Source organism: Kogia breviceps, chromosome 13 (assembly GCF_026419965.1).
Source record: "Kogia breviceps isolate mKogBre1 chromosome 13, mKogBre1 haplotype 1, whole genome shotgun sequence".
Lineage (NCBI taxonomy): Eukaryota > Metazoa > Chordata > Mammalia > Artiodactyla > Physeteridae > Kogia > Kogia breviceps.
Window position 1 is genome coordinate 19,333,778 of NC_081322.1, and position 131,724 is coordinate 19,465,501.

The following is a 131,724-nucleotide window of genomic DNA, read 5'->3' on the forward strand; positions in this document are numbered from 1 at the left end:
AATTTGGTTGTGTCAGTTTCCTCGTTCACTACCAGTGTATTAGATTTCTCATACATTCACATCCTTAAAATGTTTTTTATTGTTTGACTTTAGAAATATTCCAGATCTAATGGATATGGAGTGGTCTCAGTGTATCCCCTGATGTGTTGGGCATTTACATGTTTTCTCTCAGATCTTTCCTTTATCCTTTCCTGGAGGGAGCCCATCTCTAAAAGGACAGTTCCCAGGGTCCCTCGCCTGCTGGCTTCTGTTTTCATTCAGCTAATGTGAAGCACTGGTGGAAGGTTAAACGGGAGAAGCCAAGGTCTTTTTCCCCATCCACTCTGCCTCCAATGGGGTCTCCACGGCCCCAGCTCACCGTTGCCAGCCCCTGCCATGGCTCTGACTCAGCTGGATGGCCCCTTCTCCACTCAGAGCCTGCTGGGCAGCCCCAGGTCCTGGATTCTGAAAACACCATGTCTTCTCTTTCCTTTCCAGCCTAGGGGTTCCTGCAGTTATGTCTCGGTTGCCTTGCCTTTTGGGTTTCCAAAGTCTCTGAATTAAATTTCCTCTGAATTGAAAGACTGGGTATGAATGTTGCTTTCCAGTCTGAATCCAGCTGATACATCTAACCCAAGTGGGATTTTTTTTAACATCTTTATTGGAGTATAATTGCTTTACAATGGTGTTGAGCTTTTCTTTTCCTTTCTTCTTCCCTCCATTCCCCTTTCCCTCTCTTCCTTTTTCTTCTGCCATTTAGATCATCTCTGCTGTAAATTAATTGCACGTGTCTTTGTGTATTTTTCTATAGGGTTTTTTTTCTTATTGATTTATAAGAATTCCTATAAAATTCTGAATGTATATGAGTTGCAAATGTTGTATCCTGGTCTGTGGCTTGTTTTTTCACTTTTTAAGTGATGAATTTTAATGCTCAGGAATGTCTATTTTAAATGTAATCAGATGTATCAAGCTTTTCCTACCCAGGAGTCAAAAAAACATACTACTGTTTTTTTGTTTGCACTTTTCTAACTTTTGCTTTTCACATTTCACATTCACATCTTTGTTTTTCGTGTCAGGTATTTAGTTCACCTGAAATTAATGTTCATATATGGTGTGGTGTACAGGTCTGACTATTTATTTCTTTCATATGGGTAACCAGTTATCCTAGAATCAGCAGCATGCTGCAGCTACCTCATAGCAGCTCATGAAAGTTCATTGTTAATTCTCAGGCATCGCGTTAGCTGGTTGTTAAACACATTGCTAGCTCATATGGGCCACGGCAGGAATTTTTATACCACAGTTATGGGCAAACGCTACAAATCAACTCCCTCTCCAACCCCTGTGGAACCATACTAGCATGCCCACTGCACAGAACTCTCTATCAAGAACCTTGTTGCACAGTGCAGTTTTTCAAATTGAAGGTTACAACTCTGTAGCGCTTATGGAATCAACTGTAAGGGTTGCAACAATATTTTTTTTGTGTGTGTGTTTTAAATAAAACAGGGCTGAATAGAAAAATACCAGAATTCATTGCACATAGTAATTGTAACTATTTTCCTTGAATCTTCTGTTTTTATTTTATGTATATATTTACCTACATACACATGACTGTATGGTTTGGGTTGCAGTGTTAAATGCATTTCTCACTGTGGGTAATTGGTAAAACAAAATGTGAAAAACACTGGACTATCCTGTCTTTTCCTTTCTGATTTCCAAAGCCACTTTTGTCACGTGTCAGGTTTTTGTCTATGAATATGTCAATGCCTGAGTTTCCCATCTGTTCGTAGGTTTCTTTGGCCCTTTCCCTGTACCATGTTGTTTCATTCTTCAAGTTTTAGGAAGATCTTCATAGCTGCCAGTATGAGGGTCCTCACCCACCTTGAAGTTCTTCAGAATTGTCATGTCTGTTCTTGGTTTTTTGCTCTTCTACATAAATTTTAAGACAAAGTTGTCAAAGTCCATGAACAATACTGTTGGGATTATAACCGAAGCTTTATAGCTTATAAGCTATATAGCTTATAGCTCTTATCCTTGAAGGGGATATATCTCCACTTACACAGAACTTCTTTAATGTCTTTCAATAAATGTTTATAATTTCCTTCATAAAGATATACACATTTTCATTAGATTTCCTTCTAGTACCTTACATTTTGTTGCTATTATATACGATATGCTTTAAAATTGTATGCATATTTTTGTGTGTAGGAATGCAACCTATTTATATATATTTGTCTTATTCTGAACTCAATTTGTAATTCTAATAATTTGTCTGTTTTTCTCTTGAGTTTTCTCAAGTTTGAGTTAGATAATGAATACGATCTGTGAATGGTTGTTTTATTTCTTCCTTTAAAATAATTTTTAAATTATTTAAAACTAATGTTTCACCATTAAATAGGATATTTGCTATAGTTTTACAAATGTTACCAGGTTAAGGAAGTGCCTTTTTATTCCTAGTTTGCACAACACTTTTGTTTTGCTATTTTTTTAAATTTATTGAATTATAGTTGATTTACAATGTTGTGTTAATTTCTGCTGTACAGCAAAGTTATATATATATATGTGTGTGTGTATATATATATGTACATTCTTTTTCATATTCTTTTCCATTGTGGTTTATCACAGGATATTGAATATAGTTCCTTGTGTTCTACAGTAGGACCTTGTTGTTAATCCATTCTCTATATAATAGTTTGCATCTGCTAACCCCAACCTCCCAATCCATTTCTCCCCCACCCACCCTCCTCCTTGGCAACCACAAGTCTGTTCTCTATGTCTGTGGGTCTGCTTCTGTTTCATAGATAAGTTCATTTGTGTCATATTTTAGATTCCACATATCAGTGATAGCATATGGTATTTGTCTTCCTTTTTTTGACTTACTTCACTTAGTATGATAATCTCTAGTTGCATCCATGTTGCTGCAAATGACATCTCATTTTTTTATGACTGAGTAGTATTCCATTGTGTGTATATATATATATATATATATATATATATATATATATATATATACACACACACCACATCTTCTTTATCCATTCATCTGTTGATGGACACAGGTTGTTTCCATGTCTTGGCTATTGTAAATTGTGCTGCAATGAACACTGGGGTGTGTATATCTTTTTGAATTACAGTTTTCTCTAAATATATGTACATGGCATTTGTTTAAATTTTTTTAATTGAAGTATAGTTGCTGTACAATATTATATAAGTTACAGGTGTACAATATAGTGATTCACAACTTTTAAAGGTTATACTCAATTCATAGTTATTATACAATATTGGCTATATTCTCTGTGTTGTACAGTATATCCTTGTAACTTATTTTATACCTAATAGTTTGTACCTTTTAATCCTCTACCTCTCTCTTGCCCCTCCCCACTTCCCTCTCCCCACTGGTAACCACTAGTTTGTTCTCTATATCTGTGAGTCTTTGTTTTTAATTTTTAATGGTGTTAATTTTATCAAATGTTTTTCTTATTCTATTTTCTATATTAAGTACGATCTTTTGTTGTGTTAAAATTTTTATTAAGTTGAGGAAATTTCCTTCGAATTTTGCAAACAAATATGCTATGATTTTTAAATCATAAATTTAAAAAAATTGTTTTTCTCCATCTACTGAGATGATTTTGTTTTTCTCTTTTATTCAGCTAATGTGATAATAGATAAAATATAGATTTAAAAAACAATAGGTTTTTCTAAACTTAACTCATATTCTTGGGATAAAACCAGTTACCCAGTTGGGTCATAATTTTTGTTTTGTTTTCTAATCACTGAATCTTCTTTGCTAATATTTTATTAAGGAGGTTTTTATCAGTGTTTTTGAGTGAGATTAGTGTTGTTATTTTCATTCTTTAAATCATTCTAACCTGGTTTTGATATCGTAGTAATACTGGTCATGTAACGTATGTTTTGGGGTGGACAATTCTTCCTCTTTTTCTATTTTATGGTAAAATTCATACGTGGCAGGGATCTGTTCCTACAGTTGTTGGTAGATCTCGTTTGTAAAACTGTTTCATCACTTTCCCCCTGATCCCATGGGCAGATTTTTATATTCTTGATTGTCTTTAATATTTTAAAGTCTATTTGGAGTTGTCTTAGTCCATTTGAGTTGCTCTAACAAAATGCCACAGACTGGATAGCTTATAAACGACAGAAATTTATTTCCCACAGTCTTGGGGACTGAAAAGCCCAAGATCAAGGTACCAGCATGGTGCTATTCTGGTGAAAGGCCTCTTCTGGGTTCATAGCTGGCACTTTCTTTCTGTGTCCTCACATGGTGCAAGGGGCTAGAGATCTTTCTTTTATATGGCACTATTGTTATTCATGAAGGCTCCACTCCCATGGCTTAAGCATACCCCAAAGTCCCCACCGACTAATACCATCACCTTTAGGGGTTAGGATTTCAATATATGAGTTTGAGGGAACATAAACATTTAGGCTACAGCAGGGATTCTGTGCTTTTTTTCCCCTTTGAGTCAGTTGTGCTAACATATTCATCTAGAAAATGGTTTGTTTTATCTAACTTTTCTAATTCACTGGGAAAAAATTGTTCATAGTATTTTCTTGTTTGGGGTATTGTGTATTCATTTGTAGTTAAACGCAGTTTCTACATTCCTGTTATTAGCTAGTTATCTCTCCCTCTCATCAATCTTTTCACAGCTTTAGCTATTTTATTAGTGTTTTAAAATAATGAATTTCTGGTTTTGTCCATCCTCCCAAATGTATTTTTGTTGTCAGTCTCATTGCTTTGCTCTTCCTTTCTTCATCTATTAACTGTGGCTGCTTTACCATGATTCCTTTTCTTCCTGGGACTAGGCAGTGGAGCTTAATTGGAGGAAGAAGAAAATGTACTATTCCTGAAATGAAATTAAGCCAAGAAAAATTGAGGCTGGCATTTCTTCTGAGAAGTGCTAGTCTCAAGTTGTTCTTTACAGGAAAAGTTTTGAAACACTTCTTCTGAGCTATTTGGAAAGCCCTAGAAGATATGTTCTAGAGGAACATTTTCAGAGAATGTTAGTGCTCTTTTTATTGCATAACAAATTTCTATGCAATCTTAGAGGCAAACTGAAAAGGATCACTATTTTCTTTCTTGTTGTGATTCATTGCAGAGCTCATAAATATGTTACAGCATGGTAGGCAAGGGAGGAGAATATAAGAAAGTGATGACTATCTATATAATTTATTTGATGACTATCTATATAATTTATTTCTAAGTCACAGTTCCCAGGCTGAGCTCTGGCATTTTGCCTTGCTGATGCATGCCTACCCACATGGAACCAAGGCCCACACAAACGGCAGGAGTTTCCCTATACTCCCAGCATCTGCAAGCACCCAAGTGATACGCAATTGTTAGGAAGTTTGTTTGTCTAGATCATTATTGTCACCCACCCATCCTGTCCCTTTGTTAACTCAGAAATTCTGCTGTCCTCTGAGCCTTCTTTGGGCTCACACTTCCATCTCTCAATATAAAAGAATTTTTTTAAATCCAGATGCTCCTAATTTAGTGAGTACAAATAAGTAAACAAACAACTGTGGTGCATTACAATAAATGTTGCATGAGAAATGTACAGAGGGTACCATGAGAGCTAGAGACAGAATCCTTCCCTAGTCTTAAGGAATCATAACAGGTTTCCTGGAGGAAGGCTGGTGGAATCTCTTTCAGAATGGGCATGGAGGGGTAAGAGCAGTTAAGGCCAGAGGGGTGAAGGGATTGGTGGACCATATAAAGGCAGTGAGGCCAGGCCACAGAGGAGCCAGTGTCGCATCTGCTGAAATGCTCCAGGAATAAGAAAGGAGGGAGGAGTGGAGGAGGGGATGGTGGAGCATCCCTTTCTTATTGGATCGGCGGTGGTGCTGTTCAGCACAGAAGATGGGTACTGACTCTCCGGGTTCACCTAAAGGAGGATGGTGCCACTCACTCAACTAGAGCCCCTCCAAGGATGAGCTATGGGCTTCCGTCTCACCTGGCTTGTCTGCCACCTTCATGTGCACTCAGATGACTAGACCCTGCCACTTGCTGACCTTTTCTCCTCCCTTGTCATTTCTAGAAGAGAGTATCAGCTAATCCAGCCCAGGGTGGTCAGGAATTGGGGCCCAGCTTGATCCAGTCAGTAAAAGCCAGGTCTTAGGACATGAAAGCTGGATGAAGACCATGCTGGTTGACCAGCAGGCTGCACCCACCATGTGAGAAGGGGCAGCAAATAGGGGACCTAAACATTCTTAGAGAATGTTCTATTTCAAAAATAACTTCAAAGTTATTGCCATAAGAAACATAAGAAAATTGTGTTTGAATTTCTTACACTTACATCAGTTGACATAAAGATCTTAATCTTTATATCCAGCTCTTGGGTCTATGTGGAAGAATATCAGATAAGACTGTAGGGCCCATCAAGTTGTTGGGGGCAGAATGTGCATAACTGAAACCATCTTGGGCCCTTACTGTTTCTCCTGTCCTATTGCTGACCCTACCCAGGACTGTACAGTCCTGGGTAGTGCAGTAAATCACTTCTCTGTCATCAAGGACTTTGTAATTAATAGGTAGTATTTAATAGTCATTAGGGCCAGGTAACCTGTATGCTGAGTTAGTCCCCAAACAATGATGAAAAGCTTTGGTGACATATTCCTGGTGCCCATGAAACTAGTTACCCATTCATGAATCTTGACTTAAGAATATACTTCCTGTTTCTAAGCACCTAGCTCCGCCCCACCCCCCATACCCTAGGTTAACTATAAAATTGTCCCAATGGCCCCTTGGCGGTGCAGAATGCAGCTGCAAATGCCACATTTTTCCAGATCATTTTCTTCCCCCCCACCTCCCATCCCAATCATGCCCTCTGAGTAAGTCACCCTATAATAAATGGATTCATTGATTATAGGGAGCTGCCCCTCTCGCTTTTCTGTCTCAAGATGTCTTCTCAATTCAGTGAGCATTTTTCCTTCCTCTGTCCTCCCACATGACCCCACATGAAAGTCTGGTAAATTGGGGTAAGTCCCTGATCCCAAGTGTTTCTGGGGCAGAGGGGCTGCGATGAGCCCCAATCAAGGGAATAACTGAGATCTGTAGCAAATGTTGCAAAGCATTTTCATGAGCTGCATCTCAGCTATTCCTCACCAAACCCTGCACCCTACACATTGCACTGTATCAATAATGCTCACTTTGCAGATGGGGAAGAGGTGCTGGGGGAAGTTACATAACTAACCAAGCTGGTGAGTGGAACATTCAGGACTCACACCCAGATCTTTAGACTCAGCCCACGCTCCTCTCCCTAACCACAGCTGCAGCCTTGGGTAACTCTTGGTTAGTTATGAGAGGATGGACATGGGCAGGAGTCTAGTCCTTTAAGGTCTGCCGGACTGAGTGGGTCTCAGTCCTGGGGAAGCACAGTGGGAGTCTGAAGTGAGAGCAAGGTCAGCGATTAGAGGAATTGATCTCCTACGCCTTACATTCCTTCCTCCAAGGCCACGGTCGGGGCAGCTGGAGTGTACAGGTGGGGCTGAAGGGGCCTCAGAAGGCAGTGTGCAGGAGGAGGGAGGGGGCAGGTAGTTACAGCAGGACTTTGCTTTTTTCACCTCTAAGTAAAGATTATTCTCATGCTGCTCGGTAACCTTGAGAACATTGTTCTACTTCCTTATCTCTCAGACTCTGAAATTATTTGCATCTCTGAATGCTTGTTCTGTGAGGATGTCGAGATGATCCTTTTCCTCAGGATGCTTACATTCCAAAGGGATATAGTGAATTTAAAAAGTCTCTGTAGAAGGCAGAACATTAAAAATAAAAGTTTTAAAGAACTTATTCTGGGGGACCTCCCTTGTGGTCCAGTGGTTAAGGCTCCATGCTTCCACTGCAGGGGGCGTGGTTCCATCCCTGGTCAGGGAACTAAAATCCCATATGCCACATGGCCAAAAAAAAAAAAAAAAAAAAAAAAAAAGTAAAAAAGGTCCTATATTTTGAAAACATAGAAGAGGGAGATTTTTTCAATTGAGCAACAAATAAGATTTTTGAACAGATTTGGTCTTTGAGCTGACCTTTCTCAGGCAGTAGGATTTTGATGGGCAGGACTGGGGGCAGCCTGGGGAGAAAGTACCAGAGCCTGGAAGAGCCAGGGGTACAGGTTGGCTGCCTGCATGGGGGTGAGTGATGGCAGGTGATGTGTGTGGCCAGCTCATAGGTTTTATGTGTCAGAATAAGGAGTTTGTATATAACTATAGTGGCAGTGGAGACCCTCTGAACATTTTCCCACAGGGAAATGGCACAGTGAGAGGATAATTAAGAATCAGTGATACTCTTCCAGATAGGAACCAGTGATTTAGAGCATAAGGAAGGTAATCAATGCATTAAAAAATATCAAGTTTGCTAGAGTATGATGCCCAGCTGTTTGATCAAACATTAATGCAGATGTTGCTGTGAAGGTATTTCTGAGACGTGACTAATCAGTAGACTGTAAGCGATGCAGATGACCCTCCATAATGTGGGTGGGCCTCATCCAATCAAGGCCTTAAGAGTAAAGACTGAGGTTTCCTGAAGAAGGAATTCTGCCTCAAGACATAAAAACCCTGCTGAGTGTCCAGCCTGCCGATTGCCCTGTCCTGCAGGTTTTGGACTCAAGACACAGCATCAACTCTCACCTGACTTTCTAGCCACTGAGTTTGGACTTAGAAGTCCCCAACAGTCACGTGAGCCAGTTCCTTAAAATAAATGTTGGCAAAGACAGTGTCATGTGCACAGTATTTTCACCCCAATCTGGCGAAATAAGAACAGGCCTTGGGCTTTAGAGATAAAGAGCCCATACAGCCTGTGCAGGTTATCACCTAGTGTGGAAATGTTTTTCCCAAATGAGTTGTCCTTTTGTTCTGTTTAAGCAGGTATGTCAGCGACCTTCAGGCACAACCCCAGCTTTCGATATTTCAGACCTGGTCAGGGTCCTTCTATTGCCACTGGGGAGGGGTGCTCAGGAGCGTGGGGGTTCATAGGCCAATTGCCTTGCATTGGCCACGGTGGAGGTGGACCCACCAGCCATGAGGACCACGGCATACTATTGGAGCTAATCCTGCTCTGCCCCTTCTCTATGTGAGTAAAGACTTGTTCTATCTAGTGCTTGACTGCGTAGTGTCTTCCTTGGTCATTCCAATACCAAGATGCAATGGGCATAAGTGTGTGGAGTCCTTTCCTGAGGTTGGTAATCAATACAGCATACTCTGCTTGATGATAAATCTCTCTCTATGTCCGTCAATCAATTAATCCTCTCTCTATATATATATATTCCTATATATAGATTGATGTATCTAACTACCTACCTATCTGTTTTATATATATATATATATTCTGTTGGCTCTGTTTCTCTGGAGAACCCTAATACCTACCCCACTTTTTCCCAGAAGTGTTTCCAGATGGCTAGGCAGCCATATTCAGTGCAACCTGGCTTTACATTTTGTAGGTTTAAGCAATTTTTTAGGGCAAGGAATGTGCCTGCAGTAGATTTTGGAGCATCTCCTTTATTTCCTCTCAATCCCTTGCTCACTGTTCCAGACCATTTCCCTGCTGGCTGATGATCTTTACAACACATACATTAAAGGAATAAAAATGATGGGTTCAGCAGAGACTGAACTCTGGAATCTGGAAATAGTATTCAGTCAGCAACTGATAGTAATAAACATTAACAACCGACTCATTAATGCATTAAGACTTCTCATTCTGCCTTAAGACTTCAATATCATACGTTTATGAGGATGAGGAGGCATCTCTGAAGAAAGCAGGAAGATTGTACAGTAAATGTAATTAAAGCATGATAAGAAGACATCTTGGAGCCATGACAAGACTCTTATGGGAAGTCGGTCATGTTGATAAGGGAGAGATGGAGAGTCAGGGCTGGGACACACTTTCTCCAGGGCTGATAAATCAGGGCTCTATGAGGATATAATCTCAGGCCTCCCAAATGGCACTGGTCCTCACCACACACACACACACTCCGAGATTTCTCCGTGACCTGGAAGACGTGCTTCCTCCTCTTGGTGGAGCCCAGTATTCTTGTCTGTAATGTAACAGGGTTGGTCCAGATGATCTCTAAAATTTCTTTCTTGTTCTGGTCTTCTATGACTCCATAATTTGTTTTCTCCCATCGGCACTGTGATTTGGAAAATAATGAGATGATGGGTCCAATCCCTGGTCAGGGAACTAGATCCCGCATGTGCAACTAAGAAGTCCACATGCTGCAAATAAGACCTGGTGCAGCCAAATTTTAAAAAAATTTTAAAAAGATAATTTTTGATGAGATCGATGGAGATCTTGATAAGTGTGAATTTTTTGGATATTGTACAATTTGTTGATATCAACATTTGGAAGATCTGCACAGTGTTGTGAGCGGATATTTACCAATATGTGACCTAGTAAAAAAATATATGCATAAGTAAGAAATCGACTTGAAGTACAAGATAGACCAGTGGATTTTAATGTTACAAAGTACAAAAGGTTCATTGATATTTCAGGTTCAACAATACAGTTTACCTGTAAGAAAGTACTGCTGTTGAGGTTTGGTATTGTACCAAAGAAGGTAATCCTCAGTTATTTAAAGGTGATTTAAATGCTCCTCTCATGTGGAGAAAAGGGAATCCTTGTGCATTACTGGTAGGAATGGAAATTGGTACAGCCATTGTGGAAAACAGTATGGAGGGTCCTCAAAAAATTAAAAATAGAACTACCATATGATCCATGAGCACCATTTCAGAGTATATATCCAAAGGAAACAAAAAACAGGATCTTGAAGAGGTATCTGCATTCTCATATTTATTGTAGTATTATTCACAAGAGCCAAGATATGAAAACAACCTAAGTGTCAGCAGATAAAGATGTGTCATATACACACACATGCACACACACACACACACACACATACACACACACACACACACACACACACACTGGAATATTATTCAGCCATGAGAAAGAAGGAAATCCTGCTGTTTGTAACAATGGGAATGGAATTTGAGGGCATTATACTAAGTTAATTAACTAGATGGGAAGAATCCTTTCACAGTCTATTCATGTATCTGATCACCAGGATGTACACTTTAAATATTTAAGAATTCTATTTGTCAATTATACCTCAGTAATAAAGTTTTTTTAAATGCTCCTCTCCTTCCCAACTAAATATCTCTGTGAAGTTTGATTTTTTTCTACCAAAACTGTGTATGGAAACAGATTGAATGCAAAAGAAATATGAGAATCTCTTAAGCTAGGCAGTAGAGATGTGCAAAAAATGTAAAACAATGCCACTCTTGTCCCTAAACATTACTGTTTTAGAAAATATAGTTTTCATAAATATGTTAACATGAAATGGGTTTATTGTTATCTGTAAATAAATTAATATATATTTTAATTCTTAGCTTTAATTTCTAAAGTGATAAATATTGATAAATATAAACCACAAAAACAAATGCTCTTTAGGGTCTTCAATGATTTTTAAGAGCATAAAGGAATTCTGAGGACAAAATATTTGAGAACCACTGGCCTAAAGTAAACCCTAGTTCACCCAATTTATTTAATTAATGTCTTAATTGAAATTGCCTATTATATTTACATTGTTTATTTAAAAGTTATGCTCTGCTAATGAAATAAAATTTAGCTTATGCCTTATAAGTTGTTCGTAAAAGAATAGCTGCTCAAACAATAACATTGATTTAGCATTTAAATGTATGGTTCAATAGTGCCTATAGTTTTATTTTCTTTTTAGTGAATTTGAAGTCAAAACCTATATTTTCACCTCCTATTACCCTTTCTTTAATTTTAGTATTAGCTTAGCCAAAGGGGGAAAATGGACTCATTTAACCAAAATGGTTCAATGACTAGGATCCTCATTAAATGTGTACTACTGTTGACTCATGGGCAAACTTAATCCTTTCTATTTCAATTTAAATTAGCCTTCATTTTTAAATAAGTCTAAATGTAAATGATTCCCTGGGCTTCTCAAGCAGGGATTATTTTAATTTAGGTATATTATTAAATCGTAAATTATTTAGTGTACAGTCTGTGGTTTATTGCTGTTTTCTCCTTGGCATTTAGCAAACTTCCTGGCAATATGACACATTCAGTAAATGTTTTTTAATGACTGACCAAATGATGAATAAATGAGTGAGTGAATGTGCAAATGAATGAATGAATAGATTCCTTAATCAAACCATCAGGTTTAGCTATAAGACAAATTAGAAGCAAGGCTGAGGCTTTGAATGCAGGTGCCACATTTGGCATTTATGGTTCAGAGCTTCCTTCCTCACCCAAATGTGGGCTGGTCTGAGAGCCTGAGTCCTGGCTCTATCATCCCACAGACTTCCTTTATACCGTCCCTTGGCCTGGACTCTTGAGTGCCACCTGCTCCCATCTGACTCTTCCATGACTGCTGCCATGGCCCATTGTCCACGTCGGGATTTTCTTGGAAGCAGCACAGGTAGGGATAAAGGGAGTGGACTCAGACACCCACTGTCAGGCTCTACCACCTCCTGGCTTTGGGGTGACTTTGGGGTCAAGCTTCTTAACCTGCCAGTGATTTTGTTCCTCCCTCTGTATAGTGAGGATCAACAGTATCACCCTTACATAGCAATAATGAAAATTTCATGAGTGAATCTGTGTAAAGTGATTAGGATGATGCCTGGCCACAGTAAGCTCTTTATAAATGTTTATAAATACATTTTAAAATAAGTGCGGTAGGGCTTGGTCAACCTTTAGAAGCAAGTCAGACTCTTGATGGGGGTGGGGGTCTCCAGTTCTGGAGCCCCTTCCCCTAGCACCCGCCCACCCCAGTGAGCAGTTCTCTGGACCCAAGTCCTGGCTCGTGACAGACTGCCTCACACTCCCCTATTGGGTCATGTCTGGCTGCATCTTGAGATGGACCATCCTACCCACAGAACAAAATTTACACATCTAGGACAAGTGAAAGGATTATCTTTCAAACACAACTGTTTCACAAAGTATCCTTCTGCTGTGTATAAATATCAAATTCCATCAGAAGGAGGTGGAGAAGAGCATTCTCTCAGAGCAGAAATTATTCAGAGGGGGAAAAAAAACAGAGGAAGTGAAGAAAAATAAGTTCCGACTGGAAATAAACATCTCTGGATTATGTTATAAATCCTGTGTAGTTGGAAAAAGCTGTCCTGACTAAAAGGATCAATAAATCTTCCTTTCACAGAAACAGAAATATAGATCAATGGAACAGGAAAGCCCAGAGATAAACCCACGCACATATGGTTACCTTATCTTGATAAAGGAGGCAAGAATATACAATGAAGAAAAGACAGCCTCTTCAATAACTGGTGCTGGGAAAACTGGACAACTACATGTAAAAGAATGAAATTAGAACACTCCCTAACACCATACACAAAAATAAACTCAAAATGGATTAAAGGCCTAAATGTAAGACCAGATACTATAAAACTCTTAGAGGAAAAATAGGCAGAATACTCTATGACATACATCACTGCAAGATCCTTTTTGACCCACCTCCCAGAGAATGGAAATACAAACAAAAATAAACAAATGGGACCTAATGAAACTTAGAAGCTTTTGCACAGCAAAGGAAAACATAAACAAGACAAAAAGACAGCCCTCAGAATGGGAGAAAATATTTGCCAATGAAGCAACTGACAAAGGATCAATCTCCAAAATATACAAATAGCTCGTGCAGCTCAATATCAAAAAAGCAACCCAATCCAAAATGGACAGAAGACCTAAATAGACATTTCTCCAAAGAAGATATACAGATTTCCAAAAAACACATGAAAGGATGCTCAACATCACTAATCATTAGAGAAATGCAACTCAAAACCACAATGAGGTATCACTTCACACCAGTCAGAATGGTCAACATCAACAAATCTACAAACAATAAATGCTGGAGAGGGAGTGGAGAAAAAGGAACCCTCCTGCACTGTTGGTGGGAATGTAAATTGATACAGCCACTATGGAGAACAGTATGGAGATTCCTGAAAAAACTAAAAATAGAACTACCATATGACCCAGCAATCCCACTACTGGGCATATACCCTGAGAAAACCATAATTCAAAAATACACATGTACCACAGTGTTCATTGCAGCACTATTTACAATAGCCAGGATATGGAAGCAACCTAAGTGTCCATCAACAGATGAATGGATAAAGAAGATGTGGCACATATATACAATGGACTATTACTCAGTCATAAAAAGAAACGAAATTGAGTTATTTGTAGTGAGGTGGATGGACCTAGAGCCTGTTATACAGAGTGAAGTAAGTCAGAAAACCAAATACAATATGCTAACACATATAGAATCAAATAAAAAAAAAAGGTTCTGATGAACATAGGGGCAGGACAGGAATAAAGATGTAGACGTAAAGAATGACTTGAGGACACGGGGAGGGGGAAGGGTAAGCTGGGATGAAGTTAGAGAGTGGCATGGACATATATACACTACCAGATGTAAAATAGATAGCTAGTGGGAAGCAGCCGCATAGCACAGGGAGATCAGCTCGTTGGTTTGTGACCACCTAGAGGGGTGGGATAGGGAGGGGGGTAGGGAGACACAAGAGGGAGGAGATATGGTGATATATGTGTACGTATAGCTGATTCATTTTGTTATACAGCAGAAACTAACACAACATTGTAAAGCAATTATACTCCAATAAAGATGTAAAAATAAATAAATAAGCCTTCCTTTCTAGTTTACGCGTTTTCAGACACTGGGAAGGCGTCTGGAGAAGACTTTTCTCCTGGAAGCACAGAATCTTTGTCTGCAGTTTGTTCAGGAGAAGCAGGTTATTATTATACATTTGAATTAGTCACATCATGTTGGCCGAGCCTTCAAATCACTTCAAACTGGATCAGTTGCACATGGGATTGCTGGTGGTGCCTCTGTTGATACCACACACCAGTGAGTGATTACAGTCAGTTTTTTTTCAGGTTGATGGACCGGTACTTATGTTATCTATTGGACGCAGCAATACTAGGGTCTCCTCAAATGCTCGTTGAAAACCACCCATTTCTCAAGGCTAATTTAGTGACTGGCCTTTTCCTATGTACAAACAATATGGTGGACAAAGCATGTGCATTTTACAATATTTCTTATAAAATGACTGGGCCCTGTCTCTGGGGCATAATAGTTCCATGAGATTCTCTGGTCTTCAGATGCTTATTTAAGACAATTTTTTCTTTATTCCCTACACAGATGGGCTTCAGTGAACTCTTGTTGGACTGGTACTTTGTTCGATTAGGTTGACGGTCTTATCCACTTACCCTATCCCACAGCCATGCAAGGCTGTTGTGGAGACAGGGTGACATCGTGAAAACCAAAACAAAATGAAAACCAAAACATTGGTTTTGTAGTCACACATAAATAGTTTGATTTGAAGCCTTGCTACAGAAGGCTCTGTAGCCTTTGGCAAGTTGCTATAGAATCAGGGTAACAACAGCTAACTCTTAGGACTGAGTGTGGGACAAGAATAAGGAAATATGAGGGGGCCTCTAGCCAGTACCTGTTTCTAGCAGATGCCCTTCCTGTCTCCCCTGCCCACGGTCTGCCCTGGCACCAGCCTTCCACTCTTGACCCTGACATCACCTTGGGGCATTGACTCACAGCTGCGGGAGGTCCTAGGCCTTCCTCTGGCTCTTCTCACATGGGGCTGAGTGGGCAGTGGGCATGCCACACCCAGGCTGCTGGCAGATTTGATTCCTGTAATGAACAGAATGTTAAAAAACAAAAACAAAAAACTCTTAAAACTCAAAAGTTAAAAAAAAAACCATGCTATTAAAAAAAGGGCAAATAATTCCAACAAACGTATTACCAAAGAGGATATATGGATGACAAATAAGCACATGAAAAGATGCTCAACATTGTAAGTCATTAGAGAAATGTGAATTAAAATCACAATGAGATACCACTACACATTTATTGGAATGGCTAAAATTAAAAAGACCTACCATAGAAGGTGTTTGTGAAGATGTTGAAGAACCAGAGCTCTCAAACACTGTTGGTGGGAGTGCAAAATGGTACCACCACTTTGGAAAACTATTTGGCAGTTTCTTAAAAATAAAAGACTGCATCAATTAAATGACCCTACCATTCCTCCCCTGGGTATTTACCTAAGAGAAATAAAAGCATATATCACAGAAAGATTTGTAAACAAATGTTCATAGCAGCTTTATTCATAATGGCTCCAAACTAGAAACAACAACAAAAGGAAACTTATTCATAGTTCATTATGTTGATTGTGGTGATGGTTCACGGTGTGATGCCAAAACTTATCAAATGCCAAAACTTATCAAATTGTACACTCTAAATATGTGCAGTGTATCTATGCCAATTTTACTTCAATAAAACTGTTAAACTTTTCTTTAAAGGGAGAAACAAAGACAGAAAGAGGACGCTGAAGCAGTTAGGTCTGAGTGGTGCCTTAAGCATTCCCAATAACTAAACAGGCCACTGTTTCATCTGATTACAAAAATGCAATTACTTTTTTTCCCCAATATTTCAAGTATTTTTAAAAAATTGTTTTCAAAACAAACAACTTTTTGTTGAAATATAGTTGATTTACAATGTTGTGTTAGTTTCAGGTATGCAGCAAAGTGATTCAGTTATATATATATATATATATATATATTCTTTTTCAGATTCTTTTCCTATTTTAGGTTATTACAAGATGTTGAGTATAGTTCCCTGTGCCATAAACTAGGTCTGTGTTGTTTATCCGTTTTATATATAGTAGTGTTGATTTGCTAATCCCAAACTCCTAATTTATCCCTCCCCTTCCCATTTCCCCTTTGGTAACCTTAAATTTGTTATCTATGTCTGTGAGTCTTTTTCTGTTTTGTAAATAAGTTAATTTGTATCATTTTTAAAGATTCCACATATAAGTGATATCATATGATATTTGTCTTTCTCTGACTTACTTCACTTAGTGCGATAATCTCTAGTCTAATAATCTCTAATCTAATGAAAAATGGCATTGTTTCATTCTTTTTTTACCACTGAGTAATATTCCATTATATATATATATATATATATATATATATATATATGTTGCTTCCATGTCTTGGCTATTGTAAATAGTGCTGCTATGAACATTGGGGTACATGTATATTTTAAAATTAGAGCTTTTGTCTTTTCCAAATATATGCCCAGGAGTGGCATTACTGGATCATATGATGGCTCTATTTTTAGTTTTTTAAGGAACCTCCATACTGTTCTCCATGTGGCTGCACCAATTTACATTCCCACCAACAGTGCAGGAGGGTTCCCTTTTCTCCACACCCTCTCCAGCATTTATTATTTGTAGACTTTTTGATGATGGCTATTCTGATTGGGGTGAGGTGATACCTCATTGTAGTCTTGATTTGCATTTCTCTAATAATTAGTGATGTTGAGCATCTTTTCATGTGCCTGTTGGCCATCTGTGTTCTTTGGAGAAATGTCTGTTTATGTCTTCTGCTTATTTTTTGATTGGGTTGTTTGTTTTTTTGATGTTGAGCTGTATGAGCTGTTAGTATATTTTGGAAACTAATCCCTTGTTGGTCACATCATTTGCAAATAGTTTCTCCCATCCCATAGGTTGTTTTTTGTTTTGTTTATGGTTTCTTTTGTTGTGCAAAAGCTTTTAAGTTTAATTAGGTTCATTTGTTTATTTTTTCCATTACTCTAGGAGATGAATCCCAAAAAAATTATTGCTGAGATTTATGTCAAATAGTCTTATGCCTATGTTTTTCTCTAGGAGTTTTATAGTATCTGGTCTTATATTTAGGTCTTTAATCCATTTTGAGTTTATTTTTGTATATGACATTAGAGAATGTTCTAATTTCATCTTTTACATGTAGTTGTCCAGTTTTCCCAGCACCACTTATTGAAGAGACTGTCTTTTCTCCACTGTATATTCTTGCCTCCTTTGTTGCAGGTTAAGTGACCATAAGTGTGTGGGTTTATTTCTGGGCTCCATTGTTCTATGTGTCTGTTTTTGTGCCAGTACCATATTGTTTTGATTACTGTAACTTTGTAGTATAGTCTGAAGTCAGGGAGCATGATTCTTCCAGCTCTGTTCTTCTTTCTCAAGATAGTTTTGGCTAGTCGAGGTCTTTTGTGTTTCCATACAAATTAAAAGAAAAATTTTGTTCTAGTTCTGTGAGAAATGCCATTGGTGCTTTGAATAGGAATTGCATTGAATCTGTGGATTGCCTTGGGTAGTATGGTCATTTTAATAATACTGATTTTTTCCAATCCAACAACATGGTATATCAAAAATGCAATTACTTTTTAAGAACAGTTCCTGATTTGTTTTCCCTATCCATTTAAACTGCTCATGATCCATTGCTCTGGAGCTCAGAGACTGCCCAGAACCAAATAACCCTTTAGGATGGTGGCCACACTGAAAATCAGGCTTGGCTTGCCCATCATCAAGTTCTTTTTTCCACCTTTGGATTTGAATGAGAAATGACATATAATGTCCATTAATTTAGGATAAGACCAACTTCATCTCCTCCCCACTCCCACCTCACCCAGACCTCCCCATGTCCTTTTCTAACCATGACACAATCCTTTCTTTGATGTACTGCAGCCCCAGGCAATATGTACACACAGAAAATAGCTTTCTGAAGATTGTTTTTTTTACAAACTTTCTCCAGCAAATTTCAAAATTAGTTTACAAGCTCAGGAGTTCAGCCTGACCTGGAATTTTCATGTGAACATTAGATACAGTTAGAAAAAAAAAAAAAGATCAAGAACATCTAAGACCAAAGCATCTTTGTTGAAGCTGCTCAGGGGGAGATTCTGTGATGTTCATTCTAGCCTCTTGGCAGTAATAAATAATTCCAAGTTCTGTGCTATGACATAGAGGTAAATTCCACAAGGTCACTGGGGGAGAACCTGATGGTATGAAACTTCAGGTGTTCTGATGAAGAAGTGAATTTTGTATAAAGTGTGAGCATCAGACCAAGAATTTTAAAAATGAAAACCTAAAAATGTTTTGGTCAGAAAAACATTTTACAAAATGAAGAGGAATGTATTTTATGACCTTAAATACTAAGTCCTGATTCCAAACATTGCAAAACCACATAGAAGAGAATCTCTCCAGTGTAGTACAGGAGGGAAGACACTCCATTTTGATGCTTGTCTGGTGTGTAAAGAGAGATAGGTTGGTCCCCTGGGAAAGAGCAGGGACCTTTAACTCCTAGGATTTGAGTTCAATACTTAACGAGCTCTATGACCTCAAATTACTTTGCTAAGTCTCATTTTCCTCCTGCATAAAATAGCAGTCACAATACCACTTACCTCCTAAGATCATTTTGAGATGAACTATCATTGGAAAACATTCAGCAGAGTGTTTAGTGGTAATGATGCAATAACTGGCAGATTTACTATTATAGTTTAACTGGGATGTGCTTTGCCATCGCCTCCTTTCAGAGTTCCCCAAACTTGCCCCACCAGAGGAATCACTTGGAATACTTGTTAAGTATACAGATTCCAGGGCCCTGCCCCAGACCTACTGAACCTGCATCTCCAGGGAAGGGGCCTGGGAGTCTGTTTAAAAAGATCCTCAGGGCTCCAGGCACATTTGGGAAACATTGATATGTTAGTAAAACCCCATATTCTCTACGTGGGTGGGTCTCAGATTTGGAGATCTGGTTAAAATACACACTGCCAGCATCCCCACTCTCCACAGCTTCTGATTTGGCTCTGAGATGGAGTCTACAAAGTTATGTTTTAAAATAATCTGCCATGGTGATTTATAGGGAAAAGGGCTCTCAGCCCACACTGGGGGAAACACTGCCCAATGTTGTCATGCCCACATTTAGACCAAAAAGAGAACTCTGAGAAGAGTCTGTTATCTGGGGGAGTGTCCTATAGCTTTACTTCTGCTACCAGCTCATGAAATATAGGAATTAGAGAGAATCACTTTGCTGACTACTGTTCTTTCTCACAGATTAAAAGTGGTCCCTTCTGTGCCAAGTTCTTTGGCTTGGGGTTAAAAAGTAACAGTCTATTATGCATTTGAAGTGTCTGTTCAGGGTTTGCACGGTTGTGCTTATACAGGCCTTTTTTTCTGCTCTCATCACCTAATCTGATTTCATGCCTTGTAGGCACCCTGAAGGGCAGAATGTACTTGCTTACCTTGTATGTGATGCTCAGCATGGCTGAGGCATTGCTGATGATCGGATGGCCCAAGGGGAGCGTGAACAAAGGAGCTGAAAGCTGGCCTGCTCCTAGAAGCACTCAGGTCAGAATGAGGCTCTGTAGTGCTGCACTTACCAGCTACTCCAGTGCCCCTTCTCAGGGTTCTGGATTCACCCAATGTGCTGAGAGAAGCAGCAGACAGATCCTTATAGTAGAGTCAGGATGCATGGACATTATCTGTATGGACTTGATGGCACAGCGCTTGATGGGTCAAAGATAAACATATACTCATGTAAGCAGCTGAAAGAAAGGTCTGGAAAGATGTGCCATGATGTCTGGGCTGGGCTGTGTGGAGGGCTGGAAGAGAAGCACAGCCCAGCAGAGGAGAGCAGGGAGCTGCTCTGCTAACCCCTTGGACCTCAACCATGCAGAGAGAAATTATTTCACTGGGACAAGTGTGCAGTCGCCCATACAAAGTTAAGAGCCAAGACAAAACAGAATTTAGGGCATACGCATAACCAAAAGTATGTCACTAACATGGGGGAGCATCTTGCTAAATAACTGACATTTCTAAGTGTGTATGAGAGTGTGGGATCAGTAGACCTGGGGCTTGGGTCATTTCATCCACCTCTTTTGGAAATGGATTCACTCTATTCTTAGAAGCCAACCCAGGAAGTCAGTCTTATTTTTCACAATGTTTCCATTCCAAACTCTATAGTTCTTGAAATTCATTTAAAGTAATCATCAGGGAGTTTTTATTTCTGTAGCTGTCCTTTTTATCTATGACAATACAAAAGCTTGAAATTTGCCTCTGATAAGCGGCATCATTTAGAGAGTTAGGATGAAGAATAAAATTTGGGGAAGCAGCAAAGTCTATTGCTCTCTCCATTCCTTGTTTGCTGAGAGAATTCTGGCAAGTGTGGTAAACTCCTAGCTCCTGAATTTCTTCCCCCTAGGTCCACAGCCAGTCACTAGCTAAGCCATGCTCACACAGCTCTCCTAAGGATGGAGATGAAGGTGTCTTTCCACAACTCCACAGGGATCATGCCCACTGAATAATAAAGAGGATGAATAGCTTAAAAGTATAGGTGATGTTGGAAAGTGTCAGAATGCAGATCTTCTTACTGAAGTTCTAGGAATCTCAGTGTACTGATTGAAGCAGGTCTCTGGTTTGTTTTTTAATGGCCACACTGGTATCCACCAATAACAGAAAATCTCATCAGTATCCTTTCTTTCCCCACACACCTGCTCCATATAGCCTAGAGGCAAAGGAGTGCTTAATTTGTTTTGTGTCATGAGCAGGGAGGTATTCAGAAAATTAAACCATGGATCAATCAGAAGCAGACACAGTCAGAAGGGATCTCGTCATGAAGTTCTATGTATGAATTTCCCATACTCACAGAACTCAAGCCAGTTTGTAAACCTCATGTGTTTCTTTCCTCCCAATCTTCCATCTATCCCTACTGACCTAAATATTTGTTAGAAATGTTTTTAGCTGCAAGGAATAAAGCCCAGCTATGAGTAGCTTAAATATCATGAGGATATTGACGGTTTACTGAGTGAGACAACTCAGGGTTGCTTGGCATCTCAGCAACTCCATTAAGGACCCAGACTATTTATTCCTCTGCTTCACCATCCTTAGAGTGTGGGCCTGTTTTCCTCTTGCCTGTTATCCAGCGCTCGTAAGGAGGCTGGTGTGACTCCAGCGTCACATCCTTACTTCATTTTCTTTCTTTAATTTTTGAAAATTATTTTTTATTTTTATTTTCTTTTACTGAAGTATAGTTGATTTACAATGTTGTGTTAGTTTCAGGTGTACAGCAAAGTGATTCAGTTATTCATACATATATATGCATATGTATACATATATATGAACACATACAATATATTTATATACTATATATAAATACAGACATATATTAATATATATGAATACATATGTGCAGCAAAGTGATTCAGTTATACATACATATATATATGTTCATATATGTATATGTATATATATTCTTTTTCGGATTCTTTTCCCTTATAGGTTATAACAAGATATTAAGTAGAGTTCCCTGTATTATAAAGTAGGTCCTTGTTGATTATCTATTTTATATAGTGTGTGTATGTTAATCCCAAACTCCTTATGTCATTTTCAATACCAGAAAGCAGAAAGAGAAGGGGCAGGTGCAAAAAAAGGGTACTTTGGCCCTGACTAGTGACACAAGGAAGGCAAAGGAGAAGACTATCCTCTCAGCAGGGTATAATTTAGGAAAAGTTAGAAACAAAGAACAATAATAATATTGAGCACTTTGTGCCAGGCCTTGTGCTTTACAATTCTTATATTACTTAATTCTCACAGCAACACTATGAGATGGATACTATTAAAAGCCCTATTCTGAAGCAGCCGTATAACACAGGGAGATCATAGGGAGACCAGCTTGCTGCTTTGTGACCACCTAGAGGGGTGGGATAGGGAGGGTGGGAGGCAGGGAGATGCAAGAGGGAAGAGATATGGGAACATATGTATATGTATAACTGATTCACTTTGTTGTAAAGCAGAAACTAACACCATTGTCAAGCAATTATACTCCAATAAAGATGTTAAAAATAAATAAATAAAAATAAAAGCCCCATTCTATAGAAATAAAAATTTGACGTAGCAAAATTAAAAGGGATTTTTATACACAAAAAAATGTTTTCGAATGACATTTTATCCTGCCATTCTATACAAAACGTTTTCATTTTTGTCCCAGTTATGGACATATATATATGAATATATATGTATAACTGAATCACTTTGCTATACATATGAATTCATATATATGTGTGTATATGTGGCTCAGAGCCCCCTTCAAGGAAGAAATTGTTGGCTCAGCTGCTAGAAGTGTTGTTAGCAGACAGCCTTCAGATGGAGGCCCATGCAGCAGAGAAGTGCCTCTCCCGAGGCCGCCACTCCCTGGAGTAGCCCACATCCGGTGACTGAGTGCGGGGGGACCATGCAGGACAGGGATTCTGGCCTAGCGGGGACAACTCCCAGGAACCAATTCAGCTACATTTCTCCCTGCCCTCCCTGCTTCCGCCTCCTCCTTCCCACAGATCTTGATCCTAAGGGCTCACTGATAAACATATCGAACCCAACTCTGTCTGAGTCTGCTTCCCATAAAAATCAAACTGCGACCATTTTTAACTCCTTTCCACCCCTTGTCTACATACACGGGTTTCCTCCATAGCCAAAATAGAGGGGCTTCCCTGGTGGCGCAGTGGTTAAGAATCCGCCTGCCAATGCAGGGGACACAGGTTCGAACCCTGGGCCGGAAGATCCCACGTGCCGCGGAGCAACTAAACCCATGCGCCACAACCACTGAGCCTGCACTCTAGAGCTCGCAAGCTACAACCACTGAAGCCCTCACGCCTAAAGCCTGTGCTCTGCAACAAGAGAAGCCACTGCAGTGAGAAGCCAGTGCACCACAACGAAGAGTAGCCCCTACTTGCCCTAACTATAGAAAGCCCACACGCCAACAGACCCAATGCGGCCAAAAATTAATTAATTGATTAATTAAAAAAAAGAAAATAGATCATTCCTACAAAACCTTTTGTAAATCAAAATGGCGTAAAGTGAAGAAGCAGTTACCCTAGGACACATCTAGCTAAGGGATGCACAAAACAAATCGACATTAAAGCACAGATGCTCACAGACACAGTTAAAACTAAGGCAACTTGATGGTGAGACGCTGAGTGTAGTTCCAGGGAAGGAGCTGGTGGTGCCACCCTGTCTGCTCGGGGTGCACGCTGCCTCTAACAGCTCACTGAAAAACAAACGCTGAACACTACTGTTACTTTTCACCTTCCTTCTCAAAAACAAAAATCCTTTTAGGATTTCTTTCCATTAGTGAAAACAGGTGCTAATGTAAGCCTTTCATAAAAGTGAAGTGGTGTAAAGTGAGATTTCAAAGAGTGGAGAACACCTGTATTGTATTTTTATTTTACATTATTGTAGATATACCACGGTACTACTTTTATTCTATTTAAAAAATACACTCTATCATGAACAGTTCCTCACGTTATTATATAGCCTTCATAATTATTTAAAATGTAAAGCAAAAGTAATATAACCATATTACAGAACATTTGAAAAAGAGAAAATTTATACATAATTCCACTACCAAACAGTTGATCTTTTGGTATATTTAATTATTTTATATAAATAGTTTTTACTAAGTTATAGTCACAATGTATAAAGTGTCCTATTCACATTTTAAAATTTTTGTTTGTTTTTATGCCCTCCCTTGGTCCAGAAAGTGTTAAAGGCAGGTTAAAAAATTACATAAATTTACTAAAATGTATGCTAGGCATCACCCAGGGCCTCCTTCAGATAGTCGAACATGGCAAATGAGAGTCCTGAGCCCTTCTGTGGTTTTGAGAATGTCTCACGACTCATATATTCATAGTTTTTCCCTCAGCTCCCTGTCTGTCTCAGGAAGACAAACTGGCTGCCTAAGTCCTGCCATGTCAACTTGGATGACAAGCACAGCACTTTCACCAATTGCCACACACACATACAAACCCCACAAAATAAACAAAACCAAAATCTAAGTATGATCAGGCATTTTGTGACTTTGATCACTTCCCTAAAGTTTTCGGGGACCCTGGGGTACAAAGCCTCTGCCATCTCGCTGGTTCCCATGTCCTTCCTCTTCTGCTGAGTAACAGGCAAATTATTCCCCTCACCTCACCCACAATAGTTCCACCCACTTTCAGGCCCTCTAGCCTGAACTTCTACCCAAAAGCAGCTGATTCTGATTCAGATCATTTCCTCAACAAGGGCAGGTCTTGTTTTACAAGCATTTCTCTGATTTTTAAGGCTGAGAAAAGAAAAATCTTTTGGACTTCTACATTATACTACAAGGGTTAGAAAATAGGTCAGAGAGAAGGAATATCATGCCAGGAGAGAGGTTAGCACACGAAGTGTGAGTCACGAAATTTCTCATTTGGAAAGTTGCTGTGGAGGGCGTAAGAAGGGATGAAGTCCAGCGACACCACAAAGAACTATCTGAAAAACTTAGCAGCTGGTGTGGCCTGAAGATCAGAAGTAAAACGTGACACCAGAATTATGAATATGAGACCAGGGAAAAGTGACCACACCTTGATAAGAAATGAGGAACTTGGGAAAGTAGATCAGTTTGGAGGGGGAGGGGATGCATTCACTTTCACAGGTAAGGATCTAGCAGGGTTTGTTTGGACTTGGAGGGTGGATGAATTGGGAACTGGGGGGTTACTGGGTCTGTCCTGGCTCCTGGCTGCCTGTGAACGTTTGTGAAGAACTACAAAATGACACTATCACTATCAAATTCGTCCAAAGAGAAGGGAGAGTTTTGATAAGGGGAAGGATGAATCAAAAAAAAATTTGGGGGGTAAGGATCAGGTGATGGGGTGGGGTGGGGAGATGGGTGGAGTGGAGCAAGGAAGAGACAGTATCTGAGCATTCTAGAGTGTTCATAGTTAGGGCTTTTCTTTTTTGTTACTTTGCCTGTCTGAGTGTTGGTGTTATTTTGTGAAAGGGGAAGGCATCGTGCTGGGGATGGAAAATGATTTTATGCCACTTGCTGCTTTCACCTGTTACCATGGCAACCGATTTCATCAGCCAGGAAGGAGGATTTTACTACAGAGCCATGCTATATTGGACTGTTGTGATTTCGAAAGGAAATATTTACAGCTCTGTAGGTACAGCTGTTCCAGTTGAAACTGTGACCGCGTGGCCCATTAAACTCGATGTCAATGATTTCTAAAGAGTTTTTCCATTATTGACTCCAGGTAACATCACTGTTTTTGATCAGTTCCCAAGAGCAAACTCCTGCAGGATGGATAACCCCTATGCCAGTTGGAGTTAATCTTTTTCTTTCAGCTCTGTCAGTGATGAAATTAGTTGCTCACTTTGGGGTTTTGAATCAAACCAAAAGACTAGATGTGTGAGACAGATGTGGCTGGATCCTGGGGACAGCTTTTGTCCTCACTCCATGACTGTCTGGGAGCAGAACTCAGAGGGTCTCCTCATTCTCCAATAAAAAGTCCCTCCCTCAAGCATTGGTGAGAAATGGACATTTTAATGAAGGCTTGTTGGGAAGCTGGTTTATATTACAGAGCTCAGACCCTTTCACCTCCTCCCCATGGTGCAATCCTTCTTCCTTAGATAATAAGGGGTACTTATAAATAAAAAATCTTTCTTTTTCTCTGTTTGTGTTAAAAACTCTGGGAATTATTTTAGATTTCTGCATACTTTTGGTTTGAGAAACCAGGTTTCTTGGCTTTTGAAGTAGAGTATCTCTGCAGATTCCAACAATAACAATATCTGGATATACTGTCCTGCACCAAAAGTATAGAGAGTAAGAGTCTGAGCCTTTCAGACTCCTAGTGTAAGATTCCTCCAACTTAATTAGCAAGGTGTGGTTCTAATTCTAATTGAGTGCTTGATTATAGCATTCAAATGATTGCTTCACTTTCAATAGTGGTATTTTCCATCTTGAAAAATGATCTTGTTAATTAAATAATCTTAACTGATGAAACGTATCTGTGTGGAGAGGGATTTGAAGGAAATATTGAGGATTCTTACTTATTTCCTGCCCTGTCCTGAAACCAGTATTACTCCACCCTCAAACATAGTTCGTCAGGGAATTAAATATATAGAACAGCTGGTAAACACTCATCACTGAAACTTTTTAACCTTTCTCCCAAAGGTTAAAATGAGAGACCCTGTGTTTTAGGTTTGTTGAGACATTATTATGGACTTTGGACATTATGGACATACATTGTGGACATTGTCCATGTTGTGCTTGAATTTGCTTTGACAGAGTTGCCATTTTATTTTACTTATATGGCAAAGAAAACACTAGATTCAAAACCTAAGATTCTTTAGATTAACCAAAAAAAGTACCACTATTTTATTTTTTGAGAGGAGTAATGACTAATTCAGGACTTAGAACATTTAAAATATTTACCATAATAGGAAATTTCACCTTGAGTTCTTAATCAAAATCTCATTAACACCTACAGGGTCTTTAATTCCAGCTATCTGAATAAAAGCATTTTAAGAGCTCTTATTTTTATTTCCCTTCTAAATGCAGACACGGTATTAGAAGATACAAAGATACCACAGATCAAGATACAATCTCTCTTCCCAAGGAACTTACACTAAAGTGAGGGACAGATGAGTAAATAACTATTACATAGCAGTGTAACAAGGGTAATGCAGAATATTCAAGGATGACTAACCTGGCCTAGAAAAGTTAGAAGGAATCAGGAAGTTTTCTCAGGGAAGTTGACACTGGTATTTAAACACCAAGATGAGTTTGCCTGATTAGGGTAAGGTAGGGGGATGGCACAGGTGCTCCAGACTGAGGAAACTACAATAAGTCAAAGAAAATACTGATTAGCACATGGAACCATGATTTAGAAAAAAACCCAAAACTTAATTGAGAACCTATTATATTCCAGGTACTACATGCAGCACATTTCTAATTCAAAGCTCTCTAAGGCATGTTGTTATTATTGTTCTTCTTTTATAAGGGAGGAAACAAAAGTTTAATGAGGATGAGTGCTTGCCCATGGTCCAACCATAGTGATGGAATGGCAAGTCCAACCCAACTCAGCCTAACTTCAGGGGAGAGTGTTTCCACTTCTTTTGTGTAGATTCAATATAAAATTGGACTGAAAGAAGGCATAGGTAGTTCTGCTTGATTCAATTTCCTGATAAATGATATGATCATATATGATGATTATGAATAATTTACTCAATTACGATAAATAAAATGATTGCACAGGGATTTGGGTGTTTGAATAAGACTTTGGATGTAAAATATGAACCTGAGATTGAATTTGCTGATTGGAACCTTTTTATAAACTAAAATGTATTTTTCTGACATGTAAGAAGCCCATTTCTAAAACCAAGTCTTCTTAAAGAGGACCTATTTCTGTTTATTTTGTGATGGGTGATATGGAAATGGGTGCTGGTAAGGTCAAAGCAGAAGCATTTGTGGGCTTTTTTTTCTTTTTCTCCTTAAGGAAAAGAACTAAAATGCTAAAGTAAATTAGTGGTACATTAAGTTTGGAAGTTTTAAGTACACATGTTATCAGAAAATACACTCCCAAATGATCATCCTTTTCAAGTAATGATGTACAACAGATGGCGCTTCACTTTCAGAGCACGTTTTTGCACATTTATATTCCCCATCGTACAACTGCATTGATGTCAAACCCACTGTGCATCTTTTGAAATGGAATATATTCCAGTGTACTCAGGATCTGTTTAGTACATCCCACAGATTGCCTTGGATTCTGTTCCTGAGGTTGTAAACATAGGAGAGCAGACCAGTAATCATTCCATAAAAGTGTTTGAAATATATAAGCACAGAGTGAGTGCCTAAATTTTCTTATTCCCAAATACATTTTTTTTATACCTCACTCTCCATGCAGTAAGCATGATTTGAGGCCAGGTCCTGTGCTAACCATGGGCCACCATATTCGTTTCTAAGGATAAAAAGATAACATCTGATATCTGCCAACTTCAGTGGGGCACAAAACCTCTATTCCACTAATCATCATGTAGCCTCATGAACAATGAAATAGAGATATGAGCATTTGACTTGGGAAGGCATAGGAGGGCCCAGCAAATTATGCCATGATTTGGGAGGGCTCCGAAACGGTTTCACAAAGGGTTACTTCTTGCATCTCAAGAGTGAGTAGGGGCACTTTAGGAAGATAAGTAGGATATTTCAGAAAGTGAGATCAGTATCAGCAAGGCCATGGAGGCATGAAAAAGCATAGGAAATTCTAAAAACAGGAAGTTAAAAACGCACCAGAGGTGAGGGTATATCTTGTGAAAGGAGGAATGCAGAAGGTGTCTGGCAATAGCCCTAGTTTAAAAGGTAGCCTGGTGCGGATTATGAAGGGCTTTGTATTCTGTTCTAAAGCAGTTGGACCAAAAGCCAGTTGAGGGTATTTAAGCAAGTGAACTGAGAGCTCCATATTTCAAGGACTGGTTAGCTTTAGTGAAAGCAAGTCCATATATTCTTTTGATAACCTATTTCTGTTTTCATAGTCTAATGTGGATATTCAAGCTAAACCATTTTAGCTTGGTGTTTTCAGGAAAGATGGCAAATGGCCAGCAGCCATCTTATATGTCGGAGTTCTGTTCTATCACCTCTCAGTTTTCCTTTTTCTAGGCTGAATCACACTCACTCCTCATGGGGCTTATTCTCAAGTCTTTTGATATTGCCTTTATAGCATTCCACTGAACTTTTGCCAAGTTCTTTTCCTTCTTCAGTCTTCTTCATTTAAAAAAATCATTTATTTATTTTTGACTAGGCAACACATTTATATAATTCAACCATAAATCCCAATAGTATCTTTCCCACTCTGTCCTCTATCTGCCCATTTCTTATTGTCCTCTCCAAAAGATAATCACTACTGTTACTGTTAGTTTCCTATATGCCACTCTAGAATTTTTAGCATATAAAAGCCAATGCAATAATATGTGATTTTTCCTCTTATTTTAAAAACAAAAGTTAGATTTCTCTTTGTAAAGTCCTGCACCTTGATTTTGTCACTTAATGTCTTGAAACTATTTCTAAAGTGGTACACAAAGTTTTTCTCCATTTTAAAATATACATAATCATCCATTGAAGACTGTACCATAATTTATTTAACCAATCCCCTATTGATGGACAGCTAAGTTGTATGCAGGTGTTTGATATTTCAATTTCACATGTGTAAGTATATCTAGAGGATAAGTTCTTTGAAGTGGAATTTCTAAGTAAAGTGAAATATTTGTGTGCAATTGTAATTTTGGTAGGTAATACCAAATAGCACTCTCCCACCACATACATGGAGAGTTCCTGTTTCCTCATACACTCACCAATACAGTGTGTTACCAACTTTATGATGTTTCCAAACAATGGACACTGGTATCTAGGGATACTTTCAATCTGCTTTTCTCTTCTTGTGAGTGAGTATAGACATCCTTTTCATATATTTAAGAGGCATTAAATAGGCATCCTTTTCTGTGAACTGTTATTCATACCTACACCAACTTTTTGGGAAACTGTTTATGTCCTTTCACCATTTTTCTATATCCTATTGACATCTTAAAAACTTTTCATATATTTTATATTCGTGTTGGATACTTCTTTTTTTTTTTTTTGGCAACCAACATTCATTCCCATCCCTTGGTATGCCCTCTCCTATACCAGGTAAATTGGAAGCCAGAAAGTACTTTTACTAGACTCCCTTTGCCCCTATGGGTGCAATTTATACTGTATAAATAAAATGCACATTATAAGAAGGTGGAAAGAATGCAGAAATCATGTTCTCTTCCAGCAGTGAAGGCAGGTGAGTGAGCTTCAGCTGCTTTGAGTCTTTGCAGAAACCTCCAGATTCCCCTGCCGGCCACCCCTCTCAGGACTGCAGGGCTGCTGGGAAGTTGACTGCAGTTTCTGGTTATTTGGCAACAAAAATCAGCTGAAAAATCTACAGTTCAGTAAAGGAGCATAGTATAGCACTAATATTCAGAAATGTATATGTATTCACACACATATATTTCTCTATATATCCATATATATAGTTAGTATAACAATTTAATGGAATGGGTCTATTAACAAGAGTGACAAGTAAGATAAAATATCAAGAAATAAGTGTACCAATAATTAAGCAAAGACCTATGTGAAGTAAATGATAGAATACTCCTGAAGGAAAAAATGACTTGGACAAATGGAAAGGCATTCATTTTCTCAGATGACAGAACTCACTATCATGAAGAATTTATTGAGATTTTCTTCATAGCTTAATCTGGTCAATTTTGGTTGACTGTACCATGGCTGCTTGAAAAGGAGACGTATTCTCTATTTTCTGGGTATTGAATTTTTATTAATTTATCTCCCTTATTAATTTCATTATTTAAATCTTCTAAATCCTCACTGTCACTCATGGACTGAGAGAGAAATTAAACTTCTACTAGAAACATGTTTTTGTCAACCTTTCTGGTATTTCCTACTTTCTGAGTTATGAAAATTGATGCTCTGTTTTTTATGCTCAAGTAAATATTTATAGCTGTTATACAGTCACCATTAATTGCAAGTTTTAGGATTATAAAATATCAATTTATTGTTTCATTTAATATTCTTTTTCTGATACTCCATCTATTCTGATTTTATGACTGGAACCCCTGCTTTCTTTTGGTTTATATCTATCTATATAATATCTTTTGGTTTATATCTATCTACATATCAGTATCTATCTATACTTTTTGTATATCTTTTATTTATTCCCATGCTTTTATTTTCAGTCTTTCTGAATCACTTTGTTTTAAATAAGTATTTTACGCACAGCTTGGAGTTGTGTTTTACTTTCTGAACTTGTCTACAATTCTTTTTCTTTTAATAGATGTGTTCAGTCCATTTACATTTATTGATTTAAAAGACGTATGTAGTCTTAATTCTGTTATTTTTTTAATATGTGCGGTTTTCATAGTATTTATTTATTTGCTGTGCTGCATGGCTTGCAGGATCTTAGTTCTCTGACCAGGGATTGAACCTGGTCCCTTGGCAGTGAAAGCACAGAGTCCTAACCACTAGATTGCCAAGGAATTCCCTTTATACTTTTAAAAATGTATTTTAGTCTGTGATCTTTATTTTATACTGTGGATGATTCATCTGATATTTAGGAAGTTTAGTGTTTTTGTTTTGTGGTTACTTGTGTAATTATACATATGTAATACCCTTAGCCCTTTATTTCTTTAGAGACGATATCTATTTTTCCTTACTATGAGCAACAATAAAACAAGCTTATTTTCATGTTCTCCCTTCAACTTGCTGCCCCACACCTCCTAATTTTGGTAAGAAATAATTTTTAATATTTATCTTTGTATGATTTATATATGTGAGTATTTATATTACTTCATTTTACAGCCTTAAATGACATCCTTTGACTCAGATATATTACAGATCATTGTGCTTTGCTTCCCACCTTTTTTTTCCCCATCTTCCTATTTCACTCTGTGATAGTTAAATCACTTTTATATTGCCAGACATATAACATGTACAGTTTCTCTATTGCAGGGGGTGTATCATGTTTATCATTTTGTTTCTGTCCCTCTAATCCTCATATTGTTTAAGTCTTTTTTTCTTTGCTTATTTGGTAATTTTAACAATGTGTTGGATTTCCTTTGCCTGTTTCTTTCTCATTTTCTTTCTAATTCTTTTCCACTTCTAAAGAAGTAAGTTTCTTTTCTGTTTTGATTACTTTACAGCATCTGTTTGATTTGATTTGTGCTCCCTCCAATTTTGTCTTATTTCTATGATTTTTCTTTTCCAGTTCTTTGCCGGTTTCCACCAGCTCTTGTTTCATCTCCTCACATTGCTTTGCCATCTCTTCCCTGAGTTCTAGCATTTCTGTTTTCTTTTTTTGGTGGGGTGGGGGGATCACTTAAATTTTTGAATATTTATTTATTTACTGAAGTATAGTTGATTTATAATGTGTTCGTTTCTGGTGTACAGCATAGTAATAAAAATATAGATATATATTTATGTATAGGATGACCTTGTTTATCTATATTATATATTGCAGTCTGTATCTGCTAACCCCAAACTCCTAATTTATCCCTCCCTGCCATTTCCCCTTTGGTAACCATAAGTTTGTTTTCTATAACATTTCTGTTTACTGATTTCTTATAAAGAGGGAATTGCTTCATTTAATTTTTAAGTTTATGAATGTCTCCCTGTCCTTGTTATCTCTCTCTAATTAATCAATGAAATTCTATGTTTTACTTGATCTTTTTCTGTCAGAACGGGGCTATATTCTGACAATCCAGGCAATCCCTGCAATGTCAGCAACCCATGAGAATAGAGGGGGCAAGAGTGCTTTCTTTTTAATGGAAAGATAGTGTTTGAAAAATATTAATAAATATTAAATATTTATAAATATTTAAAAATAAATATAAAAATAAATAAAAATATAAAATAAAAATATATAAAATAAATAAATATTTATAAATAAATATTAATTTAAAATATTAATAAAATAGAAGGTAATGCTTTATGAAATTTTTATTGGTGAGACCAAGAGTTTAAACTTGTATTTGAGAGGATTGTAGTAGAAGAAACAGTGTGAGAGATGCCCTGGTAGAGATAGAATGATTCTGGTCTTTGGAGAGGACTTAAGTCAGCACATTCAGTGTAGTTATAGGACATCTGGGAACTTGTGAGGCCTGAATTCTGAAGCAATAGCAACCCATTTTGCTATTGTTACATATACACCCAGAAAGGGATATAGTACCAATATTTGCGAGTAAGATGTCTCAACGAGTTTTTTAATATTTGGGTTTTTTTTTTAAGATTGTTTTTTTTGATGTGGACCATTTTAAAAATCTTTATTGAATTTGTTACATATTGTTACAATTTTGACCACGCGGCACGTGGGATCTTAGCTTCCCAACCAGAGATGAAATCCGCACCCCCGGCATTGGAATGTGAAGTCTTAACCACTGGACCACCAGGGAAGTCGCTTAAATATTTTATTGATGAAATATCTTAATATAAACCTTATAACCATACTTGCCTTATATTTTACATATTCATTCAAGTGCTTGGGGAACGCTATCTGGACACTTACCATGAAACAAATTATCATTATGGAGGTGCTCTGCTATAAATGTCTCATGATTTATGTGGCCTGTTCCACAGCTTTTTAAGCTGTGGAAATCCCCAGTTAATGATATGCATGCTGAAGTATTTAGGAGGCTATGAACTAATGTCTGTAATTTACTTTGAAATGCATACAAATAAGATAAATTGATAGGTAGATAGAAGATAGATAGATATATGAGAAAGCAAGTGCAGTGAAGAATTAGTGATAGAATCCAGGTGATGTTCACCATAAAATTCTTTCAACTTTGCTGTATGCTTGAAAATTTCCACTGTAAAATATTGGGGAAAATTGTGGAAGTCAAAGCAATTACTATATAGTTGTTGATTTCATGGCATTTATAATGTTCCCAAATTAAGGGCTTTATACATTTAATTTCAACAGGTAAAAATGGAAGAGTCAGTCACAAATGCCTGATGATTTGTCTCTACTCTGCCTTTTTCTCAAAGCTGCCTTATTGGCTGGCTTGGTTCAAAATTTGGGTTGGCTTAACTTGAAAGTCCATGGCAACGTACTTCTGGCCAGGATCCCTCCAATGATGACAGGAACAACACCCGATGGAGCCAGTTTCACTGGAATTGCTGCTACAGCAACTCTCTTGTTACTGTTCTGAAATCAGAAAAACTACTTTCCAAGCATTCTTGTTCTGGAATTCCACCGGAAGCACTCCATGTTTGGTGGGTCATGTAGGAAACTTCCAAAGTGGATACCCAGCTTTGATTCCCTCTTTGAGCTTCTAATATCTGAGTTGCATAAACCTCAACACCCTAAATTTTGGTCTCTTATCATACATGATAAGTCCGTTGCTAGAAGTCAACTTCAAACAGGAAATTTCTAGATTGCCCAAGTGTAGCAACTCAAATGGATTATTTTAATGAGGCCAAAGGGCACTGACCTGATGAGTTTCTTTTAAAAGCCACCCATCTGTTTTGGCCTTCTATATAAAATATAACTTTCTGATATTGAAATTTCATAGATTAAGTCAAAGGTTTACATTTTTAGGGGTGACTAGGTCCATAAAATAGTTTACACAAAATTGTTTCTTTCCCCTTAGTCATTTTGGTTAAAATCAGGAAAATTTTTTCTGACTGTTGTGAATTGAATAGTGTCCCACAAAAAACATATGTTGAAGTCCTAGCCTCTTATTTGGAAATAGAGTCTTTGCACATGTAATTAAGGTATAAATTAAGATGAAGTCATGCCACAGTAGACGGAACCCTTATTCAATATGACTAGCACCCTTGTAAGAATGACAGTGGAGGCAGATTTTAGAGTGATGCATCTACAACCCAAGGAATGCCAAGATTACTGACAACCACCATAGGCTAGGAGAGAAGTCTGGAACAGAATCTCCCTCAGAGCCTTCCAGAAGGAACCAACCTTGCTGACATCTTGATTTCAGACTTCTAGCTTGCAGAATTGTGAGAGAATGCATTTCTATTGTTTCAAGCCATCAAGTTTATAGGATTTTGCTCAGCAGCCCTAAGAAAGTAGCACACCAACCCAAACTATGGAGTCCTGTAGACGTAACTTCAAAGATCAATATGATGATAAATAATCTCTTCCTATTTTCTACAATCTCACTACTCATTTCTTAGAGTCACACCAGGCCATCAATGATGCTTTCAACTTCAATTAGGAAATACCATAAAATAAAAACACTGGTGGGGATTCGCCAGTAGAAGCAGGAACTAATGTGTGGGTCACATTTAGGTGGTGATTCCAACAAGACATTCTGGGTCAGATATTGGTTTTGCTCAGAGAAGGATGCTTATAACTCCCTTGGGAGAATTTGTACTCTACTTGCTAAAAGACTTTCTTTCTCCAAACGAAAGAAATAAAGGGGAAATAATTTTCTGAAAAGTCAAACACAATTTAAGTCAGTTTCTGGCTTCTTTTAAAGAAGTTTTTTTCCTTCTTTTGTCCTGAGTTTCCTCTCTAAATTCATATTTTCCCAGCCTTGAACTTAGAAAGGGAACACAAATACACAATTTTGATATCATTTTCTTCTTTAGAAGCCAAAAAATGAGATTTATAAAAATCACTTAGGACCGTGGGCAGAATACCCTTCATTTGTTGTGATTTTCATAATAAAGCCCTTAAAATTTGGCAAAGGATGAAAGTAAATGTGTGAAACTTCTATTGCAATTTTCCTTTTCCTTTATTCCTTCAGAAAGACACAGAACTGAGAACGTGTATTTCTGGGCATCAGGAAATGAGGCAGTGGATTTTGAACTTTCCCAGACTTTAGGGTTACTTGTTGTTCATCGGGTTAAACACAGTTACTAATTGGCTAAAAGAAAATGCTTTGAATTACTTGGGTACTGCAAGGTGTATGGCTTGGGACAAGCAAGGTCATCCTGGGAATGATAGGAGTCAGAAATTGCTTGATGAAGGGCTTTAAAATAATGTTTTCTCTAGATTTTATAATTGCTATAAAATATAATAACTTTCCTCTATTGCCAGCTGACATACCCTGGGAATCTTGACTTCTTGCTGTATTTGTAGCTCTCTCAAAGAAGGGACTAGCACGTTGAATCACAGCATCAAAAATCATGATTGAATTTTTTCCTTTTCTTTGTGTTCTAGGGGACTCACTGTTCTAAAGAGACACGTGGAACCCTAGGGTAGTGCACTAGCTCATTAGGAACAGACAGGCTGGTAAAAACAATCTTGAGCTCATAACTGTACTTTCTGCTGGGATATCAAAGTGTCAGTGTTATGGCTGAAGGGGAGTTTGATGGCATTATATTGGGAGAGCCGTGGACACTTTTTAGTTAGGGGTCTGTAAACCAAGTGGTCTTCTGAACCCCACACTCTAAGCTAGTCAAAGGCTATGTAATCAATTCCATTGTTTTAGGTTTTGCCTCTCAAATTTTTATCTCTTTATCCAATGGGGTTGGAAAGGAAGTATTGATTGGGCACCTTTTCCTTAGCCATATTTCTTTCTTATACACTATGAATTAAAGCCCTCATGTGTCCACTAGAATGGAGGGAATTTTTTTGTTTATTTCTTTGTTTTTAAGTATCTTTTCTTCAGGTGTCTCTTTGCAAATGGAAATGACATAAAAACAATTTTTGAGCCCATAATTGCTTTTTCTTTCAAGATCCTATGGTCTCTCAACACATCCCATTTACCAACACATTGCCTATATGTAACTCTGAATCCCAGACCAGTTATACAGCACCACTAATTTAACTAGATATTGTTATGGACGACTGATTTTTGCTGGGGGTGAGGGAAAGTTGGCCTCTTAAAATATAAATCTGCCAGCTCCATCAGCATGAAGCCTGGGGGTTTTGGGCAGCTGTTGTTTGTACATTTCATTGCCCTTTCATGCTGGGTTTGACCAGCCTTTCTTTACTTGCCTGAGGGGGGATCTCAGAACTTTATTCTTGGCACGAGACTCTGGCAGTGGCTCTTTGGTTACCACAGGGCACTGCTCAGATCTCTCTTCCTACTTCTCTTTCCAAACTCCTGGTATTGTCCCAGAGAAGCAAATCTAATGGCTCACACTGCCTTGGTGTTTAACCAAATTCTGAAAGCCTGCCAGGGCCACTGAACATAGAGGCCTCAAAAGCATTTCCTTAATCAGACTTAGGCAGTCATAAGTCTGTAGCTGTGCCACAGGCTTCTTTCCACATTGGTAAGGCATTGAGATCCTCCAGAGGGAGATATCCTTCAGCTAGATGTGCCCTATCGCACTGGTTGGCTCATTTATCATTGGCTGTACATACTTAGACACATTTCGGTAAATCTCTGTTAGATGAATGAAGTCTTTCCAAAGGTATTGGGGCTTTGCCTAGAGAGTATGAACATGAAATGCTAACCATACACAAGGCTTAAGGCTGCAGCCCTGAACATTTCCCTTGGAGCCAAGATGCTCTCCCGAGACGAAATAATGGAGCTTAAAGTAAAGAGAAAGATGTTTGCTTGTTGAGATGGTCCCCCTCCAAACACTTGCCACTTGCAGCCGGATGAAGCTGAGAACAGAGAACACAGCTCTGGTGAAGAAGAGGCTTATCTCTTCAAGATTCTGCTTATCTAGTTTGTTTCATTCCTGTTAGGAAGGTTCACGTTCTCCAGGAACATAGATAGAAATTTATGAAGATTACAGGGAGAAATAATCGCTCATTCTCTCTAAGAAGAAAATGTATGTTCATTACACTTAAGTGACACAATCTACAAAGACAGCAAGGTGGGTCCTAGCGCCCATCGCCACTACTCATTCTTCAGGGTTGTCTTGGTTGCAGGACAGTCTGGACATGTGTGTGTCTGTGTGGTTCTTGTCCTCACCACCTGTCCTGAATTCATTTCTGCCTTTTGCTCAGAAAGTCTCTGTCTTTAAAAAAATTTTTCTCAATTTGTTCCAATAACAGAGTTTATGTACTGAATCTTTGTCAGTTGACTTCTAGGGGAGGGTTTGCTTTCCTCACCCACCAGTCTGCTCTGGCTGTGGCTGACTTTCTCTCTCTAGCCCTTTTGGTGGAAAGAATCCTTCCACACTGAGACTCCCCCAGTGCATCCTGCCATGACACTGCCTGTGCAACTATTGTATCTCTCTCCCTACCCAGCCATGTTGACTCCGCAGATTACAATTAAATTACTTAGTGCCCATTATGATGTAATCTTCCAAAAGTCCTCAGATGAGGAATTGTCAGACTGGAGAAGCAGCTCCTGAGAATATAACTGCCAGATCAGGGAATCTCAGCATTTGACAAAATCAAACCTAGAAAGGTGATTCAGAATGTTTGTAATTTATACTTCACCTGTAATTACTTTGGCACCCTTCTCCAAAGCCTGTGTGTTCTGTGAAGCAGGGACTGAGTTTACCTTGTTCACTAATATATCCCCAGAACCTAGTACAGAGCCAGGAATGTAAAGGTAGTTAATAATGTTCTTTTTTTTTTTTTTTTTTTTTTTTTTTTGTGCGGTACACGGGCCTCTCACTGTTGTGGCGTCTCCCATTGCGGAGCACAGGCTCCGGACGCGCAGACTCAGCGGCCATGGCTCACGGACCCAGCCGCTCCACGGCATGTGGGATCTTCCCGGACCGGGGCACGAACCCGTGTCTCCTGCATCAGCAGGCAGATTCTCAACCACTGCGCCACTAGGGAAGCCCAATAATGTTCATTTTGATTTGTACTCTCATAGTATCTAGCACTGGTGCTCAATAAAAGTTGATGAATTTCTGTCTTTTGTCTATCTGATATATTCTAAGTTAATTTGCATTAACTTCAGGGCTTTCCAGTCCCATTTTTAATTATGTTTCCAGTAGCATCCTTATATTTTCACTCACCAAGAAGATGTTCTCAATTATCCTTCATGTCAAGTACCAGTGGGGCAACTGAAAGAAGTTTATGGAATGAATCAATATGTGATCTTGGGAGGGTTATTTGGTATCCAAGAGGTAAAAATAAATTGGGAGCCTGGGCATAAAACAGGGAACAGAAAAACAGGTGGGACACTCCACTCAGACCTGAGATGAGGGAACTTTCCAGGCCTTGGTAAGATGGTGGAATCAAAGCAACCATTGCCCACTTTGTCCACCATAATGTGAGTGATCTCTGCCCACTTTCTGCTGGAGGATCCCAAACCCACATGCCGAGGTTTCCATGTGTGTATCTTTATATAGAGAAGAAATATCTTTATATAGAGAAGATAGAGAGTGAATTAAATGCTTTACAATTTTATGATTAAAATAATAAGTCAGCGTAGCAGAGTGGATAGGAATATAGATTCTGGGGCAGATTCTAGATTGGAATTGGGCAGGCTGCATGACCTGGGGCAAGTTATTTAAACTTTCTGTGCCTCAGTTTCTTCATCTGTAAAATGGAAATGAAGATCATAATAATACCTGTCCTACTTCATTTGGTTGTAATGTGGACAAAATAAGTTCATCTTTATAAAGTACAGATAACAGTAAATGATGCTCAAATGTTAAATATAAACAAGAAATTTTCTTTGGGAGAAAGAAGATAAGAATGTTCCCGTGTCTTAGCATCCAAAGTCTCTTAGTCTGTTGCAAATATTCTGTATTTCTTTAGAAACTGCAAAAATCCATGATATCTACCTAAGATTTAAGGAAGCATGAGTTATTTCTTTTTAACATCTTTATTGGAGTATAATTGCTTTACAATGTTGTGTTAGTTTCTGATGTATAACAAAGTGAATCAGCTATATGTATACATATATCCACATATCCCCTCCCTCTTGCGTCTCCCTCCCACCCTCCCTATCCCACCCCTCTAGGTAGTCTCAAAGCACTGAGCTGATCTCCCTGTGCTATGCATCTGCTTCCCACTAGCTGTCTATTTTACGTTTGGTAGCATATATATGTCAAAGCTATTCTCTCACTTCATCCCAGGTTACCCTTCCCCCTCCCAATGTCCTCAAGTTCATTCTCTACTTCTGCGTCTTTATTCCTGTCCTGACCCTAGGTTCATCAGAACCTTTTTTTTTTTTTTTTTTAGATTCCATATGTATGTATTAGCATACAGTATTTGTTTTTCTCTTTCTGACTTACTTCACTCTGTATGACAGACTCCAGGTCCATCCACCTCACTACAAATAACTCAGTTTCGTTTCTTTTTATGGCTGAGTAATATTCCATTGTATATATGTGCCACATCTTCTTTATCCATTCATCTGTTGATGAACACTAAGGTTGCTTCCATGTCCTGGCTATTGTAAATAGAGCTGCAATGAACATTGTGGTACATGACTCTTTTTGAATTATGGTTTTCTCAGGGTATATGCCCAGTAGTGGGATTGCTGGGTCATATGGTGGTTCTATTTTTAGTTTTGTAAGGAACCTCCATACTGTTCTCCATAGTGGCTGTATCATTTTACATTCCCACCAACAGTGCAAGAGGGTTCCCTTTTCTCCACACTCTCTCCAGCATTTATTGTTTGTAGATTTGTTGTTGTTGGCCACTCTGACTGGTGTGAAGTGATACCTCATCGTGGTTTTGAGTTGCATTTCTCTAATGATTAGTGATGTTGAGCATCCTTTCATGTGTTAGTGGGCAATCTGTATATCTTCTTTGGAGAAATGTCTACTTAGGTTTTCTGCCCGTTTTTGGATTGGGTTGTTTTTTTTGATATTGAGCTGCATGAGCTGTTTGTATATTTTGGATATTGATCCTTTGTCAGTTGCTTGGTTTGCAAATATTTTCTCCCATTCTGATGGTTGTCTTTTCATCTAGTTTATGATTTCCTTTGCTGTACAAAAGCTTTTAAGTTTCATTAGGTCCCATTTGTTTATTTTTGTTTTTATTTCCATTTCTCTAGGAGGTAGGTCAAAAAGGATCTTGCTGTGATTTATCTCATAGAGTGTTCTGCCTATGTTTTCCTCTAAGAATTTTATAGTGCCTGGCCTTACATTTAGGTCTTTAATCCATTTTGAGTTTATTTTTGTGTATGGTGTTAGGGAGTGTTGTAATTTCATTCTTTTACATGTAGCTGTCCAGTTTTCCCAGCACTATTTATTGAAGAGGCTCTCTTTTCTCCATTGTATACTCTTGTCTCCTTTAGCAAAGATAAGGTGACCATATGTGTGTGGCTTTATCTCTGGGCTTTCTATCCTGTTCCATTGACCTATATTTCTGTTTTTGTGCCTGTACCATACTGTCTTCCTTACTGTAGCTTTGTAGTATTTTTTGAAGTCTGGGAGCCTGATTCCTCCAGCTCTGTTTTTCTTTCTCAGATTGCTTTGGCTATTCGAGGTCTTTTATGTTTCCATACAAATTGTGAAATTTTTTGTTCTAGTTCTGTGAAAAATGCCACTGGTAGTTTGATAGGGATTGCATTGAATCTGTAGATTGCTTTGGGTAGTATAGTCATTTTCACAAGGTTGATTCTTCCAATCCAAGAACATGATATATCTCTCCATCTGTTTGTATTGTGTTTAATTTCTTTCATCAGTGTCTTATAGTTTTCTGCATGCAGGTCTTTTGTCTCCTTAGGTAGGTTTATTCCTAAGTATTTTATTTTTTTGTTGCAATGGTAAGTGGGAGTGTTTCCTTAATTTCTCTGTCAGATTTTTCATCATTAGTGTATAGGAATGCACGAGATTTCTGTGCATTAATTATGTATCTTGCTACTTTACCAAAGTCATTGATTAGCTCTAGTAGTTTTCTGGCAGCATCTTTAGAATTGTCTATGTATAGTATCATGTCATCTGCAAACAGTGACAGTTTTACTTCTTTTCTAATTTGGATTCCTTTTATTTCTTTTTCTTCTCTGATTGCTGTGGCCAAAAATTCCAAAACTGTGTTGCATAATAGTGGTGAGAGTGGGAAACCTTGTCTTCTTCCTGATCTTAGAGGAAATGCTTTCAGTTTTTCACCATTGAGAATGATGTTGGCTGTGGATTTGTCTTATATGGCCTTTATTATGTTGAGGTAGGTTCCCTATATGCCCACTTCCTGGAGAGTTTTTATCATAAATTGGTGTTGAAATTTGTCAAAAACTTTTTCTTTATCTACTGAGATTATCATATGGTTTTTATCCTTCAATTTGTTAATATGGTGTATCACATTGATTAATTTGCATATATTGAAGAATCCTTGCATTCCTGGGATAAACCCCACTTGATCATGGTTTATGATCCTTTTAATGAGCTGTTGGATTCTGTTTGCTAGTATTTTGTTGAGGATTTTGCATCTGTGTTCACCAGTGATATTGGCCTGTAGTTTTCTTTTTTTGTGTGTGTGGCGTCTTTGTCTGGTTTTGGTATCAGGGTGATGGTGGCCTCATAGAATGAGTTTCGGAGTGTTCCTCCCTCTGCTATATTTTGGAAGAGTTTGAGAAAGATAGGTGTTCGCTCCTCTCTAAATGTTTGATAGAATTCACCTGTGAAGCCATCTGGTCCTGGGCTTTTGTCTGTTGGAAGATATTTAATCACAGTTTCAATTTCAGTGCTTGTGACTGGTCTGTTTATATTTTCTATTTCTTCCTGATTCAGTCTCAGAAGGTTGTGCTTTTCTAAGAATTTGTCCATTTCTTCCATGTTGTCCATTTTATTGGCATAGAGCTGCTTGTAGTAATCTCTTATGATCCTTTGTATTTCTGCAGTGTCAGTTGTTACTTCTCCATTTTCATTTCTAATTCTTTTGATTTATGTCTCCTCCCTTTCTTTCTTGATGAGTGTGGCTAATGGTTTATCAATTTTGTTTATCTTCTCAAAGAACCAACTTTTAATTTTATTGATTTTTGCTATTGTTTCCTTCATTTCTTTTTCATTTATTTCTGATCAGATCTTTATGATTCCTTTCCTTCCGCTAACTTTGGTGTTTTTTGGTTCTTCTTTCTCTGCTTGCTTTAGGTGTAAGTTTAGGTTGTTTATTTGAGATTTTTCTTTTTTCTTGAGGTAGATTTGTATTGCTATAAACTTGCCTCTTAGAACTGCTTTTGCAGCATCCCAAGGTTTTGGGTCTTCGTGTTTTCACTGTCATTTGTTTCTAGGTAGTTTTTGATTTCCTGTTTGATTTCCTCAGCGATATCTTGGTTATTTAGTAGCATATTGTTTAGCCTCCATGTGTTTGTATTTTTTACAGTTTTTTTCCCTGTAATTGTTATCTAGTCTCATAGTGTTGTGGTTGGAAAAGATACTTGATATGATTTCAGTTTTCTTAAATTTACCAAGGCTTGATCTGTGAACCAAGATATGATCTGTCCTGGAGAATGTTCCATGAGCACTTGAGAAGAAAGTGTATTCTGTTGGTTTTGGGTGGAATGTCCTATAAATATCAATGAAGTCCACCTTGTCTAATGTGTCATTTAGAGCTTGTGTTTCCTTATTTCTTTTCATTTTGGATGGTCTGTCCATTAGTGAAAGTGGGGTGTTAAAGTCCCCTACTATTATTGTGTTACTGTCGATTTCCCCTTTTATGGCTGTTAGTATTTGCCTTATGTATTGAGGTGCTCCTCTGTTGGGTGCATAAATATTTACAATTGTTAAATCTTCTTCCTGGATTGATTCCATGATCATTATGCAGTGTCCTTCTTTGTCTTTTTTAATAGTCTTTATTTTAAAGTCTATTTTGTCTGATGCTAGAATTGCTACTCCAACTTTCTTTTGATTTCCATTTGCATGGAATATCTTTTTCCAACCCCTCACTTTCAGTCTGTATGTGTCCCTAGGTCTGAAGTGGGTCTCTTGTAGACAGCATATATATAGGTCTTGTTTTTGTATCCATTCAGCCAGTCTATGTCTTTTGGTTGGAGCATTTAATCCATTTACATTTAAGGTAATTATTTATATGTATGTTCTTATTACCATTTTCTTAATTATTTTGGGCTTGTTTTTGTAGGTCTTTTCCTTCTCTTGTGTTTCCTGCCTAAAGAAGTTCCTTTAGCATTTGTTGTAAAGCTGGTTTGGTGGTGCTGAATAAGGAAGCCTGAGTTATTGATTTAAATCTTCCATCTTGTATAGAGCTAAACCTCTCCCACCCAAAGAGACGTCTGAAGTGGAGCCCACAGTTGATTGCTCTTTGATGATTCAGTGTTCATTTTGCTTCCAAAATCTGGGGGGACATCCATTAGAGTTTGGCAAAAACTGTGCTCTCCAATCAGCAGTACAAGCCCTGAATTTTCCTTAGAAGCTGAAGGGAAAAACTGGTTTTCAAACAATATAATTGCTATCTAAAGCCAGAACTTGCCCCATTTGTCAGATTTTTGAGTTAAATGATTTCACCTGGTCCTGGGAGGGAACTGGCAGCTCAGTGTCTCATCCAACCTCCACGGATAACTGTTTCTGGTGACTAAAGGAACTACAGGCACATTCATAGTCTGAATTTAATCAGGTGACATGCTGCTTATGGATTCATTTAAGCAGTATACAGAATAATCCTCTCCGGAAGATTAAAGGGCACTGATTTTCCTGCCATAATGAGGAAGAAAGTGTTTTGTGAACCTCTGTTTTTTTCCTTATAAGGCAAATAACTTATCAAGGCTGAACCCACAGGGTTAAAAATGAAAGACGGCATGGGTAGAAAGTTAAAATAATTGGAAAGTCCAGGGACAAATGTGGACTCATGTGGTGGGGTCGGTAAGAGTTAGAGCTGGAGGAGGGATGAAGGGATGGGTGCCCAGTGACCCTCTGATCTGCGTGCTACCTGGAAAATACCTCTCTTCCCACTTGGCATGGTTGTGTTGCTTGATTGACTGCTTTTATTCAAATATTCCATCCATCTGTCTAGATATGACATGGTTTGGTATCACCGTTCTGCTCTGATGTTATGATGTTCTTGGATTGATTCCATGATCATTATGCAGTGTCCTTCTTTGTCTCTTGTAATAGTCTTTATTTTAAAGTTTATTTTGTCTGATGTTAGAATTGTTACTCCAACTAAACAAAAAAATTTAGTTTAGCTAAATTCAGATTCCAAGAGCAGTTTATAATGAAAGCCCTTTATTTAATTATTTATTTATAATAGCTCTTTATTGCAGTATAATTGCTTCACAATACTGTGTTAGTTTCTGTTGTACCACAAAGTGAATCAGCCATATGCATACATATATCCCCATATCCCTCCCTCTTGAGCCTCCCTCCCATCCTCCCTATCCCACATCTCTAGGTAATTGCAAAACACGGAGCTGATCTCCCTGTGAAAAGTCCTTTATTTGGAATGTGAAAGAAATCGGTCTGATGGGAATGACATCTCCACCTTGGTTTCTCAGTTACATCCCTTTCTCCTTTTGATACTCATCTAGCCTACCTTGGTGGACCAAGTTCCAGGTCCTTGCCTCTGGCAGTTCTCAAAGATGATTCAAAATGGGCACCTGTCCATTTTGCAAAGGGTTTATGGACCCTCCCGAGAAGGCATGAAGCTCACTTAGCAGACTGATGCCTGCTACTTGACACTTGAACAAACCCCTCTCTCTTCCTTTGCCAGACTCCTGACTGATCACAAAATGAGACTGTCCAATCAGACTCAAATGAATCAGAGATTTTATCCAGGGTGGGTCAAGCTTTCCTGATAATTTCAAGGAGACAACTAATCAAAAGGCACAGGGTAAGCAGGGACCAGCCTAAGACTGTCAACACAGGTCTTCAGGCCCTTTCTTGAAGTACTGGACCCACTCTAGCTCAGGGGAATAAAGGAGGTCTCTAAGTGATGTGCCCAGGTCATATCACATACAGAAGAGGACAGTTTTAGTCTTGCAATCTCTCCTTTTTATACTTAGCTGGTTACAGAGCTTAAATGCCTGTGACAGGGAGCCCTGTCCCAGAAGTTCACAAAGCCCATGTTTGTTTACTAGAAGCAATCCTAGGCAACCTAGTACCCATGGCTAAACCTTTCCTTAGGGAAGAACTCTCCCACCAGCAATTCAATTACTTTGCTTGGCAGGAGACCCGTCATTAGCATCTTTACAAGGAGATTAGACCAAGGTACCTTCTTTGTTTCCTAGGGGCACCTCTGTCCCCTTAATGAGGAGAGTGGGTTGCAGACTTACTGTTGAATCTTGTCCTCCCAGAGATAAAGTGCCTTCTCCCTTGGAACGCCTGAGGGAGCCCTGCACTGGGGAATCCATGCTGAGAGCAAATGTCACAGAGTCCATTTTTCTCAGCAAAGGAAAGCCATGTTCTGAGATCTCCCCAAAAGGCAGATAGTGAAAACCTTTTCTGTTTGAAAACTACTGCCTGGGGAATTCCCCCCCACCCTCATTATGTTTTTCTTATGTGCCAGAGTTTGAGTTCCCTAAGCCATTATCACATCTTGTGAAAAGGAAGCAACCCAGCTCTAGAAAATGTTCTTGGGCACAGAGAAAAACCACAACGTGGACATGAACTATAGCAAGCAGCTGCATCGTCTCCCTGGGAGAGGTTCTAGTTTCATGGAAAGCCTATTGGAAGCAAAACCCACTCAGATCTTAGGGTGAGGCGTTCTTTTTAATTTTTTATTTATTTATTTATTTTTGCGGTACGCGGGCCTCTCACTGTTGTGACACCTCCCACCGCGGAGCACAGGCTCCGGACGCGCAGGCCCAGTGGCCATGGCTCACGGGCCCAGCTGCTCCGTGGCATGTGGGATCCTCCCGGACCGGGGCATGAACCCGTGTCCCCTGAATTGGCAGGCGGACTCTCAACCACTGCACCACCAGGGAAGCCCTGGTTTTTTTTTATTTTTAAAATTTTTTTATTGAAGCATAGTTGATTTACCATGTTGTGTTAGCTTCGGGTGTACAGCAAAGTGATGCAGGTATAGATATATATACATGTATACATATATGATGGAAAAGATACAGGATATAGCAAGACATTCAATATAATTCTCTGTGCTATACAGTAGGTCCTTGTTGATTATATATTTTATATATAGTTGTGTGTATATTTTAATCCCCAAATCCTAATTTTATCCCCCCCGCCCCCCCACTTTCCCCTTTGGTAACCATAAGTTTGTTTTCTACGTGAGTCTGCCTCTGTTTTGTAAATAAGTTCATTTGTATCTGTTTTTTTTTTTTTAGATTCCACATACAATGATATCATATGATATTTGTCAGATTTACTTCACTTAGTATGATAATTTCTGGGTCCATCCATATTGCTGCAAATGACATTATTTCATTCTTTTTTATGGCTGAGTAATATTCTGTTGTATGTATATATGTACCACATCTTCCTTATCCATTCATCTGTTGATGGACATTCAGGTTGCTTCCATATCTTGGCTATTGTAAATAGTGCTGTTACGAACATTGGGGTACAGGTTTCTTTTCTTTTCTTTTTTTTTCAATAAATTTATTTATTTATTTTTGGCTGTGTTGGGTCTTCATTGCTGCACACAGGCTTTCTCTGGTTGCCGCAAGCAGGGGCTACTCTTTTTTGTGGTGAGTGGGTTTCTCATTGTGTGGCTTCTCTTGTTGCGGAGCACGGGCTCTAGGCATGCAGGCTTCAGTAGTTGTGGCTTGTGGGCTCTAGAGCGCAGGCTCAGTAGTTGTAGCTTGTGGGCTCTAGAGTGCAGGCTCTGTAGTTGTGGTGCACCGGCTTAGTTGCTCCGCAGCATGTGGGATCCTCCTGGACCAGGGCTCGAACCCGTGTCCCCTGCATTGGCAGGCGGATTCTTAACCACTGTGCCACCAGGGAAGTCCCAGGTATCTTTTTGAATTCGAGTTTTCTCTGGATATATGCCGAGGAGTGGAGTTCCTGGATCATATGGTAGCTCTATTTTTAGTTTTTTAAGGAACCTCCATACTATTCCCTATAGTGGTTGTACCAACTTACATTCCCACCAACAATACAGGAGGGTTCCCTTTTTGAGGGATGAGGCTGCTTTGAAGTAGGCCATCCTTGATTCCACTTTTCATGTGACTCTGGAATTGAAACAAAATTAGTTGTTACTTATGAGGATTGGATGGCTGATGCCTTGTCACCAAGAGGAGCATGAACAGATTCGCTGACTTGCCCAGAGCACAAAATCACTTACTTTTGGACTCAGACTCAAAATTTTGTCTTTTCTCCACAAGGCTGAGACTGTGACCATGTGATTACTGCCAACATCATGCACAGCTAGGTGTAACCGCTGCTATCCCTGATGAGTATTTACCTGTGACAGACACCATCCTAAGCTCTTCACATAAGTGACCTCCTTCTAGTTGCAACAATCCTGGAGACAATGTTTATCCCCATTTTGCAGATGAGGAAACTGAGGCACAGAAAAGTGGGTGGCAGAGCAGAGATTCGACACTGGGTCTCTCTAACTCAGCCCCTGCCTCTTCACTGCCTGCTGCAATTCTTCTCCTTCACTGCTCAAATCCCACCAAACAACTTCATTCCATTCATTGATTTTTAACTTTTTTTTTTCTCAAATGAACAAGGGTGAGCAATTATTTTGCAAGAGCACAGACACTGTGAACTTTGAGCTCTCTTCAGGACTGAGCTTTTGCAGGGTTTCCCATCTGCCTAGATAGATGTGAGTTCCACATTGTTTTCACCTGACATCCTTTCCCTTCCACTGAATATTCCCTCTTTGTCATATATTACATATAGTATATTACATGTAGTATATAAATTTATAGTCTATATTTTTATAAATATGATACATTTATGTTTATATATGTATGCATACATATGCATATGTGTATGTGCATATATACATATGTGTGTGCATACACACACACACACACACACACTTACATACATATATACATATCTCCTCTTCTATTCTAGGTCTAATCTGGCTTTGCCCTCAGGTAATGAGAACTTGAAGAGGGAGCATGCTACCATCTTTTCATTAACTTCTCCCTCTAAAAAGAGACCAGCTAGAAACCTGCCAGGGAAAGATGGGTTTACTTTTCTTAATTTCCAAGTGCAGAGAATGCCTGTGATGTCCCAAGATGACTGCATTTCTGGGTAAATAAAATCCAGTGGTAATAATGGATTGTACAATCCAGTTAAACTACTGGAAAGCAAAAGGGCACCATTTCATTAATCAGAACATCCTGAAACCACTGAAAAAATAATCATGCAATTCTCAAAGTAACCAATGCTTGAAGGTGGAGATGAGGTCAGATCCCTGTTTCATCCAGACATCACTCCTACACATGGACCAGCATTTCTGTTGTACGAAGCATTCTTGTTATCCATACTCAGATCCTTATCTTCTAGTTTCTTCAAAGTCAAATGAAATGGCATAAGTTTCCATTTCTGAGGTACTGTAATTTCATGAAACCAGCATACTTTAGAAACACAATGTAAGAACAGTATTTGATATTTATGAGTTATGGTTCTCCATGAACAAACGCAGATAAAGCAAGTGCTATGTGCTGGGCATGGAGTTTAAAAACATGGATAAAATACAATCAGCCTTTGAGAACTTCACAGCTTAGAAAAGAAAATATATTACGCTTGTAATGAGCACTGCTTCTGAGGTTTAACCTCTTTGCTATGTTAAAAATGCAGTAATTTTCAGGGAATTCAGGATATGTTGCCCACTCGGGAAGCCTGAGCTGGGACAGCAGAAATCCAGGCCCACAGGTCAGGACGTGGCTTGCACAGAGCCCTGGGGCAGGGGCTCGTGAGGTTGGATTTTCCTCCTTCCCCATGACTCAGGGTGTGCTCCTGGGCCACTCACTGGACACTCTAAGCCTTTGCTTTCTTGTGTGTAGCAGGGAGAATCCCTGATCAGCTCACCTCACGCCATCATCATGAGGTCAAATATGAAAAAAACACACAAAAACATTTTGAAGACTGTGTCAGGTATCTGTAACCTCCACGAAGGCATTTTCTTTTCTTCCTGTTTTGCTCACTCTTGCATCCCTAGCATCTAAAACAGTGCCCAAATTATGATAGATGCACGATGCATATTTATTGAATGAATGCACTCCATAATAAAAGAACATGGCTTTTTGCTTTAAACTATTCCAAATTATGGTAATTGATTCTTTTCTATTTTATAAAAGGAGAAACTCATTTTATATAACTTCTAGAGTCACTGCATCCCAGGGCTGGAACTGATCTTACACAGCACCCAGCCCAACCTTGCAGGATGACTTCAATTCCCTTTGAATCCTTGCTTAGTGGCCTGTCCAGCCTGTTCCAGATCACAGCCTCTCTCAGGGCCACTGAGCAGAAGTTCCCCTCACTCAGCTGAAACCTGCCTCAACCTGGGGCTACAGAACAATTCTCCCCCCAACTCCTACCCCTTCACTTAGTAAAGTTATAATTTCTCCCTCAGATTTCTCACATCCAGCCTATATTGAGTAATTTCTCATTTATAAACTTAGGGTACTTCATAACTATATTTCTCATTAATGAGATAAGTAGAAATTTAGAATTTTTAAACAAAACAAAAACTCTTACTAGTACGTGACTGCTGTTATATACTGCAGGTTCTTGCAAAGGTGAACGCTGCTGGCGCCACCTCTTGGCAGACATCTGAAAAATGTCCGCAAATGTAAAATGAATATTCAAGTACAAAGAGAATAATTGCTGTGAATTTTGTCGTATCTGCCATTATATAAGATAAACACGAATACCATGGCAGCAAACTTACAGTAGAAAAAAGTGAAACCTACCAATTTATCATTAATGAGGTATATTGTGGCACCTACTCAATGAAATCTTACAGCTATTAAATGGGATGGTCATCAAGATTATATAAAAAATAGAAAATGCCTACAATATAATGGGATTAAGTGAAAAAACATATACAAGTCTGTGAGCGCCATGTGATTATGATGTAAACATAACTGTAAACAACCATGCTTTACAACAGTCTAAAAGTAAGGGCAAAATGCTGTCATTGGTAGTTTTATTTTATGGTGGTGAAGTTATATATAATTTTCTTCTTTTTAACTTTCTGTAAAGTGCTGCGGCTACTTTTAAAATAATAAGAATTTTGGGACTTCCCTGGTGGTCCAATGGTTAAGAATCCACCGGCCAACACAGGGGACATGGGTTCGAGCCCTGGTCCGGGAAGATCCCACATGCTGCAGACCAACTAAACCTGTGAGACACAGCTACTGAGCCTGCGCTCTAGAGCCCTTGAGCCACAACTACTGAAGCCTGTGCGCCTAGAGCCGGTGCTCTGCAACAAGAGAAGCCACCACAATGAGCAGCCCACGCACCACAAGAAAGAGTAGCCCCAGCTCACCGCAACTAGAGAAAGCCTGCATGCAGCAACGAAGACCCAATGCAGCCAAAAATAAATAAATAAAATAAATAAATTTATTTTTAAAATACTCTTTAAAAAAAATAATAAGAACTTAAATGTTTTTACATTTATTTAAATATTTCTTTCTGAGATTTTATATGCAAACACGTATACTCAGATGCACACACACTCACACAGACTCAAACACACACATCTCTTCCTCATTATTCATCTTCTTCACTTTGAGTCAGTTTCTACAAAATAGAGACATGCATTTTGGTGGAGCCAGAAATATGAAGCATAGTTTTAGGAATAGTTTGAGGAGAGGCTGAAGTATGCTGGATGCTTTCAGCTCATAGGGGCATATTTCTATCCTTGTTAAGCATTAGTTTCCACATCTATAAAATGGGGATAAGAACAACAACAGCAGCAATTTCATAGAATTGTGAGGATTGAATGTGAGGTCTCCAAAGCACTTGGCATGGCATGGAGTAAGATCTCTGAGTATTACTGGCTTCTACTCTGAGATCACTGTAAAACTGCGATGGATTGAAATTGTGTGTGTGTGTGTGTGTGTGTGCGTGTGTGCGTGTGTGCAAACGAAGAGTAGCCCCCACTCACCGCAACTAGAGAAAGCCCGCGGGCAGCAACGAAGACCCAACACAGCCAAAGATTAAATTTAAAAAAAGAAATAAAAAGATGGTGAGTGAAAAATTCCCCTGAGGCAAAGTTACCAGGAAGAGAAAGGTGGAAGGAAGGTGGGCTCCATGGGAAGATGAAGCTATTCAGGGCTGCAGGACCTCATCTTGTTCTCACTGGTAGGGTTGCCATGCAGGTAGGTAGCATGCAGACAGAGAGAGGCGTGCCTGTGGAAGGGACACCCACATGGCTTTAGCCTCCAGTATCAGAGCTGGCATGAATAGAGTTTTTTACTCTGGAATAATTCCTGCACGCCTTATATTGGCTGTGATACAGTTTGAGGAAAAAGAAGGTACAAGTAGCCAGGACAAGCCAATCTCTCCTTCTTCTTTGTTGTCAGACTCGATCAGCCCAGAGCCAGCGGACTGAATTTTCCTCATTATTGTGTGATGGTAAACAAGCAGCCACCAGAAGTTCACTCCAAAATTCACAATTTGATTTGGAGGAAAAGAAACATGCAAGTGTTAGAGCCTCTAGCTACAAGTTATCACCACAAGGCTATAGTTCCTCCCTGGGCCACTGTCTCTCTCTCCCTGGTGGTGTAAAATGTATTCTAGTTGACATTAAAGAGTGGCTGGCAGCTCCATCGTCTTGAGTGAATGCCAAACATGAACTAAAATACATTAGGTGTTTTGTCTGCCTGGTGCCCCATCTGTGGGTAGATGTCTGCACCATTCTGTTGGAGGAACAATAGGATAAACAGCAAGGGAGAGCTCCAAGCAAATTGCTCAGGTCTCGGAAGGGAAGGAATAGGGTGGATATCTCAGGAGGGGGTCTGTGTGTGCACATGTGTACAGGTGGCGTTCCCAGGCATGCGTTTGCTCCACGCAACAAAAGGGAACACTTTGTGAGGGAGAGCAGTTTACATGTACACAGGAACAACTGTGCTAATTTGAAAAGAGCCACAGGATAACCAAGACAAGGCAATGAAATTCAAGTTATGCAAAGAGTAAGGAGGAGGTGACAATTCTCAAATCACCTAAGAAAATTGGTGGAGAGCTCCTACCATGGATGACTTGGGAGAGATTGTCTACTGGAACGTGGCCGGCTACCGCCTGTGCCACTCATGTCATAGATTTTTTTTTTTTTTTTTTTTTTTGTGGTATGCGGGCCTCTCACTGCTGTGGCCTCTCCCGTTGCGGAGCACAGGCTCCGGACGCACAGGCCTAGCGGCCATGGCTCACGGGCTTAGTTGCTCTGCGGCATGTGGGATCTTCCCAGACCAGGGCACGAACCCGTGACCCCTGCATCGGCAGGCGGATTCTCAACCACTGCGCCACCAGGGAAGCCCCATGTCATAGATTTCTGAACACTCACCCTCCTATTTATTTTCGGAAACTTCATTGAGCAACTACATAGAGGCCAGTTGTACTTTCTGCTCCCCTGGATAACTTTGCATAGTGGAGTATGTGTGTGTGTGTGTGTGATTTTGCCTTGGATTTGGGTTGATTTTTTTCTTTTTTTACATTTTTTTCTCTTATATTTTGCAATGAAGGGAAGAGTTGGTGCACAAATAATGGCTAAGGACAAATTATAAATTTTACACCATCTTTTTGATTAAAATGGAAACTGTATAATGTTTTTATAGATTATCCAGTTCTTTGAAGAAAACGAGTTACAGGATTAATGCTGTTGTACTATATAGTTTGACATCTGAAAACAATGTCAATTTTCCGTTCCCATCCTTTTCTTCAGTTGATCCTTGCCTGATTACTGGACTCACTGAATCATTGCCACGTTTCCCTCACCCAGACACATTAGCTATTAGGGATGTGTCCTTCTCTGAGACAAGTCTGGATTTTTACTGCTTCCTGCTGGTCCATTGGCATGAGTCCTGGCCAACTGGAAAATAAATGGAGCTGTCTTAGACCAACACTGAGCCCTGCCTGCAGGTCCTGGAAGCTGCCCACCAGCCATCACCAGCAGGTCACACGAAGCCCACGCTCCCTTCTTTACTCTCCCCTTCCTTTTCTCTATCCCTCTCCACCTCTGAAGTGATTTTCCTAATGCCTCCAGGTTTTTTCTCCCAGTTCATTCTGTTTCCAAATCTTTCCTTGTTGTCCAGACACTTGGGAACCCCCTTGTTGTCTTTCATTGTCGTTTATCTTTTTCCATGAGAAATTTCTTAACCAGCTGTCATCCTGAACAGCTGGAAGGGAATCTCTCTTATGTTTCCTTATATATCCATCCTTCCCTTCCCTAAATTTCCCCATCCCCGGTAGGGTTCAGCATAAAGCATGGTACTCACCATTGAATGAACAAATGACTGAATTTCTCAAAGGTAATCCAGATAACTAATTTTTTGTCCCCAGCTGTTATCTTTTTTTTTTTTTTTGCATTTCGCAGGCCTCTCACTGTTGTGGCCTCTCCTGCTCCAGACGCGCAGGCTCAGCGGCCATGGCTCACAGGCCCAGCCGCTCCGTGGCATGTGGGATCCTCCAGGACCCCAGGACCAGGGCACGAACCCGTGTCCCCTGAATCGGCAGGCAGACTCTCAACCACTGCGCCACCAGGGAAGCCCCCCAGCTGTTATCTTAATTGATTTTCTTACTCTGTTCTCTGGTGTATTTCATCAATGATTTCCTCTCTGAACTCTGCCTTCAATTTCTCTCTTCCCTCTGGACCCTTGCTGTCAATCTATAAACAGGTTTGTTGGAAACAAATGAATAAAGGAAAAACAAACGCAACTTCTCCCTTAACTCCACATCCCAACATATGCTACTGGGCCTACTGTGTGCCGGTGTTGCTGCTGGTACCAGATGAAGACAGAACAGGTACTGCTCTCATAGAGACAGTGAGGGGTGCAGGTGATAAATATACAAACACGGAAAGCTCTAGCTGCAGCTCTGTTATTCAAGGCGAGGCCACTTGGCGCCTTTGTTAGAAGACTATCTATCCCTCCTTCCTGCAGGTTGATATGCCTTGGTGACAGAGTGTGGGCTGGATTTCAGTCTCCTGGTCCCCTGGGCCTTCATAGGCCTGCACAAAGGTCCTCAGCAGTCCCACCCGCCCCCCTCCCCAGCCTCCTTAGAGAAGTAGCCTGTCACTGCAGCCCTTATTCCTGACACAGCAGCAACCTGGCCTCAATTCTCACCACGTGACCTGCAGGTAAAGGCCAATAGGCTTTGGTTCTTAATCACATGACCTTGGGCCTTAGACACTAGTGCCCATTTCTCCGTCGGGTTCCATCTTCCTCCTCTTTTCCACCCCCAATTTCCCTAGTTGCTCTTTCCCTCCCTCCTTCCCTCCCTCCCTTCCTTCCTTCACCAGCCCTCTCATGTTTTCACTTCACATTCCCAAGGATCAATCTCACCTCATCTCTCCACTGATGAATCCCAGGTTGTCTTCACGTTCCTGTATTTCCAAGGCCTAGCATCATGGGCATGTGGCCAGCATGGAGGCCTAGGACTCCACGCCTAGGAGGGCCTCATTTGAGATTTAATGCTCTGTGGTCACCATATTGCAATTCTTAAAAATTTTATCTTTGAGTTTTGAATTTGTGTTTTATAAACCAATGAGTTTGCTAGGGCTGCCATAACAAAACACCATGGACTGGATGGCTTAAAGAACAGACAGTTTTTTTCTCACAGCTCTGGAGACTGGAATTCCAAGATCAAGATGTTTGCTGGGTTGGTTTCCTCTTAGGAAAACAAAGGGCAGGATCTGTTCCAGGTCTCTCTTCTCGGCTTGCAGAGGTCCATCCTCTTGCTGCCTCTTCACATCGTTATCCCTCTGAACATGCCCTGGTCTCTGTGTCCTAGTCTCTTCTTCTTATAAAGATGCCAGTCAGTTACCCCCTCCTTTTGGCTTTAGAGTGGACCTGGGTGCAGATGCTGGGAGGGTTGGGGTCCAGCCATCCTTGCCCAGGAGTGGCAGCACCACTGCATGTTTTGAGGTGACTTGGCAGGGTTCAGCCTTGCACCCATGCCCACATATCCAGAGCATCCTGGCTGATGTTGCAATCGCTTGGGGGTCACCTGTGGTCCACGGATTGGACAGCAGGCCATGGCAAGGGAAATTGACTTCCCTACCTCCCAGCTGCGGGTCAGTCAGGCCCTTTGAGAATTTGACTAAAGCTAACCTCTCCTGTGAAAAGTTTCCATACAAAGACATCATGATTTCATACATGTTCAGGGGGTAATGGACTCCAGTGAAGCTAATGTGTGGACCACCTGTGGTTTGGCTCTGCTTACCTTTCCAGCCTCATCTCAATACCTGTCTCACCATGCTGCAGGCCTCCTGAATTGCTGTAGCCCTTCTCTGAATGCATTTTCTCCCATGCTTCCATATTTTTGCATATGCTCTTTACTCTGCCTACCATATGCTTTTCTTCATTATCATTATAACAGACTACTATATATCCTTCAAAACTAAAATTACATTATATCTCCGTGAATCTTTATTGTCATTACCTAAGGTAGAACAAAGTGCTCCTGTCTGGCCTCTATGCATCTCTTTTATAAGATTTATAACACTAAAGTCTGATTATTTCCCAATTTCTCTGTCCCTTCTACTAGATTGCAAGCACTTTTGAGGGCAAGACTGTGTTTTAATCATTTGCCATTTTCACAGTGCCTGATGCAGAGCTGAGCACAATAGATAGATATATTTGTTGATCACTCAGGTGAATGCACGTGTGAATGGATAATTGAATGAGGAGATACGTGAGGTTTGTGGAGGAGGGTGTGAACTTTGGAGTCACACAGTCCTGAGTTTAAATCTCGACTCTGTCAATGACTGGTCTTGTGGCCTTCAGGACATTACTCTTAAACCTCAGTTTTCCAATTTCAGAATGCAGCAAATAGAATTTACCTCAAAGTAAACTGCTGTCCGTTTATACTGACAAACAACAACTATGACTACATGTAACTGAGTCCTATCACTAAATTTCTGTGAGCTTGAAAGGTATTTTGGAATGAAGAGGCCAAATTAAGGGACAGTGGACAGAGGAAGATAGATACTGTATGATGTCACTTATATGTGGACTCTAAAAAATACAACAAACTAGTGAATATAACAAAAAAGAAACAACTCACAGATAAAGAGAACAAACTAGTGGTTACCAGTCAGGAAAGGGAAGGGAGCAGTGACAATACAACAGTAAGGGATTAAGAGGTACAAACTCTTATATATAAAATAAGCTACAAGGATATACTGTACAACACAGGGAATATAGCCAATATTTTATAATAACTATAAATGGAGCATAATCTTTAAATATTGTGACTATTGTACACCTGTAACTTCTATAATTTTGTGCATCAACTATACACCAGTTTTTCTGTTTTTTTTTTTTTTTTTTTTTTTTGCGGTACGCGTGCCTCTCACTGTTGTGGCCTCTCCCGTTGCGGAGCACAGGCTCCGGACGCGCAGGCCCAGCGGCCATGGCTCACGGGCTTAGTTGCTCCGCGGCATGTGGGATCCTCCCGGACCAGGGCACGAACCCGCGTCTCCTGCATCGGCAGGCGGATTCTCAACCACTGAGCCACCAGGGAAGCCCCTACACCAGTTTTAAAAAGGGATAATGAGCTGGGTTCTTATGGATTAATTTATGAACCAAAAAACCCACATTAAATATTATTTAAATAATAAAACTCTGGATGCAAGGCACTCTGCTAGGACCTGTAGAGAAATTAAATATAAAGTGGCCTATGGAGGAATAGGTGGAGTCTATTTTAGAGTGCAACTCTAAAATGACAGGTGTCATAAGAGAGGTATAAGATTTTAGAACAAGAGTTCATTGGTAGCTGGGGCAGCAAGGAAGGCTTCCTGGAAGAAGTAGTCCAGGAAGAAGTCCATTTGAGTTGGACCTCAAAGAAAAGACAGGAAGATGCTGCTGACACTGGGGGAGGGTAGAAGGAGACGGGTGCAGCCAGGGGGAGTCAGAGATACCTGGGAGAGAAACAGGAGCTCTGCCATCCTGTTGATGACGCTGCTCCTACTGGATGCTCTAATTTCAGCCTCTGAAACTGATGTTGTGCAGTCTTTTCCACATGGTACGATGTGCCCTTGTTCTCTGACTCCTGAGCCATTGGCACTCTTCCCAAAAGTAGCCACCTGACTCTGACAGCTAAGGCAGAGACGGTCCTGCTTGCATCACTGTTTCTCAGCAGCAGTGGTTCTGTGGCTCTGCTCTCTGACTGGCTTCACCACACCCTGCTGCACTGTAGTACAGGCTCTACCGTGTGGGTGACGGATCGCAACCTGGTGACCAGGAATGTGCAACTGGAACCAATGTGGAGAATTAAGGAAGGACTAGTGAATCTCATCACAGATGGTCACATTATGTCACTTAGAATTCAACTGCCTTTGGATGAGGCTGAGGAATATAGTTGTAAAGATGGCTGGCAAAATATTTCATTTGACCTGGAGTAATGAAATTAGCTTTAAAAAAGATGAATCAGCTGGCATTTCTAGGAATCCTTTTCTGGCACCGGGAGAGCGAGTTAATCACACAGTCACCAACCTGCCTGCGTGTTGCTCTTGTTGCATATCTTCCACCGCTGTGCAGTGGTGGTTAAACTTCGGTTCTGGGGCGCCAGGCTTCCTGAGCTTGAAGGCAAGCCCCTCCGTGCACTAATATGTGACCTTGGGCAATTCACGTAACATCTCTAAGCTACAGTCTCCTAGTTCTTAACATGGAAGTGGTTATAATCGCTGCCTTATAGGTGCCTGTGCGTGGGAAAAGAAATGATTAATTCAGTAAAACCCGTCTCAGTAGCTGGTCCACAGCAAGTGCTTTCGCCCCAGATACCAGCAGGATTTGATCCCTCATCAGTAGATCTTTACTCAAAAGCCTTCTCCATGGTGAGGCCTTCTCCGATCACCTGGTTTAAAACTACACCCCCATACACACCATCAACATTTTCTGTGCCCTTCCTGAGTTATTTCTTCTCTACAGCACGTGTCGCTATCCATATGGCACATGTACTTACTTGTTCTGTTGACTGCCTGTCTCTACACTAGAATATAGGCTCCAGGAGGCTATTTTCTCAGCGCCCAGATCAGTGTCCGGCATGGAATACGGACTCGATAAATATTTACTGGAAGGGAGGACTGAGCCACGTAGTTAATTTGAAACTACGCCCGGCCCAGTCCCATCCTTTGGGGGCCTCGTTTGGGGGATATTTGACTGGGTGGGCGCCAGTACCAGGAGGCAGGAGGAGATAACTTTGAGGTAGTAATTAAAGTAGCGCATGATGGAGGGTCCCAGCATAACTGAACTTGAACCCTACTGCTGAGGATTTTTCCTAACCCTCGTCCATCCTGCATCGCTCCTTCTCGCTCAGCTCTTGGGCTCCTGTCACTCAAAGTTGGCCAAGGGGACGCACTGCCCACCCGCAAGGGCGAACAATTCTCCGGTCCCTTTTCCTTCCTCGCGGCAGGCTCTCATACAGGCGGTGCGCGAGCGCCCCCGGGCGCAGAGGGTTCCGCAGAGCTCGCTCCTACCGGCCCGGCGCCCTCCGGCTCGTGGGGTGGGGCCGGGGGCGGCCCCGCGCCCCGCGCCCCGCGCAGCCTGCGCCGTAGATCGGGAGCGCGCGTCCCCGCCGCACCGCAGCGCCGGGAGCCACCCGCCCGCCAGGCGGCTGGAAGCGGCGGCGCTCACGCACCTCGCCGGAGCTGGTAACCGCCGGCGGGACGGGTCGCCGCGGGCGTGCGCCTCCGGCTCCCACGGTCGGGCTCTCTGGGGTTTGGCGGTGGTTTTTAGTTTGGCGGAGTTGGAGGATGGGAGCGGGGAGGGGAGATCTGGGGCTCGAGGGTGCCCAGGGCAAGAGTGCGGGCCCGTGGAGAGCACCCAAGTTCAAAGCCTTTTTCGCAGCGGGATGATGTGCGTGTCCTGCGCTAGGGCGTCGGAAAAGGCTGAAAGCGCGGCGCTTGGGGCTAGGGTGGGCTTCCTCCACTCGCTCCGGCTCACTGACCAGTCACACCTTCTCCCGCCCGGGGGGAGAATGGCCAGCTCCGATGTGCCCGGCAGGCGAGAGAGCCCCCGACCCGGGCGCGGGGCACCTGCTGGTCCAGGCGGAACGCTCTGGCCGCAGCCCTCGGATGCGGGCCCCCTGCCTTGGGCCGGGCTCTGGGAATGATGCCGGTTTGACGGTTGGTTAATTCATTTCGTTTTTACTGCGGCGCCTGCCTGCAGGTCATTTTACTGATTAGAGGGAAATACCGGTTTCGTTTTTCTCCCTATTTCCATCCTTTCTGCGTAATCAATTGAGGAAGACAAAGAGTCGCCTCATTAGAAACTTGTTCGGAGGCTTTGTGATTTCCGCCGCGGTTTAGATAACACGGGCAATCCCAGATAATACTGTGGATTTCATCTGACGAAAACGAAACCTTCCGTGTTCAGAAAGCAAAGGGAGCTTGGGGTGAAATGTCCCTGCTACTCCAGGGAGGAGAAGGGAACTCCCACGTGTAAATTAATTCTCATGAAAACCCTAAAGGTAAGTGGTCGTATTTCCAGTTTACCTGTGAAGAAAATTAGGTTGAGATATTAAGTAAGTTTTCCCAGTTGAATCCCCCAGTTAATAGTGGGGAGGACCGGAAACTAGGAGTGTGAGCCAGTGGCCCTTAGGTACATCACTTGGGGGCGCATCACTGAGAACGCAGGCCGGAAAGGCCCCCGGCTGTAAGGATTGGGTCCAGAACGCAGGAGAGGCTGCCAGGAGCTGGGGTGCCCAACAATAAAGAGTTTTGTTCGAATCGGCAATATCATCCAGGGTTTATGGAAGATGAGGTGATATTAACAGGTGACAGGGGAAGGCTGAGTTGCTACCAATAGATTTCCTTCTTTTCAATGTGAGAAGGGCAGCCCAAATCCCTTTTAGAGGATCTGGAAACCCTGAAACCAGGCTGGACTGTTCAAGGCCCAAATAGCAGGCATCCTAGAGCAGTGAAAGCGTTCACAGTCCCTCAGGGCAGGCTTGAGAAATGAGAGCAGAGCCAGCAGACTTCAAAAGAAGGAAACACTGAATCCTGGCAACCCTCCAGAACAAATTTTTAGAGAAGCTAGCTCAAGACCACCTAGGAAAGGATTTACAAATTCAATTTATGCTAAAGGGACTTCTTTCTCTTTTCTAGAAACCTACTGGGGCTGTAGATTGGGGCATGCCATATCCACTGTGGGCTGTGACTCTTTAGTGGAATGCTATCAGTGTAGTGAGTTGCACCAGCATTTTTTAAAACATGAAATTCAATAGAAGGGAAGAGAAAGCATCAGAGTGCATTGTATATGCAAGGGCAGGTATTGTTTTATGAATCTTGTGTGTCCTTTATCCTACTGCCTCTGCATGGGCGTGCATACCTAACCCCTGCTGCCCCATTGTTTCTTCCAGGCTAACTTCATCTGCTCACAGTGGGGGGCTGTCTTTTACCTTGCAAATAGTATCATCAATACCTTCTGGAAAATGTAACCTTCCTCCTCCCCATTTCTCTAGACCCCCAGATGATGAGATATTTTGCCAATTGGAATTCTCAGTCCGCTTCCCCTTCCCCATCATGGATGATCTGAAGTGTGTCCTGCCTTTGCAGAAGCGTTTTACGAAATATCATACTCTCCCTAAGGATAAGGCGTGGGAAGAGTGAACATACCACAAGGCGTCGTCCCTGAGTCTGCACCTCCTGGTGTCACTCATCAGGAGAGAGACATAGAGGGGACATTTATCAGAGCTGTGGCAATTACAGATCTGGGAGGATACTCTCCGAGACCTATTTTATCTCTGGACAAGAAATAATAATACTAGAATGTTTTGGCTCACAGTAGGGTTGAAGGTACTGTTCTGCATTTGGGTTCAAAGAATCAATGAAAAACGTAAAGGATGGGGTGGCCCCGTTAAGCAGCAGTTCATGTGAGAGAAGAAACCTGAGGGTCTTAATGGCCCACCAGGCCTAAATGAACCATCGTGAATGAACCATTGCTCAATAGCAAACGTGCGTTGTGATAGCAGTGATAAGGACAGGCCTTTTTTAAAAATAGATATTCTCATGGAGCTTATTACGTGCCAGGCAGAGTTATAAGTGTTTTGTAATTTTTTTTCAATCCTGTAGCATCCCCATGAAGTAGGGAATATAATTATCACCATTCCCATTTAACAGATGATGAAACTAAGGCACAGAGGGATTAAGTATTTGGTCCAAGATTACATAGAGGATCTATGAGATGCTAAAATGATGGATGTTTTTTAAAAGTCTCGGTTTAATTATTGCTAGTGTCTGTGTTACCCAGATCTATGTAATTTTCCCCTGCCTAGAGAACATTGGTACATTTCATAACCCTTCAAGTGAAAATAATTTATAAGCCTCCAGTAAGTATTCTCCCTAACGGTGCGCTTGTTTTCCTCATGCATGCACTTGGGAACAGCAAAAACAACAATTAAAGGCAAAGGTGGGGCAGCTGAGGGAGCTGCTTCCTTAAGGATTGGCTCTGAATTTGCCTGGTTGAATAAGAAAAAAAAAAAAAAGGACGTGAGTGAGGGTATTGGTTATAAACATTACCTGTCTTTCTACTAACCTTTGTGTAGATTTCCCCAGAAAATATAATTTTATCTTCTGTTAAAAAAAAAAAGGACAAAATCAGAAATTTATGATGAAGATCTGAAAATCTGGAAACTACTAGAAACTATATCATGTAAACCTACATATATTCCTACCAGAGCTTCTTTAAAATGTCCACTAAATTACCTCAATAGGCGAGGAGAGTTATCCCGTTTTTCTGGGAGTCCAAAGCGGAGGCCAAGGCTGCCAGAAGCCAGTAGATGTTTATCTTGAGCTTCCGTTTGATATTTGCAGTTTACTTTGTAATGTGTCTGCACTTTTAAAATATAAAAATGTCTTCCAAGTTTTCTCTTAAAATTGATGCTCCAGGAGGTTGAACCAGGTGTGACCCAAGATTTGGGGGCTATTTGACACCCTCAGTCCTAGGCAAGCAGAGGGGAGACCTAGGAGGGATTAAACCGTTAGAAAATGATCATTAGAAGGTGTAGCTTTCCTGCTTCTCTGTCTCCAGCTCTTAAACCACTGCTTTAGTTTAAATTTCCTTTTCTGTAGAACAGAGATTGAAATACCTGGTCCTCTTCCTTTCTTGCTTGTTTGTCAAAGGAATGATTCAGCTCAGGGCTGTAAGGAACAGTGTGTGCTGCTTGGAGATAGAGTCCATCAGCAATAAATACAAAGTAGGCTTGTTTGCCAAATCATCATCAGAGTGATTTAAGAGATGGCCAGTCTCACTCTCCTCAGTCTATTCATGCCAGGTGTTTCAAAAATTCCACTAATTAAAATAGAAAGGGCAGTTGTTTCCCTAGTACCATTAAAATGTTAATTCATCTGGCCGTCATGCTTTATACTAGCATCTATATAAATCAGTACGAGGGTTCAGTAAGAGGCACTAAGGGAGTCTGATTTATACCGTCTCGTTATTAAAATGACAGATTTAAGTAATCCATGTGATGGGATTTGAGAAAAGGAGAGAGTCCTCGGGGGCTGAGATAGTTGGACAGAATTCCATGGGGGAAACGGTGACTGAGCCCTACCCTCAAAGGTAGGCAGGAGTCTGGAGAGTGGGAGATGGCAGTGCAGGCTGCAGGTGGGACAGAGTGGGCAAAGACTCAGAGGGCCATCTCTGAGGGTCCCCCCACCCCAGGCTCCTCTGCCATAATGAGCCCTTCCTTTCTTAATGACTGTATTGCACCTGCTGTTTGTGTCATCAGGCTTTTTTGATGCTTCTCAACCTGTGTGCGTTTGTTTAAGAGGGTGAAATTCAGCAGGGGAAAGCATGATTCTAAATTCAAGCCTGAATTCTCTGAATTCTTTGAGGGTACAGGCCTTGACTTTTCAACCACCACTAAATCAAAGTCAAGCTCACAGTGTTCAGAATATCCTTGTTGGGCTGAATTGGCTCATACTAATTTTAACGTGTTTTATGTTCTTTCTCCTTGAAGGACATGGTGATGAGGCCGTGATAAATGTAGTGGCTAAAGGTGGCATATAGTGGGATAGATTAATGGCATTTGGTTTTCTTTCCAAAAATGTATTTGTTATTTGGTGAGAGTGATTGGTATAAAGTAAGTTATTTTTAATGGCTTTTCTAGGAGAATTTGTCTAATTAACTCATCAAAGAGAACACCGATTTAAAAAAATTACTTTCAGCAGCTGTATTAGTATGCTAGGACCACTGTAACAATATACCTGAATCTGAGTGGCTTCAACAACAGAAATTCATTGTCTCACAGCTCTGGAGACTGGAAGTCCAAGATCAATGTGTCAGCAGGGTTGGTTTCCTCTGAGGACCGTAAGGGAAGGATCTGTTCTGGTCCTCTCTGTTTAGCTTATAGATGACCGTCTTTCTGCTGCCTCTTCACAAGCTTGTCCCTCTGCATGAGTGTTCCTGGTGTCTCTGTGTGTGTCCTAATCGCCTCTTCTTAGAAGGACACCAGTCAGATGGCATTAGGGCTCATCCTAACAGCCTCATTGTAACTTAAGTACCTCTTTAAAGACTCTGTTTCCAAATATAGTCACATCCAAAGGTATTGGGAGCTAGGATTTCAACCTATAATTTTGGGGGACACAACTCAGCCCATAGTAGGACCTTATCGTATTGTACTACACACACACACACACACACACACACACACACACACACACACATATACATACATACACACACAGTTTTCACAAACAGACACACATCATTGAGTTTGTGATGCAAGTGGAAAGCAACTTAGTCTTTTATTAAGCTCTAGAGTCATAGGTCTGGAAGGGAATTTCACTACAGCTCTTTTAGTCCTTTCTCTTTGCTGTCAGAGACAGTGAATATTTAAGCCATTCCAGGTAGCTGTCACATGAGTGCAGTGGCCAGAGGCAATGTAGTGCAGACCTGCATGGAACTGTCTGCTTGCTGTGAAAATACTGATGCCAGACAGCCGACTTTCCTTTCTTGCAGAGGACTATTTTTATTGTGAGATTATATCTCTCATACTTGGAGGGTGCTTGAAATAACTTTTTGTCTATGAAGTAATAATTGTTAATGATAGTTGTTTTTTACACATTTCCTTACTTGGCAAAATATAAATGTCAGCATTCCAATTTTCCGGGTCCATGAAATCCAGCTGGTCTCCAGGAAGCATTTCCCAGAGACTGGAGCCAGTTTTATGAGATTAAGGCACTTCCTTTTTGTCCTGGGGAAGCAACAGACTTTAAATGTCATCCATGAGAAGGCCCTGGAAGCTTCGGAAGAAAAACTGGTGGTGGACTTATGCTGAAATGCAGTGAGCTAATGACAGGGACTGTAGGAGGTGAAACTTATAGAAAGGGGAGACTGGGAAGCAGTCTATTTCCAGGACTAGTCCAAGTGGGAGGACCACAGCTGGCACAGCATAAATATTCTGCCAGCTTCTCCCTGGCATAGGGAAGCGTGATTCCTCACAGCCTGGACAGAGTATTCCTTTTACTTGGCAAGAAGGTGCCACAGGGACTCTTGAACAGAGCAAAGCTGGATCCTTGAAGGTTGGCCGTGGAGGAAGGACCCACATGGGGAGGGTGCTTGGATGTCGCAGCACCATCTTTTGTCCCCTGGGGTGGTCTTTTACTTTGGGGAGCTCTCAGTTACCCTCCCCCAGCCCTAGTAGATTGGTCAGGAAATGTTGATTTTTATTATTATTCTTTTCTTATTTAAAAAATTTTAGAACATTTTTTGAGTGAAATATACATCACATAAAATGTACCATATTTAAGTGTACGACTCAGTGACATTAGCTATGTTCATAGTGTTGTGCAACCATCACCACCCTTGGCCTCTAGAAGTTTTTCATCTTCCTAAACTGAAACTCTGTATCCATTAAACAAAAACTCTCCATCCCCCCCTTCTCCCAGCCTTTGGCAACCACCATTCTACTTTCTGCCTCTATGAATCTGAGTGCTCTAGATGCCCCATATAAGTAGAATTATGCAATATTTGTTCTTGTGTGTCTGGTTTACTTCACTTAGTATAATATTTTGAAGGTTCATCCATGTTGTAGCATATGTCTGGATTTCCTTCTTTTCTAAGGCTGAATAATATTCCGTTGCACGTACATACTACATTTTGTTTATCCGTTCATCCACCAGTGTGCATTTGGATTGCTTCCTCCTTTTGGCTGTTGTGAATAATGCTGCAATGGTGAGGTACAAATATCTCTTGGAACCCGTGCTTTCTGTTCTTTGGGGTATATACCCTGAGGTGGAAATGCTGGGTCATAAGGTATTCCATATTTACATTTTTGAGGAACCACTCTGCTATGTTTCATAGCAGCCGCACCATTTTATCTTCCTAACAACAACACACAAGTGTTCCAATTTCTCTGCATCTTTGCTAACACTTAACTGTTTTCTGGTTTGGGTTTTTTTGTTTGTTTGTTTGATGATAGCCATTCGAAAGGGTGTGAAGTGTTATTTCATGATGAAGCACCAATTTTTTAAAAAAATTAATTTATTTATTATTTATTTATTTTTGGCTGCATTGGGTCTTCGTTGCTGCGCATGGGCTTTCTCTAGTTGCGGCGAGCGGGGGCTACTCTTCGTTGCAGAGCACGGGCTCTAGGCACGCGGGCTCAGTAGTTGTGGCTTGTGGGCTCTGTAGTTGTGGCTTGCAGGCTCTAGAGCTCAGGCTCAGTAGTTGTGGAGCATGGGATTTGTTGCTCTGCGGCATGTGGGATCTTCCCGGACCAGGGCTTGAACCCATGTCCCCTGCATTGGCAGGTGGATTCCCAATCACTGCGCCACCAGGGAAGCCCTGAAGCACCGCTTTTTTTTTTTTTTTTTTTTTTTTTTTTTTGCGGTATGCGGGCCTCTCACTGTTGTGGCCTCTCCCGCTGCAGAGCACAGGCTCCGGACGCACAGGCCTAGCGGCCATGGCTCACGGGCTTAGTTGCTCCGCGGCATGTGGGATCTTCCCAGACCAGGGCGCAAACCCGTGTCTCCTGCATCGGCAGGCAGATTCTCAACCACTGCGCCACCAGGGAAGCCCCAGCACCGCTTTTTGATAGCTGGTTCTTTGACTTGACTCTAGTACTTAAAAAAAATTAATTTATTTTAAAATTAATTTCATTGGAGTATAGTTGATTTACAATGTTGTGTTAGTGTCAGGTGTACAGCAAAGTGATTCAGTTATACATATACATATATTCATTCTTTTTCATTGTAGTGCTGCAATGAACATTGTGGTACATGACTCTTTTCGAATTATGGTTTTCTCCGGGTACATGCCCAGGAGTGGGATTGCTGGATCAAATGGTAGCTCTATTTTCAGTTTTCTAAGGATCTAAGGAACCTCCATACTGTTCTGCATAGTGGCTGCACCAATTTAGATTCCCACCAACAGTGTAGGAGGGTTCCCTTTTCTCCACACCCTCTCCAGCATTGTAGTTTTGATTTGCATTTCTCTGATATTTAGTGATGTTGAGCATCTTTTCACGTGCTTTTTGGCCATCTGTATGTCTTCTTTGGAGAAATGTCTATTTAGATCTTCTGCCATACTTTTATGGAAGGCTCAGGAATAAAGCAAAAATAAATAGTAATAGGAACCCCAGAAACCTAACTGTAAGAGAGTGGTCAACTTGGGATTCTACTGGGGTCCTCAACATGCCTAGACTATTTTGAAGTCCAGACCAAGAAAAGCAAGGTCCAGAAAGAGGCAGGAGTTCACTAACCAGATGACATTTCCATGGTGGGGACACCAACCCCACCACCAGTGAGAGTGTCCTCACTTTGTGGCTGCAACAGGGCATCCATGTTGGGCTACAAGATAGACAGCAGAGCATCCTGTCTTGTGTGCAATGGGGTATATTATGTAACATGACTCCTTTGCCCTAATTCCACATTCACCAGCTAATGTGGTGAATCTAATCTTCAATTTTGTTTCTCAGACTGTGTAGAACATGTGCTCTGATCTGCTTGGCAATTTTGTTCGTTATTGTAATTCCACAAATGGATGCTCTGGTTATAAATCATTCTCCTTCGCTTGGTCAGTGTGACGGTCTCAGCCCTGGGGGACTGTGGAAACCCAGCTCCCTAAATCTGCAGAGCTGAGGGCAGTGTGCCTGCCACCTCCACACGCATCTCAGAGCCGTGCCTTGTCACTTCTCGAGAAACCCTTCCCAGATGGAGCCTTTACAGCCTCTTTCTTGGGTGTTTTTTCCCTGTGTGGGCCTGATGTTCTTCTCTGTCCAGCTGAAGTCTCTGTTAGAATGGGAGAACTCTGCTCTCGGGTTTAGGGTTGAGAAAGGGTGAAAGAAGCTAATTTTGTGGCTTTTCCACATCATGAGAAACCGACTCGATAAGTATTTATTGCATGCCTGATATGAGCCTGGTTTGGGGTGGGTTGCTGGAAATACAGCGGTGAGCAAGCAGGGGAGGCCCCTGCCCTGATGGAAAAGAGACCCGAGGGAAGAGAATGCCACCGGAGAATGGGTTCATGCGCTCCTAGTATAGCCTGTACTGTGGTGTGTTGCAGAGGTCTGTTACCATCTCCAGAGACCCCTCCAAAGAGCTCAAGGACAGCCGTTGTGTCCCCCCGCCCCAGTAGGTCATGCAATAACCGTTTGCTGGGCTGACCCAGGGAGTACCACAGAGCTAGGAAGCACCAACTTTAAAAGTACTTTTCAGCCTATTTACGACTATGTAGGTGCCCAGAGTATAACTGGAGGAGGTGGGTATAGGACCCACCCCTTATCCTCTTATCCTCTTTGAGGCAACAGCTGGTGGAGGAATGATGCCTGCTCGTTAATTCAGCATCTCTGCATTTCGGGTATTGGCTGAATATCTAGCTGTACAAAATATTAAGTTTCGTCTCTAGTTTTAAAAGTTGTTCTTCTATTGGCATTGATTCTGATATTCAGACAGGAAATCTTAAGGCTTGCAAACACTTTTGTTCCATGTTTTGTTCCTAGAAATAAGCTGCTGCTGTGCAGTGGAGAAGTAGGGAGAGGCAGGGAGAAGATGCATCCAGAATTTCTCTGCCAGCTGTCAGCCACCACGTTTTTGAAGTCTGCTGAGTAACTGAGTACTTTCTAGGAAATATCCAGGAAGGCATAAACCTTGATAATGTAGAGAAATTTGGGAGGTATGTCCTTTTGAGAAGGGAGGAGGACCCCTGTGTGTGTGTGTGTGTGTGTGTGTGTGTGTGTGTATGTATGTGTAACATCTCTAGCCTGAAGTGAGTGGCCAGAATCTCAGACTTCAAAAGTAAGATGCAGCCTCAAGTCAAAAGATAATAGTTAGGAGGAGGACTAAAGTCTCGAGTCCTTGAAGCATTACCTCTTTAATTGAAGAAAGTAAAAATCCATACCCTCAAAAGAATTTGCTGACTTAAAATGGATTCACAGAAAAGGAATCTGCAAACTTGAGAATTAAAGTGACAAGTGCAGGTAGAATGTGGTTTGCACGGAATCTATAAAGCAGTGTGCTAGGAAGAAAACCATGTCAGCATTTATTAAGCACTGCCCCGGGAGGGGACCTTGGAGGTTCTGATTTTAGGGGTCAAACGTGATTCCTTGCTGGGATGTAGTGCCTTTTAGAAATGCTTTAGGAATATCCAGCTGACTCTGGTCTAACCATGAGCCCGACTCATAACCTTGCAGACTCTCATTTTCTCTGTTTGGTCCGCCCCACATAGATGCAGGTAAGCTGAGTGCACCGTCAGTTCTGATTGGGTGCCTGGTCAGACCTCTGCGCAATGAGGGAATTAAGCTTCTAAAGCTGTGCTTCCGAGGTTCTGATCTTGGGCTCCTCAGTGAGCAGAATGTAGCCTGGCCACACTTTACCTTTGGTGTTTTGGATGTCTTGGCTGGGAGAGAGGAAGGGTGATGGGTCAAGAGTGTGACTTCTCTGTTGTGATGGGGATAGTTGTTCCTAGGAATAGAAGGAAGAAAGAGATAAGAAGAAGTAATTAATGAGACCTTCATGGCCCAGGTCAGAATGGAGGTTGGCATCCTGGGTGGCATGCCCACTTTTGGAATTTGGGAATTGAACAGAAAGAAGATAGAATGACTGCAATTGGGAATTTTGATCTCAAATCCAAATGGGTCATTAGGTCTGCCTCCACACAAGCTGATCACCTTGGATCTTTGGGTCTGTGGCACTGGCCAACAGCTGCTTGGATTATCTTCCTGGCTGTGTTGTTGGTTTTGTGTGCGTGCGTGCACGTGTGCTTACTTTTTAGGGTTTATAGGCATCTTTTGGTTCTCTCTTTAATGTGCTAGTCCCATGCCTGAGTTGGTGGCCACTTGGAAAACTCACGTGCTGATGTCTACCCCTTAACATGGAACTAAAGGTCCAGTTCCAAGGAAACAGCTCCCCTGGCCCATGTACCCAACATGACCCACCAAGGCTGTTGATGAAGAGTTTTTAGTCACTCCATGGGAGGTTCTGTGTCCATATACATCTTCCCAAATTCAGGGAGGTGGAGAGAATTGCTTGACCTGTCTTTAAGAAGGCAAGAGGGTGCCCAGGAGTGGTGTGGGAATCTGGGTTAGAGAAGGAAAGACTGGATAATTGAAAGAAGAGATCAAAGTATTGGGAATGTGGGTGAGAGAAGAGGGATGTTTAGACTGCCATGAGGTGTCTGCGACCTGCTAATAGCCCTCTCTGTTTGCGTTTGAGGTCTTCCCTCCCTCTCCCGCCCCCGTAAGCTGGCCTAAACGACCCTGTGCACACCTGGAAAAGGTTAACTTCCTTTTCAGGTGGGGCTGTGAGGTACAGTCATAATTTTTCATTATTGTTGTTGGCAAGATGCTCAAAAGATCAATTAGTCTCTCCATGCAGCTCCTGGAGGCTTGTTTGGGATATGTTTCCTCTGGAAGAAGATATTTTTAATGATGCTAATATTATGAAGAGACTTGACAGTAAGAGAATCTCAGGAGGGGGTGTGCAGGAGCAGGGTGGGTGCAGAAGGCAGCCACACACCGAGCTCTGCGTTTCCTGTTTGCTGTGTTCTGAAGAGAGCAGCTGTCTGATTCCAGCAGCCCTGTGAGTAAGCCTCGGTGCGCACCCCCCTGCCTCTCCCTCAGTGGGTGTTAAGGCCCAGACATTCCTCACTGTGATGAGAATATCACCCTCTGGAAGCTGATACCCAGACATGCTGGCAGTTTCCAAATGGTGAAACAGTGCTAGCTTCTGTGTCTGCAAAGCTCAGAAAGGCAACCCTGGACTATGACAATGGACATTATACAAAATCCTGCCTCCTGTCTGTTGTTTGTCCTTGTGCATGTGATGGTCCAAGCTGGTTGATCTGAGACTTGCATGAAAACATTACCTCATGAACTTTTTCAAGGGTGCGAGGTGAAGGAAGGACAGAAGCCAGAGGTTCTATCCTCCAAATCTACCTTTGGAATTCAAGAACTGACAGGAAATAGCCAGTGAATACACAAGCCGCTCCTTTTATCTGAAGTCCTCCACAGCGGTGGCTGCTTCGGTGGGAGGTGGGTGGCTGGCATCCTATTCTGCTTCCCAGAGAACCTCTTGTCTCCAGGCATCTGTCAGGTGTCCTCTCTTAAAGGTCAGCCTTTCCACTCTCCGGACCTTTTCACCTATGGTCTCCCTGCATCCTTAAATAGCTCACTTAGAAGAACAGGAATGATGTAAGGGAGAGAAAAAGGAGGAATGAAAAGACACTCTCTCCGTGGTAGGTAAGCGGTTGATGCTTCTTGGTATCTGACTCTTTTACAGATATTTTGCTTGCTAGTTCCTGGCTGGCCCTGTGCATGTGGTGCTAATGCTTCTTCCTGAGCCGATAGGAAGACCCTCTGGTCCCCTGGGCCTGGGCGGCCACGGATGGGGAACCACTGTGCACGGATGTGGAGAAGAGCATAGCCCTGGGGAGTGATGCTCAGAGCATGGAGAACACTCTCTCATCTTTATTTTCTCCATTGTTTCCTGTACTTTTTTCTATTTTCTATTTTTGACACCAGATGAAGCCCAGTGCCTCCCTGCTTATTACGTTGGCTGTAACGCTGATTTCCAATAAAAATGATATGCTCAAACCAGACTTCATCTTGTTTTCCTTAAAAAAAGAGAAATGATTACCACATTTTTGACTTGATGAAACATCATGAATCCCATGATGCACTTTTCTCATTATGATTTTTTTTTTTTTTTTTTTTTTGTGGTACGCGGGCCTCTCACTGCTGTGGCCTCTCCCGTTGCGGAGCACAGGCTCCTGACGCGCAGGCTCAGCGGCCATGGCTCACGGGCCCAGCCGCTCCGCGGCACGTGGGATCTTCCCTGACCGGGGCACAAACCCGCGTCCCCTGCATCGGCAGGCGGACTCTCAACCACTGCGCCACCAGGGAAGCCCCTCTTATTATGATTTTTAAACCATGGAAACGAATGCCTTTTGACTTATTTTTTATTATAGTAATTTTATTCATTTGTCTAGACCACACAGATCAATTAACCACATGGTGAAGTTGATAGGAACTGGCCGACAGGGGAGTTGGTGTTGTCTAAAGAATAAACCTAGGCTTTTCTATCCCACACTAGCATTTCTTAGCTTATAATAATAGTGCTGGCTACTCTTGAGTGATCTCAACCTGGGTCCTGGCTATGCACATTTAGAGCAATATCACATTTAATCTTTACAGCAACTCCATGATGTATGTACTGTTATCACCTTCATTCTCCTGATGGGAAAACAGAAGCTCAGATCATTTTTTTTTTTTTCCCATGGCTCTCAAGGCAGGGAGGGGTTGGCAAACTTTTTCTGTAAGATATCAGAAAGTAAATATTTTAGGTTGTTGCGGCTCTACTATCTCTGTCACAACTACTCAATTGTTATAATGCTAGAGAAGACAAAAGGTAAAAAAACAAATGAGGGTAGCTGTGTTCCAATAAACCTTATTTATGGACTCTGATATTTGAATTTCACGTAATTCTCTCAGGTCATGAAATAATATTGTTTTGATTTTTTTCCCCAACTGTTAAATATATTAAAATATTTTTCACTTGCAGGCTATACAAAAACAGGTAGTGGGCTGGATTTGCTGATTCCATTGTAGATGACAAGAGTATGCAGAGAAGGAGGGGTGGGTTAGGATGAAGTGGTAGGAGGAATACTCCTACTGGATGGAACAGTAGGTGTGCCCGTTGCAGGGAGCATGAGGTATTTGAGGAACTGCAAGAAACCCACGTGTGGCTTGTTATAGGGGAGGAGGCAAGATGAGAGGAGACAGCAGGGCTCAAGCCATGACCTTGTAAGACATTTTAAGGATTTTGGACTTTGTCCTTGGAGCAATGGGAAGCCATTTAAAAGTACTAAGCAAAAGAGTGACAAGGGTAATTTGTCTTTTTAAAAGGTCTTTGGCTGATGTGTGGAGAATGGATTGCAACGGATCCCTAAGAGTAGAAGCAGAAAAGACAGGGGGCTCAAGAAGTGGGCCAGGTGAAGCAGAAAAGACAGGGGGCTCAAGAAGTGGGCCAGGTGGATGATGATGGTTTCAATTAGTGACTGTAGCCAGACCACTTCCTGCCAACAACAGGAAGTCAAGATGGTCGGTTTTGCAGATGAGGAAAATGTGGCTGAGAGAACTGAAGTGTCTTCCCTGGCGACATAGCAAATGGAGGGAGAACAACGACAAAGACCCTCGTCTATTTCATCGTCGAGGGAAATTAACTCTTGTTCAAATACTAGAAATGCCAAGGAAGATATGGTGGTAATGGTTTTATGTTATTTTTGTGCCGGTATTAGGAAGGTAACTGAATCCTTACTCAAAGGTCAGCTTTTGTTAAAATTTGTGTAGCTTTCTTTCCCAAAGGACAATTGGTACATTCTCTTCTACCTTTGGAGGAGTGATTCACCTGGCTGGGCACTCAGAGTCACCCTCTAATTCTGATACTGGCACGCGTCTCTGGGTCTGAGCCCACCATCTTTTGAACAATAGAATGTGAGGGGTTGGGGTCTGTTTCTATGGGGTCCAGGACTGGCCTGGGGAAGAACGGAAGAGGTAAAGGTGAGACTCGTGCCTTGGACCAGAGGGGTGGGGGTGATTTTGCCTCGGTTTCTCTGGGGGTTGTGCCCTAATGGCAGTGGCAGGTGCCACTGCCCCATGGGGAGTGGGAGAAGGGGAGCTTCAGAAAGCTCTTGTGGAGTGGGATCAAGTGATTATACTGTTCCATGGATCTTGGTTTTGGCGGCTGGTACTTTATTCAGATTTTCCCTTATATTACTGTTGTCACTTAGTGTTCTTTCCCCATTATCAGGGGAGGTCTCTGGAGTCCTGGTCTAGCATCTCCTCCTAGCCCACAATGTATGGTGCCTCACATACAGCAGATGCTCAGTACTGAATATTGGCTCTGTGGACTTGTCGCCTTTGGTATCCCTGCTGCACAGTACAACCTCATCTCACAAAGAAGTTAGCATTTTTAAATCTCAAATGATAACAGACAAGGCATTGGGACATCCTGAAAATAGGACAGATTTCAGGAGTTAGCAGTGACTAAGATTGGGGATTCCACTAAGGATCTTCTCCAATGATATGACTTTTGTTGTCCCCTTCTTTTTTCTCCACCCCTATTTCATAAGACATAGGTTGCATGTCTTTATTTTTGCATAATAGGTGCCCAGTAGAGGTCTACTGAGCTTCTTCTCTTCTGATACTGATTTTATTTATTCTCTGTAGGCTCTGCATAGGTGGTGATAGGTGATGAAGCTGAAGTCATGAGCTCAGAGATTTTGATACACTCTCCCCCTCCTTACTTCCTTCTTTCATCAGTTATTGGAAGTTGGTTATGTGCCAGGCACTGGGTTAAGTTCTGGGGGAATAACCATGAAAGAAGACATGACCTCTGGTTGCAAATAATGCATACCAGTCTTGTGGAGAGATAAAAGGAAGTAATGGCCACTGGGAATGCAGGCAGCCAGGGAGGGCTGTCCCTGACCTGGTGGATAGGGCCTCCCTGAGGCCGTTGCCTGCTGACCTCCTGAACGTGGTCAAGGACAATGTGGATGTGTTAACAGTCTCTACACTTGCCTTTCTCCATTTCTGCAGGTGGAGATGTCTGCCCAGAGGTTAGTTTCTAACAGGACGTCCCATCAATCTGCATCTAATTCTGATTACACCTGGGAATATGAGTATTATGAGATTGGACCAGTTTCCTTTGAAGGACTGAAGGCTCACAAATGTAAGTCTTGTGCAATTCCTCATTGTAAGCATGATGTGTGTTTGCTTTAACCTGTGAAATCCCCAGTGTTTACTTTTCCTGAACATTCTTTTTATAGAAATCTGTCCTCTACCCCCAAATCCCTGGAAAACACCCCCTCCAAATATAGGCTCATTGCTCAAGGATGTATAATATGGGTGATGAAGAACTTGAAAGATTCCCTTAGTGGGGGAACACGAATCAATGTTACTTTCAAATTGAGATTTTTAAAAAATTAATGATGCCAGCTCTCCGAAACCATGTGAACATTTGGACCATCAAAAATGTGTACACAGGGCTTCCCTGGTGGCGCAGTGGTTGAGAATCCTCCTGCCGATGCAGGGGACACGGGTTCGTGCCCCGGTCCGGGAAGATCCCACATACCGCGGAGCACCTGGGCCCGTGAGCCATGGCTGCTGAGCCTGTGCATCCGGAGCCTGTGCTCCGCAACAGGAGAGGCCACAACAGTGAGAGGCCCGCGTACCACAAAAAAAAGAAAAAAAAAAAATGTGTACACAAATAGAATGTGGAACTCTAATTTGAAGAACCTTCTCTTGTAACAGTCCACAACATCCTTTCAGCCCCGCTGGGTTTCTGGGGCTGTGGAAAGCAGTCTGTCTGTGTGTGTTCGTAGTGATGGACCAGAATAGCCCGCAGTCATTCCCAGCTCTGTGTTATAGGCATGCATTGTGCTTTGTGTTATTGGAGTGATTAATGATCCAGCACAGAGCAAGGAAATATAACTCTATGAAAGGTTACCGTCCACCTCCAGTCATAACTGCCTGCTGACTGGCCAGCATGAATCATCTCAGTTTCCTTAAGCAGAGTTGACATAATAAGCAGAAACTGCTGCCCACTACTGGGTCCTGTCGTGGTTACCCCATAAATATTCCAGAGATGTTTGCTTATTTCAGAATGAATGTCCTCAGCACCATAAAAATCGTAGGTTCTCATCTGGCTCAGATTAATGGAACATGCTAGGAAATACAAGAGAGACTAGAATTGAAGATGCAAATATGGCCAAGGAAATGCTTTCACTTCTTTCGTGTTTCCTGGCCGCTGCCACTCTAAGCTGTCTTGGCATTCATGATTCCTCTCTCCTACTTGCAAAGTGGGCTTTCTATTTTTTTCAGCTTCATTGAGGTATACTTGGCAAATAAAATTGTGATATATTTAAAGTATACAAAGTGATAATTTGATAGATTTTATATATTGTGAAAATAGTCCCCCCATCAAGTTAATTAACATATCCATCACCTCAAGTATGTATTTGTTTGATTGTTTATTCATTGGTGAGAACATTTAAGTTCTATTCTCTTGCAAATTTCAATTGTACAAAACAGTGTTATCAACTATACTTTCCATGTTATACATTAGATCCTTAGATCTTATTCATCTTATAGCTGAAAGTTTATACTCTTTTACCAACCTCTTCTGATTTCCCTTATCCCCCAGCCCCTGGCAACCACTTTTCTACTCTGTTTCTATGAGTTTGACTTCTTTTCTTTTTTTTAGAGTCTACATATAAGTGATATCATGCACTATTTGTCTTTCTCTGCCTAGCTTTTTTCACTTCATATAATACCCTCCAGTTTCACAAATGTTGTCATAAATGACAGTATTTCCTTCTTCTTAAAAGCTAAATAATATTCAAATATCTACTTATCTATCTATCTATCTATCTATAACATTTAATTAATCCATTCATCCATGAACAGACAGTTAGGTTGTTTCCATACCTTGGCTATTGTGAATAATGTTACAATGAGCATGAGAGTATAGATATCCTCTTCAAGATAACGCTTCCATTTCCTTTGGATATATATCCAGAAATGGGAAAGCTGGATCATATGGTAGTTCTACTTTTAATTTCTTGAGGAAATTTCATGCTGTTTTTCATAGTGGCTGCACCAGTTACATTCCTACCAAAAATGCACAAGGGTTCCCTTTTCTTCGCATCCTCACCAACAGTTGTTATCTCTTTTCTTTTTGGTAACAAACATTCTAACAGTGGTGAGATGATATCTCTTTGAGGTTTTGAATTGCATTTTTCTAAAGATTAGCGATGTTGAGCACATTTTCATGTACCTGTTGACCATTTGGATATCTTCTTTGGAAAAATGTCTATTCAGGCCCTTTGCCCATTTTTAAATTGCATTTTTTTTTTGCTATTGAGTTATGAGTTCCTTGTATATTTTGGATATTAACCCCTTACCAGATATGTGATTTGCAAATGTTTTCTCATATTCCATAATTTGCCTTTTCATTTTGTTGATGGTTTCCTTTGCCGTGCAGAAGCTTTTTAGTTTGAGGTACTCCCACCTGTTTCTTTTTGCCTTTGTTCCCTTTGCTTTTGGTGTTAAATCCAAAAAATCATTACCAAGAGTGATGTCAAGGAGCTTACCCCTATGTTTATGACCGTTATTTTTAATTCTCACTAAGATCTGTTTCTGGAGATTTATTCTTTTGTTTGGAACATATTCCTCTATTTCTTCAGTCTCCTTGACTCTCTGTGTTGGTTTCTGTGCATTAGATAAAACAGCCACCACTCCCAGTCTTAGCAGAGTGGTCTTATATAGGAAATGAACCTTGTCATTCAGCCAGGCCTGAGATCTTACTTTTCTCTCAAACTTGTATGATTGTTCAATCAAACTTCTTTTTATTAGTAGCTCCTAGTAATTGAGGGTGTGTCAAGACCTGTCTGTGTCCGGAAGGAGAGGACTGTAGTCAGTGCCTAGATGCAGTTTGATTAGAAGCAGAACCTCAGGCAGTAGCTAGAGTAAATAGTTAAATTCTTTCCAGGGATAAACTGGGAAATGGGCATTTTGTCTGCTCCTTCTGTGCTGAGCCTGGTGGAGAGCCATGGAAGGGTGCTCTCAGGCTTTTTAAGAACTACAGTCCTGTGGGACTCATGGCTATCAGAGCTAGGATATTAGGCAGTCCCTTGGACAGCAGCTACAAAAGCTGGGGTGCCAGACTTTTATAAAAGCTCCTTCCAGGGGCTTCCCTGGTGGCACAGTGTTTGAGAGTCCGCCTGCCGATGCAGGGGACGTGGGTTCGTGCCCCGGTCCTGGGAAGATCCCACATGCCGCGGAGCGGCTGGGCCCGTGAGCCATGGCCGCTGAAACTGCGCGTCCGGAGCCTGTGCTCCGCGACAGGAGAGGCCACAACAGTGAGAGACCTGCCTACCACAAAAAATACAAAAAACAGAAAAAACAAAAAAAGACCTCCAGGGAGATACTGACAAGTTGGTTTTTTATTATTGGAGTGGGCTAGAGGGAGAAGGCAGGAAAGTATTTGTTGGCCTCACTGGTTCCTGGGAAGGATCACAGCTGGCCCCTAGATGCCTGATAATTTAGAAGTCTGGCCCTCAGGCATCATCTTCTAAAGTAAGCAGATAAACCCCTTTCAGAGAAAAACTGGAAAATGGGTGTTTTTGCCTGCTCCCCCTGCACTGAGCCCTGGGGAGACAGTTATGTGCGCTCATGAAGAACTGCTCCTTTGTTTGCTGTAACCTTGGATTCTCATGGACACAAGCCCTGTCTGCTTTCAGAGCTAGATGTTTAGGAGGCTTGCCTCTCTGGTGGTAGTCTTTTTTTTTTTAATTGAGGTAAAATTGTTATATAACATTATGTAAGTTTCAGGTGTACAAAATTATATGTTAACATCTGTGTACACTACAAAGTGATCATCACCAAAGGTCTAGTTATCCACCATCACCATACAGTTGACCCCTTTTACCCATTTCACATGTCCCCTAACTCCCTTCCCCTGTGATAACCACTGATCTGTTCTCTGTGTCTATCAATTTTTTTGTTTGTTTTAGATTCACATATGAGTGAAATTATACAGTATTTGTCTTTCTCTGTCTATGTATTTCACTTAACATAATACCCTCACGGTCTATCTATATTGTCTCAAATGGCAACATTGCATTCTTTCTTATGACGGAGTAATATTCCATTTTCTCTGTGTGTGTGTGTGTGTGTGTGTGTGTGTGTGTGTGTATGTGTACCATCTTCATTATCCATTCATCCATTGATGGACACTTAGGTTGTTTCCAAATCTTGGCTATTATAAATAATGCTTCGGATTTGTTCAATGTGGCAGAGTAGAAGGACGTGCTCTCATTCCCTCTTGCGAGAGCACTGGAATCACAACTAACTGCTGAACAATCATTGACAGGAAGATGCTGGAACTCACCAAAAAAGATACCCCACATCCAAAGACAAAGGAGAAGCCACAATGAGATGGTAGGAGGGGCGCAAGCACAATAAAATCAAATCACATAACTGCTGGGTGGGTGACTCACAAACTGGAGAACACTTGTACCACAGAAGTCCACCCACTGGAGTGAAGGTTCTGAGCCCCATGTCAGGCTTCCCAACCTGGGGGTCTGGCAACGGGAGGAGGAATTCCTAGAGAATCAGACTTTGAAGGCTAGTGGAATTTGATTGCAGGGCTTCAACAGGACTGGGGGAAACAGAGACTCCACTCTTGGGGGGCACACACAAAGTAGTGTGTGCATCAGGACACGGGAAGGAGCAGTGACCCCATAGAGACTGAACCAGACACACCTGCTAGTGTTGGAGCATCTCTTACAAGGCGGGGGGTGGCTGTGTCTCACCAGGAGGACAAGGACACTGGCAGCAGAAGTTCTGGGAAATACTCCTTGGCGTGAGTGCTCCCAGAGTCCACCATTAGCCCCACCAAAGAGCCCCAGTAGGCTCCAGTGCTGGGTCGCCTCAGGCCAAACAACCAACAGGGAGGGAAGCCAGCCCCACCCATCAGCAGACAAGTAGATGAAAGTTTTACTGAGCTCTGCCCACCAGAGCAACAGCCAGCTCTACCCACCACCAGTCCTTCCCATCAGGAAACTTGCACAAACCTCTTAGATAGCCTCATCCACGAGAGGGCAGACAGCTGAAGCAAGAAGAACTACAATCCTGCAGCCGGGGAACAAAAACCACATTCACAGAAAGATAGACAAGATGAAAAGACCAAGGGCTATGTACCAGATGAAGGAACAAGAGAAAACCCCAGAAAAACAACCAAATGAAGTGGAGATAGGCAATCTTCCAGAAAAAGAATTCATAATAATGATAGTGAAGATGATCCAGAACCTCAGAAGAAGAATGGAGGCAAAGATCGAGAAGATGCAAGAAATGCTTAACAAAGACCTAGAAGAATTAAAGAACAAACAAACAGAGATGAACAATACAATAACTGAAATGAAAAATACACTAGAAGGAATCAATAGCAGAATAACTGAGGCAGAAGAACGGATAAGTGACCTGAAAGACAGAATAGTGGAATTCAGTGCTGCAGAACAGAATAAAGAAAAAAGAATGAAAAGAAGTGAAGACAGCCTAAGAGACCTCTGGGACAACATTAAACGCAATAACATTCGCATTTTAGGGGTCCCAGAAGGAGAAGAGAGAGAGAAAGTACCCAAGAAAATATTTGAAGAGATTATAGTCAAAAACTTCCCTAACCTGGGAAAGGAGATAACCACCCAAGTCCAGGAAGCACAGAGAGTCCCACACAGGATAAACCCAAGGAGAAACATGCCAAGACACATAGTAATCAAATTGGCAAAAATTAAAGACAAAGAAAAATTATTGAAAGCATCAAGGGAAAAACAACAAGTAACATACAAGGGAACTCCCATAAGGTTAACAGCTGATTTCTCAACAGAAACTCTACAAGCCAGAAGGGAGTGGCATGACATATTTAAAGTGATGAAAGGGAAGAACCTACAACCAAGATTACTCTCCCTGGCAAGGGTCTCATTCAGATTCTATGGAGAAATCAAAAGTTTTACAGACAAGCAAAAGCTAAGAGAATTCTGCACCACCAAACCAGCTCTACAGCAAATGCTAAAGCAACTTCTCTAAGTGGGAAACACAAGAGAAGAAAAGGACCTACAAAAACAAACCCCAAACAATTAAGAAAATGGTCATAGGAACATACATATTGACAGTTACCTTAAATGTGAATGGATTAAATGCTCCAACCAAAAGACACAGACTGGCTGAGTGGATACAAAAACAAGACCCATATATATGCTGTCTACAGGAGACCCACTTCAGACCTAGGGACAAATACAGGCTGAAAGTGAGGGGATGGAAAAAGATATTCCATGCAAATGGAAATCAAAAGAAAGCTGAAGTAGCAATACTCGTATCAGATAAAAGAGACTTTAAAATAAAGAATGTTACAGGAGACAAGGAAGGACACTACATAATGATCAAGGGATCAATCCAAGAAGAAGATATAACTATAAATATATATGCACCCAACATAGGAGCACTTCAATACATAAGGCAACTGCTAACAGCTATAAAAGGGGAAATCAACAATAACACAATAATAGTGGGAGACTTTAACACCTCACTTACACCAATGGACAGACCATCCAAACAGAAAGTTAATAAGGAAACACAGCTTTAAATGACACAATAGACCAGATAGATTTAATTGATATTTATAGGACATTCCATCCAAAAACAGCAGATTACACTTTCTTCTCAAGTGTGCACAGGACATTCTCCAGGATAGATCACATCTTGGGTCACAAATCAAGCCTCAGTAAATTTAAGGTAATTGAAATCATATCAAGCGTCTTTTCTGACCACAACGTTATGAGATTAGGAATCAATTACAGGGGGAAAAGCGTAAAAAACACAAACACATGGAGGCTAAACAGTACTTTCCTAAATAACCACGAGATCACTGAAGAAATTAAAGAAGAAATCAAATACCTAGAGACAAGTGACAATGAAAACACAATGATCCAAAACCTATGGGATGTGGCAAAAGCAGTTCTAAGAGGGAAGTTTATAGAAATGCAATCCTACCTCAGGAAACAACAAACATCTCAAATAAACCATCTAACCTTACACCTAAAAGAATTAGAGAAAGAAGAACAAACAAAACCCAAAGTTAGTAGGAGGAAAGAAATCATAAAGATCAGAGCAGAAATAAATGAAAAAGAAACAAAGAAAACAAAGCAAAGATCAATAAAACTAAGAGCTGGTTCTTTGAGAAGATAAACAAAATTGATAAACCATTAGCGAGACTCCTCAAGAAAAAGAGGGAGAGGACTCAAATCATTAAAATTAGAAATGAAAAAAGAGAAGTTACAACAGACACCACAGAAATATAAAGCATCATAAGAGACTACTACAGGCAACTCTATGCCAATAAAATGGACACCCTAGAAGAAATGGACAAATTCTTAGAAAAGTATAACCTTCCAAGACTGAACCAGGAAGAAACAGAAAAAAAGAACAAACCTATCACAAGCAATGAAATTTAAACTGTGATTAAAAATATTCCAACAAACAAAAGCCCAGAACCAGAGGGCATCACAGGTGAATTCTATCAAACATTTAGAGAAGATCTAACACCAAACCTTCTCGAACTCTTCAAAAAAAAACTGCAGGGGAAGGAACACTCCCAAACTTATTCTGTGAGGCCACCATCACCCTGATATCAAAGCCAGACAAAGATACTACAAAAAAAGAAAATTACAGACCAATATCACTCATGAATATAGATGCAAAACCCTTCAACAAAATGCTAGGAAACGGAATCCAACAACACATTAAAAGGATCATACACCATGATTAAGTAGGTTTTATCCCAGGGATGCAAGGATTCTTCAATATACACAAATCAATCAATGTGGTACACCATATTAACAAACTGAAGAAGAAAAACCATATGATCATCTCAATAGATGCAGAAAAACTTTTGACAACATTCAACACCCATTTATAATAAAAACTCTCCAGAAAGTGGGCATAGAGGGAAGCTACCTCAACATATTAAAAGCCATATATGACAAATCCACAACAAACATCATTCTCAATGGTGAAAAACTGGAAGCATTTCCTCTAAGATCAGGAACAAGACATGCATGTCCACTCTCATCACTATTATTCAACAAAGTTTTGGAAGTCCTAGCCACGGCAGTCACAGAAGAAAAAGAAATAAAATGAATAAAAATTGGAAAAGAAGAGTAAAACTGTCACTGTTTGCAGATGACATGATATTATACATAGAGTATCCTAAATATGCCACTAGAAAACTACTAGAGCTAATCAATGAATTTGGTAAAGTTTCAGGATACAAAATTAATGCACAGAAATCTCTTGCATTCCTATACACTAATGATGAGAAATCTGAAAGAGCCAAGGGGGGAAAGTGGTGGGGCATGGGGGGAGAGGTGGGATGAATTGGGAGATTGGGATTGACATATATACACCAATATATATATAATGGATAACTAATAAGAACCTGCTGTATAAAAAATTTAAATTAAATTAAAAAATAATGCTGCAATGAACATAGGTGTTTATATATCTTTGAAAATTAGTGTTTTCATATTCTTCAGATAAATACCTAGAAGTAGAATAGTTGGATCATATGGTAGTTCTATTCTTAATTTTTTTAGGAATCTTCACACTTTTTGTATAGTGGCTGCACCAATTTACATTCCTACCAGTAGTGCTCAAGTGTTCCCTTTTCTTCTCATCCTCTCAAACACTTGCTATTTCTTGTCTTTTTGAGAGCCATTCTAACAGTTGTAAGGTGATATCTCATTGTGGTTTTGATTTGTATTTATCTAATAGTTAGTGATATTGAACATCTTTTCATGTGCCTTTTGGACATCTGTATATTTTCTTGGGAAAGATGTCTATTCAGATCCTCTGCCCATTTTTTTAGTAGAGTTGTGTGTGTTTTTTGTTGTTGTATTGTATGTGTTCTCTATATTTTTTATATTAACCCCTTTTGCATATATGATTTACAGACTTCTCCCATTCAGTAGGCTGCCTTTTTGTTTTGATGATGGTTTCCTTCACTGTGCAGAAGCTTTTTAGTTTGATGTAGTCCTATTTATTTATTTTTGCTTTTGTTTCCCTTGCCTTTGGAGTCAGATCTCTAAAAACATCACTAAGAAAGATGTCAATAAGGTTACCACCTATGTTTTCTTCTAGAAATTTTATGGTTTCAGGTCTTATATTCAAGCCTTTAATCCATTTTGAGTTAATTTTTGTGTATGGTGTAAGATAGTGATCTAGTTTCATTCTTTTACATGTGGCTGTCCAGTGTTCCCAACACCATTTATTGAAGAGACTGTCCTTTCCCCATACTATGCCCTTGGCTCCACTGTCATAGATTAATTGTCCATATATGTGTGTGTTTATTTCTGGACTTTCTCTTTTCTTCATTGACCTGTGTGTCTGTTTTTATGCAAGTATCATACTATTTGGATACTATAGCTTTGTAGTATATTTTGAAATAAGGGAGTATGATTCCTCCAGGTTTGTTCTTTCTCAAGATTGCTTTGACTATTCCGGATCTTTTGTGGTTCCATACAAATTTTAGAATTATTTGTTCTAGTTCTGTGAAATATGTCATTAGTATTTCATTAGCAATGGCATTGAATCTGTAGATTGCTTTGCATAGTATGAACATTTTAGCAATGTTAATTTTTCCAGTCCATGAATGCAGAATATCTTTCCATTTATTTGTGTCTTCTTCAGGTTTTTTTTGTCAGAGTCTTACAGTTTTCGGCATAGAGATTTTCACCTCCTTGGTTAAATTTATTCTTAGGTATATTATTCTTTTTGATACAATTGTAAATGGAATTGTTTTCTTAATTTCTATTTATGATAGTTCATTATCAGTTTATAGAAATACCAGAGTTTCTGTATATTGAGTTTGTATCCTGCAAGTTTACTGAATTCATTTTTTAAACATCTTTATTTGAGTATAACTGTTTTACAATAGTGTGTTAGTTTCTCCTTTACAACAAAGTGAATCAGTTATACATATATGTATGTTCCCATATCTCTTCCCTCTTGTATCACCCTCCCTCCTACCCTCCCTATCCCACCCCTCTAGGTGGTCACAAAGCGCAGAGGTGAACTCCCTGTGCTATGTGGCAGCTTCCCACTAGCTATCTAAATTACATTTGGTAGTGTGTATATGTCCCTGCCACTCACTCACATTGTCACCGCTTACCCTTCCCCCTCCCCATATCCTCAAATCCATGCTCTAGTAGGTCTGTGTTTTATTCCCGTCCTACCACTAATCTCTTCATGACATTTTTTTTTTTTTTTTAGATTCCATATATATGTGTTAGCATACGGTATTTGTTTTTCTCCTTCTGACTTACTTCACTCTGTATGACAGACTCCAGGTCTATCCACCTCATTACAAATAACTCAGTTTCATTTCTTTTTATGGCTGAGTAATATTCCATTGTATATATGTGCCACATTTTCTTTATCCATTCATCTGTTGATGAACACTAAGGTTGCTTCCATGTCCTGGCTATTGTAAATAGAGCTGCAATGAACATTGTGGTACATGACTCTTTTTGAATTATGGTTTTCTCAGGGTATATGCCTAGTAGTGGGATTGTGGGGTCATATGGTAGTTCTATTTGTAGTTTTTTAAGGAACCTCCATACTGTTCTCCATAGTGGCTGTATCAATTTACATTCCTACTAGCAGTGCAAGAGGGTTCCCTTTTCTCCACACCCTCTCCAGCATTTATTGTTTCTAGAGTTTTTGATGATGGCCAATCTGACCGGTGTGAGATGATATCTCATTGTAGTTTTGATTTGCATTTCTCTAATGACTAATGATGTTGAGCATTCTTTCATGTGTTTGTTGGCAATCTGTATATCTTCTTTGGAGAAATGTCTGTTTAGTTCTTCTGCCCATTTTTGGATTGGGTTGTTTGTTTTTTTGTTATTAAGCTGCCTGAGTTGCTTATAAATTTTAGATATTAATCCTTTGTCAGTTGCTTCATTTGCAAATATTTTCTCCCATTCTGAGAGTTGTCTTTTGGTCTTGTTTATGGTATCCTTTGCTGTGCAAAAGCTTTTAAGTTTCATTAGATCCCATTTGTTTATTTTTGTTTTAATTTCCATTTCTCTAGGAGATGGGTCAAAAAGGATCTTGCTGTGATTTCTGTCATAGAGTGTTCTGCCTATGTTTTCCTCTAAGAGTTTGATAGTGTCTGGCCTTACATTTAGGTCTTTAACCCATTTTGAGTTTATTTTTGTGTGTGGTGTTAGGGAGTGTTCTAATTTCATACTTTTACAGATAGCTGTCCAGTTTTCCCAGCACCACTTATTGAAGAGGCTGTCTTTTCTCCACTATATATCCTTCCCTCCTTTATCAAAGATAAGGTGACCATATGTGCGTGGGTTTATATCTGGGTTTTCTATCCTGTTCCATTGATCTATATTTCTGTTTTTGTGCCAGTACCATACTGTCTTGATTACTGTGGCCTTGTAGTATAGTCTGAAGTCAGGGAGCCTGATTCCTCCAGCTCCATTTTTCGTTCACAATATTGCTTTGGCTATTTGGGGTCTTTTGTGCTTCCATACAAATTGTGAAATTTTTTGTTCTAGTTCTGTAAAAAATGCCAGTGGTAATTTGATAGGGATTGCATTGAATCTGTAGATTGCTTTGGGTAATAGAGTCATTTTCACAATGTTGCTTCTTCCAATCCAAGAAAATGGTATATCTCTCCACCTATTTGTATCATCTTTAATTTCTTTCATCCGTGTCTTATCATTTTCTGCATACAAGTCTTTTGTCTCCTTAGGTAGGTTTATTCCTAAATATTTTATTCTTTTTGTTGCAATGGTAAATGGGAGTGTTTTTTAATTTCACTCTCAGATTTTTCATCATTAGTGTATAAGAATGCCAGAGATTTCTGTGCATTAATTTTGTATCTTGCTACTTTACCAAATTCATTGATTAGTTCTAGTAGTTTTCTGGTAGCATCCTTAGTACTCTATGTATAGTACCATGTCATCTGCAAACAGTGGCAGCTTTACTTCTTCTTTTCCTATTTGGATTCCTTTTATTTCTTTATTTTCTCTGATTGCTGTGGCTAGAACTTCCAAAACTAAGTTGAAAAAGAGTGGTGAGAGTGGGCAACCTTGTCTTGTTCCTGATCTTAGTGGAAATGGTTTCAGTTTTTCACCATTGAGAACACTGCTGACTGTGGGTTTGTCATATATGGCCTTTATTATGTTGAGGAAAGTTCCCTCTGTGCCTACTTTCTGCAGGGTTTTTATCATAAATGGGTGTTGAATTTTGTCAAAAGCTTTCTCTGCATCTATTGAGATGATCATATGGTTTTTCTCCTTCAGTTTGTTGATAGGGTGTATCACGTTGATTGATTTGCATATATTGAAGAATCCTTGCATTCCTGGAATAAACCCCACTTGATCATGGTGTATGATCCTTTTAATGTGCTGTTGGATTCTGTTTGTAGTATTTTGTTGAGGATTTTTGCATCTATGTTCATCAGTGGTATTGGCCTGTAGTTTTCTTTCTTTGTGACGTCTTTGTCTGGTTTTGGTATCAGGGTGATGGTGGCCTCCTAGAATGAGTTTGGGAGTGTTCCTCCCTCTGCTATCTTTTGGAAGAGTTTGAGAAGGATAGGTGTTAGTTCTTCTCTAAATGTTTGATAGAATTCGCCTGTGAAGCCATCTGGTCCTGGGCTTTTGTTTGTTGGAAGATTTTGAATCACAGTTTCAATTTCAGTGCTTGTGATTGGTCTGTTCATATTTTCTATTTCTTTCTGGTTCAATATCAGCACCTTGTGCATTTCTAAGAATTTGTCCATTTCTTCCAGGTTGCCCATTTTATTGGCATAGAGTTGCTTGTAGTAATCTCTAATAATCTTTTGTATTTCTGCAGTGTCAGTTGTTACATCTCCTTTTTCATTTCTAATTCTATTGATTTGAGTCTTCTCCCTTTTTTTCTTGATGAGTCTGGTTAATGGTTTATCAATTTTATTTATCTTCTCAAAGAACCAGCTTTTAGTTTTATTGATCTTTGCTATTGTTTCCTTCATTTCTTTTTCATTTATTTCTGATCTGATCTTTATGATTTCTTTCCTTCTGCTAAATTTGGGGTTTTTTTGTTCTTCCTTCTCTAATTGCTTTAGGTGCAAAGTTAAGTTGTTGATTCGAGATTTTTCCTGTTTCTTAAGGTATGATTGTATTGCTATAAACTTCCCTCTTAGAACTGCTTTTGCTGTATCCCATAGGTTTTGGGCTGTCATGTCTCCATTGTCATTTGTTTCTAAGTACTTTTTGATTTCCTCTTTGATTTCTTCAGTGATTACTTCGTTATTAAGTAGTGTATTGTTTAGCCTCCATGTGTTTGTATTTTTTACAGATCTTTTCCTGTAATTGATATCTAGTCTCATAGCATTGTGGTGAGAAAAGATACTTAATACGATTTCAATTTTCTTAGATTTGCCAAGGCTGGATTTGTGACCCAAGATATGATCTATCCTGGAGAATGTTCCATGAGCACTTGAGAAAAATGTATATTCTGTTGTTTTGGGGTGGAATGTCCTATAAATATCAAGTAAATCCGTCTTTTGTAATGTATCATTTAAAGCTTGTGTTTCCTTATTTATTTTCATTTTGGATGATCTGTCCATTGGTGGCAGTGGGGTGTTAAAGTCCCCTACTATGATTGTGTTACTGTCGATTTCCCCTTTTATGGCTGTTAGTATTTGCCTTATGTATTGAGGTGCTCCTATGTTGGGTGCATAAATATTTACAATTGTTATATCTTCTTCTTGGATCGATCCCTTGATCATTATGTAGTGTCCTTCTTTGTCTCTTGTAATAGTTTTTATTTTAAAGTCTATTTTGTCTGATATGAAAATTGCTACTCCAGCTTTCTTCTGATTTCCATTTGCATGGAATATCTTTTTCCATCCCCCCACTTTCAGTCTGCAAGTGTCCCTAGGTCTGAAATCGGTCTCTTGTAGACAGCATATATATGGGTCCTGGTTTTGTATCCATTCAGCCAGTCTGTGTCTTTTGGTGGGAGCATTTAATCCATTTACATTTAGGGTAATTATTGATATGTGTGTTCCTATTACCATTTACTTAATTGTTTCGGGTTGTTCTTATAGGTCTTTTCTTTCTCTTGTGTTTCTTGCTTAGAGAAGTTCCTTTAGCATTTGTTGTAAAGCTGGTTTGGTGGTGCTGAACTCTCTCAGCTTTTGCTTGTCTGTAAAGGTTTTAATTTCTCCATCAAATCTGAATGAGATCCTTGCTGGGTAGAGTAATCTTGGTTGTAGGTTTTTTTCCTTCATCACTTTAAATATGTCCTGCCACTCCCTCCTGGCTTGTAGAGTTTCTGCTGAAAGATCAGATGTTAACCTTGTGGGGATTCCCTTGTGTGTTATTTGTTGTTTTTCCCTTGCTGCTTTTAATATGTTTTCTTTGTATGTAATTTTTGACAGTTTGATTATTATGTGTCTTGGTGTGTTTATCCTTGGGTTTATCCTGTATGGGACTCTCTGTGCTTCCTGGACTTGATTGACTATTTCCTTTCCTATATTAGGGAAGTTTTCCACTATAATCTCTTCAAATATTTTCTCAGTCCCTTTCTTTTTCTCTTCTTCTTCTGGGACCCCTATAATTCGAATGTTGGTGCATTTAATGTTGTCCCAGAGGTCTCTGAGACTGTGCTCAGTTCTTTTCATTCTTTTTTCTTTCTTCTGCTCTGCAGTAGTTATTTCCACTATTTTATCTTCCAGGTCACTTATCCGTCCTTCTGCCTCAGTTATTCTGCTATTGATCCCATCTAGAGTATTTTTCATTTCATTTATTGTGTTGCTCATTGTTACTTGCTTCCTCTTTATTTCTTCTAGGTCCTTGTTAACTGTTTCTTGCAATTTGTCTATTCTATTTCCAAGATTTTGAATCATCTTTACTATCATTATTCTGAATTCTTTTTCAGGTAGACTGGCTATTACCTCTTCATTTGTTAGGTCTGGTGTGTTTTCATCTTGCTCCTTCATCTGCTGTGTGTTTTTCTGTCTTCTCATTTTGCTTATCTTACTGTGTTTGGGGTCTCCTTTTTGCAGGCTGCAGGTTCGTAGTTCCTTCTGTTTTTGGTGGCTGTCCCCAGTGGCTGAGGTTGGTTCAGTGGGTTGAGCAGGTTTCCTGGTTTGGGGGGGCTAGTGCCTCTGTTCTGGTGAATGAGGCTGGATCTTGTCTTTCTGGTGCATAGGTCCACGTCTGGTAGTGTGTATCGGGATGTTGGTAGCCTTATTATGATTTTAGGCAGCCTCTCTGCTAATGGATAGGGCTGTAGACCTGTCTTGCTCTTTGTTGGGCATAGGGTGTCCAGCACCGTTCGTTGCTGGTCCTTGAGTGAAGCTGGGTCTTGGTGTTGAGATGGAGATCTCTGGGAGATTTTCGCCATTTGATATTGCATGGAGCTGGGAAGTCTCTTGTGGACCAGTGTCCTGAGGTTGGTTCTCCGACCTCAGAGACACAGTCTTGACACCTGGCTGGAGTGCCAAGAGCCTTTAATCCACATGGCTCAAAATAAAAGGGAGAAAAAAATAGAAAGGAAAGAAAGGAAGGAAGAAAGAAGGGAGGGAAGGAAGGAAGGAAGAAAGGAAGGGAGGGAGGAAGAAAGGAAGGGAGGAAGGAAGAAAGGAAGGAAGGGAGGAAGGAAGGAAGGAAGGAGGGAAGTGGGAAAGGAAGGAGGGAAGAAAGGAAGAAAGAAAGGGAGAAGACAAAATAAAGTAGGATAAAATATAGTTATTAAAATAAAAAATAATTATTAAGATGAAAAATTTCTATTAAAGAAAAAAAAACCAAAAAAACCCACAAAAACCAAGGGTTGGTCTAACCCTAGGAAAAATGGTGAAAACAAAGCTATAAAGACAAAGTCTCACACAGCAGTGCACACATACACACTCACAAAAAGAAAAAAGGAGAAAATAATAGTATATCTTGCTCCCAAAGTCCACCTCCTCAACTTGGGCTATTTTGCTGTCTATTCAGGTTTTCCACAGATGCAGGGCACTTCAAGTTGACTGTGGAGCTTTAATCTGCTGCTTCTGAGGCTGCTGGGAGAGACCTCCCCCTCTCTTTGTTCGCACAGCTCCTGGGGTTCAGCTTTGGACTTGGCCCCGCCTCTGCGCGTAGGCCGTCGGAGGACATCTGCCCTTCGCTCAGACAGGACGGGGTTAGAGGAGCAGCTGATTCGTGGTCCCTGGCTCACTCTGGCCGGGGGGAGGGAGGGGCTCGGATGCGGGGCGAGCCTGGGACGTCAGAGGCCGGCGTGACGCTGCACCGGCCCGGGGCGCGCCGCGCGTTCTCCCGGGGAAGCTGTCCCTGGATCCCGGGACCCCGGCAGTGGCTGGCTGCACAGGCTCCCAGGAGGGGTGGTGTGGAGAATGACCTGTGCTCGCACACAGGCCCCTTGGTGGCGGCAGCTGCAACCCTAGCGTCCCACACCCGTCTCTGTTGTCCGTGCCGACAGCTGTGGCTCGCGCCCGTTTCTGGAGCTCCTTTAAGCGGCACGCTTAAACCTCTCTCCTCGTGCACAAGGAGGCAAAGAGGGAAGAAAAGGTCTCTTGCCTCTTCGGCAGCTCCAGACTTCAACTGGACTCCCTCCCGGCTAGCCATGGTGCACTACCCCCTTCAGGCTATTTTCACTCTGCCAACTCCAGACCTTTCCCTGGGATCCGACTGAAGCCCGAGGCTCAGTTCCCAGCCCCGCCTGCACCGGCGGGTGAGCAGACAAGCCTCTTGGCCTGGTGAGTGCTGGTCGGCACCGATCCTCTGCGGAATCTCTCTGCTTTGCCCTCCGCACCCTGTTGCTACGCTCTCCTCCGAGGCTCGGAAGCTTCCCCCTCCGCCACCCGCAGTCTCCGCCCGTGAAGGGGCTCCTAGAGTGTGGGAACCTTTACTCCTTCACGGCTCCCTCCCACTGGTGCAGGTCCCGTCCCTATTCTTTTGTCTCTGTTTATTCTTTTGCCCTACCCAGGTACGTGGGGGAGTTTCTTGCCTTTTGGGCGGTCTGAGGTGTTCTGCCAGTGTTCTGTGGGTGTTCTATAGGAGAAGTTCCACGTGTGGATGTATTTCTGATGTATCTGTGAGGAGGAAGGTGATCCCTGCGTCTTACTCTTCCACCATCTTCTCGCTCCCCTCCTACTGAATTCATTTTTATTATTGTAACAGCTTTTTGGTGGAGTCTTCAGGGTTTTCTACATATAGTATCCTGTCAGCTGCAAATAGTGAAAGTTTTACTTGTTCCTTTTTAATTTGGATGCTTTTTATTTCTTTTTCTTGTCTAATTGCTAAGACTTCCAATACTATGTTGAATAAAAGTGACAAGTGTGGGCCTCCTAGTCTTGTTCCTGGTCTTAGAGGAAAAGCTTTCAGTTTTTCCCTGTTGAGTATGATGTTAACTGTGGGTTTGTTATATTGATACATGGCTTTTATTAAGTTGAGGTATATTTCCTCCAAACTCACTTTTTTTTTCCCATGCTGTCCTGTTACATTTAATCTCAGCAACTTGCATCCAAGAACTCATTCAAGAGAACATTATATAAGTTTATAAGCCATATTAAATTGTACCAAAAAAGCTTTGCTGTCTTATAAACAGCCCTGCAAAACATGGTGTTTCTATTTGGTACTTAGGTAATACTTTAAAAAAAAAATTAAAGTATAGTTGATTTACAATGTTGTGCCAATCTCTGCTGTATAGCAAAATGACTCAGTTATACACATACATGCATTCTTTGCCATTATGGTTTATCTCAGGAGATTAGATATAGTTTCCTGTGCTATACAGTAGGACTTTCTTGTTTATCCATTCAAAATGTAACAGTTTGCATCTACCAACCCCAAACTCTAACTTGATCCCTTTCCCTCCCCCCTCCCCCTTGGCAACCACAAGTCTGTTCTCTATAGCTGTGAGTCTATTTCTACTTTGTAGATAAGTTCATTTGTGCCATATTGTAGATTCCACATATATGTGATATCATATAGTATTTGTCTTTCTCTTTCTGACTTATTTCACTTAGTATGATCATCTTTAGTTGCATCCATGTTGCTGCAAATGGCATTATTTCATTCTTTTTTATGGCTGAGTAATATACCATTGTATATATGTACCCCATCTTCTTTATCCATTCATCTGTCAATGGGCATTTAGGTTGCTTCCATGTCTTGGCTATTGTGAATAGTGCTGCTATGAACATAGGGGTGCATGTATCTTTTTGAATTATAGTTTTGTCTGTGTATATGCCCAGGAGTGGGGTTGCTGGATCATATGGTACGTCTATTTTTAGTTTTCTGAGGAACCTCCATGCGGTTTTCCATAGTGGCTGCACCAACTTACATTCCCACCAACAGTGTAGGAGGGTTCCCTTTTCTCCACACCGTTTTCAACACTTGTTATTTGTAGGCTTTTTAATGATGGTCATTTTGACTGGTGTGAGGTGGTACCTCATTGTAGTTCTGATTTTCATTTCTCTAATAATTCGTGATGTTGAGCATCTTTTCATGTGCCTATTAGCCATCTGTATGTCTTTCTGGAGAAATGTCTCTTAATATAGTCATTTTGTTGAGAGTTCTTGTAAATGGATGTTGACTTTTGTCAAATGCTTTTTATGCAATGATTGATATGATCATATGATCTTTATCTTTCATCCTGTTAATGTGGTGTATCATGTTGATTGATTTGCAGATACTGAACCATTTTTGCATCCCTGGAATAAATCCCTCTTGTTCATGGTGTATGATCTTTTTAATGTATGCTAAATTCAGTTTGCTAATGTTTTTGATGAAGATTTTTGCTTCTATTTTCATCAAAGATATTGGCCTGTGATTTTTTTTTCCCTTGATATTCTTGTCTGGTTTTGGTATCAGGATAATATGGCCTTGTAAAATGAGTTGGAAACATTTCCTCCTCTTAATTTTTTTGGAACAGTTTGAAAAGCATAGGTATTAAATGTTCTTTGAATGTTTGGTAGAATTCACCAGTGAAGTTGCCTGGTCCTATACTTTTGTTTGTTTGGAAGTTTTTTAAAATTACTGATTCAATCTCCTTACTAGTAATTGGTCTATTCAGATTTTCTATTTCTCCATAATTCAGTCTTAGAAGAAGTGTGTTTCTAGAAACTTATCCATTTCTTCTAGGTTGTTGAATTTGTTGGTATATAATTGTTCTTAGGAGTCTCTTATAATCTTTTGTATTACTGTGATATCAGTTGTAATTTCTCTTCTTTCATTTCTGACTTTATTTATTTGATTCCTCTCTTTTTTTTTCTTGGTTAGTCTAGCTGTTGGCCTGTTGATTTTGTTTATCTTTTCAAAGAACCAGCTCTTAGTTTCATTAATCCTTTCTATTTTTTTCATTTATTTCGGGTCTGATCTTTATTATTTCCTTCCTAATGCCAACTTTGAACTTTGTCCTTTGTTTTCTAGATCCTTTAGGTGTAATGTTAGATTGTTTATTTGAGATTTTTCTTGTTTCTCATGGTAGACCTGTATTGCTATGAACTTCCCTCTTAGAATCGCTTTTGCTGCCTCTTATAGATTTTAGTGTGTCATATTTTTGTTTTCATTTGTCTCTAGGTATTTTTAAATTTCTCTTTTGATTTATTCAAAGATTCATTGGTTGTTCAGATTAAATGTTGTTTAATCTCCACATTTTTGTGGTTTTTACAATTTTCTTCCCATATTTGATTTCTAGTTTTATACCATTGTAATTAGAAAGATGCTTAATATGATATCAAACTTCTTGAATTTATTGAGACTTATTTTTTGGCCTAACATGTGATCTAGCCTGGAAAGTGTTCCATGTGCACCTGAGAGTGGGTACTCTGCTGCTTTTGGATGAAACACTTTATATATATCTATTAAATCTGTCTGTTCTAATGTGTCGTTTAAGCCCAATGTTTCTTTATTGATTTTCTGTTTGAATGATGTATCCATTGATGTAAGTGGGGTGTTAAAGTCCCCTACTGTTAGTTTGTTGCTGTTAATTTTGCTCCTTTGGCCTGTTAATATTTGCTTTATGTATTGTGGAACTCCTATATTGGGTGCATATGTATTTTTTAAGTGTTACATCTTCTTTCTGCATTGACCTCCTTATCATTATATATATCCTCTTTGTCTTTTATTACATTCTTTGTTTTAAAGTCTATTTTGTATGACTTGAGTATAGCTACACCAGCTTTCTTTTAGTTTCCATTTGCATGGACTATCTTTCCCCATCCTTTCACTTTTAATTTGTGTGTGTCCTTACTTCTGAAGTGGATCTCTTGTAGGCAGCATCCAGATGGGTCTTGTTTTTTATCCATTCAGTCACTCTGTGTCTTTTGATTGGACAATTTAGTCCACTTACGTTTAAAGTAATTACTGATAGATATGTACTTATTGCCATTTTGTTAATTATTTTCTGATTGTTTTTGTAGTTCCTCTCTTTATTTTTCTCTTTCTCTCTTCCCTTGTGGTTTCATGTCTGTCTTTAGTGTTATGTTTAGGTTAATTCCTCTTTCTTTTGTGTATTTACTATAAGTTTTTATTTGTGGCTACCATGGTTTACATATGACACCCTATGCATATAATGGTCTGTTTTAGGTTGATAACAACTAAAATTTGAACACATTCCAGAAGGTTACTTTTTTTTTACTCCCTCCCTCATGTTTTATATTTTTGATGCCATCTTTTACATTTTTTATTTTATGCATATTTCAACTAATTATTTTAGTTTTAGTTAATTTTTCTATTTTTTGTCTTTTAATCTTCATTCTTGCTTTATAAGTGATTGATCCATTACCTTTACTATTGACTTACCTTTTCTAGTGAGATTTTTACTCAGGTATGTTTTTATGTTATTAGTCAGTGCCATTTCTTTTTTAGCTTAAAGAAGTCTCTTTAACATTTTTTGTAAGTCCAGTTTAATGGAGATGAACTGCTCTAGGTTTTGCTTATCTGGGAAACTCTTAATCTCTTCAATTCTGAATGATAACCTTGTCAGGTAGAGAACTTTTGGTTGGAATTTTTTCCTTTCAGCACTTTGAATATGTTATGCCACTCCCTTCACCTGCTAAGTTTCTGCTGAAAAATTTACTGATAGCCTTATGGGGTTTCTCTTGTATATGTAAAGTTTTTTTTGTTTTGTTTTAGCTGCTTTTAAGATTCTCTCTTTATCTTTGCCTTTTATCATTTTAATTATGATGTGTCTTGTTGTGGATCTCTTTGGGTTCATCTTATTTGGAACTCTCTAGACTTACTGGACCTGGATGTCTATTTCCTTCTTCAGACTAGGAAAGTTTTCAGCTAATATTTCTTCAGATAAGCTTTCTGGCCCTTACTTCTCCTTTTGGGACCCCTATAATGTGAATGCTATTCTGCTTGACATTGTTCCAAAGGTCCCTTGAGATATCTTTACTTTTCAAAATTCTTTTTTTTTGTTTTTGCTCCTGTGTCTTAGTGAGTTCCATTGCTTTGTCTTCCTGGTGTGTTCTGCTTCATCCAGTCTGCTGTTGACCCCCTCTAGTTTAGTTTTCAGTTCAGTTATTATATTCTTCAGCTCTTTAACTTCTGTTTATTACTTTCTTATATTTTCTCTTTCTTTGTTGAAGCTCTTACTGTGTTCCTCCATTCTTCTCACAAGTTCATTGAGCATCTTTATGACCATTACTTTGAACTCTTTATCAGGTAGATTGCTTATCTCCATTTCATTAAGGTCTTTTTCTGAGGTTTTGTCTTGTTCTTTCGTTTGGGACATATTCCTCTGTCTCCTCATTTTGAGTAACTCTCTGTGTTTGTTTCTGTGTATTGGGCCAAAAAACTGCCTCCTCCAGTCTTGAAGAAGTGGCCTTGTGTAGGAAGTCCTTGGGGCCCAGACGCCCTGGCCACTAGAGCTGGGCACTCAAGGGGCATCCCCTGTATGGGCTGCATGTGCCAGCCTGCTGCAGTGCAGGGGTGGGCAGGGGTCTTGCCCAACCCATCTGTGGCATGCAGCTGTGGCACAGGGGTGGGTGGAGCTCTCAGTGGGCCACACCTACTTGCACTAGCAGGTTAGAGGGAGACTTCCAAAACGGCACCCACCAGTACTGGCATTAACAAGGTAGAATGAAATCACAAGAATGGCATCTGCCAGTGTGTCTATCACCAGAAAGAGTCCCAGCAGGTTCCTGCCTTTCCAGCAGATGCTTGAAGATTAGTTAATGGGTCTCCTTCATGAATATTCCAGGTGCTTTTCAAATGGGTGTTTTTGTGCTGGATTCTGGGGCAAGGGAGTCTGTGAGCCCTTTAAAAAGCAGGTTCTCCATTCCCTACAGATCTATGTTTTTCCCGGACATAATCCCCATTGGTTTTCAAAGCCAGGCATTTTGGGGGCTTGTGTCCTATGCAGGATCTAAGATTTGGGTTGCTTGCTATACAGCACAGACCCCCTCACTCCTTAGAGAAAAGTTCTGTATTTTTGAGATCCCACCCAGTTGTGGGTCGCTGCATCTAGGGTGGAGATTTTTCTTTTGGTGAGACTGTGTTTCTGCATCTCCTAACTGTCTCAATGCTGTCTTTTTATCCTTTGTTGTGGAGGCTCTGTTTGTCCAGTTTTCAGGTCTTTTTTGAAGGAAGTATTCCCTATGTAGTTGTAGATTTGTTGTGTCCGTGGGAGGAGGTGAATTCAGGATCTTCCTACACCACCATCTTGAACTGCTTCCAGTGGGGCTCTAGATGTGTGGTCCAAACCCTTCCTCAGGGAGAATGTGGGAGTTGGGGGTTACCTCAGATTGCTATTTTGCTGTGCTGGGGGTGGGGTTAATGGCAACAGTGTGTCTCATCCTTTCCTACTCATTTGGATGTGAGTAGGAAATCATTTGTCAAATGTGTAGGAGTTGCTCAGCCAGTTTCTGGATCTCTTTCAGAGGGAATTGCTCCATATGTAGCTGTATATTCGGTGTGTCTGTGGGAGGAGGGGAGCTCAGGAGCCTCCTGAGTCTCCATCGTGGTCAACTCCCAATTTCAGCTAATTAAGTGCTTAGCCTTTGTTCCCACTCCCTCATTGCAGGAAGGACCACAAGAGCCGGGGCTTCATGTATAGGTCCTGGGACCTGGATGCTACTGACTGATGATGGCTGTGGCAGAGCATCTGGCTGGACAATTAGAGGGACAGGGGCAGTGATACCCTGGCTGGTTCCTGCCCTCTGGTCTCCAGCGATGGGACTGTAAAGGGCTTCGGAGTTACTAATTTCCTGGATCAAGAGCTTTCTATTTTTGTTCCATAAAAATCATTAACTAAACCATATATCCTTTACCCCTGAAGTGAATAATAATAATTAAATGTTTTTGCTCATTCCTGTATTGATGTCTTCTCAGTAGTTCTTTGTGGAAGTAAAAAAAAAAAGTACATGGAATCCATTAGGATGTGCTGTCATCAATTATCTGATGGAGGGCTGTTGCTGTCAGGGTGTGAAATCACCCCCTTTAACTTATTTTGATTCTTTAATCTGTTATTTTCTGGGGAAATCTGTAGGTAAGGATACTTGCTGTTAAGAATTTTAGTGGAAATCAAAATGACTGGGCAAATTGCCATATATTTCCCTGTAATATAAGCTTTTACAGCTTGGTGACACAGATTTTATTTTTGTGTCATTTTGCTCCTGTCTCTTTTTCTTAGTTTAAGGGGCAGAGAAAACAGCCTGCTGCTATAGTTTTGGTTGGTGCATTTCCAGAAACAGTTGAAAATCTCTTTGGGACATATTACATTTAGAAATGATTATATCTGGAAAAAATTCCTGTAAAATGTAGGGAGAAGTATGATACACTACATACTTATTTTACTCACTATATCATTAATAAGGCATGCTTTTGTTTTAACATTCCCATTAAGAAAACCCAAAAATTCCTGGGTGGGTTCTTACTGTTTTGATTAAGAGATCTGATTAAAGTAGAGGCCCTTAGCTTCAGGAACAAACCCCAAGACATACAGGAAAGTAAGTCAACTATTGTACTGTGTACCTTGGTATAGTCTCTTCCACTTTAAAATGCTGTAATTCTGGCCTTCAGGTGTGTCTCCTTGTTTGGCTGAGCAAAACTCAAAGCTAGTTAGGTGCAGTTTCAAAAGAATAAAAGTGAGTCATTTCAACGGGAAGCACTTATGAAGATAGGAATGACCATAGCAATTACCTTCATTTGTTTGAATGGCTCTTCAGAGCAGCAATAGCTACATATCTAGTTAGACTAAGTTCTCCTGCCTGCTGAAATTAAGATTCCTACCTCCAAAGGTTCTTTCATCTGAGAAACAACCTCTGATGGTTATTGTAAATTCTCCTTTTGCCTTCAGTTTTGGATCTGGTATTAAACCTTATAACTATCAGAAGTGGACATATATCTGACATACACTGGGTACCAGCAGAATAGACATTCATTCATTCATTCATTTTGCACGTATTTGTTGAGTACCTGTTATGTGCAGCACTATTTTAAGCACTGGAGACACAACAGTGAACAGAAAAGACAAAACACTTTCTCTTATGGATCTTGCATTTTACTGGGAGGGAGAGATAATAAGTAAGTTAAATAGATGAGCTATGCCAGATGGTGAAAAAAGATAAAGTAGGGAAAGGAGATGTGGAGAGTTGAGGTGAAAGTATAGCTAGAATGGCCATGGAAGGCCTTCCTGAGAAGGAGAAAAATGATAAAAGACCTGAAGGAAGTGAGAGATTGAGCTATAAGATACCTTGGAAAGAACATTCCAGAAAATGCTCCATGGCAAGAGCAAAATGGAACACACAAGGAACAATGAGGAGGTCAGCCTCGTGCCAGAGGGGTGAATAAGAGGTAGAACATCAGGAGACAAAGTCAGGTGATGGGGAAGAGGGCACTGGGGCCTTAGAGGTCAAGCTAAAGACTTAACGACTTTTTCTCTGAGAAGTCATTTGAGGGTTTGGAGCAGAAGGGTGGTACCTAGCTTGGGTTTCAGTAAGATCACTCTGCAGCCGGGGAAGGAAGGGGATGAGATTGGAAGCAGAGACCAGGCAGGGGGCTATTGCAAAAATCCAGGCAGCGGAGGTGACTTGGACCATGGTGGGGGCAGTAGAGTGGTAAGAAGTACATATACTCTGGATCTTTTTGAAGATAGGTCTGACAGGATTTGTCAGTGGATTGGCAGTAGGGTGCAAGAGAAAGAGAAGGGCCAAGGATGATTTGCAACTTGTGATCTGAGTAACTGGCAGGATGAATTGCCATTGACTGAGACGGGGAAGACTGGGAGAAACAGCATCATGAGGAGCTCACTTTTGGACTTGTTCAGTTGAGACCCATCAGACCTCCAAGAAGACATGAGTGGAGAGGTGTAGGTGTACAGTGAAGGTATAAATTTGAGAGTTATCAGCATATTCAAACCCAAGAGGCTGGTTGAATGAGTATTGATTAGAAAACTAAAGAGGTCCCAGAATTGAGCCCGGAGACACACTAGCATTTAGAAATTGGGGGATGTTCAGAAGAAAGCAGCAAAAGAGATTGAATGGAATTTATAGAAAGGCAAGAAGAAAATTATGTGATTGTGGTTTTCTGGAAGCCAAGTGAAGAAAGGGTTTCAAAGATGAGACCATGGAATGTGTCACATGCAGCTATTATGGTCAAGTAAGTCGAGGGCTGAGACTTGACTCTTGGATTTACAGTGTAGAAGTTACTGGCAATGACCTTAAAAGCAGTTTCAGTGGAGTGTTAGGAGTAAAAACTTCTAGAATTTGGTTGAATAAAAAATGAGAGGGGAGGAACTGGAGACAGTATGTACAGACAGATCTCTCAAGAATTGTGTTATAAATTTAGGGAGGAAAAGAAATGGAGCATTTATGAAGGGCTTGGCTAGGTGAGACATGGTATTTTAGAAAAGCAGAAGGAAAAGCCTGTGAGTCGATGAGTTTACATTTTAGCAGGACCACTCTGGCAGCTGTGTTGAGATGAGACTGAAGGAGCATCCGCTGATTCTGAGCCATCAGTGGTGGCCACAGTCTGTACTTTTGTCATGTGCCAACTTGCAGATAATGCCAGATACATGCATGGATGAGTCAGCAGGAAGCTGGCTCATCAAGATAGGAAACAGAGCTAGAACTAGTGAAGGCTTGGGGTAAGACGTGTGATCGGGAGCACAGTAGAGACAAATACTAGAACCCCACTGTTGGCTCCTTGCCAGGAATTCATACCACAGAACTGACCCTAACACCGTAGGAACCAGAAGTGGTGTGAAGACGGTGCTGGCTCTGGTGTCCTGAACCCTCTCTTTCAATTTAAGCATTAACCCTCATTTTTCATATAACCACGAGATGGACAGGTCACAATATATTCTTTTTTAAAAAAATTTTATTTTAGGGACTTCCCTGACAGTCCAGTGGTTAAGGCTCCACCTTCCAATGCAGGGAGTGTGGGTTCAATCCCTGGTCGGGGAGCTAACATCCCATATGCTGCATGGTGCAGCCAAAAATTTAGAAAAAATAATAAATACATAAAATTAAAATTTATTTTATATTGGACTATAGTTAATTTACAATGCTTTAGTTTCAGGTGTACAGCAAACTGATTCAGTTATACATATACATATATATCTATTCTTTTTCAAAATCTTTTCCCATTTAGGTTATTACAAGATGTTGAGCAGAGTTCCCTGTGCTATACAGTAGGTCCTTGTTGGTTGTATATTTTAAATATAGTCATGCATATATGTCAATCCCCAACTCCCAATTTATCCCCCCCCCACCTTTCCCCTTTGGTAACCATAAGTTTGTTTTCTAAGTCTGTGAGTCTGTTTCTGTTTTGTAAGTAAGTTCATTTGTATCATTATTTTAGATTCCGCATGTAAGTGATATCATATTACATTTGTTTTTCTCTGACTTACTTCACTTAATATGATCATCTCTAGGTCCATCCATGGCACTGCAAATAGCATTATTTCATTCTTTTTTATGGCTGGGTAATATTCCATTGTGTATATATATATATATATATATATATATATATATATATATATATATATATACCACATCTTCTTTATCCATTCCTCTGTTCATGGAAATTTAGGTTGCTTCCACATCTTGGCTACCGTAAAAAGCAATGCAATGAACATTGGGGTGCATGTATCCTTTCAAACCATGGTTTTCTCTGGATATATGCTCAGGAGTGCGATTAGTGGATCATATGGTGATTCTATTTTTGTTTTTTTAAGGAACCTCCATACTGTTCTCCATAGTGGCTGCACTAATTTACATTCCCACCAACAGTGTAGGAGGGTTCCCTTTTCTCCACATCCTCTCCAGTATTTATTGTTTGTAGACTTTTTGATGATGGCCATTCTGACTGGTGTGAGGGGTGGAGGGGAGGGGAAATAGGATGGGATAGTTGCTCTCATCCTCCCCTATAGTGGAAAACATGGAGAAACAGATCATACCAGTGAACACCGTGCAGCTGTCAGCTTTCAGCTCTGTTTCATTCCATTCATTAGAGGTCAGCCTAAGAGAAAATCATTTTATTATGACACATCCTATTTGGAATTCCTCTGGGCAATTTGCTCTACCCTTTTACTACAGTGGTCTCCAAGTAGCTGAGTCTCTAGACAGGACAGAAGTAGCTGTTTGGCTCTATTAGAACCCTCTGTGGAAGGCTTTCTTGGCTTCCTTAATGAACCGGGCTCCTTGGAGCCTCACTCACTCTATGTAAACCTCTGTTCTGACTTCCTTCCAAGAAAGGATGCTTTGGGGAAGACCAGAGGCTCTGCATTCCTCCTTTTACTGCAATGCTTACGTCCGTGAAACTTGGCAAATAAATAAAACTTCAAGAGAGTTTGGTTATTCCTGGGATGATATGGAGATCTCTGATATTCTCTGAAAGGGGCTCAGGGTGAGAAAGTGTCCTGGGATTGGGCCATGTGACAGAGGATGAGGTGGAGGAGAATTAATGGAAATAATCTGAGGAAGCAGAATTTCCTTTGGAGAAGAATGTAAATAAGCAAAGCTGCTTAAAGCATATTGTGATGAGAAACGTGGATACCACATTATCAAGAAAACATCTGAGGGCTTCCCTGGTGGCGCAGTGGTCGAGAGTCCTCCTGCCGATGCAGGGGACACGGGTTCGTGCCCTGGTCCGGGAAGATCCCACATGCTGCGGAGCGGCTGGGCCCGTGAGCCATGGCCGCTGAGCCTGCGCGTCCGGAGCCTGTGCTCTGCAACGGGAGAGGCCACAACAGTGAGAGGCCCCCGTACTGAAAAAAAAAAAAAAAAAAATCTGAAAATGCCATTGGATCACGGGGATTTTCAAATTCTTACCAACGCTCTCCTCATTCCCACTCTGTTCCCTCGTGACTTGGCTGAGGGCTGAGACCCTCCCAGGTCCCACGTTATTGTTGCTTTTTGATCCACTCCCTGGGTCACTAGAAGGACAGGGGCAAGGGACTAGGCTGGGTCAAAGGCACTCTCCTCCATCCCTGCCCACTCTGGGATAGGGGACTGGAGGACTCATAGGGATCCAGCCACCATTGGCGGTGTGAAAGCTGTCCTCATGAGAACCCCTTCCTAGTAAACAGATTTGAAAATGAATCAACACGACTAGATTAAATTCTCACCTGAGGATTTTATAATTCTGGTGGGTCATTGTAGAATTTGCTTTTGCTATGCAGGCAGTTGATGAAGTGTAGGGCATTGAGCTGTTGTTTATCTGCACAATGATGCGTCACAGTCTGTGGCCCCATAACTGAGATGCTATTGTTACATGTTGCACTTGTGCACATGTGTTTTTTTTGGTACTTGTCCTTATGTCTTGTTTAGGCTTCATTTCCATTACATGGTAAGACAAAATCTACAATTCCTGTTTCTTTGGCACTCTTAACCCCAGAAAAGATAAATTAGTTTTGCATCCAGAGTGCTGCATAAATGTTGTTGAATAAAATTTGTTAACCCCTAGGCTATAGTATACGTAGAATGAAAGTATGAATTATGTGAAGTAAATTACTAATCTGATTTCTTCATGTTAGAGTGCTATATACTTATAATTTAGTTAGAATAATGCTTTGTATTTAAACACATTTAGTGTGTAAGTTCTGTTCACCTTTTTTTTTTTTAATTGCTAAGTATCCTCATTGTATTGCCTCATAGGTAAACTTCTTAGAACAGATCAGAAAATGTAAAATAATTCAACTCTGTTGCCTCTCCCAGACTTAAGACCCTATTAGGAATGTACCAGGTTCTGATAGACAGCCTGGTCTCATGCCCATCCGAGAGACATACGCTAGTGACTATTACCCATGATAGGGTCAAGGAGAGACCCATGTAGAGAAGCACAGACAAAAATGTCATGGGGTTCACAGGAGGGAGCAAGCACATCAGTTGGGGAGATTAGGCTTTGTGAAGGAGATGGTGTAAGGAATGGGCTTTGAAGCATAGATAGACTTTCATTAGCTCCAGCCTGGGGACAGTTGTTCCAGCTGGTGAAGGTACGGGCCCCTGAAAAGGTGTAGGTATTAGGAAGCTGTGCCTAAGAGTTCAGATAAGTACAGGGATACAATGTTCCTTAGTCCACTTGGAAACATGAGTTTTAAAATAGGGGTAAACTGAGAGAAAATGATCATTTTAACAATAATAGCCTGCAAATGTGGGCTACCTTTTTCTCAGATGCCAGACGTTGTACAAGTTCTTTGTATATGGAATCTCTTCTAATCTGAAAAAGGTCAGGTCTATTTTCGTTGAAAGGTTTTTCATAAAAGAGCAATATTATCAGAGCTCTATGAGGTACAGGGAAAGGCCAAAGGCAGGAAGAGCACTCAGGAGGCCATTTGTATGTTCTCTGCAAGATGTAATGAAGAGCTGAGTTATGCCAGCAGGAGCATGTGTGAAAATACAAAATTGGGTTGGTTTGAATCAGAAGTCATTTAAACTTCATATTGCAGTTTCTGCTAAAAATTGGATTTTCTAACTCAAAACGCTTCAGTGGAATCTTGAGGACCCAGACAGCCCATTTTCTGTCTTAGATTCCTCCATTGGGATGTGGAAACCAAGAGTCTGGAGGGCTGACATCTCTTAGTAGTACCTGAGACAGAAATCCGGAGGCACAGACTCTTCCCTTATCTCTACATCTTTCCTGTCCCCTGGTGACTGATGGGTCAAGATTGTCTCAGAAGATTGTTGACGTCTTTTCTCATTTCATGTATCAAAAAGCACAGGTTCCTCAATTATTTAAGTTTTACGCTGCTATGAAATACTAATCCCAGTATTAACTGTCTTGCAGATTCCATTGTGATTGGATTCTGGGTTGGTCTCGCAGTCTTTGTGATTTTCATGTTTTTTGTGCTGACTCTGCTGACCAAGACAGGAGCCCCACACCAAGAGTAAGTTGAGGCTGCTCCTAAATGTCCGTTAAACTCCACAGGGAACAGAAGAAACAGAAATGGGATCCGGGGCTGGGGTTGCTTCCAGTGGGTGGAAAGATGGGCCTGGTTATGGATGTGCTGTGTGGACCCAGTGCCTGTTGTGTGGGACCTGCCTTCCTCCTGGTACTTAGCCTCTTGCCTCTGGGGCTCATTTTCAAGTGAAGCCTCGTGCACCTGGGTTTCTTGGTCCTTTCCAGTAGTTTAACTGCTGATCCAGCCTCAATTTTTATTTTGAAAGTATTATTAATTGGGATGTATTTTCTCCTTATTCCCAAAAGAATTTAGATGACTTGCCAGACTGAAAACAGTGAAAAAAGACAAGAGCAAAAATAGGATGAAAACTGGCTTAGAAAACGTTTTGAGGAGCAGAGAAATCGTTGTTACTGGATACACGACTGAATTAATTATTAACAATAGTCACTGAATTCAGCATTAAGTTTCCTTGAAACGAAGTAAAATGGAAACATTAAGGATTATATAATTTTCATGGCGTGGTAAAGAACATCCATGCTGGGCTTTGAATTTATGGAGGAAATGATTACATGGATGCTTAAAGAATGCTGAGTAATGTCACAATGTATTTGGTCAGTTATGGTTTGCAAAACACTCAGAAATGTTTTAGAGGATTTTCTTTTATCCCAACTCTTCCAAAAGAGGGAAAAATAATAACTTATGTTGGATACCTTATCAGTCAGTCCCAGCAGGCAACAGCATACTCAAATTAGATAATTAGAAGAGCTTTTTTTAAAATTTATTTTTTTATTGAAGTATAGTTGATTTACAATGTTGTCTTAATTTCTGCTGTACAGCAAAGTGACTCAGCTATACACATATATCCATTTTTTAATATTCTTTTCCATAATGGTTTATCCTAGGATATTGAATATAGTTCCCTGTGCTATACAATAGGACCTTGTTGTTTATCCAATCTATATGTAATAGTTTGCATCTACTAACCCCAAACTCTCAGCCCATCCCTCCCTGACTCTTGGCAACCACAAGTCGGATCTCTATGTCTGTGAGTCAGTTTCTGTTCTGTAGATAGGTTTATTTGTGCCATATTTTAGATTCCACATGTAAGTGATATCATATGGTATTTGTCTTTCTCTTTCTGACTTACTTCACTTAGTATGATAATCTTTAGGCCCATCCACGTTGTTGCAAATGGCATTATTTCATTCTTTTTATGGCCGAGTAATATTCCATTGTATATATGTACCACATCTTCTTTATCCATTCATCTGTCGATGGACATTTATGTTGTTTCCATGTCTTGGCTGTTGTGAACAGTGCTGCTATGAACATAGGGGTGCATGTATCTTTTTGAATTAGAGTTTTGCCTGGATATATAGAAGAGCTTTTAATAAAGGGACTAGTCACAAGCTGTGGCCCGGGAAGAGGGTGGCCCCCAGGATAGTGCAGGATGCCAGGGCTCAGAACACTGAGGCAGGATGCAGTAGATCTGAAGGGGGTCCTGACTGGCAACCAGGAGTCCTACAGAGAGGCTGGCTGACAGTAGCAATGACCTGGGTCGAGGGACACGGTTAGTCCAGTGTGCCCTTTCAGGGAGGCAGCCTCCAATAAATATCCAGACCTTTCTTCCCCTCTCCTACCCCTTTCTTACCATTGCTCCCCACTGGTGAAGCCCACACCACAACCAGCGGCCAGAGCCTCCATCAAAGGTCAGTTTCCTGGGGCACAGAGCAGGATGGGGACGGGTAGAGAGTGACCTGAGAGTAAGTGGAAGAAACTGAGCACAAATCCTCACATTTCCATTGGTATCTTCCTTCCTCCTCACAGCCTGGCAGCGGCATTCTCATTGTTGTGTCTCATCACACAGTCTGCGGCGTCTGCTGCTCTGTCCTCAGCCTGCACCTGAACTATAACAACTAGTTATAGGTAGAGGAAACAGTTCAGCCCATCATGTACCTATTTTCAGACATTGAGGCCTGGAAAAAAATTTAAACACATGTTAAATGAAAAGAAAAGATCATTTTATTGAAGCATATGGAGATGCATGGTTGAGAATCTCTATAATAGCCATGAAAAAGCCACTAAAAAATATGAACTTTCCCTTTTCTATCTCCTTGTTCTCATAAACATCTGAATATGCCTTTGCCTCATTTTATTCATCCAGCAAATTTAAAAATGTGTGGATTACAGCAGTAGTAAGAGAAACCAAGGACAAACTCAGATTAGGGTACATCATGTAGAGTGGTCAGGGAATAATAACCCCCTTTATCTTCCTTCTCCTCAGAGGGACAGATGGATTTTTGCAGAGTTATTGAGATCTATTTGTTTGATGTAGGATGCAGGTGATTTTACAGATGGGAACACCCTAGCCCAAAAGGAAACATGACTTCCTGTAATGATTAATTTTATTTGTCAATTTGTCTAGGCCATGGCACCCAGATATTTAGTCAAACATTATTCTAGATGTTTCTGTGAAGGTTTTTTTTAGATGAGATACCATTGCTGAATAAAACTGATCATCCTCCATAATGTTGGTGGGCCTCATCCAATCACTGGAAGGTGCTCCTAGAAACAGATGGACCTCCCTTGAGCAAAAAGGAATTCTGGCAGAGGCCTGCCTTCAAACTCTTCCCTGGGTCTCCAGCCTGCCAGCCTACCCTACAGATTTTGGACTTGCCAGCCTCCACCATCACATGACCCAATTCCTTAAAATAAATCTGTCCCCTTCCCCTACCCCGGATGGATGGATGGATAGATAGATAGATAGATAGATAGATAGATAGATAGATAGATAGATAGATATAGAAGTACACACACACACACACCCTGTCGATTCTGTTTTTCTGGAGAACACTAATACATTTCCTTAACATTTCACATTGATCATGGGTAGCTGAGACTTGAATTTACAGTCTTCCATAGGCAGTTCATCCTTCTAGTAGATGGTTTCTCTCTTGATGGTGATTCTGAGTCATCTCAAAGAACAGGGGTCATTGTAACTCTACATGCTTTTAATGAGGCTAAGGAGAAAGTCTAACCTTTTTTATTTTTAGTACAATAATGGATCAGCCCTCAGGACCACATTTTAAATGCTTTCTTGAGTCTGAGGCAGTATAAGACATAGCATTTGGTTGTAGTATATCATAAGCAAACTGAAAGAAACAGACATGTGGAAAAATCCCTAAATGGAGCAATTAAAAAGGATTTTAGATCTTAGTAAACTTGACATTTATTTGGCAGGAATTTTTTCTAAAAAGACATTATTTTTTCCATTCAGCCAACTTTAATATAAAACAATCAATTTTAAGTTTGCCTGTGATAATTAAGCATGGAGGAAAGAATGATAAATCATTGAGACTAATAATAAAAGCCGTTTTTTAACATTTGCCACATGCCAGGGTCTGCTGATCATTTTATATGTATAATCTCACCAAGTCCTCACAAAAAGATGAAGTAAATCCTATAAGTATTCAACTTATAAAGTTTCCCACTTTACAGATGAGAAAAATGAGGCTGAACCACTCATATGACAATTCACAGGTTAAAAAAACAAAACAAAACAAACAAAACCTTTGGAGCCAGGCCTCAAACTAAAGTCTCTTTGACTCTACAGCTCCTGTTATTAACACTACATTAAATTATCTCATGTCAAATTTTAAATCTCCTTCTTACATTACAACAAAGATATTAGCAAGCAATCAGATTTGTTTTATCACATATTGGATCAAGCATGGGCTCTGGAGTCAAACATTTCCAGATGTACTGGAACAGTTTACTAGAGTCTTAACCTCTCTTTGCTTGAGTTTCCTCATTTGTAAAAATAAAATAATATCTGCTTCCTAGGAGTACTGTAAAGGTTAAGTGAGCTGATGCCTGTGGAGCTGCTGGTACACGCTGGGCTCACAGCGGGCGGCTCTCAATGAAGATCAGTCCACCCCTGTGTGGCTGGTGGAATCCTGGGGAGAGCTGAGGAGTGCAGCTAAAGAGCAGGAGGGAGAAGAGGACACCCATCCTCCCATGAAACAGCCAGGCCCTACGCATTCACATTGGAGCTACACATGCCAAAGTGTGGCTTCCTTCTACCCTAGCTTCCTCTTGGGTGTGTCTCTCAGTGAAAGAGTAAGATGATTTTAGAAAGGAGACTAAGCAGAGAATCTTGCTGATGGCTCGGAAGGATGTCTGAATTCTGACTGCTTTATATAACAGGCTCTCTGGGCAGTTGGTCACAAAGAACGTCCTCAAGTAGGATATCAGGCAATAAGTATCTTTTTGGAATATGACTCCGACATTCTGGTTAAGATCCCCAGTCAGGTCTGCAAGCTCAAAATGGACTAGTGTTGAATCTACCACTCAGTTCTAGCTCCTCCTCCGTGGAGGCGTCCCGGCCAGGCTGAGAGTCTCCCTAGGAGCTCATCATTGCTGACGCATGGGCAGAGCACAAGCATTCCCTTGAAAGGAGTAAGATACAAGGATGACAGATAGGCTTCTTCCCTGAAGTTTCCAACTTGGGATCATATTAGCATAAGAACTTCAATTCTAGAGTCACTGCCTACTCATCGGCTTCTGCTCAGGAGAGGATGTGTCATAATCAGACTATGAGACAATAACAAACAGCTCCGCAAATCTCAGTAAAACACAATATGGGTTTACATTGTGTTCAAGCTACACGTCTTCTGAGGGTCAGCAAGGGGTGGACAGAAGCTTCTCCACTGTAGCTGCAGCATCTCCAAGGCTCAGCCTCCTGGGTTCCTGTGACAGGGAAGGGGGCATGAAGAGATCTCACACCTGCCCTTTTGTTCTTCAGCCAGGAAGTGGCACACACCCCTTCATCTCACAGATCATTGGCCAGAACCAGCCACACCCACCTGACCGCCCGGCTGGGCAGGGTAATCTGTGTTCCCAGGAAGAGAGAAGAACCAGATATGAGTGAACACTAGTAAAGCAGACCAAAGAGGGAGAAAGACTCTTATAAAGCTGACATCGCCTTTCTTAAAAGCTTCTAGGTCCAAGAAGCAGCTTTAATGGGGATTATTTTTCTCATGAAATATCTGCTGTTGTGTGTGGGGGAAAAAAAAAAAAAACCCTCTCACCTGGATCCTTTAAAGACAAGATAAAAGAACCATTTTTCCTGTGCTTTTTCCGCTAAGGAGCTATTTACTCTCTTTACCATCTTGTTAAAGTATTATAACCCCATTATCATAAATCTGCCAGAGAGAAAGAGTATGGGAAAGGCTTGGACCACATTTTTATGTTGAATATTTTGGACTTAAAAAAAAAAAAAAAGATCAAACCCCAGACATCATACACCTCAAATACCCTCCTTTTGTAGCCTTTGCTAAGTGCACTTTGTCCAGGTGGGGATGGTCTTCGTTTAGGGGTGAGAGGACAGGATTGCTCATGACCTTGTAAAAATGAAACTTACATTTTACCTTGAGTTGCAATTTACCTGAATATGACATTCACCAAAGGAGGGGTACAGTGCACCTAAAAGCTAATAGCAAGAGAATGTCTGTGCTCAAGGTCTTTGATAATGACCAAAGTCACAGAAACCAGCTAAATGCAGATGTAGTGCAGAGTGGTTCCCAAGGAAGGCCCGCCATTCTGAAAGGTCTCCATATATCAACAGGTAAAAAATCCAACTGCTTTATGTATATGATTTAAGTTATATGCCTTTGTTCAGGAGTCACTTTTAATTCCTCATCAGTTACAAGGTGTTTCCTGAGTGCTCAGCTATGGGTGTGCTGAGGGTCATCCTAAGGTAGTAGAATCTTGCTTGCCTCAGAGAGACTGAAATCTCCCTGGCAAGTTGGAACTACCAACGAAAGCAACCAAAAGGCACTTTCACACACACACAAGGATTTGGTTGGTGCCTCTGTTAGGGCTTGTTACATGAGATAAGGCTCCCAGCACAGGCTATGGCTCCTGTGGAATGGTTATTATTATTATTTTCTCACTGGTGGTTCATCGCAGAGTTTAGTAGGTCTTCATTTGGCTTACGCATCTCTAAAAGTCCACTGAAAGTGACTGCTGGAAACACTAGGTTCCCACAGGCTGGACTGCCCACCACTTTTCATGACTGGGGTGATCCAGAGGATTGTCAGGCATGCTAAGACTCAGTACAGCAGCAGGTACTCCATTTGTAAAAACTCATCATACATCTGGAAAATTCCTAAGGGAATAAACCAGAATCTTATGGGTGTTTTCCCTCTGCCAGCGAAGGTGGGAGAAGTCTGCCCTCCTGACCTGACTTCTCATAGGGTCACAGAGGAAGGAGCACATCCCTAAACACTGGAGGTGGCTGTGCCTTTCACAGAAATCAGGGCTCTGGACCACCTGCAGATGCAGCCATCTGGTGCATTGATTGAGGGTCGAATGATGGCAAGGCCCTTTGAGAGATGCAAAGATGAATAGCATACAGCACAACAGTATATGGGAGATGAAAGATCATACCAAATAGCTCTGACATGAGACAGGAAGGGCTGCATCCTGTAAGGCAAGGTCAGTAAAATCGAAAGGAATACAGAAGGGGGCAGATTCCTTCCTGTTGGGAGATCAGAGAGTCTCCATGGAGGCAGGGACATTTGAGTTGGGCAGAAAAGGACATATTTGATTTTGACAGAGAAGGGGTAGGAGGAACAACACAAGCAAAGGCTCAGAGGGGGGCAGTCAGGTCCCATATGGCCGGACGGTAGGGTTGGCGAGGGGACTGGTGGCAGCGGACACTGGAAAGGCCATGTGATGTGGGAGAGGATGGTCTGAAAGATCAGGCAGGAGAGTTTGGGGAACCAATGAAAGTTTTGTGAGCAGGGGAGTGTCATGGAAGCAAATGACATGCACTGCAAATGCCAGAGGACTGGATGGGTGCCCACGATGGAGGATCTCTGTTATGGTACAGAAAATCCCACAGGTTCAGACAATACATGACACAACCCAGAGTGAGAAGAAGAAAAGACCAAGAATCAGAACAGTCTGAACAGTCTTTTTACTCTGGCTGGTAGAGTTTGGGGATGTCACAATTAATAGGTTAGGTGCAAATTGCATTTCTTATAACAAGCTGAAAATGAGGAATAGAGATTCTTAAATAAGTAAAACAAGTGATTTTAAGGTTCTATCAAAATAAACAGTTGTCATTTTTCAAAAGTTAGGATGACACGGGAGAACTTCTTGCAAACATGCTCGCTAGATCTCAGTTTCATGACAAAATATAGAATAGGTAGGAATGTGACAAAAATAATGAAAGGCACTAAAATTCTTGGTGATTCTGAATTTTCTAATTGTCTTCATATGTTCAGGCTCCTATAAATACCATAGGTATTTACTAGATGGCTTGTAAGTAACAGAAATTTATTTCTCACACTTCTGGAGGCTGAGAAGTCCAAGGTTGAGGTGCTGGCAGGTTCAGTGTCTGGTGAGGATTTGTTTCCTGGTTCATAGATGATGAACTTTTCACTGTGTCCTCATATGGAGGAAGCAGAGAGGGATCTCACTGGGGCCTCACTTGGAGGATTAGGTTTCAACATGGGAATTTTGGAGGAACACAAACATTCAGTCAATAGTACAAATATTCTTCAGTATCCTTTCTTTTCTTTATGATACTTATAATATTAATTGCTAGCTCAGTCAATATCTGAAAGTTTCTCATTCTTTCAGTGTTCCAGTTATTGAAGTTTATGGCTTCTGGTTTTAATTATCATTTTAATCAAGGTAGTATTTAAGATGTTAGCCCTTGTAATTTTAAATTTTCACAGGTGTAACCAAGGCTGTGGAAGAGCAAGTTGATTTTCAACTGTTTTAACTGCTCTGATAGGTGCCAGTGAGCATTACTTTTCCATATGCCAACTGAGTTTCAGAGGATGGGAAGCTCGCGACTAGCCTTCTTCTCTCTGTCATGGCACCCAGGTTATCTACCAGGACATGTTTTATAAGGTTGGAAAGACAGCCTTAACAATATGGCACATGTTTCCTGAAAACTGAATTAAGGCAACATCCAGCAGCAAAATCCCCCCGGCCTAATTAGTGGGCATACTTTGCTATTCCAACATTAATTGTACAAGAACATTTTCAGGTGTGACTCATGAGGGCTAGTCTGCTTTAAAGACTGGGTAACCACTGGGTGGGGAGAAAGTTCACTGGGCTTTCTTGAAGCCATTCTTACCAATAAATGGTGGGAAGTCTCCCCCGTGGAACCTGAGTCTCCTGAAGCCTCCAAAGTGGGCCAGTTATAGAAGGTGCAAGATGCCCTTTCAATAGCTCTGTGGTCTGTGAGCTCCAACAATGCAAGGCAGGAGGCACCATAGAAGACTCTAGGACAGAGCTTGGGGATGTGGGGAGCACTGCAGGGTACAGTCAGAGACAATGCTTCCCTTGGCCAAAAACAGGTGCAGGGCAGTCCTAGATGTGGCTAGTTTGCTGAATCTCTTGTGTCTCTGGAGCTGGAGTCACACTCAGGATCTCTAGTAACAGATCATCTGTCTATTAAGCCTCACCAGTTCTTCTCAACCTTACCTGGGCATGCCCTCAAATTGATTGCCAACCCTGGGTATGCCCTTGAATTGATTTCCCCAACTGTAGGAGAGACCTCCTGCCAAGTCAAGAGTTGCTTTAGTTTCACGATCTCTTCATGATTGGTGCATTCACTCATTTAACAAAAATTTACTGAACACCTACTCTACGCCTAGTACCGTGATGGGTACTGAGGACATAGACAGGAAACAATACCTGCCACGAGAGCTGATCGTCTTAAGGAGGGTGCCAGACAAGTAAAGAAATGGGCTTAATACAGAGTGAGAAGGCAGTTGGAGAGAAGCAACTGAAGGGCCAAGAGGAATTAGGCAGGTGGGTTCCAGTTTCAGTAATGGCAGAGTAGCATGTTTCAGTATAACCTTGCAGATAACAATTTAAAATCTGGACAAAGGACTTCCCTGGTGGCACAGTGGTTAAGAATCCACCTGCCAATGCAGGGGATACAGGTTCGATCCCTGGTCCGGGAAGATCCCACATGCCATGGAGCAACTAAGCCTGTGCACCACAGCTACTGAACCTGCTCTCTAGAGCCCGTAAGCCACAACTACTGAGCCCGCGAGCCACAACTACTGAGCCCACAAGCCACAACTACTGAGCCCACGTGCCTAGAGCCCGTGCTCCACAACAAGAGAAGCCACTGCAATGAGAAGCCCGCACACCGTAATGAAGAGTAGCCCCTGGTCATCACAACTAGAGAAAGCCCGTGCACAGCAATGAAGACCCAATGCAAGCAAAAATAAAAATAAATACATAAATAAATAAAATAAAATAAAATATGGACAAAATATAATGAATGACTATTGGAAGGTATTGGAGAGTGAACATTAGCAGACAAAAACAGAAGGGAGAAGGGCTTTTGGCCCTTGAAGGAAGGAAACATCAATAGTTTATGTCAATGGTAATATGGCTTTTAACCTGAAGTCTGCCAATCCACAAACCTGGTATATCTCTTCATATATTAAGGTCTTCCTTAATTTCCCTTTGCAACATTGAAATTTTCAGTGGATGGGTCTTACACATCCTGTGTTAAATTTATTCCTAAGTATTCTATTTTTTTTTGATGTGTTGTGAATGGAATTTTTTTTTCATTTTCTTATCCTTCATTATCTGTGTGTAGAATACAATGAGTGAAAAGAAAGGTCTTCTTCTTTTTTTTTTTTTTTAACAACAGTGCTGGAACAATAGGATAAACATATGGGAAAAAAATGAGCCTTGACCCCTATCTCAACATAGGTCATAAACCCAAAGTAGAAGCTCCTAGAACAGCTCTGTCCAATAGAACTTTCTATGATGACAGAAATGTTCTCTGGGCTGCCTAATTAGGTGGCCACTGGCCACATGTGGCCATTGAGCACTTGAAATGTGGGTAATATGACTGAGAAACCAAATTTTAAATTTTACTTAATTTAAATTTAAATAAATAGGCATCTGTGGTTTGTGGCTATTGTATTGGCTCTAGAAGAAAGCAAAGGGTTTGTGATTTGGGGGTCAACAAATATTTCTTAGAGAGGATATAAAAAGCACTAACATAGAAGATAGTAGTTAATAATTTGAAGTTAACTGAAATGTAAAGCTTCTGCTTATCAAAAGACATCTTTAAGAAAATGAAAATGCAAGTCATAGGTCAAGAGAAAATGTTTGCAACACATACATCTACCAAAAGATTTGTATTCAGAATGTATGACAGAACTTCTACAGATCAATAACAAAAGATAACCTCAATTTTAAAACGGGCAAAAGTCTCACACACAGGCTCTTCACAAAAGAAGATAAACCAGTAGCCAATAAGGGCATGAAAAGATGCTCAATATTATTAGACATCAGAGAAATGCTCATTACAATCACAGTGAGTCTCACATCACTCCCACGAGAATGACCAACATTACAAAGACGTAGAGCACCCAGTGCTGACAAGGATGTGGAACAGCTGTAATTCTCATGCATTATTGAGAGAGTGTAAGATGGTACAACCACTTTGGGAAACTCCGCAGCTTCTTATAAAGTTAAGAAACATCTACTATACGACCCAGTAATTCTACTCTTAGTATTTGCTCAAGAACAATAAAAATGTGTATCTACAAAGAGACTTCTCAAGAATGTTCATAATAGCCCCAAACTGGAAACAACCCAAATGTCCTTTAACAGAAGAATGAATAAACAAATTGTAGTGTATTTGTACAACAGAATATTACTGAGCAAGTAAAAGGACAAACTGCTGCTGCATGCGACATCATGGATGAACCTCAAAAGCATAATGCTGGGCAAAAGAATACAGGCACAAAAGACTATATATTGCATGCTTCCATTTCTATGAATTTCAAGAACAGGCTAAACTAATCTGTGGTGATAAAAATCAAAACAGATTGCCTCTGGGAGGTGGAAATTGACTGGAAGTTCAAGAACAGGCAAAGCTAATCAATGGAAATAGAAATCAGAGCAGTGTTACCTGAAGGGGCAGGAAATTGAATGGAAGGAAACTTTCCAGAAGAAAGGAAATATTCTATATCTTGACTGGGAGGGTGGTTACATGGGTGTATATATCAATAAAAACACATTGAATTTTACATTTAAGATCTACGGATTTCAGTACGTAAATATTGCCCAACGATGAGATGAATAGTAACTGAATAGGAGCACGCTGTGTCCGTGATCACAATTTTTCACATACAGGTTTTTTAGTTTATCAGCCAGGGAAACAAAAGAGGAAGAACAGGATGGTCTGTTGAGTATTTAATGTTTATCAGACTCTAAGAGAACAAAGATGGGCTTTTCCCTTGTTCTTAGGGAGGGAGAGTCAGACAGATTGCACTGTTACCCAGAGATCATGGGGAGAAAGAAGAGCGGGGGTGAAACAGAGAAGGCATCTTAGTGTCTATTGCCTGGGCTCTGCCCTGGGGAGGGGCAAAACACTCTTGGTCTTCTGCACCTTCGTTCTTCAGCAAGCGGCGGGGATGGTGGTCAATGGACTCAATTTAATCCCAAGAACATGTAGCCTGGGTTATAGAAGAGCTGCTGTACACAGCTGGGTTTCTGGGTCGGCCTTCACACTCAGCTGATGCTCTGGGCAAGCTGGAAAGCTAGTAGTCAGAGCTTCTTAGCCTGGAATTGGGGGATGGTGTGACCCCAGCAGTCCTAACCATGCTTTTTCCAAACACGTTAATCCCCTCTTTTCCCAGGTGACATTTTAGCTTCTTAGGTCACAGGTTGCTGGCACACTCATCGCTGTTCTCAAACATCTTTTAAACTTAGGTGAAATGACAACGAGAGGAAGAAAATCACTTACTGAAAGATAAGACCTATTCCTATTAAATTTGCATTAAAGTAGAATTCCATCAGTCTCTCTCAAATGATTTTTCTCTGAATTCTGAATACATGACCTAGTGAATGTTGTACTCCCGTGTCAATCATTGATCGTCACATCACCTTGCGGAGTGGGCAACAAGACTGGTTAATCAGGCTTATCACTACAAGGAAAAACTCAAGCTTCTGAGAGGAGTTCCTCATCTGATGTCACCCAGGTCATCACAGCAGGAGATAAATCTGTTATAAATGTCCCTCTGCTGCCTAGGATGGTTGAGCCCTGAAATCCAGGTGATTCTTGATAATTTGGAGGTTAGCTTTTTCTTTTTCTATTGAAATAATACATAATTTAGTAGGTGAATGCTTGGCTTCAACTACACTAAGTAATCAGATGTTTGCTTAAATTTTGCTTCAATTTATTTTTATTTATTTATTTATTTATTAACATCTTTATTGGAGTATAATTGCTTTACAATGGTGTGTGTGTTTCTGCTTTATAACAAAGTGAATCAGTTATACATATACATATGTTCCCATATCTCTTCCCTCTTGCATCTCCCTCCCTCCCACCCTCCCTATCTCACCCCTCTAGGTGGTCACAAATCACTGGAGCTGATCTCCCTGTGCTATGCGGCTGCTTCCCACTAGCTATCTATTTTACATTTGGTAGTGTATATATGTCCATGCCACTCTCTCACTTTGTCCCAGCTTACCCTTCCCCTGCCCCATATCCTCAAGTCCATCCTGTAGTACATCTGTGTCTTTATTCCCATCTTGCCCCTGGGTTCTTCATGACCTTTTTTTTTTTTTTTTTTTCTTAGATTCCATATATATGTGTTAGCATACGGTATTTGTTTTTCTCTTTCTGACTTACTTCACTCTGTATGACAGACTCTAGGTCCATCCACCTCACTACAAATAACTCAATTTTGTTTCCTTTTATGGCTAAGTAATATTCTATTGTATATATGTGCCACATCTTCTTTATCCATTCATCTGTTGATGGACACTTAGGTTGCTTATGGAAGCAACCTAATCTAGTCCTGGCTATTGTAAATAGAGCTGCAATGAACATTTTGGTACATGACTCTTTTTGAATTATGGTTTTCTCAGGGTATATGCTGTCACTGTTTGCAGATGACATGATACTATACACAGAGAATCCTAAAGATGCTACCAGAAAACTACTAGAGCTAATCAATGAATTTGGTAAAGTAGCAGGATACAAAATTAATGCAGAGAAATCTCTTGCACTCCTATACACTAATGATGAAAAATCTTAAAGTGAAATTAAGAAAGCATTCCCATTTACCATTGCAACAAAAAGAATAAAATATCTAGGAATAAACCTACCTAAGGAGACAAAAGACTTGTATGCAGAAAATTATAAGACACTGATGAAAGAAATTAAAAATGATACAAATAGATTGAGAGATATACCATGTTCTTGGATTGGAAGAATCAACATTGTGAAAATGACTCTACTACCCAAAGCAATCTACAGATTCAATGCAATCCCTATCAAACTACCACTGGCATTTTTCACAGAACTAGAACAAAAAATTTCACAATTTGTATGGAAACGCAAAAGACCCCGAAGAGCCAAAGCAATCTTGAGAACGAAAAACGGAGCTGGAGGAATCAGGCTTCCTGACTTCAGACTATATTACAAAGCTACAGTAATCAAGACAGTATTGGAGGTTAGTTTTTAAGATCAGATTTTTCAGACCTGTAACTTGATTCCTTGTCCCCTGCCCCATAAGAACTTTGTCATAAGTGCTGTATCTTGAGTGATAGGGTGGGAAAGAAGAGATTTAAGAACTGAAATCACTGAGATTACACACTCCAGAGCCTAATTGTTGTCAGGTTCTATTCTGGATTTGCAAGTGTTCAGACATGATTCTTGACCTTATGGAGTCACTACCTGTGTGGCAGCCGCCTTTCTATAAATCTGGAAAAGATGGTGATTAAAGTAGGTGGGCTATCAGGTTATTCAGTTTGCCCCTGATCTTTCTGTCAGGCACTCGTGGAACTCATTGAGAGTTATTTTATTCATCCATTCACTGATTTATTACCATTGAATTGCTAATTTGTTCCACACTAAATGAAGCAAGGAATCAGGAACTGGAGTTTTTTCACACTCTTATCACTGATTGTGTCAATCAAGCAGGAAATCTGACCTTTCCTTACCTTACCTTATGCCTTTGTGAAATGGGTGTAATAATTCTTGGCTTAAGTGACAGCACGGGTCAGTTTTGAGAATGGGGTGAGATAAATGGATATGACAGTGCTTTGACAAACATGAAACTCACGCCTGTGAGATAGTATTGTTGTTCAGGTTGGCCTGATGTTGGCCAGTGGTTCTAAACCTGACCACGAGTAGTGATCCTTGGGGATTCTATGAAACTACAGACTACCCGTCCCCACCTCCGGAGATCCTGAGGGACTGTAACCCAGAATTCTGCATTTTTAGAAGCACTTCCAATAATTCTGATGCAGATGATCCAAGGGTCCCACTGAGAAATACTGGTGTGTGATGCAGAATATCAAGGATCCCTCAGCGAAAGGGCTCTTTTCAGGATGGTCCAAGGGCCCCCACCTTGTGACTTTTGCCTTGGGTTTATTTGTACATGTTCAGAAGTGACGTCTCTCAGTTCTGATTTTTGTCTGCATGCTGTGTTCAGGGACTTGCATTCCATAGATGCCGAAAACCATGATTCTGCAGGTAACTAAGCTGGACTGTAAGCAGTCTTTTATTTTGCTTTTCTTTACAGCAATGCAGAGTCTTCGGAGAAGAGATTCAGAATGAACAGCTTTGTGTCAGACTTTGGAAGGCCACTGGAACCAGATAAGGTCTTTTCTCGACAGGGCAATGAGGAATCCAGGTCCCTCTTTCACTGCTACATCAATGAAGTGGACCACTTGGACAAGGCCAAAGGTGGTCTCCAGACCACAGCCCTCGACAGTGAAGTTCAACTCCAGGAAGCCATCAGATGCAGTGGGCAGCCAGAGGAGGAGCTGAACAGGCTCATGAAATTTGACATCCCCAACTTCGTCCACTCGGACCAGAACTCCTCCTGTGGGGAAGATGATCTCCTGATTTCAGAACCACCTATTGTTCTAGAAAATAAGCCAGTTGCCCAGACCTCACACAAAGACTTGGATTGAGAGGCATGTTTTGTAAAGTGTCTTCCTGAAGATGTTGGGTCTGTCTTTGTATAGCAAGAAATCTTCATTCACCAAGATTATGTGTGTGTATGAGATACAGAGAGAGAGACAGAAAGACAGAGAGAGAAGAGAGCCCCCTCAGAAGAATGCTGATTAAGCTGAGTGTTTATACCTTTAAACACATTTGGGGCTTTTTGGGGAACTGAGTATTTACACTGTCTCATCTTCCTTGTCATTGAAAAACTTGGCCATGTATTCAGTGTCATTGTTCTTGAATGGGGTTTGGCATATTGCATTCCTACTTGCCACTACCACGCTCTACCTTCAGCAAGTTGCTTTGCCTCTCTGGGCTGCCTCCTTTTTAACTCTAAGGTGAGGGGTCTGCAGTAGATGATCCATTCCAGTTCTAATATTTTGTGAATTTATGATTTTGTATTCGGATGAGGCTGGATATACCCAAAGCAGTATAAACCAGGGCACTTCCTCTTAGCTCTTGTTGTAGCATCCTCCAGGTCTGTAACTCCCACTCAACCCTTAACTGAGCCCAGCTTTTGTCAGGGGCCTGAGCATCTACCGGTATATCAGGAGTCTCGTTTCTCATGGTCACTGTGGCTAGCATTTCTATTGCTTGTGCTGAAACAGCAGTTCTGAGACCCTACAGCCACCCATGCTCAAACCTGGAGACAGCCCTGCCCCTCCTCTCCTGGGATGAGTACCAATTCATGGTACATTGTAGGACAATCCTGTCCCCAGAAATGTATGGAAGGTTGTCAGCTGGGTGAGGGGAGGTGCCTCCTATGTTTCTGTGTTGGTGTAACTGTGTCTGGTCGCACTACTGTGCCATTGGCTAGTGAACAAGAAGAGTGCTATTTGCCAGGCTGTCTGTTTACCTGGCAGATGTGGAAGTGACGGTCATGTGGCTAGTGTATGGGCTTTGAGCTGGGATGGTGAGTGGGTTATAAATACCCCATCAACAGATATTCAAGGTGGCCTGGGGCAACCCAGAGTTAATTTCATGAAGGAATCAAACCTGCACACTGTTTTGGAAACGACTTGGTTTTGCACAGTCACGTTGCATGCATGGCCAGCCACTAATCTCTGGGTGGCATTTTCATTATGGATTTGTTTACCACCTGTCTTGCTTAAGCTGAAAAATAAATCCATATATTGCACCAGAATTTTCTCAGCTTCTTTGTTTTCACACATCCAATTTTTCATTTCATTTAAAAATGATTCCATGTTTATAGTGTCTCAATTTCTATCATCTCTAGGATCCCAGTGGTCTGAGTCATGTACCAGATTTCATTTAGGAATTATTCCACCAAAAGAAAACCCTTTCCCATAATGTCTTTTGAGGAAAATATTATTCTTTAAGAATCTAACACTAAACAATAGGACAAAGCATGGAACATTTCTTGTAGTTAACACAGTCTTGCAAAAAGAAACTTGCTATTTTCATTAAACTTGCTATTTTCATTCATTAAAATGTTGATTTTAATAACTTTTACTAATGCAAATATTATTAATAACTTAACAAAATTTAAACCATGGGTTATTTATTATTAAGATTCAAAACTAAGTGGTATCTTATTTAGAAATAGATTTATTAGAAGACTGAAGGATATTCAAAAGATAGAAAAATACCCATGATGATACCATCATTTTTGTTAATTAAATGTCAAGAACTGTGAAAGGTCTAAGATTTGACCCCTTTTGAAAGCTAGCAAGTTAGCATGACACAGTTCTGTGGAAGCTGGCAGAAGACACAAGACTCCTGGGTCAGAGACAAAGAACTTTATGACCACACAGCAGGCAGCACATGCATCATGTTCATTGGTTCCTGAATCATTTCCTGTTGCTGTTGTAACAAAGGACCACAAACTCAGTGGCTTAAAGCAACCTACATTTATTCTCTTACAGTTCTAGAGTGCAGAAGTCTAAGATCAGTGTTAGTGGGCTAAAATCAAGGTGTCATCAGGGCTGTGTTCCATACGGAGGCTCTAGGGAAAGATCCATTTTCTTGCCTTTTTCAGCTTCCAGAGGCTGCTCACACTCCTTGGCTCAAGGCCCTGTATCACTGTCACCTCTGCTTCCACTTTACGTCTCTGTCTCTGACCATCCTGCTTCTCTCCTATAAGGACATTTGTGATAACATTGGATTACCTACAGTAATCTCCCATCTCAAGATCCTTAATCACATCTGCAAAGTCCCTTTTGCCATGTAAGGTAACATATGCACAGGTTTTAGAGATTAGGAAAGGATATGTTTTGGGGTGTGTGTGAATTATCCTACCACATTCTTCTCTTTGACCCGAAAGATTCATGTCCATCCCACATGAAAAATACATCCATCTTATCCCAACATCCTTCAAAGTCAAATATTACACCATGAAATCAAAGTCCAATATATAGTCTAAATAGTATCAGCTCAAAAGTCCCAAATGACATCATCTTATTCATCTAAGTCAGGTATAAGTGAAACCCTTTGTTTGATCCATGCTGGGGAAGAATTCTCCACCTGTGGACCAGTAAAACTAGAAACAAGTTATCTGTTCGTAAAATGCAATGGTGGGACAAGCACAGGATACCAGTTCTAGACATTCCTGTTCAAAACGGGAGAAACTGGAAAGGAGAAAGGAGTCACCAGTTCCAAGCAATTTCAGAATTCAACTGGGCTAATTCCATTAGGTTGCAAGGCCCATAAATAATCTTCTGTGGCACATGGCTGCCCTCTGGGTCTGCAGCTCTACCTTTGAAATCGTCCTTCCTTTTTCTTGAAGGGTAGAATGTATTTGTAACTGAGTAGTTTATCAACCTGTTCCCTGAATGTAAAATCTGGGGGAGTCTGCTGGCCTTCTTTCCTCTTGTTCTGTCTCTGTCCCCAAGTTGGCAGTGTTTCTGCTGGTATAACATTCTCAAGAACATTGTGAGTCTCCTCAATATGTCACATGTGCTCATTCCATCAGACAAGAGGCGTAAATTGCATCACAGAGTCATTCTTTCTTGAGGCAGGGGAATGACCTTTGGTAAACCAAGCCAGTCAGGGTAAGGCAGCTTCTACTTTGACCAAAGGGCAATTGTCTAGAGAAGGAGGCACTAGTGGGCCAGCATCCCCAGCAGCTGGGAATAACACACTGGATAGTAAAATCTAGGTAGGACACCACCAGCACCCTTATAAACAATAACAGGTGATATTTATTGGGCACTAAGCGGCCTCTGTGTTAAGTCAATTTTTAGTAAACTTACGGTGAGAACTCTCAACACAGAGGCTTAAAGAGTCCTTTTAAATAGGAGTTAAGTCAGGATACTTCTCTGCTCAAAATCCTGCAATCGCTTCTCATTTCACTCAGTGAAGAAGCTGGAGTCCTTGCAATAACCTCAAAGCTTCCCCCCCCCAACCCCCTCGGCTGATCTCATCTCCTGTCCCCCGACCCCAGCTCACTCTGCTCCAGACACACTGGCCTCCCTGCTGTCCCATGAAGACAGCAGACATGTACCCATAGGGCTGTTGCCCTGGTCGGTTTTTCTGTCTGGAACACACTTGCCCTAGATATTCACATGACTCCTCCCTCACTTATTTCAAGTCTTTCCTCAAATGCCTTTTGTTGTGGGTCAGATCGTGTTCCCCCCACCCCAAATTCATAATGCTGAAGTCCCAACCCCCAATACTTCAGAATGTGATCTTATTGGGAAATAGGATTGTTGCAGATGTAACTGGTTAAGATGAGGTCATTAGGGTGGGCCCTGATCCAATATGACTTGTATCCTTATAAAAAGGGGAAATGTGGACACAGAGACATGCACAGAAGGGAGATGATGTATGGGAAGATGTAGAGAGAAGATGGCCATCTACAAGCCAAGGAGAGAGACCTGGAACAGATTCTCCCTCCCAGTGTCGATTCCAGTCCTCAGAAGGAACCGACACTGCTGACACCTTGATTGCAGACTTGCAGCCTCCAGAACTGTGAGACAATAAATTTCTGTTGTTTAAGGCACCCTGTTTGTGGTTCTTTGTTACAGAAGCCCTAGTAACAAATACCCCCTTCTCGATGATCTTAATGAGGCCAACTCTGGCCATCTCAATGTAAATTGGGGACTGCATTTCCCTTATCTCTGCCCCGGCAACCTCATCTCCCAGACCATATTCTATTGCTCTTTCTCTACAGCGCTTATCACCTATCATACTACACAGTTCACGTGACTATTATGTCTCTTGTTTATTTTCTGCTCCTCCTACTAGAATATAAATTCTGCAAGGACAGCGATCTTTATTTTGTTCAATGATAGGTCCCAAGTGGCTTGACCAGTGCCTGGGACAGTCAGTTGTCAATAAAAATTGGCTGGCTGGAGGGAGAGACTGTTTCTTATATTTACAGGTCAGAGAACTAAGGCTCTGGGAAATTCAGTATTTTGCTCGGGCACAGAACCAGTAAATGGCCAATCAAGCTGGGTGTCAAGTCAATAGTGAATATGGGGAAGGCTTGAATGATTCCCTTTCTGTTGGTTAATATTTCTCTGGTATATCCTTTTTTCTATCTCTAACTTTTGACCTCTGTTATTCTTTTAAACTTTCACTCTGTTTTACGTTTTAATTTTGCTTTGTTTCAGATTAACAAATGAAATTTATAAATCTAATTTTTAATTTGTGAGTTTATTTCATCTAGATATACTGTGATTACCAATGATGTTTTATTTCTAGCATTTTATTTTGTGATTTCTATTTACTTTGCTTTTCTCCTTTCCTGCTTTATAACTTTCAGTTGTGGTTAAGAGCATGGAGTCTAGAGATAGCCTGTCTGGGCTTGGTTCCATCACTTGCTAACCTGTGCAGTCTTCACCAGGATACCTAATCTCTTTGAGACTCACTTCCTTCATATATAAAAAGGGATGCTATCCACCTCAAAGCTTGTGAGCCTTAGGTGATGAAATATATAAAGAACTTTTAGAATAGTGACTGGCCTATTCTGAAGGCTTCATTTTGGCTCCTTTATTTTTATTCTCTTTTTAAACAATTATTTTAGAGATTACCCTTGAATTTTAATGAACTTACTAGATATTGCAAGTTAAAATGTTGTTTAACCCACCCTTTGAATTGTTTTATTATTAGTGTATTTTATTTATTTAATTTTTATTTTATATTGGAGTATAGTTGATTTAGTGTTGTGTTAGTTTCAGGAATATAGCAAAGTGATTCAGTTATGCATATACATATACCCATTCTTTTTCAGATTCTTTCCCCATATAGGTTATTACAGAATATACAAACAGCTCATGCAGCTCAATATCAAAAAAACAAACGACCCAATCAAAAAATTGGCAGAAGACCTAAAAAGACATTTCTCCAAAGAAGATATACAGATGGCCAAAAAGCACATGAAAGGATGCTCAACATCACTAATTATTAGAGAAATGCATATCAAAGCTACAATGAGGTATCACCTCACACCAGTCAGAATGGCCATCATTAAAAAGTCTACAAACAATAAATGCTGGAGAGGGTGTGGAGAAAAAGGAACTCTCCTACACTGTTGGTGGGAATGTAAATTGGTGCAGCCACTATGGAGAAAAGTATGGAGGTTCCTTAAAACACTAAAAATAGAATTACCATATGATCCAGTAATCCAACTCCTGGGCATATATCCAGAAAAAAAAATAATTCGAAAATATACATGCACCCTAGTGTTCACTGCAGCACTATTTACAGTAACCAAGACATGAAAGCAACCTAAATGTCCATCAACAGAGGAATGGGTAAAGAAGATGTGGTACATATATACAATGGAATACTACTCTGCCATAAAAAGAATGAAATAATGTCATTTGCAGCAACATAGATGGACCTAGAGATTATCTTACTAAGTGAAGTAAGTCAGACAGAGAATGACAAATATCATATGATATCGCTTATATGTTGAATCTAAAAAGAATGATAAAAAAGAACTTTACAAATTTACAAAACAGACTCACAGTCATAGAAAACAAACTTATGGTTACCAAAGGGGAAAGGTGGGGAGGGATAAATTAGGAGTTTGCGATTAACATATGCACACTACTAGATATATAATAGATAAGCCACAAGGACCTACTGTGTAGTACAGGGAACTCTACTCAATATTCTGCAATAACCATTGAGTTTTATATGTCAGATGTTATAAATATTTTACTTACATAAGTTCTGTTTAGTTCTTTTAAAAAATTGATCTTTTTTTCATGATGTCCTGATTTTTCATGTTTTCTATGATTTATTTTTTAATGACTCATTCATATTTATTTTATGCTCTTTTAGATTGTTTCATAATTTTAGGCTCCAGAATACTAATCATCCTGGTTTTTGGGGTAAGCTACTTCTTCCTCACGGCCAATTATTTACTTCTATTTTTTGTCTTGTGTGTATGTGTGCATGTATGCACATGTACTGTAGTGTGAGCTCTCCAGCAAGCATTAATTTTTTCTATGATTGTCCCATACATTCTGCTTTATAAAAGTTTCCCTAGAGAACAATTTTGTATTGCTTATCCTAAGGCCCCAAGTAATTTGGTCAATCTGGGATTGTTATGTTTTTTGCTTGGGAATTTCTGAATCATAAATAGAGTATACATTTGGATTCCATATCCACATGAAACATGGGCTTGGAGTTTAGACATTTTATGGGATACTTTTTTCCTAGAGACCCTGGAAGCACCAGTTTCTTCATCCCTTTCCTGTGTGTGTGTGTGTGTGTGTGTGTGTGTGTGTGTGTGTATGTGTGTATGTGTGTAGTTCATTCAGTCTCCCTTTCAATGAAGGGGTAGCTCATCCAATAACTTTTATGAGGGAGGTTTCTATAAAGGAAGTCTCTACATCTGGTATGAACCCTTTTTTTTCTAAATAGACATTATAGCCCTATTCACTGCAGATTAAACCCCCTTCCCTCCAGAGTGTTGTGGCATCAGCTTACAAACTTGCCTTTCTGGCTTTAAGTGTCCTCTTTATATGTCACCTGGGAACTTCTCTCTCCTTCATAGTTAGCTCTATATTATTTTTGTTGTTGTTGTATTTTATCCAGCACTACTAAAAGTTTTACATAAAAGAGATCCAAATCAGCTCAATTCACCATGTTTTCCAGAACTGAAAGCTTCAGTTCTAGAGTATCAGTTTGATTTTTCTTAAAAATAGATGCCAGTGTATTTCTCTGGTGAACATCTTTATACTGTCGTCTATTTTCCCATAATTTCCTCTAGTTTCTTTAATATATTAAAGGTAATTATTGTATAGTCTTTATTTTTAACTCTTTACATCATCTGTGGGTTTGCATCTATTGTCTAATGTTTCTTATTCTCATATTATCAATCATGTAGTCTTGACACTTCTCATGTCTAGAAATTTTTTATTACTTGGCAGACATTGTGAGTGAAAAATCCACTGATGCTACATATGTTATCTTCCATGAGAGAAATTCCCCTGCCCCTTCCTGTTAGGCAGACAGAATGAGGGGCTCTCTCACTCCAGTCAGGCATTGAGGTGGTTCAGGACTGAATTGCTTTTTCTTAAAATAGCTTTGGGGTATACTTGGCAAAAGAATTTTTAACACTTTTAAAGTATACAATTTAATACATTTGACCTAAGTGTTTCTCCAAGAAACCATCACCACAATCAAGACAATGAACACACCGATCACCCACAAAAGTTTTCTCCTGCCCTTTTGTAATCCCTCCCTCCCAATCTCTTCCCCTGGAAACCATTGACATGCTTTCTATCACTGTATATTGGTTTGCATTTTCAAGATACTTGCATGAATGGATTCATGCAGTATCTATTCTATTTTGTCTGACTTCTTTCATTCAGCATAATTATTTTGAGATTCATCCATGTTGTGTGTATTAATAGTTTATTATTATTTTTTTGCTGAGTAGTGTTTAGTGCCGAGTTATTGCTGAGTAGTTCATTGTGAGTAGTGTTTAGATAAACACTAATTTGTTTATCCATTTACTTGTTGATGGATATTTGGGTTATTTACAATCTTGGCTACTATAAATAAAACTGCAATGAATATTTGGTTACAATTCTTTGTATGGACATATGCTTTTATTTTCTAAAGCACCTAGAAGAGGAATGTCTGCGTCGTATGGTAAATAGGTGTTTACCTTTTTAAAGAAACTGCTTAACAGTTTTCTAAAATGAGTGTATTACTGTAAATTCCTCACAGTGTATATGAATTCTTATTGCTCTACTTCCTTGCCAATGCTATGTAAGGTCAGTCTTTTTCATTTTATTCATTCTAGTATGTGTGTAGGAGTATCTCACTGTGGTTTTGAATTTCACTAATGACTAATGGCATTCAGTATCTTTTCATATGCTTATTATCCATCTGGATAGTTTTGTAAGGTGTGTTTTCAAGTCTGGCTCATTGTCATGTTGGGGAGTTTGCTTTATTATTGAGTTTTGGGAGTCCTTTATTATGGATATAAACTCTTTATCAGATATACAATCTGCAAATAGTTTCTATCTGTGGCTTGTCTTTTCATTTGCTTAACAATGTTTTTGAAGAGTTTTGAAGACTGTCTTCATTTTGATAAAGTTCAGTATATCAATTTCTCTTTTAAATGGATCATACTTTTGGTATTATAGCAAAGAAATATTTGCCAAACCCAAGTCATAAAGGTTCAACCTGATGCTTTTTTTTTCTAGAAGTTTTACAGTTTTAGATTTTCTATTTAGATCTATAATCCATTTTGAGTTAATTTTTGTGTATGCTGTGAGGTATGGAGCAAAGTCCTTGTTTTTTTGCATATGGATATCTAATTCTTCCAGCACTATTTGTTGAAAAGATCCTTTCTCCACTGATTTGCCTTTGCACTGTTATTGAAAATCAGTTGTCCGTATATGTGTTGGTTTCATTTTGGACATTCTATTCTGTTCCATTATTTTATTTGCCAATTTTACACCAGTACCATACTTCTTGATTACTGTAGCTTCAAAAAGTCTTAAAATCAGATAGTGTAAGTCCTCCAACTTCATTTTTCTTATTCAAAGTTGTTCTGGGTACTTGGGATCCTTTGCATTTTTATATGAATTTTAGAATCAGTTTTAAAATTCACTTTCTTGCATCCTGTTCTACCAAAATTCCACCCATTTCTTTGGTCATCTCTTTTCCAAAAAAGGCTCTCCAGATCCCAGGTGAAAGGAATTACTCTTTCTTCTGTGCTCCATTCACACTTCATAATACTTTTACTGCATTTATTCATATTTGGCTACATGTACTTTTCTGATCTTTCCTGCCACATAGTAAACCTTTTAAGATCAAGAATCTTGACTTTGTTCCCTTTGTCTGCTGATAAAACTAGTTTTATACGTTGCAGGTGTAAGCCCTGCATTAACAGATGTCTGCAGAAGACATCTAGCTCATTTCCTGCATATTGTCAAGGAATCCAACAGATTTAGAATTGCTTATTCTATTGTTTATCTCCAAGATGGCTCTTTCTTTATCATTTCTATTACTACTACTGTACTTTCAAAGAAAAATGGGATGATTATTTTCCAAATATCAAAACATAGTATAATTGACTTGTGGTGCTAACTACATGCAGCTGTGTCTTAATCTACTTATTGTTCACATACTCCCTCACTCATTGAACTTTTGGGAAAATGTCTATCCTTAAAGATATCAGTGATATCTTTGGTTGCCAGGGCAGCAGTACCTCAACTCAGACCTACTGTATTTCTAATGGTTCCCTCCAACCCTACTCTAGCCCTCCACTGGGGGAACTGCAGTTATGCCCTCTTAAAGCTTATGATTTCTCAGGAAGAGTTTCTGTATGAAGTATAATCATGTCCTTCTTATGGGGACATTCAACCCAGAGATCCGGCAGCAGGGGAAAATGTTTAGCCTGCTTTCTGTAGAGCCTAAACTGTTCCATACTTATTAGGAACAAGTACAATGAGGAAATTGTTTTAGCACGTAACAAATTAGTGGCATAACTGTACGATTGCGGAAATCAGCTTTCCCATCACGCTCAGGCCTTATGTTGATGTGACACTTACCTTGGGTAATGTTTTCTCCTGTGAGCAATGTAAGGTTCAAGACACTTAAGAATGGCTTTTTGTTTTCTTCCTTAGTCTTTCCACATTCGTTACATCTGGTGAGATAATATGAATACTGTTTATATGCAGCCCAGCACTAATCATTTTTTAAAGGATCACATGTTTAAAAGGCTAGCAGACAATTAGTTGGAAGACAGAAATCCTCTTAGAGTTTTGTCCTAAAGTAAAATCTTGGTTAGTGGCTAAGGAAAATTCACATTAAAATCTTAAATACAGTGATATAAAATTTTTTTTAAATGCTGAACTATTAGTTGATTCCATTAAACACTATAGCAGTTAAGCCTGTTTCTGTGGCAGCCTTAAAATGATTCCCTCTTTATCAGAGTCCTTGCGAGGCCCCTGCAATCATTGTCAATATCATCGTCATCATCATTATGGAACTGATTCCTCTAGGAGATTCTAGGAAAATAAAGAGATGGGTAGGGAATGTATGTGTGTGCTTGTGTGCATATATAATGAGAACAGTGATCAGACATTAGATGCAGGATACAAGTTCCATTTAGATAAAGAAGATTAGATCATGAAATCCTGATATGGATATGAACAAAGGAAGTGGTGGGAGTGAGATGGCCAGTGGAAAGGAGGAGGAGGTGAGCGGAGGTGGGAACGTAGATGGCTCCGTTAGAAGATCAGCACATTGATGTGAATGAGGAGGGTGTGGTGGGCAAAATAATGCCCCTCCCTCCTCCACACGGTGGCCAGCTGTGAAAATGTTCCTGTACATGGCAAAAGGGACTACAGATATTTTAGGACAAAAATCTAAGAGGATTTATACCTTCTAATAAATTGTCTATTAGCCTTTTAAACACGTGATCCTTTAAAAAAGATCAGTGCTCGGCTGCAAATAAACAGAAGTCATATAATCTCACCAGGTGTAACGAATGTGGAAAGACTAAGGGAGAAAAGCAAAAAAGCCATTCTTAAGTGTCTCAACCCTTACACTGCTCACAAGAGGAAACATTACCCAAGGTGAGCGTCACATCAACATAATACCTGAGTGTGATGGGAAACGAGGATCCTGAGAGGAGGCCATGGAAGAGTAGCCTGGTATCCAGGTGGGCCCAAGCTAATCACATGGGTCCTTAAAAGAGAACACTTCCCAGCTGCTTTTAGAGTCAGAAGGGGATGTAACCGCAGAAGAACGTTCAGAGAGATGCAAGCTTGCTGGCGGTGAAGATGAAGTGGAGGGCAAA

At 40.5% G+C, this 131,724-nt stretch overlaps 1 protein-coding gene across 11 annotated transcripts; it reads left to right on the top strand.

Annotated features, from left to right (window-relative positions):
* The first annotated feature begins 25,214 nt into the window (after positions 1 to 25,214).
* MRAP2 (melanocortin 2 receptor accessory protein 2) lies at positions 25,215 to 121,629 on the top strand. 11 transcript variants are annotated; one of them, XM_067011401.1, is made up of 5 exons: positions 59,614 to 59,699; positions 60,293 to 60,517; positions 75,086 to 75,218; positions 105,346 to 105,445; positions 120,058 to 121,629. In XM_067011401.1, the coding sequence occupies exons 2-5, from the start codon at positions 60,503 to 60,505 to the stop codon at positions 120,449 to 120,451; spliced, it is 642 nt and encodes a 213-aa protein (XP_066867502.1). In that variant the 5' UTR covers positions 59,614 to 59,699; positions 60,293 to 60,502; the 3' UTR covers positions 120,452 to 121,629. The 11 variants fall into 11 exon arrangements, with proteins under 11 accessions (XP_066867500.1, XP_066867504.1, XP_066867505.1 ...); XM_067011400.1 differs by having other exon boundaries at positions 60,297 to 60,517; XM_067011402.1 differs by lacking the exon at positions 59,614 to 59,699 and adding an exon at positions 59,726 to 59,750 and having other exon boundaries at positions 60,357 to 60,517.
* The last annotated feature ends 10,095 nt before the right edge of the window (positions 121,630 to 131,724 follow it).

Bases quoted from the DNA above. Each gene is read 5' to 3' on its own strand.
- MRAP2 (XM_067011398.1), top strand. From the start codon at position 61,818: ATGTTTTGGCTCACAGTAGGGTTGAAG. The intron at 75,219-105,345 runs GTAAGTCTTGTG...ACTGTCTTGCAG, and splicing joins AGGACTGAAGGCTCACAAAT to ATTCCATTGTGATTGGATTC. The intron at 105,446-120,057 runs GTAAGTTGAGGC...TTTTCTTTACAG, and splicing joins ACAGGAGCCCCACACCAAGA to CAATGCAGAGTCTTCGGAGA.